Source organism: Hydra viridissima, unplaced genomic scaffold, assembly GCF_058129835.1.
Source record: "Hydra viridissima isolate aposymbiotic clone 2 unplaced genomic scaffold, HvirCarnegie_v1 scaffold_13, whole genome shotgun sequence".
NCBI classification, from domain to species: Eukaryota; Metazoa; Cnidaria; class Hydrozoa; order Anthoathecata; family Hydridae; genus Hydra; species Hydra viridissima.
Genome location: NW_028324312.1, coordinates 9,878,377 through 9,986,660, shown reverse-complemented (window position 1 = coordinate 9,986,660; position 108,284 = coordinate 9,878,377). Strand labels below are relative to the sequence as shown.

Here is a 108,284-nt window from a genome sequence, read left to right as displayed (position 1 = left end):
TTGAACCTAAACGAATCTACTAACCAACCCTATACCAAGCCAGGGAATTAAATAAACTACATTCATAAGGAATCAAACTATCCTTCAAATATTAATAAGCAAACACCCGCTTCGTTGGAACGCAGATTATCAAGACTTTCATCCAATAAGAAAATGTTCGGCAAAGCGATTAAGCGTTACGAGAAAGCATTAAATAAAGCAGGATATAGTTATAAATTAAAATATAATAATTCTCCTAATAATACCAGAAAGAAATATAATCGAAAGCGGAACATTATATGGTTCAACCCCCAGTAAGCACACAACGTTGAAACAACATTGAAATAACGTAGATCAACGTCGATCAGCGTTATTTCAACGCTGTTTCAACGTTGTCTGCTTACTGAGGCACAGAGTAAGTGTAGGCATATGAATTAATACATGCTTGCGTCATTTGGTAGTAAAGACTAATTTGAAGCCATTAATAAAAACAATTCCTTTTAACGACATTTTTAACGGTTTTTTCGTTTTCTTTAATGTTTTCTTTTTGTAACATTTTTTTCATTATGTATTTTGGCTGATGATTGCCGGTACCCCGGTATGAAACTTTAAGAACTTTAAGTACCAACAAAGTTGTCATCTTTCGCTGTATTTTCAATGTAATTACTTTCGCCAGCAAGCTACTGAGCACACTTGAGTGAAGAAATCTTTTACTAATCACAAATGTATATATATATATATATATATATATATATATATACGTATATATATATATATATGTATAAAACGAAGAAACAACAACTATGTAAGGCACTTAAAGTTTCATGCCTGACGGCAATCATCAGCCATGAAATACAAATCAAAAATATATACAAACCGTTACAAAACATCAAAAAGTACTGTATCGTGTGCTCTGACGTCATGATAGAAAAAGAGGAGGAAAGAAATAAAGAAAAAAAAGAAAAAAAGAATGGAAAAACAAACAAGGAAGAAAGAACGATAATATAATATAAAGAAGGAAGGAAATAAATAAAGAAAGAAAATAAAGGAAGAAAGCAATAACGACGTAAAGAAATGAAAGAAAGCAATAGAGAAATAAAGAAAAGAAAAGAAAGGAAGAAAAGAAAAGAAAGAAAGAAAATAAAAAAAGAAAGAAAAGAAAAGAAAAAAAGAAAGAAAGAAAGAAAGAAAAGAAAGAAAAAAGTAAATAATTTAGGCCTAGTCGCCAAAATCAAACTTCGAAAGAAGTAATTTATTTCTATACCTGCATTTTGAAACCATTTCGTCTTATATATATATATATATATATTTTTTTAAAATCTAACATGACTATCATCAACATATCTTAGATAGGATTTTAAATAGAGAAGAGGGTTAAGTGTTTGTGGAATTTTAAAAGCATCTTTACTAACATTTGCAAAAACACTTAACCCTCTTCTTGATTTAAAATCCTATCTAAGATATGTTGATGATAGTCATGCTAGATTTTCAAAAGTTTAGGTAGCAGAGCAATTATAACTTATTTTGAATAAACAACACCCTGCAATACAATACACAATCGAAATTGAAAGCGAAAATAAAGCATAAACTTTTTCTCGATGTAACGGTAATAAATAACACAATAAGGTAATTACTAGGTTAAAGTTTACAGTAAAGAAAGCATTACGAATACTCAAATTAAACCTCACTCAAATCACGACCCCAAAATTTTAAGCGTAATATTTAAAGATCATGTTCCCAGAACTTACTCCATATGCAGTGCTTTACATTTACAAAAGGAGATAACTTTTCTAATTCAAATGTTCAACGAAAATGGTTACGACAAACGCCAACTGGTAAGTATTGCAAACCAAATTAGTAAAAAACGGTCCTTAAATGAAAATAAAAATCAATCCGAGTGTGACACCTTCCATACAGTTTCATTACCGTGAATACCAAAATCACTGTTCCTAAAATTAAGAAAAATATTTAGAAAAGTTGGATATAGAGTAGTTTTTAAACCTAATCTTAATTTAATATCACTGCTGACGTGTAAAAAAAATCATAATTACCACGCAATAGCCATCCTGTAACTTACTTAATTGAACGTAACTGTTTAAAAAAATACGCTGGCGAAGCAAAATTACAAAATAGAACTCAAACCCAATTACATCAAAAAGCTTACACAAGGGCAAACATTATCAGTCTGCAATAGCCACACATAGTAATTTATGTTCATAAGAAATTAATTTGGAGAAAACTAAAACTCTTAAAGTAGAGACAAAAACATTTGATCGGAAGGTCAGTGAGGCTTTTGAGATACAGAGGCACCAATGTTCCCCTCTAAGTGGTGGCATTAATTTCAATAATGGGCAATTCGTAAAAACTAAATTTTGGACACCATTTTTGACGTTTTTACGTAAAGATAAAAAAGAAAGAAGCCATTCAACTGCTGACGTCAGTTAATTCTTAACTGTTTTTTGTTACTTAAAATGTCTTAATATGATGATGCTGGTAACCATAGTCCAGAGAAAGTTTCTCATAATAAGTTAGTATTTGTATATAGAGAAAACGTATTATTTGATGTTTTCCTGTTTATATAGCATGCACTCTTATACAAGATGGAAACATTCAAGTCATATATATATATATATATATATATGTATATATATATATATATATATATATATATATATATATATATATATATATATATATATATATATATATATATATATATATATATATATGTATATATATATATATATATACACACACACATATATATCTGTTATTTAAATGGAAAAAATTAACATTTTAATAATACTTAACACGTTCGCTGCCGAGCTTTTTTAAACTATGCGTTATTTCTTTGCTGAGCCATAATGTCTGCAGTGATTAATTTTTGCCGAGGCTGTTTTGCGTGGTTTCATTCTCATTGCCAAGGCTAGATATCAACATTTCAATAAAAAAAGTAATTTTAATTTGAAATGGTTCTATAGTATTTTTTATTCTGAATATAACTGACAAAAAAAATGCACTACGAGTATACTCGTAATTTAGCAATGGAGAAGGAATTTTTTCCCCAGTGCTGAAGTACTCGTAACATCGTAATGAGTATACTCATTGCGGTGACTACATCTTTTCAAAATGTAATTGCGAACTTGAAAGTTGTAATTAAGAAACGTAAGATGTAACTGAGAAATACAACATGTAATTTAGAAGTCGCAATATGAAATTAAGAAACACAACATGTAATTAAGAAACTTTAAAATGTAGGTGACAAACCCAACATATAAATAAGAAATTGCAATATGTAATTTGAAATACATATTATAAACTTTTCTCAATTACAACTTTCATATTCTAAATTACATCTTACGTTTCTTAATTACATCTTCCATGTTCTAAATTACATATTGTGACTTCTAAATTACATGTTGTATTTCTCAATTACATGTTACGTTTCTTAATAACAACTTTCAAGTTCTCACTTACATCTTGAAAAGGTGTAGTAATGTAGTGTATTTTATGCATTATTATTATAAATAGTATTAAAATTTTTTTGCACATGCACATTTGCAGTTATCATGAGTAAAAAAGGTAGTTTATATTTTGTTTTCTTAATTCTAAATTGTTGTGTTTTTTAGACTAGAAGCTAAAATATATCTGATAACCACATTATACTCTTATATATGTTATTAAAAATGTGAAAAAAAAAATGAAGTACAAAATAAGATGTTTTTTAATACATTAAAAAACATTTTAGTGTGCACTTCGAATTTTTCACACAGTATACTAATTAATGTGTTTTATAGATGATTAATTTCTTTTTTATAAATAAATAATTTATAAATTTATCTATATCCTATTAGCTCAACGCAGATATTCCACAACTGAATCAGCACATATGATAATGGAAGATTGTGAGGATAGTGAAGATGATGATGTTGAAAATTCGGATTCATTTTTCGCTTATACTATTACGTCTTCGAGCTTGATTGCATCAGAATCAGGTTCTGAAGATAATAACACTGAAGAAAGTGATAACAATCAGTACACAGACGTTCATCTAGCAGCCACTGCAGTAGATTTTTTAATGCCGCCGAAAAGACCTAGAACAATGGGTGGTCCATATAGAAATTTAAACCAATGGAAAGATGAGCCGAATATTGTAAAACAAATTCAATTTACTTGCCAATCCTGATTTGAAGATAAATATGGAGAGCTAGAAACCATTAGATTTCTTTGGACTATTTGTTGCAGAAGAGCTTATAAATACTATGGTAGTTGAAACTAATCGCTACGCAACGCAAGAAATAAATAAGCAGCATTCCCTAAGAAGAAGCTCACTTTATAAAGATTGGAAACCAAAAAATTCAGAAGATACGCGGCAGTTCCTTGGAATTCTTCTTCATATGGGGTGTGTCTAAATGCCATCTTTGGAACACTATTGGTCTAAGAACTGTCTCTATAGATTTCCCTTATTTTCTAGAACAATGTCACGAAATAAATTCCAACTAATATGACGGTTTTTTAACAATGAAGATTCGGGTAGTAGACGCTTGTGTAAATTTATTGGACTTCTCGATCATTAAATTAATGCAATGGATAACATCTACTGTCCTAATAAAAATATATCAATCGATGAGTCAATGATGCTTTGGAAGGGACATCTTGTATTCAGGCAGCATGTGACAAATAAAAGACATAAGTATGGTATCAAGTTCTATGAGCTTTGCGAATCAGATGGTATTGTACTAAAAGTAAAATCTACTCTGGCGAGACAACTCTCGATAAACATTTGTTGGGTCAAACGGGAGCTATTGTTTTAGGTTTAATGGAAAAGTTTCTGGGAAAAGGTTATTACCTGTACACCGATAGCTTTTACAATTCCTTTGAATTAACAAAGCGCATGATAAATCAAAACATATATATTTGTGATACTTCAACAACTGACCGAAAGCCAAATCCAAAAGAGTGTACAAAAGCAAAACTGAAAAAGGGAGACGTTATAAGCAGAAGTAGAGATGGTGTAGTGGTTGCTATATGGAAAGACAAAAGCGACGTGCTAACTATTAGCAACTTTCATTCGTTGCAAATGACTGAAATGATAATCAGAAGAGGAGAGAAAATGAAACCTAACATTCTTAAAGATTACAATCAATATATGTCAGGACTAGATAGGGCGGAACAAATGGTATCATACTATGATTGCGTAAGAAAGACAATTAGATGGTATAAAAAAGTAGCACTTCATCTCTTTGATACTTTTTTGTTTAATACTTACTGTCTAAACAGCAAATATGGGGAAGATCAAACAATTTCCTCGCTTAAGTTTAGAGATTTAATTGTTACGGATTTATTGGGTGAACTTTTGAATGAAATTGTACCTCGAATCACAAATAATAGCTTCCACTACTTGTCTTCAATTCCACCGAATGAAAAGAAAAAACTCCCAACCAAACCATGTCGAGTCTGCTCTAAAATAAAACGTTAAGAAACACGATATGAATGTGGTGTTTATGAAAATAGACCTCCGTTATGCATTGGCGAATGTTTCCGAATGTATCATTGAACAGAATGGGTTTACACTTAAATTTTCATGAAATAAAATTAAATCAATATTAATGTTTTATTTTTATCTGTTTTAAGCTATTTCTGTCTTTATCCGCATTTAAGCTAGGTTCCCTGAATTTTTAAAATAAAAACTTGAATGTAATATTTAGCAACAAAATACAGGCAAAAAGAACAGACAAAGTCAGTCATGCACAAATATTATTTGAATTAAGGGTGGAATGCAAGAACCGAACTTCAGGTTTGAAGTCGAACTTTAAACCTAAAGTACGACTTGAGCGCATGCATAAATCGAACTTCAACTCAAGTCAGACTTGAAAATCGCCAATAATAGACCGTTTTCAAGTCTGACTTCAAACCAGACTTGAGAAAGCAAAAATTCCTTCCGAATGCAAAAAGCGCACTTGAAACTTCAAGTCGGACTTCAAATCTGAAGTCTGATTTGAACGGAATGCAAGGAGCGAACTTGAACTAAAGTCAGACTTGAAAAACGAGAATTTTTGAATTTTCAAGTCATATTTTCAAGTCTGCTCCAGACCAATCTTGAAACCAAACTTGAAAAAAAATAACAAACCGCCATTATCATTTTGCTGATGCGTAACAAAATTTTACTATAACTATATAACTTATTACAACCTTTGCAAGTATGAAAATGAGATTTTACGGAGCAAAAGTAGTTACTTGGGTATACTAACGTAATTAATTTAGAAGGTTATATTGTGAAAGTATATTTGTCAATGAATTCACTACAGAAAACTGAATACCAACATTGTGAAAACGTGTGTCTTTTAAAACATCCTGTAACTCGTATGTAATGATCAAACATATCATATTTTAATGCCATTAGAAATGCTTATAGCATTTTAAAATGTCGAACATCCAAGCATTATAAAAGGCGGTTGATTAAGGCAAGTTTTTGTGATACAGTAAAAAAGTAAATTCCATTTAGTAATAAACAGTTGCAGTTATACAAAGAAGTGATACGTGTAAAAGGAGTAAAAGAGAGTTCATGAGAAGTAGTTACAATAATATGAAGTATTAAAAACAGCTTTTTTTTAAATGGTCAAAAATGAATCGGTATGAGCTGAATTTTAGAAGAAGAAAAAGAAATATGCCAAATCATAAAGCAAGGTTTGTTATTGACAGAGCTAATCCTTTAGAAGTTTACAACAATATAGAATTTAAAAGGTGCTACAGATTTTCCAAAGTAACCATTATAATATTAGCTAATGACATTATTAGCAACAATGTTAACAATAGAGGGTGCCCTCTTTCATCTGTACAACAACTGGCTATTGCATTTCGGTTTTATGCTACTGGTTCATTCCAAGTGAGTAGATATTCAAGAACCGGTATCAGAAAATGGCACCTTCTTATTGTAGATTTTACATTACCTTTTTAAATAACAATATTTTATACCAACAAATGATAATATACTCAAGTAACAATAAATAAACTCTTTTAGAGAATAATAGGAGATTTCGAAGAGATGAAACTCAATTGTTTGTCCAGTGGTTAAGAACATTTCAATTCAAATGGCTAACAAAAGATATCAGTGCATAAAGTTTCCTACAGAAGCTGATTCTTTAATAAATCAGCAAAGGTGATACAAGTTTTCATGGATATCTGATTTTGCTATTTCATACAAACTTCGAACTTTTCTTAGATAAAGAAAATATTTATATTTATCAACCATTATTTAGTTTTTACCAAGTTCAAGGATTCTTAGGTTGTATAGAAGCAATTGGTGGAACACATATTTCTTTAATAATACCTTGTGGAGAAAGTGCAGAAATATATCGAAACAAAATGGAATTTTTTTCTTTGAATTGCCAGTTTATTGCTGGTGCTTCAAAAGAAATTTTATCTGCTTGTGCTCAATGGCCTGGAAGTGTTTAAGATTCATTTGTTTTTGCTAACTCAGCTATTAAACAAGTTTATGAAGCTCACAAACATGTTCATGTTTTAGGTGATTCTGGCTATCCTTGTAAACAATATTTAGTGACACCTTTTTCTAACCCAAAAATGAAAATGAAATCAGATACAATTACAGCTTGAGAAGTACACAGATGTTGAATGTTGTTTTTGAATATTGTTTTGGTATTTCCAAAAAATGTTACCCTTGTCTCTACATTTCACAGAAAACTGCAAAATTCCATAGCTATAATAATATCCTGTTTTGTGCTTTACAAGATTTCCCTTCTACAAAATGATTATTGTAAGGCAATAAAATACAAAATGCAAATGAAGAAAATGGTGCTGAAGTATTTACAAGAGGTTTTTGAAGAAACAAAGAGAAATCAAATTTTGGACTGATTTTTTTAAGAAAAATTTGTGTCTGATTATGGATAAAGGTCTAATAACAAAAACATTATTTGCAAATATTTATACTGCATATTATTTCAAAAGAATTACATTTTGTATTTAAAATTAGTATTATATATGAAAAAAACAATTTCACTAAACAATGAAAAGATAAATTAAAACATTCCAAAAAAAATTTGGAACTGATATTGTTTGAAAATAATAATTCTCACATAAAATAATTCTGTTGTGTTGCTTTTTTTAAAACTTTGTGAAAATATACGAACTGTGAAATTTTTTTTTGGGTAAATTTCCATTTTAATTTCATGTTCTTTTCGTTTGTATTGTTGCTTTTTCTGGAGTGAGTTTTTTTTTATATTAGCTATTTCTATTTGTTTTTGCATTAGTTCTTTAACAAGATCGTGAATTTCATTATATTGCTGTTTTGTATTTTTTTAAAAAAGAGATTTTTGTTTAACGTTAAATTTTGTTCTTTTTCATGTGTTGATGAGCAAGATGCTATCAATTGTTTCTGTATTTTCTGGAACATTTTCATGTATTTTACATTTCTGACGGACCAATTTTTTTCGAAAACTTCCTTTATATTACGCTTTTTGATAGAGCATTAATTTTTATGGCAATATAACGCATCAGTGTTGATAATCCATTCCAGCAGCGGAGCAACATTAAATCTGAACTCTTTTTGAAGGTGTAGGGCATTGCCGTCCGCAAAGTTACTTTGCGGATAGAATGATTTTGCTTCTTCCTTCAGTACCTTCCGTATCCCGATTGGCGGTCGCTACTTGAAATTTTTTTTAGAGGTCGGCGCCAATCAAGAGATGAAAGCCACTGGTGATTGCCGTTTGAAGATATTTTGTATGCAAGAAGATTTAAAGGTCGACTCTAGTGGTTTCAACTTCCAAACTGGCATCGGCAGCCCAACGAAAAACGGAAATTTTGTTTTAAGTATTGGCAAAAATTCAAAGCCAAAAAATCAACTCTAACGTCCATAAACATAACAAATAATTCCTTAAACATAATAAATAATTCCATAAACATGATATATATCATAAATCAAGAGATGAAAGCCACTGGTGATTGCCGTTTGAAGATATTTTGTATGCAAGAAGATTTAAAGGTCGACTCTAGTGGTTTCAACTTCCCAACTGGCATCGGCAGCCCAACGAAAAACGGAAATTTTGTTTTAAGTATTGGCAAAAATTCAAAGCCAAAAAATCAACTCTAACGTCCATAAACATAACAAATAATTTTTTAAACATAATAAATAATTCCTTAAACATAATAGATAATTACTTAAACATAATAAATAATTACTTAAACATAATAAATAATTACTTAAACATAATAAATAATTACTTAAACATAATAAATAATTATTTAACATAATAAATAATTCCTTAAACATAATAAATAATTCCATAAACATAATATATATCATAAATCAAGTAAGTATAAATTATTTGATTAATAACGATTTCCGACAGGGGCATTGGGAGACCAATAGACGTTTTTAGTAAAGGTTTATGCACCCTAATAATTCTCCATTTGGTCATCATGGTTGTTGTTAACAACCATGCCGAACTTTAGAAAATTTGAACTCTAGAAAGTGATTGTAAAATGCAGACCAATTTATTCTAACTCTAGTCGGTTTTTTAAAACAAATTACAACTAAAATTTTTACACTTTTAAAGCAAATTAAAAACCAAATAAGGTATAATTTTGATTAAGAATATAAATAATTTACAATTATATAGCAAAATCAATCGCTGGAGCAAGAAATAGGCATCAATTAACCATACCACCGTGCCCCATTTGAAACTTATTTTACAAACCCGTAATATTATGGCAAAATAAATCTTCAAAAACTATCCCTTATTAAGTAACTTGAAAAAAAACAAAGCTTCTTATATTTAAAAAAGAGCCCCTTAAATCGCTGGGGTGTTGAGGAGCCAAAACACGGCCCTGGTTGCGAATGCTCAAAAGATGCTTAGGAATTAAATAGACAATAATAAAAAAAAAACAAAAACTAATAGTTAAAACAATCGCAATATTATTAAAGTAATCGCACAATTTTTTTGGTTTGTCAAATCGCCAAACCCCGTAATGGCAATTTTTAAACATATTTCATAATAAAATGTATAAACTTTCCTCCACATTATTATAATATCAAAATATAAAATACAAACTACATAAGTGAAATATAAAAAATACAAAACATATAAAATACAAACTATATCAGCGAATTACTTCCATTCTGAGTTACATTAAAATCAAGTTTTAAAGTAAGTATAATCATATCTTCTCTTTAAGTGGCATTGAGTAACATAAGTTTCTTGAGCTCAAGTTACATCTTTCTTTTCGATGAATGAAAAATCACTCTTGCTTTTGAGGCTATCATCGGAATAACTTTTTCATATTTGTACCAAAAATCCATAAAGTTTCTTACGTTTTTGTTATAAACCGTAGTTGAAAAAGGAAAACTCTTCTTTGATATTTCAATTTGATTGTGTTTTCTATATGCATAGATTAACTCAACACAGTGTTGCAAACTTAGTTAATCCATTTTTATGAGTTTAGGTGAATCTTGAAGTTCGAATCCGATATTTGAATCTACGTCTTCTGAAAATGAAAGTAAGTAATAATATTTGTTGAGATGCAAATTTTTCATAATAGTATTTTAAAAAATTATTTACATCAGTTTAAATATGTTTAAATTTAAAAACAAATGGCTTTGATCATTTTGCAATTAAGTGTTTACAAACGTTGATCTTCAAGGATACTGTTGGAGCATTGTATTTGAAAGTGTTTTTAACAGTTTAGTTTCTGTTGCCTGATACTCTTTTTCTGTAAGAAAAGGATCAAAAAACATGCTAGCAAAGCTTGTAGCTTTTGTTTTGGAATATATTTTCAATAAAGTATACCTTCATGAACTTGAGAAGACTACTTTCGGAACATGTTTTCTTTCTCTACTAAAGAAGATGATTGTGATAAAAATTATTTAGCTGATGATTTCTTTTTTAGAAGTTCGAGTTTTAGAAATTAATCTTTGTTTAATTACTTTGGACTTTCAGATTCGATGATTAAGCCTTTAGCTTTTTGTAACCAAAGAAAATCCCATATCCTCTTCTTTTGTTAATCTTTAAAATATAAATCAATCTTTGTTAAAATTTGAATTATCGCTTTCGATATCAACTAGTACATATTAAAAGAAAAGTTTGGTTAGAGCATTAAATATCGTTTAATGCTCTAACCAAACACAGCACACGATGGAGCCTTTGTTTAAAACTACCAACAAACCCAAAATATTTACTTTATGCGACATCAAAGTTTACATGATTTTAGCAATTATGTTTTTGCAAATCGGTATTTGCGTGTGGGTCGGCCAATTGCAGCTAAAATCCAACGAAATAAAACTAAGTTTGCTAGATCTGCAAAATCAATACTCTTTGGCAAGAGATATTCATTCAGGACAACTCAAAGTAAGTGATTTGCAAATATTCCCGCATAATGTTTGATAAAAATTTTTTTTCGGAGAAATTTCGGAAAACTAGCTACTCACATTATGATTTGTGTTAGTTTCGGTTTCGCAACATTTAAAACTTTAATATACTTTTTATTCAAACAGTAATAGCAATAATCCGTAGGCAAATCCGTAGACAAATTGAAGTTTTATTGCTTTTTATAAATGCGCTGAACTTGGTACTTTATTTATGCAAAGTTAAATGTCTACTTCTTGTAATCAACCATCAATCAAGGTTTATTTCAAATGTTTTCCCCTTTCTAATACTTTTCTTTTAACAAAAGAATTTATTTTATAGGTTTCATATTTCTTGATGCTAAAGTAATTAAGTATTAAATCAAAAAGGAGTGTTGATAATTTCAAATAAATCTATATAACTATAACTATTAATCTGACTTCCCACAAGAAAAAGTTATACATTTCAAGTCTATTTGAGTTTTATATGAATCCTAAAGAAACTCTATAAGAATACTAAAAAACCCTAAAAATCTAGAAATTTTAGGCCCAAATAGAAAATTTTATAACATTCATAAGCTAGAAGGCTGCAGCAATATAGTAGATGGAGTAGTTTACTAAACAAGAAACAATTGTTTGCCAAAATATCTACAAAACTTGTTGATATTTTGTATTATTTATTATATCTCAAGTTATACATGTACTAAAGTAGTCAAGTAAATCATCTCAATTTCATTTCATCATCCGCGTTTTTTCTTAGAATGTTAAGAATGTCTATCTATATAAAATTAAGCTTAAGACTTTGTTCTATTGCTGTTATTTTTTATAAATTAAAACAAGTTGTTGTGACTGGTTAGGCAAGGCTATATTTTCGACGAATCCGACAGACTTTAAGAGAATTAAATTTTTATTGTTTAAAAAAATGGATTTTTAACAATGCGCAACTATATTGTTTGCAAAAAAAACAACGACGTTTCACGTCCATCTTATATAAGTCATTGGTTTAGCACTGCACACTGCCAAAATGCTTTTAGCGGCATTTTTATTTTTTTCGGCGATTCCAACTGTAAAATTAATGACCTTTTTCATACAAAAGTGAAAAGAAGTTGATCTTTGGTGTAAAACTTTTTAATAGCTGAAGCTGAAATTCTATTGGTTATTTTTGCTGAAAATTTTCCAAAAAGTATGGAGAAAATGTATCGGCTTTTATATTACCAGTTCTTGATATTGCGCAATATTTGTTGACTGATACGCTGTGTCGCTCTGATAATAAAAAAGGAAATAGCCTTATAACTAGACAACTGTTCAACATTTTGAAGTAATTTTTTTCACAAAACATCAATTATGAGATGTTGTCCATTTATATTAGGTGTATAAATTTGCATTTTTTCTCAAAATTTAAAGCTTTATTTTCAAAAATTGATAGTACATTCATTATTTAAAGTATAGTCCATCGCAGGGTACTACTTTTTCCCATCTATCCGTCAGCAAACGAATCCAACTGTAAGGAATTATTTTAACCTTTCCTGAGACACTACTGAGACACTGTTCTTTTAATGAATTTAACATTATTTTTCCCGTCTGACTGCGAATCTACAATTTTACAAACTTCACTCTTTTTTATATAGTTTTACAATCTCGTCATTTATTAACACATTAAATGCATTAACACCTTACAAATATTTTGTAATTATGATTTTCATAACCCGCTAATAGCATCTTGAATACGTTATTCATGACGCTGCGACGGAAGAACTCGTCATCCTTTGAGACGATCAACGAGTCTATCCAATTTTTCATCTCATCGTAAGAACCGAAATGCTGATCAGCCAGGCCGTGCGCTTTTGATCGGAAAAGATGGTAATCAGATGGAGCAATGTCAAGAGAGTACGACGAGTGTTGTAGAACTTCTCAATCACTTTATCATGTCTTTCCTCACATTGCGGCCGTTTTTCCTTCAGTGCCCGTCTCAAACGCATTAGTTGAGTTAGATATTGCTCGCCAGTAATGATTTAACTAGGTTTTAGCAGCTCGTAGTACACTACACCGAGCTGATCCTACCAAGTATAATCTTGGAGCCATGAATATTGGGTCTGGCTGTCGATATTGAACATGGCCGGGCAAATCCCATCATTTTTTGCGTTTGGTATTGTTATAATAAACCCATTTTTTGTCCCCAATCATGACACGATGCAGAAATCCCTTTTGTCGTTGCTTTTGAAGCAGTTGTTCACAAGTAAACAAACGCTGTTCAAAGTCCCTCGGCTTCAACTTGTTCAGCATCCAATCTCCTTGCTTCTAAACCATTTCCAGGACTTTGTGGAGCTTGAAATGGATGGCTGAGTCACATACAATGATTTTACCAACTCTTCTTGGGTTTAGCACGAGTCATATTCCGTTTGCCTTCCACCGCCATCCCAATCTTCGACGTTGAAATCACCGTTCTTAAAGCGTTGAAAACCATTCGCGACACGTTCTTTCACTAATAGCTGCCTCACAATACGTATCCAAGAGCATTCGATGAGCCTCCGCCCCAGATTTCTTTGAACTGAACGCGTAATTTAAAACTTTCCGCAAATGACGAGAATTTGACTAACAAACTGACATTTTAATGCAATGAAAAATATATGGAGCTAGTACAAAATCACTTATGTTTGGGCGTAAAAAAGAGGCGTAAGCAAAGTTATCCACCTAATATATATATATATATATATATAAAGGTCTAATAACAAAAACATTATTTGCAAATATTTATACTGCATATTATTTCAAAAGAATTACATTTTGTATTTAAAATTAGTATTATATATGAAAAAAACAATTTCACTAAACAATGAAAAGATAAATTAAAACATTCCAAAAAAAATTTGGAACTGATATTGTTTGAAAATAATAATTCTCACATAAAATAATTCTGTTTTGTTGCTTTTTTTAAAACTTTGTGAAAATATACGAACTGTGAAATTTTTTTTTGGGTAAATTTCCATTTTAATTTCATGTTCTTTTCGTTTGTATTGTTGCTTTTTCTGGAGTGAGTTTTTTTTTATATTAGCTATTTCTATTTGTTTTTGCATTAGTTCTTTAACAAGATCGTGAATTTCATTATATTGCTGTTTTGTATTTTTTTAAAAAAGAGATTTTTGTTTAACGTTAAATTTTGTTCTTTTTCATGTGTTGATGAGCAAGATGCTATCAATTGTTTCTGTATTTTCTGGAACATTTTCATGTATTTTACATTTCTGACGGACCAATTTTTTTCGAAAACTTCCTTTATATTACGCTTTTTGATAGAGCATTAATTTTTATGGCAATATAACGCATCAGTGTTGATAATCCATTCCAGCAGCGGAGCAACATTAAATCTGAACTCTTTTTGAAGGTGTAGGGCATTGCCGTCCGCAAAGTTACTTTGCGGATAGAATGATTTTGCTTCTTCCTTCAGTACCTTCCGTATCCCGATTGGCGGTCGCTACTTGAAATTTTTTTTAGAGGTCGGCGCCAATCAAGAGATGAAAGCCACTGGTGATTGCCGTTTGAAGATATTTTGTATGCAAGAAGATTTAAAGGTCGACTCTAGTGGTTTCAACTTCCAAACTGGCATCGGCAGCCCAACGAAAAACGGAAATTTTGTTTTAAGTATTGGCAAAAATTCAAAGCCAAAAAATCAACTCTAACGTCCATAAACATAACAAATAATTCCTTAAACATAATAAATAATTCCATAAACATGATATATATCATAAATCAAGAGATGAAAGCCACTGGTGATTGCCGTTTGAAGATATTTTGTATGCAAGAAGATTTAAAGGTCGACTCTAGTGGTTTCAACTTCCCAACTGGCATCGGCAGCCCAACGAAAAACGGAAATTTTGTTTTAAGTATTGGCAAAAATTCAAAGCCAAAAAATCAACTCTAACGTCCATAAACATAACAAATAATTTTTTAAACATAATAAATAATTCCTTAAACATAATAGATAATTACTTAAACATAATAAATAATTACTTAAACATAATAAATAATTACTTAAACATAATAAATAATTACTTAAACATAATAAATAATTATTTAACATAATAAATAATTCCTTAAACATAATAAATAATTCCATAAACATAATATATATCATAAATCAAGTAAGTATAAATTATTTGATTAATAACGATTTCCGACAGGGGCATTGGGAGACCAATAGACGTTTTTAGTAAAGGTTTATGCACCCTAATAATTCTCCATTTGGTCATCATGGTTGTTGTTAACAACCATGCCGAACTTTAGAAAATTTGAACTCTAGAAAGTGATTGTAAAATGCAGACCAATTTATTCTAACTCTAGTCGGTTTTTTAAAACAAATTACAACTAAAATTTTTACACTTTTAAAGCAAATTAAAAACCAAATAAGGTATAATTTTGATTAAGAATATAAATAATTTACAATTATATAGCAAAATCAATCGCTGGAGCAAGAAATAGGCATCAATTAACCATACCACCGTGCCCCATTTGAAACTTATTTTACAAACCCGTAATATTATGGCAAAATAAATCTTCAAAAACTATCCCTTATTAAGTAACTTGAAAAAAAACAAAGCTTCTTATATTTAAAAAAGAGCCCCTTAAATCGCTGGGGTGTTGAGGAGCCAAAACACGGCCCTGGTTGCGAATGCTCAAAAGATGCTTAGGAATTAAATAGACAATAATAAAAAAAAAACAAAAACTAATAGTTAAAACAATCGCAATATTATTAAAGTAATCGCACAATTTTTTTGGTTTGTCAAATCGCCAAACCCCGTAATGGCAATTTTTAAACATATTTCATAATAAAATGTATAAACTTTCCTCCACATTATTATAATATCAAAATATAAAATACAAACTACATAAGTGAAATATAAAAAATATAAAACATATAAAATACAAACTATATCAGCGAATTACTTCCATTCTGAGTTACATTAAAATCAAGTTTTAAAGTAAGTGTAATCATATCTTCTCTTTAAGTGGCATTGAGTAAAATAAGTTTCTTGAGCTCAAGTTACATCTTTCTTTTCGATGAATGAAAAATCACTCTTGCTTTTGAGGCTATCATCGGAATAACTTTTTCATATTTGTACCAAAAATCCATAAAGTTTCTTACGTTTTTGTTATAAACCGTAGTTGAAAAAGGAAAACTCTTCTTTGATATTTCAATTTGATTGTGTTTTCTATATGCATAGATTAACTCAACACAGTGTTGCAAACTTAGTTAATCCATTTTTATGAGTTTAGGTGAATCTTGAAGTTCGAATCCGATATTTGAATCTACGTCTTCTGAAAATGAAAGTAAGTAATAATATTTGTTGAGATGCAAATTTTTCATAATAGTATTTTAAAAAATTATTTACATCAGTTTAAATATGTTTAAATTTAAAAACAAATGGCTTTGATCATTTTGCAATTAAGTGTTTACAAACGATGACCTTCAAGGATACTGTCGGAGCATTGTATTTGAAAGTGTTTTTAACAGTTTAGTTTCTGTTGCCTGATACTCTTTTTCTGTAAGAAAAGGATTAAAAAACATGCTAGCAAAGCTTGTAGCTTTTGTTTTGGAATATATTTTCAATAAAGTATTCCTTCATGAACTTGAGAAGACTACTTTCGGAACATGTTTTCTTTCTCTACTAAAGAAGATGATTGTGATAAAAATTATTTAGCTGATGATTTCTTTTTTTAGAAGTTCGAGTTTTAGAAATTAATCTTTGTTTAATTACTTTGGACTTTCACATTCGATGAGCACGCCTTTACCTTTTTGTAACCAAAGAAAATCCCATATCCTCTTCTTTTGTTAATCTTTAAAATATAAATCAATCTTTGTTAAAATTTGAACTATCGCTTTCGATATTAACTAGTACATATTAAAAGAAAAGTTTGGTTAGAGCATTAAATATCGTTTAATGCTCTAACCAAACACAGCACACGATGGAGCCTTTGTTTAAAACTACCACCAAACCCAAAATATTTACTTTATGCGACATCAAAGTTTACATGATTTTAGCAATTATGTTTTTGCAAATCGGTATTTGCGTGTGGGTCGGCCAATTGCAGCTAAAATCCAACGAAATAAAACTAAGTTTGCTAGATCTGCAAAATCAATACTCTTTGGCAAGAGATATTCATTCAGGACAACTCAAAGTAAGTGATTTGCCAATATTCCCGCATAATGTTTGATAAAAATTTTTTTTCGGAGAAATTTCGGAAAACTAGCTACTCACATTATGATTTGTGTTAGTTTCGGTTTCGCAACATTTAAAACTTTAATATACTTTTTATTCAAACAGTAATAGCAATAATCCGTAGGCAAATCCGTAGACAAATTGAAGTTTTATTGCTTTTTATAAATGCGCTGAACTTGGTACTTTATTTATGCAAAGTTAAATGTCTACTTCTTGTAATCAACCATCAATCAAGGTTTATTTCAAATGTTTTCCCCTTTCTAATACTTTTCTTTTAACAAAAGAATTTATTTTATAGGTTTCATATTTCTTGATGCTAAAGTAATTAAGTATTAAATCAAAAAGGAGTGTTGATAATTTCAAATAAATCTATATAACTATAACTATTAATCTGACTTCCCACAAGAAAAAGTTATACATTTCAAGTCTATTTGAGTTTTATATGAATCCTAAAGAAACTCTATAAGAATACTAAAAAACCCTAAAAATCTAGAAATTTTAGGCCCAAATAGAAAATTTTATAACATTCATAAGCTAGAAGGCTGCAGCAATATAGTAGATGGAGTAGTTTACTAAACAAGAAACAATTGTTTGCCAAAATATCTACAAAACTTGTTGATATTTTGTATTATTTATTATATCTCAAGTTATACATGTACTAAAGTAGTCAAGTAAATCATCTCAATTTCATTTCATCATCCGCGTTTTTTCTTAGAATGTTAAGAATGTCTATCTATATAAAATTAAGCTTAAGACTTTGTTCTATTGCTGTTATTTTTTATAAATTAAAACAAGTTGTTGTGACTGGTTAGGCAAGGCTATATTTTCGACGAATCCGACAGACTTTAAGAGAATTAAATTTTTATTGTTTAAAAAAATGGATTTTTAACAATGCGCAACTATATTGTTTGCAAAAAAAACAACGACGTTTCACGTCCATCTTATATAAGTCATTGGTTTAGCACTGCACACTGCCAAAATGCTTTTAGCGGCATTTTTATTTTTTTCGGCGATTCCAACTGTAAAATTAATGACCTTTTTCATACAAAAGTGAAAAGAAGTTGATCTTTGGTGTAAAACTTTTTAATAGCTGAAGCTGAAATTCTATTGGTTATTTTTGCTGAAAATTTTCCAAAAAGTATGGAGAAAATGTATCGGCTTTTATATTACCAGTTCTTGATATTGCGCAATATTTGTTGACTGATACGCTGTGTCGCTCTGATAATAAAAAAGGAAATAGCCTTATAACTAGACAACTGTTCAACATTTTGAAGTAATTTTTTTCACAAAACATCAATTATGAGATGTTGTCCATTTATATTAGGTGTATAAATTTGCATTTTTTCTCAAAATTTAAAGCTTTATTTTCAAAAATTGATAGTACATTCATTATTTAAAGTATAGTCCATCGCAGGGTACTACTTTTTCCCATCTATCCGTCAGCAAACGAATCCAACTGTAAGGAATTATTTTAACCTTTCCTGAGACACTACTGAGACACTGTTCTTTTAATGAATTTAACATTATTTTTCCCGTCTGACTGCGAATCTACAATTTTACAAACTTCACTCTTTTTTATATAGTTTTACAATCTCGTCATTTATTAACACATTAAATGCATTAACACCTTACAAATATTTTGTAATTATGATTTTCATAACCCGCTAATAGCATCTTGAATACGTTATTCATGACGCTGCGACGGAAGAACTCGTCATCCTTTGAGACGATCAACGAGTCTATCCAATTTTTCATCTCATCGTAAGAACCGAAATGCTGATCAGCCAGGCCGTGCGCTTTTGATCGGAAAAGATGGTAATCAGATGGAGCAATGTCAAGAGAGTACGACGAGTGTTGTAGAACTTCTCAATCACTTTATCATGTCTTTCCTCACATTGCGGCCGTTTTTCCTTCAGTGCCCGTCTCAAACGCATTAGTTGAGTTAGATATTGCTCGCCAGTAATGATTTAACTAGGTTTTAGCAGCTCGTAGTACACTACACCGAGCTGATCCTACCAAGTATAATCTTGGAGCCGTGAATATTGGGTCTGGCTGTCGATATTGAACATGGCCGGGCAAATCCCATCATTTTTTGCGTTTGGTATTGTTATAATAAACCCATTTTTTGTCCCCAATCATGACACGATGCAGAAATCCCTTTTGTCGTTGCTTTTGAAGCAGTTGTTCACAAGTAAACAAACGCTGTTCAAAGTCCCTCGGCTTCAACTTGTTCAGCATCCAATCTCCTTGCTTCTAAACCATTTCCAGGACTTTGTGGAGCTTGAAAAGGATGGCTGAGTCACATACAATGATTTTGCCAACTCTTCTTGGGTTTAGCACGAGTCATATTCCGTTTGCCTTCCACCGCCATCCCAGTCTTCGACATTGAAATCACCGTTCTTAAAGCGTTGAAAACCATTCGCGACACGTTCTTTCACTAATAGCTGCCTCACAATACGTATACAAGAGCATTCGATGAGCCTCAGCCCCAGATTTCTTTGAACTGAACGCGTAATTTAAAACTTTCCGCAAATGACGAGAATTTGACTAACAAACTGACATTTTAATGCAATGAAAAATATATGGAGCTAGTACAAAATCACTTATGTTTGGGCGTAAAAAAGAGGCGTAAGCAAAGTTATCCACCTAATATATATATATATATATATATATATATATATATATATATATATATATATATATATATATATATATATATATATATATATATATATATATATATATATATATATATATATATATATATATATATATATATATATATATATATATATATTATATATATATATATTATAGGTATATATTTATAAAAAATGTCCGGTCTTTTTTAGAACCAGTTTCATTAGGGTTTTTTAGTTGGTTTTTCTGGACTAATTTGATTATTGATTAAAAAGACAAAAAAAACTTTTTGATATTTAAAAATCGAAGTCTGATATATCATCTTTTTTAGGGGTTACAGGAACTTTTATCTCCTACTTATGTTATTTCCTTTTTTATTTAACATGAAAATATAAGCATTTTATTATACATTAAAGTAAAATAAAAACTCTATTCCCTTCAATTGCAGAATGAAGGTTCTGATGTTAAAACAGGTTTACAATAATATGTGGCTATGAAAAGGACACTTTTTAAAAGTTGCTAACTAATTTCAGGTTTAATGAATGTATTTGGCTTTCTTTTCTTAATACGAGCCATTACTCTTTTTCTTCCTAAAGTATTTAAAAACAAAATTTTAAAAAATTTTAAAAAGTTTTATTATTATAATAAATAGTATAGTTTAAGACATCACTATTTATTATAGAAATTATTTACAATTACCTTCTAATTCTAACAATTATACATTCAAGAAAAAACTGTTTTCACTGTTATAAATAGACATTTTCGAAATATAATTAAAATTTTCATTCTGAACATGTCTTAGCGATCCTTATGTAGAGTAACATTTGGTATTTACAACAAGCCTTCAAGAAATGCACTATGCATCACTGAGCAGAAATAGGATTTTAGACACATTTTTGAGGAAAACAAAAACTTAAGGCAGCACTGAGTAAATTTGACACAATTTTTTATCAAACATAAAAGTTTTGGGATTCTTATGTTTCAACTTTTCTGACTTATATTTATAGTTATTTTTTATTTTTGCAAACATAAAAAAAAAACCTACTGTGTTGATTATGTGAATTATGAAATTATTATTAATGAAAAGTTGATTGGCTGCAATCAGCATTTTTTCTAAAATGTATCATTAACCAAATTAAATGATAAATAACTAAATTTAAAGATAGACATTGCTTTTTCTTATTTAATGTAATAAGCCACGATGACGGAATTTAGAGGATTCATTCGTAACGAGATAATTCAATATCTACCTTTAAAACAGATATCAGCTGAATCATCATTTGGTTATGGCTTTTATACTTCCTGCATTTTGTTCTTGCAGTATATGTACCTATATTCAGATGATGTAAATAAATCACTAGCTGTATCCCTAGCATTTTCGGTAAAAGAAGTTAAACTTGCTTAACCTACCCATACACTTTTGTTAGCCTTGTTCCTGGCTTCAGTGGCACTTTCAGACAAAGTACCTATTGATACTTAACGTATTTAGTAAAATAAAATCCATGAATTATCATCCTATACACAGACTGTGACATTAGAATGGTTTATAAAAGCTGATTGTTAGAAATGAGACCGAACGTATGCTCAAAATTCTGCTTGAAAATTTTTATATAAGGTCTTGTGGCTGTAGTGTTCATGTAAATAATTTAATCATACTAGTATCCAATTTTAAAATTCTTCTAGTTTAAGCTGGATAATTTTTGGTAGAGGTTTTCTTCATTGTTTCACTGCTCGGAGTTTGCAAACATTGTTAAAGAACCACTCTATGCTGCGTATCCACCATCATTTTTTGTGGTAAAAATAGTTGACTAACTTGAATTTACAAAACAAGTGTTGTTATTTAGTGTAACATGCTGTTATTTAATGTAAACTAAAAATTCTTTAGAAGTGAAATTTCGTTTTGTAAATGTTCAAATATCTCCTGAATAAAAGCAGCCTCTTTTGCAATACATAAGATAAGATGGCGGGTTACATTTGGACTGTTTGGATTACGACTTTTCCATGTTATTTATTTTGCACTTCAAATCTTTAACAGGACAAACACTATATTATACACAGTACGATCGTCAACACCTCTCTTCATAGTTGCAGGGGCGATTCTAGGAAAAATACGAGGGGGGGTGAAATATGTTAAAAATACCGACTCAAAAATCCTATCCTAAAAATAGATATCGCCACTGTAGAAGGTAATTATATCGCGAGTATCGTATATAAGCAGATTTTAAAAATACTCAAAAAACTTGTTGTTTTTAAATTCTATAAAAATCATGTTGAAAAATAATCCATGAAATTTACCGACTATAACTTTTTTTCAAAAAAATACCGACTTTAAGTTTGATTTTACAATTGCTAGGGGGGTGTAACACCCCCCACACACCCCCGTAAAATCGCCCCTGCATAGTTGCTGCATTCTGAAACTCAAATTGACCACTTTGACCATCACCTCCTACCTTACAAATAATATGTATTACGCTCCTCCTGTGCTAAACCTTTAATAAAATTATTTTCATTCTCAAAAGATACTCAATCACTCTTAAAAAAATATGCTTTAGAGGAACACATGTATTAAAAGTTGAAGATAAGCGTAAGCACCATTTTATTAATTTATAGAAGCTACCGAAAGGTAAAACTAAATCAAATGAAAACTTAAAACAGAGAGTCCTGGGACCGAATCTTCATATACCGTTTTATTGAACTACGGAGTTTCCATTTATTACACAGAACTTAGCCAGTTTTTTAATAAAACTTACAGTAAAAATGATTTTAAAGCAGGTAGTCACAGAAGCCGCCTGAATATTTTTGTCTGGCAATAAAGTCATTTTGCAGTAGCTATATTTTACTTAAAAAAAGGTAATCTCTGTGACAACATGCTAAAATCAATGTTTAAGAAATCAAAAAAGCAACAAAAAAAATACTATGCAAAAACCTTTTTTTTTTCTATTTCTAATTTTACATTCAATTAAATATATGATTATTTTAATTTCGCATAACAATAATGTAGAAATGTAAGATTTATCATATACTTTAAAAAGATATTTACAAAAGTATGAGTTTTTTTAAAGCTTGAAAAAAAATAACCCTTTAAATATCAAAAGTTTAAAAAAAATTAAAATAGTTTTTTTTTAAAAGTGAATTAAAAACTGAATGCAAAAAAAAAAAAAAATCAAAAAGTTTAAATGTTAAAACCGCTAAAAAAAATATGCACAAAATCTTATTTCCGCTTAGCGATGCAAAGTGAGATTTAAAAGGTTGTTAAAAAGTTTGTTAGTAAAATTCTCGTCATTTGCGGAAAGTTTTAAATTACGCGTTCAGTTCAAAGAAATCTGGGGCTGAGGCTCATCGAATGCTCTTGTATACGTATTGTGAGGCAGCTATTAGTGAAAGAGCGTGTGGTGAATGGTTTTCAACGCTTTAAGAACGGTGATTTCGACGTCGAAGACTGGGATGGCGGTGGAAGGAAAACGGAATATGACTCGTGCCAAACCCGAAAGCCAATTTATAATACAACGTTTATATTTTGATTTTTTTACTTTGAGGGAACGTCTACAATTGCACCTTTTTTAAATACTTATTAAATCTTATTGGTTGAAAAATTACATATCGCAACTTTGGGGTGTAACAGCTAATTGGATACTGTGATAGATATTGGATACTAGATAGATCACGGTATCAAATTGAATTTCATATCAATTTAATACAATTTCAATTTGAAGCGTGTTAAACTGATAAGCTTTTTTTTTTTTTGAAATCTTTTTTTCAGTTTCGTAACATAAACTTAGAAAACTAAACAACTAAATCATATATCATAACTAGTATATTTTCGCTCATCCAAAAAGATTAAAAGAATAAAATTCGATTTTAAAAAAAGTAAAAGTTTTTATTTTTTACTTATTTTTTTCACTTTTAAAGAAAATGATTTAAATTTTAAATGTGCTAAATATTTAATCAGCACTGTGTAACGTTCTGCAAATTATTCCTTTAAAAAGATCACGAACACTGTTTGTGATTCTTTCCTAAAAAAACAAGTAATCCGTTTTTAATTTCATTAATTTTTTTTTTAGAATCAAAATGCACAGAAGCAAGTGCAAGGTAAGACTCAAAGCAACGAGTTTCTTTCTTCAGAGATTAATATTTACCCTTAATCTGCTAAGTGTTGCTATTATAAAATTTCAGTATTTACACCTAACAGTTTGAAATTAATTTGTAAATAAAAATGATATCGTAATGTTAATTATTTGAATAATGTTTAAATGGCAAAAAATTTTACAAATATTTTTTGTAATTTGAATAAGTCGTTTCAAATAAAAATACAAGCATTTTAAAAAAAGATATTAACAATGTCACTTTATGCCAAAAATTCTCAGAAATTGTTTTGTTTGGTGACCTTGAAAAAATTAATCAAAAGTACATATTTAAAGTCTTTTATCTAATGCATACCGATTCCGGAAATCCTGTAAATAAAGTTTTAGTCTATAGAAGCCTGTAACCGTCTGAAAGAATTGTTTACGGCATTTTAAAAAGAGAATAGTTTCGCAAACAGCTTTTAGCTGAAAATCCCGTGTATTTAAGTTTGAGGTTTTTCACATAACATGATTATCAGAAATTAAAAATAAAGCCCAACATAGCGAATTTTAAAATTTTTATGTATTTTATTGCATTCTTATAAAGTAAAGTGAAAGTTGCCGGGATTTTTTGAGTGATAACAGTTTGAATAAAAATTATTTTGTTTTTACATCAGCGGATAATTTTAATGACACTAATTTTGTTGATAACTTTCATGCTGAAATCGTAAACTGCTGAAAAGTTAATTATCTTATAAATAGTTAGTAACTCATGACTTGAGAGACAGAGTTTTGAAGACGGTTTTGCGGTACAAAAATTGCAAAGTTTCCTTATTTGCTTTACCATACTGATTGCTTCACTAAAAAAGAAAACTTTACTTTTTTACGGTTTTTTTATTCAAAACCACCCACCAAATGGTTATTTTCAAGAATAAATAGAAAGATAAAAGTATTTGATATTATTAAATCATTGCAGCCACCATCAGCTGCAATCGCAGTTTAAATTCTGAGCCAACTTTTGAGTCATAATTTATTACTGAGGCATTTCAGCTCATATTAGGATTTCCACGACACCAATGTATAAGCCTAAATGTACACCCACATGAAAACATCGAGGTGATTCAAATGAAGCAAACAAGATGTTTGATATATTGTGGCCAAATATTCATGATCTCGGCTTGCTAGGTTTGCACAGTCTTTGCCATGTGACATGGAGTGCCATCTTGAACAAATAGGGCTCGTTTTGGGTCAGGAAAGGCGGAAAAAATCCAAGGAAGGACATGGATTTTGGTACATATACCCATTCTCAAACCTAGCTTAAAAAAATAAGAATGCATTTTTTTCCTTAAAAGGCAAAGAAGCTGAAAACTATAACCAGTGCAGATCAACGGTGAAATTTTTTTCAGTTAAGAACAACAAAACTGGCGTTTTTTTCTTCTACAAATGAACAAAGAAAAAATCAGACTCAAAAGCCTTTTTTTTTTTTTTTTTTATTTCTGAAACGAAATCTATTTCAAAAAAATTTTTATTTTTTTAAGTTTGACTTTCCAATGGGCAGTTTTTGTCTGAAGGTTTTATAAACTTTCGCGAGGTGCAAAAAGTGTGGGTTGTTTAAAAACGGACAAGAAAAAAATAGTCTGCAAACATCAATAACTGAATATAAAAAAATAACTTGGCGTAAAACGTTTGCATTGGAAATTGGATTGGAAAAAGTAGAAGAAAAAAAAGGATTATAATTGTACAAACTGTGAAAATCATAGCAACAAAGAAGTTTCTATCAATACAAAAGAAGTTTAAAAGCATCAAGCTGTTTGACTTGATAAAAAAAGCAAAAAAAAAAAAATGGAACTGATTTGTTAGCATCAGTGACTTCCTTTTATGCGCTGTTTAATTGGAGTGATACAAAAAAAAATTTGTAATTTATAAATAGTAAACTCTGTTGGTTAATGTCCCATTTATTGACTAAAAAGAATAATTTTGAAGCACCTATGACAGCAAATAAATGTGTGTAAGTACTTTCAAGCAAGGTGTATTAAAATGCCGTTTCAATCATACAATTGAAAACAATTACATTTATATTGCAGGTAAGAGAATAAAATGTAATCATATTGATAGGATGAAAAAGCAATAAATATTTGCGTTTAATAAGTTTCGAATTTTAACAAAGAAGTTAGCAATTTAACAAGTTTCTGAGAAATACGGAGAGATTTAATATTTTTATTCATGCTGCATAAAATATTTTGTTAATTTTAATTTTCTTTATATAAAAATACAAAAAAAAAAAATTGCATGAAAGTTACTAAAATATGAGTAAAACAATTTTTTTGTTGGTCAGTTCATATTTTTGTTTTATATGCTGAAAGGAAATATAGGTTGGAAGTAATTTTATGAAAAAGAAACTTAAGGACGTAAAAGCTAAGAGAAATAACTTTAAAAAAAATTTTATTCTTCTTATACCTTTATTTTTTAACTTTAGATTTTCAAAATTCAGTTGAAAAAAGGGTGAGATATTTTTTAAAACCTGCTCATTTTCCTTCTCTGTTCATTAAAAACCTTTTAGCCTTTGCTTTTATTTACCTATTAACTTTAAAGTTCACACAAACATTTCATTTCAGTACCAACTTTAAAAGGCTGCTGTTATATAAGTCATCGCTTTTTAGATCCAAGAAGTGATTGTACTAGGTCCGAGAGACGAACTGAACATGAAAATAATCGCCTTTGACGGTAAGCGACATTTTAGATAAATGGCATGCGAATCACTAACATCAATTAAATTTAAAAAGTTTAGTAATTGTCTAAAATAGAGCCGTTCACTTTTAGAAGCAGTCTCGGTGTGGAAAGTTGTAAAGAAAACTGGCTCAATCTCGTTGCTTCACAATTCTTATATAGAAGTGTATGTTGAAGGATTTTATCAAGTGAACGCTATGGTATTTGATTTTACATTGCGTTGTGTTTGAAAAAGTATGAAATATTACGTAGGCTCAATATTAAACATTCACTAAAGCTGTTCTTAACAAATCAAATTTCAAAAGTAAATGCTCACATACTCAACATTTTTTACTGGTTACCTGAAATTTAGTTTTTTTCTTTCCTTATTATAGCATTTTACTTTAGTTTGTCTTTTAGTTCTGGGATATAAGAAAAGGTATTCAGAGGATCAAATCTTCCTGGTTTTATCTCTCTTATTTTTTAATGCTCTGTTACTATATTTTAATACTTGCATTGAAACAGAAGTTTAAGCTTTTATTGACGGAGATCTCGTATTGGCAAAAGCATTTGAAGCGTTTGGTACCATTTCATATCGTAAATTTATGTTTGTAATGAGTCACAACTCCTGAACTCTATATTATCTAGATCTTAATCTGTTGATAATAATAAACTTGTAATGGATTCAAAACCGTCAAGTGGTTGAACGCGATCTGTGCAACATTTGTGAAAGCAAAGTTATACAATATCATTTTCTTTTACATATTCTTAAACTAGAGAACTTTTTTGACTACTGTGAGACCACTGTCTATTCTATATCTTCCTAGCATTTTTGTGGCAACATTAAAAGTTTGTGCTGCTCACAACCGTCCTTTCTCTCATTTCTCTAAGGTTTCTTAAGGCTTCTTTTATTGCTGCAAACTGTTTTAGGTTTTAACCTTTTAATGTTTTTTTATTTTTATTTATGTATAATTTTTTCACATAGCTGCGCTTATCAGTCAACTCAACTGTTCCTGAATTTATCAGCTATCATCTAAAAAAAAATAACGAAGTTATTGCATCAAGAACGTGGAGTTCTAATCGAAGCACAAGTTCTCTTAGCATCGTGACGTATGCAAATAAAGGCGATCGTTTTTCTCTTTACAATCCCTGGAAAGGAATTCGATGGATTGTTTCAAACAAAGTCACTAGTTTCTCAGCATATTACATCGGATCGTAACAATTTAATTCTTTTTGATCTTCAAATTATTTTATGTGTTATTTTTATAATGTTTTATTTGTATCAGTTTTGTTTTAAAAACTGTTTTTCTTTTTCACTGAATTCGACTTAAGTTTTGTTTTATAAAACTGAAAATTTTTTAATTTGCTTTTTACTATGGGTATCAGGAAATATTTTTTCTGAATTCAACTGCTCAACTTGAGTACTTGTTTCCATTAAACAACTTTCAGTTGTTTAATGTACATAGGTCTATTTATATATTTTTTGAAAATGATTATTTTAAAAAGTTTTCATTGTTAGCAGTTATCATTTTAGCCCGTAAAAATTCAACACTAGTTTTTAAATAGGTTGAATTCAATAAAGAAAGATATTACAACTTGTTGTTTTTTATGCTGCTTCCAGTTGCTTAAACTTTACTTTTTGTTTAAATAAATCTTTTTTTTTTTATTGTTTTATTGCTGCATTGGGTTATGAAAAAGTTAAAATCCAAGCTTTCGTTTTGATTTTTATTTACATACGTCTGGAAGAGGAAAAGAGTTGTTTGGTGATGTAAAGAATCGGATGAACTGTCGACATCGCACTTTTTTAACCATTTGAGACGTCACCTCAAAACTATCCTTAATAGCCTCCTCTTCTTGATATTCCAAAGTTAATTTCACAACTCGCATTCCAGGTCTTGCCCCTAGTTCCAATAAGAAACGCACAAATGTCAACATTTTGGCTAATCCTGATGTTTCAGGAGCTGTACTGAGTGAACGTATGGGATAGAGATAATACTTTCGTATATGGAACAGTTTCAAAGGCGCTTTATGTTAACTTTATAAAGTCTCTTTTGCCACAAAAGCACTATTAATTGCCTTTAACCTATAGAAGAAAACATAAAGTATCCTAGTTTGATTATTGGGTTGACTTCAGGCTCCATAAACATGTCCCGCTGGTTGAAGAGAGCCAACAGGATATTAAGATTTTATGTTTCCGCTACAGAGCCATCAAATAAAAACGGGTGTATGTACCATCTTTGTTCCGCATCAAAATCCATCATTCAATTAAAGATTGGATGTTTTGTAAGGTCTTGAGTAACCTAAAGACCTTACAAAACACCCAATATTGAACCCTTAATTTTATATACTTATTTTTTAATTATTATAATGGTATGCAAGTGTATAACAGTTCGAATTTATGCTTTATAAGTTTTAGTTAAATAATGAAAAAACAAAGGATTTGTCGATTTTGGGGTTATTTCAGACTCTTTGCCAAAACAGAGGATTTTGTCCGTGGAGCATCAAATTTTGCACAATAATTAACCATATATAAACACGACTTTAAAGAAGCTTTAAATATATTTTAAAAAGTATGAAAATAGGGCAAATTTACTAAATTTTTGAAATTTCAAGTCCCTTCCAGAACAGAAGAAATTGTTTTTGGGTAATGAAATTTTAAAAAGAATTTACATATCGCGAGGTTAGAATTATTTTGTTCTATCTCCAAGTTTAAACATTGGGAGAAAGTTTTTGATTTTTTCTAAAAGTAATAATTGTTTAAAGTTTTAGCTAAAAAAAAAAAAAAATAATAACTTATGCTTTAAATAATTTATGTTTAAGCAAGTTATTAAGAAAAAAAATTTATAAAATAATGCGTATTTTAAAAGTTATTATTACTAACTAAAATTAACAACTCATTTTCTCCTAACTTTTAAAATGGGAGATAGAACAAAATAATTCTAACCTCGCGATATGTATAGAGACAGCTTTTCCGCTCTACCCCAAAAGCATCATAAAAATATCGCTTTTTTCGAGCCCCCCTCATGTGCATGTATATACGGGAATACATTATATTAATTACATCTCAACTCTTTTAAAAGTCTGTTTTATGGATGTTACTTTATAAATATTTGTCAATTTCTAATCTGATTATGTGATCACTTTATTCAAAATGTATTTTCTTTTTATTACACTTTTCTTATTTAGGTCATTTTCTTTTCTAAGAGAATCACTGTTTTATTATATACAAATAGAAACTTAAAATATTCAGCAGCTTGAAATAAAAGAAAGTCATAAACAAACGAATACAAGCAACTACTAATACTATTGACTAATTATTATTGTATTGACTTTTATAGTTTATTGACTCATAGAAAGATATTAGATTGACTTTGGCCGAACTCTTAAAATTTATACTTAAATGGCGAAGTGATTATAAAATTTTCAGCTTATTAAAACTTAGTTTTACTTCAAAAATACTTTTAAATAAGCTCTATAGTAAACTTAAGATTGAATTGGGCACGCTCACTGGAAATCCAGAAGGGACTCCTGTTGATGAATCCCATCATAAAATACCAGGTTTGGGCCGGATTTCAGGGAAATGAAGTAAACTAATGTATCTATTTTTTGCAATAAAAAATGTTTTTTTTTTTTTTTGAGGTATTTTAAAAAATGACCATGATAAAAAAAATTGTAAGGAACTTCTGTTTTTTTTAAGGAAATAAGGAAAAATGCGATAAATTTAAGAAATATTTAGGTTATATTGGTTTAATCGCATTTATAATAATGAAAGAAATTCTAATTTAAATTCTCAAAATTTTCAAAACTTCACTAAAAACACAAAATACATATTATTGATTATTAGCTGACCTTCCACGCTTCTCATCGAGTAAATATTTCTTTCAAAAGTTTGTATTTGAATCATTTCCTCCAAAAAGTTTTACACCCGAGTTTTTATCATTAAACCATTTACTCCAAAGAAATAGCAGGCAGTGATGTTTTCTTTAGGCCTAAATAAACTTAATGTGTAAAGTGTTTTCGCACCTTCCCTTATAAGAACACTCTTCATGCTCGGGTTCAATCCAATATTTGTTTCATTAACATTGCTCAAAGCATCTGAGAACAATCACGGCCATGAAGGAAATCATTCTTTTTTTAAAAATGTAAAATATTTTGAAAACTTGTTTCTGCTAGCTTGTACCGTAGCTGATAGATTTAAGGAAACAAAGATTTATTCCAGGATTGCTTTTAAAGACTGATTTTACCTTATATTCTGTTTGAAGTCCTTTTTATCAGAAGATTCGCGAAGTTTTCAAACTTCTGAAGCAGTTTTTAGTTTTTAGTTTTGAAAGAAAGTTCTTTCGCACTTTTATGAATTACTTTAATCCATTCGAACTATTGAAGCTCTTCTCTGACAGTTGAAATTTCAGGGCACGGAAAAAATCAATAGTCGCCTAGAGCAATTTCCAGAAAATACGGCATGTGGGGTAGGATCTCTCGTTCTAACCCTAGAGCCGTATTCTTGAACAATCTGCCTTTAGCCTTTCAGAATAAGGCAGATCAGTTTGCCTTAAAACTGGAAGCCGCCATAGTGAAACATATTCTGCCTGGCACAATGAATATATCTGATCGTTGGGAAGCATGCAGAAACGTTGATCTGCTGAATCATGGATCTTATGAACATTGTGTTTTAACTTATGATTAGAATTTTGTTAGGCCTAGATTATAACGAGATTCACAATCCTAGTTGAAATGGAAAAATTTTTCGCGGACTTTTTGATTTAATTGCGCAGATATATCCAGTTCAGTTTACCAATATTTGAAACAATCTTTTTCAATTTAGTTTTTAAGTTATGTGAAGTGACAATAATTTTAGTGTCTTAACAAAATGAGTTTCTCATAAAACAAAATGTGTTTCTCATAAAACATATTTTATGACTTTTTAAATGAAATTAAAGCTAATTTTGAAAAGCGCCCGAGGTTTTTGGTAACTTCAAGCACAGGATACTCAAGTGTACTAAGGCGGGAAACCAGTTTTTTTCTAAAAAAAAAGCCGAAAGCTTTAGTTAAATTCGATCGGTTGTTTCGTTAATAACTTATGCATACCGCGGTAAGCTTCGCTACCGAGAACTTTATAATTTATGCAAACCGTATTGGCGTCAATAATTTCTTTTGTATATATAAGCAATTTTTAAAAAACAGTTCTGTTGCGAATGACGCGTAAGATAATTTATATAATAAATTTACCGAAAACTACAACCGAGAATATTGAGGAAATATAACCGAGTAAAATACAACCGAGACTCATATTTATTACATTTATCTTTGGCGCAACCGAACCATAATTTATTTATAAATTTTTATTACTTTTTAGTGAACACGACTGAAAACTGTGCACAAAAAGTACGTGACAAACGTTATCACTTTTGTTTTTGTTCTATAAAAAACAAAGTTTTATTATTGTAAAACAAAAAAAAGATGGTTTTTATTTAATTTTCGAGCTCTATGTTAATTTAAAAGACTTTGTCACGATGTAATTGTATGGCTCAAAGCTCAACGGATATTCTGAAGCAAAATTTAGCCGAAAACGAGCGCTAATCTCTGTGCGCGGACAGGTTTTGTATTAAATATCGGCTACTTTCTAGCGCCTATCCTATCTCGTAGGTTACTTATAAAATATATATTTTAATTGCATCAAGAAATTCATAAAAAAATCTTTCCAACGGTACCAAATATGTGGCATTTTGTTTAACTTTTAAACAAAATATCAACTATAGCATAAGTACAGTTTTTGTTAAAAAAATCCTGGTTTCCCGCCTTAGTTCACTTGAGTAGTCGCAATAAGCACGATTACGAAAAATAGTCTCCAGATAATCTTAGTTTTTTTTGGGCTCATTATCTCATAAACAAAATATCATTTCTGTCATCATTTATTTGTAAATCATTTTCCGATTTTAAAATGCACCACATTTTTAAATCGGAAAACGATCCGAAGTACTGAGCAGGAAAACACAGTTTTCAGAAAAAGAAAAGAGCAGTTTATTTTGATCTTCGTAATTCTTATTTTTATAGTAAGCAACTTTGTAAACGTTTATGGCAAATAGCAGAAGGGAAGGGCGATGTATGACAGCTGGCTAATGTAATCTATATTAGAAGCATGAAATTTCAGCTAAGGTACCTGAACAGTAGAGATTTAAACAAAAACATAAGCTTTCCATGCGGTGAATGCTTACTTTCATAAAAACAGCAAGTCTTTAAAACTTTATGACAACCCTCCTTTCGTACAAAGGAGGTATCGTTAGTGTGAAAAAAAAAAAAAAAAAAAAAAAAGAAACTTACGAAATCAATCTAAAAATTTTGTCTTTCAACTAAAAAAGTAATCTAATGTAAACTAAAATAGTTTAGAAACAAAAAACGTTCCATTTCTCTTCATTTCCTTTCTTTCAAAAACTCAGCTACATTACGCTTTATAACAGATATTGGTGGATTTTCCCATGTTATCCAAACACAGTGCTATTTTATATTTTGTATTCAATGTTGATGGGTGATATATTCCTAATATATCAATTTCTTTTTTTTTCAGCTTGATAAAAAATTTCTAGAGCTTCATTATATTTTTCCAAAGTATCTAAATAGAGTGCTATATTGTGTTTTGTAGCCAATGTTGATGGGTGATTGATTCCTAATATTTCAGTTCGTATTTTTTCAATTTCATAATTAATTTCTAAAGCTTCGTTATATTTTCCTATTTTATTCAAACAGCTTGCTATACAGCTATTTGTAACCAATGCGGACGGGTGATTGTTTTCTAAAAAATCAGTTTGTATTTTTTAAACTTAATATTAATTTTTAAAGCTTCATTATACTTTCCCATGTTTTTCAAACAGGTTTTTGTAACAAATGTTGATTGGTGATTGATTCAAAACATATCAGTGTGTATTTTTTCAACTTGATAATTAATTTCTAAAGCTTAATTATGTTTTCTCATATCAAACAAACATAGTGTATTATTTTTTTTTGTGCATAATGCTATTTCATTTTCAGATTTATACGATTTTGTTTTATAATTTTGAAATGGATTTCAGTCAAGAAAAACTATATATGTATATATAAATATATATATATATATATACATATATATATATATATATATATATATATATATATATATATATATATATATATATATATATATATATATATATATATATATATATATATATATATACATATATAGTTTATCTTGACTAAAACCCATTTATGTTATATGCTTATGTTGATTTTCTAGAGTGTAATGTAAATAAATTTCTTTTAAAATAAATACGTTATAAAACTCTAGAAATAAAAAAATTTTATATTAAACTAATAATATCCATAAATAATTATGGATATTATTAGTTTTATATAGATTTTTAATTGAAACTTAATTTAACCCTCCGTTGGGCGCAATATTGAAACATGTGAAATCGGGCGTAATGTGCGTTTTAGGCACAGAGTTAAAAGTTGCTGTTTCGATCAACTCATACTAACATAAACTATACTAAGTAATCACTGATCTTTATATAGATGTATATAAAAATATTATTAAATTTTTTATAAGAAAAAGTCAGTCTTATGATAAAATACTGAGTAATATTACAATTTAAGTAATAAAACAAAAAAAAATCTAGATTCAAAAGAACCATGTACATAGATAACACTAAACATCAAGACTTTTCAAAATATTCCATTTCTAGTCACATTAATGTACATAAGTCATATTTTTTGTGATTTGGATATTTGATATTCACTTAAATTGATGCATTCGTATAAAGAAAAGCATGGTTGACAGACTTAAACCTGATGACTCATGCAAAGTGATTGGTGGCATTTTCGACAATCTTATTGAGATAACCTTCTTACACCCGTTTCTAAAGTGCACTTGACACATCTACGTCCTTTTGAAGTTGTAGGAGATTGTGATTTTTCTTGATCAGTTCTTGGACGGAATCTTTGCTTCCTAATACGTAGCCTAAAAGGTATTCCAAGGATATTCATGCTTCTTCTCTATAGGTATTCCAATACCAATTGGTGTGACAACCCTTTTAGAAATAATCTTCTTTGTATTTTTTCGAGGTTATTTCCAATGTAAATTACTTGCGAATTGATCCCAGCAATATTTAGTGTTGTATAGAAAATTACCATAGGCCAACTTCTGGTGTTTCGGCTCACGTTATAAGAAGCGGACATTTGATCTGCTACATCAACTCCACACTTAGTTTGATTGTAAAAAGTGATTATTTCCGGTTTCATTTGCTCTCCATATTGAGGATCAATGGTATCATCATCGTGCAAACTTGAAACTAAAATGACATTCTTTATTTCGCGCGGGATGGTAGCTGTGTTTTGTTTTTTCTGACAGTGCCGACATATGAAAGCTTCTTAGTTTTTAATTTATCTATGAGATCGAAGCTAGTAAACCAGTTATCCGCTGCTGTATTCCGAGCAGATCCAAATAAAGGTTCAGCCATTCTCATCACCACATCATTTGGTTTGTTGCTAAAACAAAAAGTGTCTTGTTGTTGTTGCCCAGCATAAATTTCCAATTTAACAGTATAAAACATCCTAACATCAACTAGATTATAAAGTTTTATACCGTATTTGTTTGGTTTTGAGGGTATGTATTGCCGAAACTGACATCTACCTCGAAATCCCGGAAGCATTTCAGCAATAGTAAGATTTTCACCAGGACTAAAACTTTTCCAACAATTATTGACAAATGTTTCAAAAATTGTTCAAACTGGGGCAAGGCGGTCGTTATCTTTTCTTTGGTTTCGAGTTCTTCGGTCATCAAAACGAAGACAACAAATAATTGTCTTAAACCGTTTGAGACTCATTTCAAGACAGAATTTTTGCCATCACCCTCTTTTCCCCAAAGATCTTCCAAACTCATTCGATTTGCTTTAAATAGTCCCGCTAAATACAATAGTCCGATGAATGCTTTTATCTCAATTATGTCATCGGACTAATCTTAATCTGACTTGATTATTTTTGACTTGTGTAAATTAAAAAACTTCTTATATTTGACTCGCATAAGTTAAATGACTTCCTTACTTTTTACTTTTATAGTTTAAATGTAAGAAATTTAAAAAAGAGCGACTACAGAGGACAATAATAGTTAAAGGATTATTATAAAAGGTTTTTTTTTTATATAAATTTTTTTAATATTATTTATTGTTTTTTAGTTTTCTTTACTTTTTGAAACAGCAAAGTAAAGACTTAAATTTAAATGAATTTTTAATGTTCTATTTTCAATTTTGTTGCTGATAATTCTTTGGAGACACTAGTTTAAAAACTTTTTTTCGATGAAATGGAAAAGTTTAATAGAGTAAAGGTATAAAATCTCTTTAAAAATAAATACCTATTATTAGTTAACTAATTTCATTTGGGTTGTTCGGACGGATTGGACTAAAGGTCCTGTTCTATATGGAGAAAATGTTGTTGTACAGTGGCCATTAAGTCATTTCATTCCTCTGTTGCAGAACCAGCCATTAAAGTCTGATTCTCCTACTTGTAAAAATTATGAGGCAAAGGTCTTAAAATCAGGGGGTAAGCAGAATTTAGGATATTCATTTTTTTAATGAACAACGTATTATAATATTTCATACAAAAAATAATTAAGATGACTTTGAGAAAATGAACAATCAATTAAACACCCTAATAAATGTTGTTCCACCTTTACCAAATCAGGTAACTTTAAATGTGTGGTTATGATGAACATTTTTAAAAACTGTATTTTATAAATGTTAATTACTATTTAAAAGTATTTTATTCTAGTTTATCAGCTTATATTAGAAATATGGTTGTAAAAGTTGTTATGGCATCGAAGTTGTTAAAAACATTTTATATTTATTGTATATTATAAATACTACTAACTTTAGCAAGTTAAACTCAGTATTTCTTTATGTTCTTATTTTAGAATGTAGATAAAGTTGCTTTAGAAATTAAACTTGATGAACTAAAAGAAGAGAATAATGTTTTAAGGGCACAACTGCAAGAGAGAGTTACAGGTGTCTTTAAAGTTAAAAACATCTACATTTTTTTATCTATCTATATATTTATCTATCTATATATACATATATATATATATGTTTGTGTGTGTGTGTGTGTGTGTATGGGCAATTCCACTCAAGTGACAGTCATAACATTCGACACCTTTTTATCCATTAAAAATTAAACAAGAATGGTATTTACATGAAAATTTCCAGAAATGTTAAATACTTTTATATAATTTAGTGTGCAAAAGTTAAATCATTCAAGTTTTCAACTTATTTGAAAAATCAGCTTAACGTAGCGTGACGGTCGTAACGATTACTTTTTGACAAATCTAAATAAAGAAACTTTGTCAACCTTTATGCAGCCATCTACACAGTGAAAAAAAAATCCTTTGCTGTGTTGTTTAACTACACATTGAAATTACTACATGGTGAGTTTCATTGTTTTTGCGTGAAGTTTTCCGAGAATTTTATTAACTTTTACGTTGTGACGGTCGTAACTGTTACGGTCGTAACGAAAAAGCCAAAAATGAAAAACAACAAATAACGCAATGAATGACATAATATAAGATGAATGATGGTAAAAATCAATTAAATTATGTTAAAAAATATGAATTTTATAACATTGTCAAGCTTATCCATGATGTTTCTTCAACACTGGGATCGTTTTGTTTGGAGTAGGCACAAACGCTTAATGCTATTTATGCTCCCTGTCTTTTTTTTTGTTTTATTAACTCCATTTAATACAACTCAATATCTAGGAATATGTACTTTCATATGCCTCGCAAATGTTTTGAGGATCCGGAAATCCATTATAGGAAAAAAATATCTTAAAATAGTAAATTTTTTTTACTAATATATAAACTTTAAAATTGATCTACAACCCCATTACAAAATATTAGAGAATTTTGACCAAAAACTTTCCATTTTTTACTTGCCAGAAATGCATTTTGGTAATATTTGTAACAGCTTTCGCTTCTTCTACTTTATCAGCTATTAGGGCCCACCTTAGATTAATATCATCTGTGTTGATAAGTCTAACATCATTTTTGCACCCATTTGATGCTAAGAGAAAGTCTTTAGCGTCAAATGGGTGCAAAAGACGACCACTTTACGGGATTTTACGCTTTTCCAAACAAATCGCTTTAATGATACTTCATCAACTGCTCCTTCACCGTGAGAGGTAGCAAAAAAGTTCCATTCTATACTTTGAAAATGATATTTCACAGAAAAATGTTGTATGAATTTGGCCGTGTATCTATTTTTGATATGAGTGCATGGATCATCATACCATAATTAAACTTTTTTTATATAACCAATGCAATAGAGGTCTAATATTTCACTTAAATATGTAGTAGTGGCGCGTTTTGTTTAATCATTATCGTCGGATTTTATTACAACTGGTTTTGGCTCTATTTGGTAACAATGGATTACAACTGTAAACAAGGTAATAGTTGACTGCGAGCAATAAGCAGCTTGAACAGCATCCTGATAACCACATGTATAGCTTTGTGAATAATCAAAGTGTATCAAAATTTGGTCTGGTTCGAGATTTTCTTTTTAACTGCAATTATTGCTCAGACTGGTGCTTTTTAGTGAGATGATGCTCAGTAAACTCTAGTAAATTTTGGCGGAAATGTTTAAAAATACCTTTTATGTTTTTTTTATGTTGACTGAGTGCACAGCGATGATCTTCTTTAATCCACCAACTATAGATCATTAAGGTATCCATGTCTCCGTTTTCGGGCAAAGATACTTTCAATAGCTTACTATCATGTTTTCATTAGTTACACATAGTTTCAAAAAAATCTTTAGCAAGTAACAAAGGAAACAATAAATAAAACTGATTTCTTTTATAACTTGGTTTAAATGATGTAAATCGTTTGAATTGAATTAAATCGTTCGCGCTTAAACTTTTTTTTTAAGTCAAGAAGCCGTGATGGGAAAACAAAGATACCGTGATGGTCGTTACGTACTTAGTAACATTCTGAAATGGTGATCTAAAGCACTTTAATGTTTTTTTTTTAAACAATGATAAAATATGTATGAGTATCTTTACTTTTATCATGGTTGTAGTTTTAAAAAGTTTGATACGAAGCATAGAAAAAGCTTTTCTACTTTTTTTTGTGACGGTTGTAACATCTTGTTTTCATTAATATGCTCTTCTTATAGACCTAGTTAGAGTTCATTTTTATAAACAATATTATGCATAATGTTTAATTTTGCCTTTTAGTCAAACTAAGAAGTAATAGTTATCTAAAAAAAAACAGCTCTGAAACGTTTTTCAACGCTTCACAACATGACTATATATAAACGTCAAAAAATGCTCATATAACCCTTACAACTTTAAAAATATGTTATAGTATGAGAAAATAATTTTTTTAATAAACTTTTTTCTTAAAAGTATTCTTAAATATTTGGGAAATAAATTTAATGAAGTTATTATATGTCGCCGTGAAATGTTTTTTTTTTTCCTCTTTTACGTGGAATTGTCCATATATATACAGGGTTCCACACTTTTGTGGATTGGAAGGGACTCCATAACTTCATTTTAACTTTAAGAAAATTAGCATAGCTGAATTTTTTTTAAGGAGATTTTAAAGGAAAAGAATGCAATAAAAGTAATAAGTAAAGCTATGAAATGCATTTAAAAATAATTTATATATCATTAAAAAACTTTAAATGATTATTTAATGAGGAATTACTTAACTTCTCACTACAATGGAGACATTAATGAAAGAGCATTATGAATATGAAAAAAGTGAATGATGTTTTGTCTTCTATTTGCCTATATTGTTTCTTAAATGAATTGTATTTAATGATAATAGTTTTAGTTGTTTTAAGTTATTTGTTTTAATGACTTTTTTAGGGATTATTTGTGTGTTAAGTTCACTAGAAAGATAAACTCAGGACTTATCCAATGGAGTTTTGCAGTTAAAATAGCCCCATGTTCTATCTTCCTTAACAAATCATGTACCAAAATTGGCAAATAGTCTTACTTCTAGTTCAAATCAATATTCAGATTTACTAAAGGATTCCGTTGAATTAGAAAATGCAAGTGACTTCAATATAACTTAAAGTTTTCATTTATCCTTTCAGAAGTGGAAGACACTCAGCAATTCATATGGATCTAGTAGAGCAACCTCTCACTCTCTCAACTCTTCTGATATGTCTGATCAACTTTATGATTCATTTAGCATAACAAATAGTTATCCCTTTAATGACAGTCTTGTTTCTAAATCAAATCTTACTGAATCGTCTGTTTCTTTATCCATTCCAATCTGGAAAGAACCTAACTACCCAGATGAATATAGTAGAGTAAGATATTTTCATGTTGCAAAATTTATCTTTTTTTATTTATATATTTAGTTTTATGAATTATAGTCATAGTACTTTTACTTTATAATTTAGAAACAATTAGTGCCAGGTCACAAAATATACATTGACCATGTAAAATTCAGCAAATGTATCAAATCCCATTGTCATAATATAATTAGTACAGAAACGTTTAATGTTTAATGTCGTCGTTTCGTCATTAGTTACTAGGCTTTGAAAGAGCGCGTTCTTAAAATGCACGCGGCCATTGGAGAAAGATCCACGAAGCGAGTTAAAACTTTCTTCCTTTTGGAATTTAATTATTAGTTTAGATATATTACATAAAGAATCATATGAAGATAAATAATAATCGCTAAGATCATCTTATAATTGAAGTAAGTATATAAAATAGTTATATAAACATTTTTATTAGATAAAGTAGAAAGGATTTAAATTTTAATTAGATAAAGTAGAAAGGATTTGAATTTTTATTAGATAAAGTAGAAAGGATTTAAGTTCTTATTAGATAAAGTAGAAAGGATTTTAATTTTTTAAATTGTTTATATTTTGTTTGTTTTAGTTTTTCTTTTTGCAGTTTTGTTTTTATTATCTTATTTTTTAGAAGGAAAATAGGGGTATGTATGTTATTTAAAGTTATACTAATACTGTTTCCATAAAATGGTTATTACTACATTGAAGTTTCTGTGATGCTATTAACTCTTTTGTTCTTTTTTAGAAAATTTAGAAAAGTAAATTAAACTTTTGTGCCAACACTGACATGGCATGTCACATGTTATTGTATGAAAAGGTTAAATTTTGTTATGAGGATTACAGTTCTTATGAAGAAAAAAAGAAGGTAAAGAGTATTGTTTGCAAATATATATTTTGTATCTTTTTAAATTTTCTCGCATCATTTTTAAAATTTTTGTTTGCACACGTTTATTGTTTGCATATATGCTTTTTTGATATGTATGTGTATGTGGTAATAAGTGCTTTATAGTTGTTTTATCAATGTGTTTTTATAATAATGTTTTTATAATAATGTAAAGTGTTTTTTTACTGTTTGTGTATGTGTTAATATATGTTATATAATTGTTTTACAAATGTGTTTAAATATGTATATAAGGAATATATTTAACCTTATATACATATTTAAACATATTTATTGTGTTTACAGTTGGTACATATGTTTATATTATGTTGTTTCTGTGTTTTCAAAGTGCTGTGACTTGGTAAACATCTACCTGAAAATCAATTATTGTGTTTTAGAAAAGGAGCAGAACAAATGGCTTTATATTGTGCAGCTCAACGTGATACGCACCTAACGGCATGGTTTAAGTTAAATACTGAAAATGAAAGAGCACATTTCTATTCTTATGTAGACATTCCTTATCACTTTATATTTGATGATAAACATTGTAAATGGAAGGTTAGACAAAGGGGTGGTAATAAGGTGATAGTAAGAATGGATAAAGTTAATCCAACTGGAGAATTGTTTTTTCTTAAACGGTTACTTTTGCAAGCAAAAGGAGCAACGTCTTGGGAGGATGTGCGTACTGTTAATGGTATTGTCCTTGAAACGTTTCGTGAAGCATGTGTTTTGAAAGAATTGTTGTAAGATGACACTGAATGGCAGAATACTCTTTCTGAGGCGGTTTTAACACGTACGCCAAAGCAAATTAGACAGTTGTTTTCAATTATTTTGACCTTTAGTGAATCTGACAATCCTTTACATCTCTGGAATACATGCAAAGCTTTTATGAAGGAAGATTTCATTCACTGCTCAATCCCACATTTAATAGCTGAACAAGCTACTCTTCATCAAATTGAAAAGATTATTAATCAAAGTGGTAAAATGCTGGCTAATTACAATCTGCCTGTTATTGATGAGTTTATTGGCTTAAATCTAGAAAATTTTGATGAAAATGTTCAACAACTGAAATAGTAGAATTGTGTATAAACACAACCAGCTGAAATAGTAGAATTGTGTGTAAAATGTTTTTTGCATCGGCAATGGGTCCAGAAGTTTGCATTAACTGAAAATATGAGAGTACAAGATGGGGAAGGTGAATTTTCCCAATGGCTACTAAAACATGAGAATGGAACAATACCTGTCAAAGAGGAGGATCCTTTTAAAGGATGCATTGAAATACCAAATCAGTGCATTATTAGAGAAAATGAGTCAGTTGTTGAAAAGATTTTTGGAGATGCTGATCAAAATGATTATTCTAAACGTGTGATTTTAACACCAACTAACGTTGATTCATTATCAATGAAGAAGTGCTTGAATGTCTGCCAGGTGAGGTCAAAATTTATTTAAGTGCTGATCAAATTGATACTGATGACCTTAATGAAAGAAATAATTTTCCTGCTGAGTTTTTGAACAGCTTAACTCCTTGTTGTAAACCATAATAAAAAAGTCTTTCATGTATATTTTGGCTTTTATCAAATATAAGAAAAAGGCTATACAAGAACCACAAACATTTATCGTATGTAAGATAGCGTAACTAATAACCGTATGTATAATAGGTTTTATAAATAGCGTTACTAATAACTGTAATATTCAGAAGACGTCAGAAATATTCAGAAGTGACGTCATGAGTGTTACATTACATTATTACTTAAATTATAACACTCCTTCAGGTATGCTACCTCATTGTTTAAAATTGAAAATTGATTGCGTAATTTTGCTACTTAGAAATTTAGATCTCAAAGCTGGGTTATGTATGGGTTATGTAATGGTACTCGAATGAAAGTTTGTGCTCTTCACAATAATTATATTGATGCAGAGGTTTTGACAGGTGTTTCTGGTGGTAAATGGGCTTTTGTTCCTCGAATTCAGTTGGCTCCATCAGATTCTAATTTACCTTTTGTTCTGAAACGTTGTGAGTTTCCTGTCAAATTGGCTTATTCAATGACAATTAAGAAAAGTCAAGGTCAAACATTTGATAAAGTTGGGGTATATCTCAAAAAACCGTGTTTCTCTCATGGTCAACTATATGTTGCATGTTCAAGAACTAGGGCATTTAATCAAGGGCAGGGAAAATTTAATTGCAATTAAATTGTTTAAAAATATACTACCAATTAATTAATTGCAATTATTATTCAGTGCAATCAATTAATTGCAATTATTATTCAGTGCAATCAATTAATTGCAATTTTTGAACAGTTCAATTAATTTTTCCAATTAATTGCAATTAATTATTGGTTTTTAAAAATGTCTAAAAATTTTAAAAACAGAACATAAAATTATCATTTTTTATTAAATACCATACTTAAAAGATTAATATTGTTGGGCTATTACTTTAAATATATACATGCAATCATTACATATATATATATTTAAAGTAATAACGTACTTTAAACTGGAATTGTACATTACATTGTAATGTATAATTCCAGTTTAAAGTACGTCTTTACTAAGAACTCATAAAAAATAAATTGAAAACCAAAACTTATTTGAAGAGTAAGTCACTAAAACAGTCAGTTATTTTCATTATTCATCATAATATCTGAGAGCATTTTCCTGTCCCAAAATCGTTTGTTAACACACAAAAACATTTGCATTTCAAGATTGGATGGAAGTATATTATGTCTCAAATGGCCAATTGCGTAACCTGCAGCACTGAAAAATCTTTCCGCAATATTTGACGTTGGCACCAGAAACTTGCAATTCACATATCTTGAATCCGAAGACATTTTTTCTAATTTTCTTTTCTTTAGCAGCTTAGAAGCAAAGTCTAAATCATGATCAATACTAACTGGCGTGATCTCAGATTGCTTTAGAAGTTTATTTACACTTTCCTTTTCATTTAAAAATAGTTCGTGCTCTCTGTTGTCCAATATTTTAACTAGCGCACTTTCAAATGTTTTAGAATGAACAATATCTGCATTTGAAGATAAATAGGTACCCATATTGATCCGAAGGTGATCAAGATTAATACCGATTGCGTATTATATTAAATTTTGAAGATCAACACCGCTTTTGTTACTTTTTAATCAACATGTTCTTAATAAATTTTTACTCTATTTATACAGTTTTGATCGGTTAAAAATAGCTAAATTATTTTTATCAACCTTCATAAATGGGCTATATATAGCACTTATGGTAAAGCACCCAAATACCACAACCACGCATAATTAAGATCGGAATGTCCCATAATAAGTTACAAAAATAGCGTTAAGGTAAATTTCTTCCGATCATTCTTCCCCTCTTTGATAGACTCCAGTCTATCAAACCTTTTCAATTATCGAACTCAAGAAGACACAATCTTGTAATTGGTCGTATAAATTCTTTTTCGCCAATTTTAACTTTTACAACTCTTACACGTCCATCTTTTCCTTCAAATACTTCTGTAATTCTACCGAGCGGCCAATGTCCTCTGGCTGTATCCGGAGAAATGACTAATACAATATCATCTATTTTCATTTTTCGGTTTTCTTGATTCCATTTATACCGCTTTGATAAAGAGGGAAGCCATTCTCGCAACCATCTTTTCCAAAAGTGACGTAATAATTCTTGTACTCGACGCCAACGTGTTTTAGGATGATAATTTTTTGATTGACTTGAGTCGGGAGCGAATTGTCCTCCCACTTGTCCAGTTAAAAAATGATTAGGAGTCAATGGAACATCATCTTTTATATCAGCACTCTGATACGTTAATGGGTGGGAGTTCAATAAACTCTCAGCACCTGTAAAGGCCGTATGGAGTTCTTCATCAGTAATATCGGCCTTTTCAAGTATTCCAGATACTGCACGTTTTGCAGCCTTGATCATTATTTCGAACACACCACCAAGATGAGGTCCTAGTGGAGCGTTAAAGTACCACTTGATTCCTTTATCAGCTGTAGAGTTGGTAATTTTATTCTTATCTAAGCTATTGACAAGTTCTTTTAGTTCACGAGATCCACCAACAAAATTTGTTCCATTGTCCGTCAAAACTTCCAGTGGTAATCCTCTTCTATTCACCATTCGAAAAAAGGCATTGAGGAATGAATTTGTATCTAAATTATAAGCTATCTCGAGATGTACTGCTCGTGATAGTAAACAGGTAAACAAGCATAAGTATCTTTTTTGTCGTGTCCTCCCTCTACCTTGCATCGTTAGAAATGGCCCAGCAAAATCAATGCCAATTCGAGCAAACGCACGTAGTGGTTCCTTTAAGCGAATTGCTGGCAGAGGAGCCATAAGTTGTTGAGCAGGTTTACATTTTCTTCTTCTACATTTGTTGCATTTTGCTTCTGCATCGCGGATTTCTTCTCGTCCTCGTATAATCCAATATCGTTCTGATAATTTTGTGATTAACTGATTTGTTCCCATTACATGATTTCCTTCTTCATGGTAATGTTTAACAATCAATTTTGTAACCGCATGACCTCTCGGCAAAATGATTGGATGCTTAACATCGTAAGGCAAGTAGTAAGCATTTTGTAATCGACTACAAGAGCGTAATAAGCCATCTTCATCAATTTGTGGATTTAAAGATATAATTTTGCTTGATACTGATATTGTTTTTCCTTTTTTAAGGTTGTTATATTCTTCTTTGAAGCTTTCCTGTTGAGCTTTAACAATAATTTCCTTTTCGCTTTCATGATATTCATCAGCTGTTATATCACCTATCATACGCAAATCAATTTTACATCGACAGTTATTTATAAATCGATACATCCATCCGTTAACTCTTACAACTCTTTTCCAACATGAGAATTGATTTATATCAAGCAATTGATTTACTACTTCGGAAGATAATGCGAAATTCATCAACACAGCGTTTTTCTTTACTTCAATTGAAGCTTCTTGTGTGATTTCAACGTGATTCTGAGGCCATTTTTCCTCTAAAGAATTCAGAAAACTTGGTCCATGCCATCATACATTATTGTTTTTTAACTCATTCACCGATGTTCCTCAAGATAATAATTCGGCTATATTAGTTTTTGTAGGTATGTACCTCCATTGTTTTAGTTCAGTCTTTGATTGAATGAGTCCGACACGATTAGCAACAAATGGTTTCAACTTTCGACTGTGATTCCTTATCCACCATAAAACGTTAAGACTATCACACCATATAGTTACGTCTTTAATTTTAAGCTTCAAGGCCTTAACAATCTTCTCTGCAAGTCGTAAACCGAGAACAGCTCCAAGTAACTCCAGTCTTGGTATACTGATAGATTGCAATGGACTTACTCGGGCCTTTGACATTATGACTACACAGGTCACTTCTCCTGTGTCATACAAACATTGTTGATAAGCAACAGCACCGTATGCTTTACAAGACGCATCCGTAAAAACGTGTATGGATCGGTTTAAAACTGTTGAAGTCGTTTGTAAACATCTAGGAATGTTTATCATAGAAAGATCTTTTAGTTCTTGAAACCATTGATCAACATTTTTCAAAATCCTATCCGGAATTCGATCATCCCACTCAATTCCGTCAATCTACAACTCTTGCATAATTATTTTTATTCGAATGATGTATGGTGATAAAAAACCTAATGGATCGAACAAAGTTGCCATTTTTTTTAACAAAAATCTTTTTGTATATACCGCATTTTCTTCGGTAGCGACGGAATGAAAAGTAAATAAATCAGGTTTTGCTTCCCAGACAACTCCAAGCGTTTTCATGGCAGGTAATTCTCCAGAATCTAAGTTTATATGTTCTGCACGATCATTTTCGGGTGTTATTTTAAGAACTTCGACCGATTTTGAAAGCCATTTTCGTGCAAACATTCCGGCTGAACTCCATAGTAGCGTGAGTTCTTTGTACAATTGAATTCTTTCTTTTTCATCAACTACAGAAATTGTTGCTTCAAGAACAGCTTCAGAAGCTAAAGGAAAAGTTTGTGCATACTTTTTTGCGTGTTCTTGTGTTACAAATTGAGCCATGAAAGGCGCTGAGTTGATCCCAAAAACCAGTCGATTAAACTGAAACACATCAGGCTCAGCAGTTGGATCCAAATTTCTCCATAGAATTCGTTGGTACCTTCGATCATCTTTATGTATTCCGATTCGTAAATACATTTCTGCTATATCGCAAGCTAAAGCGACTGGATATTTTCGAAATCGAAGTAAAACTGTTACAAGATTTTGTTGAAGTTTTGGTCCTTGGTAGATAAAGTCGTTAATGGATTTACCATTGTATTTTGCAGATCCATCGAACACTATTCTGACTTTTGTGGTTAATTTCTCGGGACGGAGAATTGGAAAATGTGGTAAGTACCAACCATCTCCTAGATTCTTTTTATCGATTTTCTCCAAGTATCCCTTTTCTAGATACTGCTTAATAATTTTGTTATACTCATCTCCGAGACTTTTGTTTTTCATTAGACGTTTTTCCGTGTTTTTTAGTCTGTTTAACGCCATTGTATAATTATCATCCAGCTGTCTATTTTCTTTCCATGGTAATTTTAGCTCATATCTTCCGTTTTCTATTTTCAGCGTACTTGTTACTATATTAAGGGCGGTAGTGTCTTCTGTGCTTGTTATCATTTTTTTAAATTGCATCTCTTCTTCACCTTCAATTGCCCATAACCTTTTAATGGTGTTGTTCGCATCTTCTATTTCCTTTGCCTTTGGTATCATTTTCGTAAAGTGTGTTTGAAGGGATTCTCCAGTGCCGCCAATGCATGTCCATCCAAGCGGTGTTAGCCATGCCACTGGTTCATTAAATTCTCCTCTTACTTCCTTAATTGCACGATGCAACTCAGCATAGTCCACACCAATTAGAATGTCAATTTTTGGTTTGCGTCCAATATTTGGGAACTCGATGTTTCTCAGATGTCTCCAATTATTTGACATTTTTCTCCAATTAACGGTTTTTAAGTTTCCAGTTACATTATTTACTGTAAAGGCTTCCACTGTTATAACTGTTTTTCCATTCAATGATTCCAGCTGGAATTCCACCGGCATGGTTTCGAATGAATCAATTTTTCCATTTATCATGTTTACAGTTACTTTTTCTTTTTTACCCTGCAGTGACAACTCAGCCGCCACATCAGAATTCAGATACGTTTTTGTACTTCCATCGTCAAGCAATGCGTTAACTACAACTCTTTTATTTCCATTACGAAGAATAACCGGCACCGTTCGAAGCGATATACAGTTCATGACGTGTTTTGAATGTAGTTGGATGTTTGATATATGAGAGTTTTCAATTACCATATTCTTGGGTTCTTCAGAAATTCTCTCATTTTGACGTTTCTTTTTGTGAAGCAAGCGATTGTGAGTATCTGTACAGCCGTCAATCCCACAAACTCTTGTATTCCTGCATTCCTTTGACAAATGATTAGAGTTTAAGCATCTGAAGCAGAGTTTACATTTCTTGGCTGTTTCCCATCTTTCTTCAACAACTTGATTTTTAAATGTTGGACACTCCAATGTTTTATGATCGTTTTTTCAAGCAGCACATTTTTTTATCCAATTTGTTTTCTTTTTTCGTTCATTGTTTGAAAAGTATGAATTTCCTTCAGACGGTTTGCTACCAGTGCCTTTTTTTAAGCCATGAAGAGTCTCTGTTGCTGCCATTTGAAAATCCGCTTCTTCAACAATAAACTTTTTTAGAGTTTCAACATTTTCGTTTAATCTGTATTCATGCACCCAACGTTTATATCTTATTAACATCATCTCTGGAACTTTTTTTTGCAGTTGGTGGTATAATGTTCCGTTACCAAGTTCTTCAGTTCTATTAGCTTCTTTTAAGTTTATTACTGCCACATCCAACAAGTCGGCAAATCTTTCCAAATCTCTTGGTTGGTTTTCCCTCATAGGTTTGAAGTTGTTCAATTCATCCAAATACATGAGGACCTTTCTCCTCGTTCCGCCATATTTTCTTTCAAGTCTTTCTTTCGCAGCTTCATAGGCAAACGATGAATGCCCAAGTCCTTCAATTGCTTTTAATGCGTCGCCACATAAATATTGACGTAACTGAAGTAATTTATATTCAGCTGTCGCTGGAGCTTGATCGATACATGCGTTGAATGAAGCTTTCCAATTTTCGTAGCTCTTTTTATCACCATTAAATATTGGTATAGCAACGCGTTTTAGTTGTTTCCATAAATCCTGTCCAATTTTTGCAGTCTTTTCATCTAAATTATTTGCTGTACGCAAATGGCTATGAGTCGATTTGATTGATTCATATTCGCTATTATCATTTTCTTCGTCCTTTAATTTTCGAATACTCGACCATTGATCACGTTGCTGCTTTTCCGTTGTCAGCATAGGTTTTCGATCCATCCTTTGGTCAAAATTAGATCTTTCACTTCCGTTGCACAATATCCATCTATTTACATGTTCCATCGCTTCCGTGAATTCGCCATTTATTCTTTCAATTTCTTGATTGAGTTTTTCTAAATTTTCTTTTGACTCCAGAAACTCGTATTTGTTTGACAAACCAACCATCACCTCGAGAACTTCGTTTTGTGTCTTTGTTAATTGATGAGTTAAATCGCGTAACTCGTTTTTACATGTGGGATCGTCGTCTCCAAGAAGCTGAATAATTTGATGTTTAATTTGCGTAAACGAAGAGTTTAAAATCGTTTTCTTCCTGTTTAATGCTGATACTTCACTTTGGACGATTTGTTGATCTTCCATTTGATTCGTTAATTTCTGATTTCTTCTTTTTACCATTCTTCCGTTGTGAAGAAAACTACCCTCTGCTACCAACTTTGATCCGAAGGTGATCAAGATTAATACCGATTGCGTATTATATTAAATTTTGAAGATCAACACCGCTTTTGTTACTTTTTAATCAACATGTTCTTAATAAATTTTTACTCTATTTATACAGTTTTGATCGGTTAAAAATAGCTAAATTATTTTTATCAACCTTCATAAATGGGCTATATATAGCACTTATGGTAAAGCACCCAAATACCACAACCACGCATAATTAAGATCGGAATGTCCCATAATAAGTTACAAAAATAGCGTTAACGTAAATTTCTTCCGATCACATATTAACATCGTGTCTAATTATTTCACTAAATAAAATTCTTACTTCTGAAATGTCAATTGATTCTCTTTGAAGTGCAATGGTTACTGAGTTAAATTTTTGTAGAGTCTCGTTTAGCAACTGAAGATCATTTTCTTCCCTGGCAGACAACATGTAATCTATTAGCTCGGGCATTTTATCAAAGTTCCCTTGGGTGAAAAATGGCTTAAGACGAAAATATCGTTTTATCATTTCTGAAGTACTTGACCATCGTGTTGTGTTTCTTTGAATAGCACAAAGAGAAGTCAACAAACGGAGTTTTCCGGCTAGCTTTAAATTTTTGAATTTACCCATAAGCGTATTTGTCTTATCGATGATATGTTTATATTTGAGTAAAAACATTTCCATAGCCAAGTTGAACCTGTGAGAGGCACATCCTATTAATGGAACGTTGCACAGATTTGCAAGGGCCTTATTTGTTTCACAGTTGTTACCTATTAAAGATGTTACGTTAGTCATATTTTTGCGAAGAATATTTTGAAGAACCCATGATAAATATTCAAAGCGGCCTTTTGCTGTAAACTCTGTTTCATTTCTTATAGGTGAAAAGGCAGTTAATTAGTACTGTACTCATTTTCACTGGCATTATTAGGATATGATACAAACAATGCCACATAGTGCGTACTTCCGTTTGACCATCCATCAAAAATAATTGCGAAATTTTCTGGAACTATGTTAGCAATTTCTACTTCAACCTTTTTAGTCAGCAAATTCATGTACTTTTTCATGGTTTTTATGGAAATATTTTTTAATTTAGAGTATTTTTGCGTGAGAGAGTTTTCTACAAATGAAAATGGTTTAAGGCCAAAAGTCACCCATTCTATCCATGAATACATATTGTCGGCACTCTTTGGTATTATTGGTCCTGGAATATGAGTAAAACCACTAAACTGTGTAATCGGCTGTTGTGTTGAAGTTGAAGAAGTATTATATTCTATATATTCTGGATGCATACTTTTAACATGATTAAATAAATTGGTCCATCCTGTCCCAGTTTTCAAAATACATATATCAAAATACATCTTTAAAATATCTTGCATCAAATATATCAAATACATCTTTAAAATATCTTGCAATTAATTGTTTGCCCAATTAATTTTTCCCCGCCCTTGCATTTAATAGTTTATTTTTCGAAATTGATAAACATCTCATTCAAGGTATGGTTGGTGAAAAGTGTTACACAAATAATGTTATATTTTTTTTATTACTTTAATATTTTTTTCATAGTTTTTGATAAATATACCTGTCATTTAATATGTTTATATGTGTTATATGAAACCATATTTGTTTATAGCTGTATATATGTTTAAATTATGTTGTTTCCATGTTTTCAAAGTGGTGTGAGTTGACATTATATTGAGCAAGATTGATAACCTTGCCAGCCAAGCGGTGTACTTATTGCAGAGGTGTGAGTTAGTAGCATTTCGTGTCAGGCGATTTTACTGCTTTAGAGCTAGGTTGTGTTGTCTAGCCTTTTTTAATTATTTTGGAAACACAATAATGTTTGTTAATGTTTAGCGTAATGTGTATGGGAGAGTATGCAACCTTGATCTTTAAATCTAGGGTGTTTTAATGTCCTAAATTTGAAGTAATTGAATAACTAATATTGAATATAAAAACAAATATACTTTTATTTAGTTATATGTTTAGTAAAAAGATAAATATATAGTTAACTTTAAATTGGTCTACTTTTGCCAATCATTTTTCATTTTGGTTTGTTATTTTTGCTGGATTTTAGGATCAAGGGTGTAAATATTCTATTGTGATGTGTTATTGTTGTGATGTTTTGTGTTGATAGACTGCTTGGCTTACCTTCACGTTGGTGTCTATTGTTAAAAATGAATAATAGGTAGTTTCATTATTGGAACTTACTGCTTCTATTTATTTACTAAAAGCCAACATTATGCTAAAAATGCAGTTTATATCTTGATTTGATTTTTTTTTTTTTTTTTAATTTATTTTAGTATTGTTAATCCTTTGCACTTCGAAACAGATTTTACAGTTACAATTTCGATAAATGTTTATACTAACTGCCATGTCAAAATAGGTTACTATAAATAGGTAAATCGATTTTCAGTTTTTATGTGGTTTTTTTTTTCTTTCTTTAAGATTTACGATTGACGCATTTATACGATTTATAAAAAGAAAACCTGATTACCTTTTATTGTAAATTTTTGTCAGTTAAAATGATATAAATATATGCAATTAATTCAACTTTTTTTTTAATTTTCTCAATTTTATACCTAATAATATTTGTTGTACGTAACTTAGGGGATCTTTTTAAACGGCGCACAGTGTATCGCTTCATTCAAGCTAGGTGGACAAAAGTCATATCAAGAAATCAACTAATTGATAATATTTTCACAATAACAGTCCTACATTAGTAATAACTTGCGATGTTAATTATGAAAAACATTACAGAGCAATGAGTCATAAGCAATTAAAGAGGCGTTAAAATGTAATTTCATTTTTGAAAAAAATTAAATAAAAATTTACAATCGTTGCATTAACATTTAGCAAGAATTAAAGAAAGCAATCATTTTAATGCAGCGATGGATTTTACTTTTGAGGGTAAGTACTATTTACTTACATTAAATATTTTATTTAAAAGTTAAGCAATATATGTTAAAATATGGTTTAAAAAACTGGGTTAAAATTGTAAAATATTTTTTGGTTTTTAATTTTTAAACTTATACAACTTTTTGTATCCACATGTATCCAAGCTAATTTATTAACAGTGTATAGCTAAAGTCCTAAGGTGTACAACAAAGAAAAAATTTTCACCACATAAATCCACAATTTTTTGTTATTCAATTTCATTTAGATCATGTGCGCTTTTTTTTTAAAAATGGAGTTATTTGAAGAATGGCGAAGACATAATCAAGAAGAAAGAAATTCTCGTTTAATGGATTTTATTTTGCAAAGATTTTGTGTTACTGATGTAACTGATGTGACTAAAGATTCTGAGAGGTCTTTGCAGTTAAAAATTTCATGTATGGCTTCAAAATTCGCAAAAAAATGGTCTGCAGCACATATGATGATGGACCGTTTTTTAAACAAAAATAAAATTTGGTTAGAGGGGGCAAATGTAGAATTTAAAATAAGTATATACCAGCAATCTACTTTTTCATCATCTGGAGAAATTCAAGGACGACCAAAAAAGAACTTTGAAGACTCGTCCTTTAAAACCAAAAAACGAAGAGTTGAAAACTTAGTAAAATTGCAAAGTGCAACTGAGTTGACCACAGCTGCTGAAGTAGCATGCCGTGCGTTGGGGCACAGAAACCAAGCTACTTTAATCAGAAAAAGTCTGGAATCATCAGAAAAAATTAAATCAAAAGACTTTATTTGTGGGGGCAGGCAGTTAAATCGTGACGAGGCATTAGCTTATTATATTGACTCTAAATGTACAAGTCATTCTTATAAACAGACGAGAAAGTGGTCTTTAAAGGCAGGGCATATATTATTTCCATCTTATTATAGTCTATGCAAGTCGAAAAAGTTATGTTATCCATTAGATGAACATATTTCTGTTACAGAAACACGTGCCGAAATTAGCCTACAAGCTATACTTGATAAAACTACTGAACGCTTAATTGAAGCCCAATGCGAAGTTCTTAAAAGTATTACTTTTACTACGCCATTCACACTAATTAGCAAATGGGGATGTGATGGGAGCTCCGGTCACAGCACATACAAACAGAAATTTAAAAACTCTGATGCTACTGATGAGTTTCTGTTTGTATTTTCATTTGTTCCGTTGAGACTGAGTGACGGTCAAAATATTATTTGGCAAAATCCACGACCTTCATCCACGCTTTATTGCCGACCAATTAAATTTATTTTTTCAAAAGAAACAAATCTTTTAACTACAACAGAAACTAACCAAGTTTTAACAGAAGTTTCTCAACTTGTTCCAACATCTATAAGACTCAACGAATCTCAAATTACTGTTAAACACGACCTAATACTATCAATGGTAGATGGAAAAGTTTGCAATGCCTTGACTGACACAAGTTCCCAACAAAAATGTTACATATGTGGTGCGACTCTTAAAATGATGAACGGTGAACTAAAAGACTTAGTTGTTAAAAAAGAACATTATGGTTTTGGTCTGTCTACTTTGCATGCGTGGATTCGTTTTTTTGAGTGCATGCTACACATTAGCTATCGTTTAGATATAAAAAAGTGGCAAGTTAGAAGCGATGAAGATAAATCTAGTGTCCAAAAACGTTCAGAAGATATCAAACAAAAATTTAAAAAGCATATGGGTCTTATTGTAGATAAACCAAAACCTGGCTTTGGGAATACAAATGATGGGAACACTGCTCGCAGGTTTTTTATGAAGCCAGAGTTAAGCGGCGAGATTACGGGTTTAGACATCAATCTCATTAAAAATTTTAGTATTTTATTAAGAACACTTTCCTCTGGCTATGATATTAACTATTATGAATTTGAAAAGTTTTGTTCTGAAACCAAAACTCTTTATATTAATCTGTATCCGTGGTACTATATGCCTGTTACTGTGCACAAAATACTTGTACATAGCACGGAAGTTATAAAAACATGCCTTCTTCCAATAGGACAACTGTCGGAAGAGTCTCAAGAAGCCCGCAATAAAGATTTTCGTCGATTCCGCGAACACCATACAAGAAAAAATTCACGTATTTGCACAAATATAGATTTGCTCAATATGCTTTTGGTAACATCAGATCCTGTCATCAACTCACACAGAGAAGTGTCAAGTAAGAAAACTGGCAAACTACCGTTGGAAGTTTTGAATTTAATTATCCCACCTATTATACCACCACAGCTTGTTGAAAATAGAATTATGTGTGACGATGAAGATTATTTAGAGTCCGATTCATCGGGTACTGAAGATAACAATGATTCATCCGATAATGATTAATTATTAATAAAATATTTTTTTATTTTACGTAGTGTAGTGAGTATATTATTATATTTTGTATATTTGTAGTGAGTATATTTTTATTTTAGGCAAAATTTTATTACATTATTTATGTGTTGAAATTTAGTATTTATTTTTATTACTTTTTTAAAGTTATTTTTATAACTTTTTCAAGATAAAAACTTTTAAAATCTTAAAAGTAATTAAAATATCGCCTTTTTTACAATAAAATTAAAAAAAAAAAAACTTTTTATAGTAAAATTGACTTTTAGGCGCCCCCTTAAGCTTAAACGCGCGGGGTAATTGCCCCCCTGCCTCCCCCAGGCTACCCTACTGCATAACTAATCAATAAAACACCAAAATATTGTTAACTACATTCTTAGGAATGAAATTACTAAACAAAATATTTTTGTCCACCTAGCTTGTATGAAGCGATACACTGTGCGGCGGGTGAATATTGTTGTTTTGCGCATTTGTCAAATATCGAGTTACTTAAATTTTATAAGGTATTTAACTAATTAATTAGCTCAATTTTGAGGAAAGAAAAAATTCTTATATATGTTAAATTCTTAAATCATTCCCTGAGAACATTGACAGACGGGTACCATATGGTTTTTAACTGGGCTTACGGGAACGGGATTTAGAAGGGTTTGTGTTCTGGTTTCCAGACGGGTCCCTTACGGTTGAAAAATTAAGCAAAAATAGTAATATGGGCCGCATGTGGTGTTTATAAGGGCTAAGAAAACTGGGATTTTTACGGGTTTCCCATTAGGGACCCATCTGGTGAAAGTAATATGCGGAAAAATCTTTGCAATCACACCATTATCGCCATTTGCAACTTACCTTGGGCAAAAGTTTTTACAATATAACGTATAAATTAAAGTTATGATCGTTTTCTCGTTTTATGCTTTTTATGAAACTCTATATAAAAAGTTGTTATAACTATATTTATTTTTTATACATAAATTTTTCTCTTTTTCTTTCTTTAGTAAAAAGTTGAAAATTTTACAAAGTTTTACATGCAATTTGAACAATAAATACTTTAAAGAATTCATTAATATTTACGTTTATGAAAAGTAACGCCACAAGGAAATGCATATAATATTAAAAAGTTGACGTGAGGGTTTTCATTATTGTCTTACTTCCTTGTGGCATATATTCTTAGAATCATGAATGGTTTTTGAAGACCATTGAACGTTTTTCTGTAAATCCAAAAGTGCAATTTAGTAATATTTTATTCCTATATAAAGGAGATTGCGGAGTATGGATTTTTTCTACTTTCGTTTACATTTTGTAGCAGAGTAACTTACTGTGTAATTTCTGTACTGTGTTACTGAGTAAGATGTTGTATGCAAATGTTGCATTCGATGAAGGAAACAATACCGATTACGTACCACTAATTTGGTTAGTGAATGCTATGAGTGAAAATGTGTTATCAAAAATTTCATCTAGAAAATCTACAGATTTTTATTGGCCTCGCTGGACAAATATGAAAAAAATAGACTTAGCTAAATCAATATGTCAAGAACCTGAGGTTGGATGGCTTAGGTTTTCAGGAAGAATTTTGTCAACTGCAGGTAGTTTATATAATATTGTCAAAGATAATAAAGTAATAATTTTGATAATTTTTTATAAATTTATTTAAGCATTTAATCATAATTATTGAAATTTGAAAATGAAATTTTGATACATCAATAATTATCATAAGTACTTTTTAAAATTTAGACACAGAATCTGAAGCAAAAGAAAAATGCAGCTATGCAGAAGATACCTCAAATGTTGATAAAGTATATCAAAACCAAAAAAATAGGTATATAAAGTTACATAATTTTGATTTAACATACAAAAGTTGTTTATGTTAGTGTTACTCCGCTTATGTTTATGTAACTGGCTTAAAACTTGTACATTTATGAATCATTAAAATTTTTAAAAAAATAATAATACTTTTGATATTTAGCCAATCCTTTAGAGATAATCAAGAAAAGCCTTTTGAGAAAAGTGAATAAGATATTGTTTTAATATTTGTTTTACTAATTGTTATCTATTATAATGTTAGGTTCCAATTAAATATTTGTCATTTATAGATTGCATAAAAATTTTTATGTATATTATAGCTTCCATTGTCAAGGTTTTTCTGTAGGAGAAAATTTTAATTTTTTATAATATTTTATAGTATATATATAATATATATATATATATATATATATATATATATATATATATATATATATATATATATATATATATATATATATATATATATAAAGTATCAAAGGGAATAGATAGATATCTAGACTTAGAAAATGTCAGAATTAAGCAAGCGCTACGTATGTATAGAGTGTTCAAGGGGAATCAAAAATCTGTCCAATTTAATAAAAGTCTACCTTATTAAGGGTTCAACTTAACATATATATATATATATATATATATATATATATATATATATATATATATATATATATATATATATATATATATATATATATATATATATATATATATATATAGTATATATATATATATATATATATATATATATATATATATATATATATATATATATATATATATATGTAACCCCCTTGAATGTTTAAATTATTGTATCATATCCCCTAACTGCCTTCTTTTTTCTAGATTTTGTAGATTGAGATAAGTTAGACAGGCTTTTACATATATGAATAAATGAATAATAAATACATGGGTTTACCCACAGCTACTGTGTTTTGCCAGAAGTTGGCAAAACACTTGCTCAGCTGTACAACAAATTAAACAAAACTAGAAATTTTAATAATCAAGAGTTTTCTGGTGGAGGAGTTCTCCATTCACCATTAAATATGATTTTAGTTTTTCATTTGAAATAGTTGTGTTTTTTTTATACTGATGGTATTTAGAAGTATATTCCAAAGTTTAAGACCATACTGAGATAATGCTTGATTGCTGAAATGATTATTGTATTTTGTTTCTTTTATTTTTAGTGTTCTTTCTGACATAGAGTATTGAATTCAATTGCATAAAGATGTTAGTGCTTCCTGTTTAATAGATTTCTGCATTATTAAAACGACCTTGAAATATTATTTCTCTAATTTTTAGCCAATGCAAGTTGTTATATTCTTTGTTATTTACTTGAGTTTCTATTCTGGTGTTAAATTTTGCTGCACAATTCTGAGCAGTCTTGCTGCACAATTCTGAACAGACTGCAGTTTTTTTTAATAGTGTCTTATCAATTCCAAAGTAGAGGGAGTTACAATAATATAGTTGTGAAAATAATAATGAACATACTATGGTGCACAGATCTTTATGGGATAAGAGTTGTTTTATTTTGGGTATTTTTCTCATTATATTGTAACAGTTTTTAACAATCTTATTTATTTGTGTTTTTAAAGATAATTGATTGTCAAGTATTACATCTAGACTTTTTGCGGAATCAACAAATCAAATGCATTTCTTGTTAACAAAAGTACCCTTAATAATAATATCTTTTTGAATGTTAGGTGGTGCCATAATTAATATTTTTGTTTTTGATTGGTTTATGAATGATTCACACATCCATTTAAAAATGTATTCAAGACATTTTGGTATATCCACAACTAGATATTAAAGAGATTTGGACCCAGGACTGTACCTTGGGCTGCTCCATATTTTACATTTTGGTTAGATGAACATGAATTACCAATTTTAACTTTTTGGGTATGGTTAACTAAAAAAGTTCAAATATATCATTGGCTAGTTTAAGTAAAAGTGTTTCAGTCGAATGATGTTGTTTGTAGATAAGTGTTTTTACTAATTTATAAATATATATATGGGCTATGGCATGACATTTTAGTGGGGGACCGAAGTACCAAAAAAATCTAAAATACTTTTTAAGTTCTTAGTGAGAAAAAATATTATATGAGGTCCTTTTGAAAAAATCAAGGGGGTCTTTGTCCCCACCCACCCCCACCCCCCCACCCCCCATCGTTGTGGTTATTGTATATATATAGTGTGTGTATATATATATATATATATATATATATATATATATATATATATATATATATATATATATATATATATATATATATATATATATATATATATGTTTATTTATTTAAAAATATATACAATATCAATATAAAATTATAATTTATTTAATAGTAACTAAAGGAATGTTATGCATTTACTATCACAACAATTTTTTATCTGAAGAGTGTTGAGTAAAGAGTTTTATAATATATTAAATGAATAAAACCAGGTGTGTTACCTATAAAATTTCAGACTAACAGTTAAATTTTATTTTTTACAGCTTATATTGAAACAAGAAAAAGCTTCGAAACGAGAATAAAACGATGGAAAAGCTTCCAATTCGCGAAACAACCGTGAAATCAGATGATATGCGATTAAAGAATGGTTAAAAATTCTCTCAATTTTGACATTGTAATTTTAATTGTTATTTTGTTTGAAACAAACAGTCAAATCATATACAGTTTTATTTTATCTGTAAATTGTAAACGTAGATTTTCAAGATTTGCAATTGGCAAACTTTGTGGGAACTATACGGGTAACCCAGCGGGCATACCCATATGGGTCCCAGAGGAAAACCGCGGCCAAGATCCGGCGGGTTCCCGATGGGTTTCCCATATGGGTCCCAGTTGCAAACCCAAATGGGCCCCTTATGGTTTTAAAGTGGGATCCATACGGGATACCCAGCGGGCATACCCACATGGGCCCCATATGGAAACCGCGGCCAAGATCCGGCGGGATACCGTTGGTTTTCCCATACGGGACCCAGTTGCAGACCCGTATGGGCCCCGTACGGTACCCGTCTGTCAATGTTGGCTGGGTTGTTTCACATTTTATTATTCTGGTAAAAGGTCTTCATCAAAAACTTGATTACTCTTAATAAAAATAGCTCTATTCTCCTGACCACCATTAAGGCAAAAACGGGGAAGGGAGGTCCTTTATTAGTGTCAAAATATTTAAGAGAATTTAATTTCGAGTAACAAAAGGAATTTTTAGTAAATGGTAGCAAATTACCGTTTATTAAAAACTGTTGAAACAAAGAGGTCATATATAAAAATGGTCAGATTAGTGCCATAAATAGTAATGGTCAAATGTTCAGTTATTTTTAATTAATTTATTTAGTTGTGTGCATTTACCGTTTTAAAGACGATTTCCTTTTTTAAAGAAACATGTATCAAGGGGATACCAAAAAATTAATAATTCATGTATAATTAACGTTCGCTTTATATTACTCTTATTAATTAAAGTTCATGTTATAAAAAATATAACAAAAATTTAGCTTTTTTCGTCAATTTAAAGCATGATGAAGTGTTACTATTTTGTGTCAGTAACTAAAAACGTATTGTTTTGAACTTAGTAATGTCGAGGAAAATGGTTCTGCCTTACACTGATATGACATATGTCAGTTTTAAATTTCTCAAATAATGTTAAATAATTGGTAAATTATTTTACCTCCGCATACTTTTTATTTTAACTTTACAGATGGTTTAATTTTTTATATTTGAAGGCGTTTTTCTAAAAGGGTATTAGTAATGGTTTCGCAACTTTAAATTGTGGAAAACAGCCACCATAAATTAACAGACCGACCATAACCCATATTACGGGTTGCTTTTTGCTATTACAAATAAATTTGCTAAAGGATCTGGTATCATTAGTCGGAAACTGAAATATCTTAGAAATGTCAGTTTTTCTGGCAAGCAAAGTAATGCTCACTCTGACAAATTAGCAAAACCCTAAATTTGTCAAGACCTTGTTTATGGTGTTGTTGGTAAGTAGTTAGCATTTAAATTTCTTTATTAAACAAAAAGAAGTCAATAAATAATTGAACTCTTTTGTATTTTTAGCCCATGCCTGTCAGATATTGGAAGTATGTGCGAACAGCAATCAAAATAAAATCAAATATTGCATCGAAAGTTAAGAAGAGTTAAAATATGAAAGATGTTATAAGAATGCACATATTGCATTTCTGTCTTTTTTGATTATTAAATATATTAATTAGTTTCAAAATTTTGTAAATGAACTTTTTCTTAAATTCCTCCTAATCGCAAAAACTCCTTTTATGTAATATACAGATCCCAGGACAAAAAGTTCTATAGATTTTCTATAAAACCATTTCATTTCAATATGAGTTCTATAAAAATAATTGAGTTCTATAAAATTTCTATGGAAAATTTCTTGAAGTCTATAGAAATTTCTACAAATTTCTATAGACTTCAAGAGATTGTCTATAGAAATTCTATAGAACTCAATTATTTTTATAGAACTCCTATAGAAATGAAATGGTTTTATAGAAAATCTATAGAACTTTTTGTCCTGGGCTTATAGTATTTTGTCTATCATATTGATCTAATATTAGATCATAGAAATATTCTACCATAGAACATGCGTCTTGAGAAAATAACGTCTATTGAATATTATATTGTGGATTTTTACATAAAAAATTGTTGTAACATATAATGTTACAGTAAAATTTTATATAAATCATATATTGATATGTATATACATAAATAGGCAAATTTTATCTTTTTAAATAAATGATAGTGGAGCTGTAGCATCCCAATATCTAGGAATTTTTTCTATTCAATTTTAGAAGCTTATTTCTTTACAAAAGTAAGAAAGCGTATAGAAAACAAAATTTTTAGACCAACTTAATATACTCTAAACTCAATTTGAAAAAAATAAAAACTCATACAAAAACGTTAGTATTCGCCATTTTTTCAACGCGATGACGAGTTTAAAAAGTGAAAGTAATTATTTAGAAATTAAACATGGTTTTCACCGCTGTTAAAAATTTTAAATTTTAAAAGGTTCATCCCAATGCTAATCATAGCGGAAGTTATGATATAACTACCAAGCAACAAAAACCAGGTTTATAAGTATAACATTTTAGTTATTTTTTAAAATTCGTCATCACGTTGAATATTAAGTTGGTCTAAAAGTATTGTTTCCTATACGTTTTATTACTTTTGGACGACGATCTTTTATAATCTGCAATAAAAGTAGGTGGGTCCGAAAGGAAAATAGCGCCATATATATATATATATATATATATATATATATATATATATATATATATATATATATATATATATATATATATATATATATATATATATTAGTGTATAAAATAGTCGATCTACCAATTCCTTCGATAAACTCATTAAAAAGAAAACTAAGTCATACTGCTGGTTAGTACTATATGCTTTTGTGTACTATCAAGGAAAGTGTAGCTTTTGGGAACCTGATGTCCCTAGTTTTTTTTTAAGTTTACTTTTTATATTGTTTTTTTAAAGAATTAAATATCATGCCGAATGTTATGGGTTCCTCTTCTTCAAGACTACCATTGCAGTCCGAAACTGCAAAAGATTTAGCAGGTAGTTTCAAAAGGATGTATCCTTTACCAGATGCAGGTAAAGTTGCTTGTTTCCACTTCATGTTTTCTTTTGTTGGTTTGTAATATCAGTAAAATTTTATTTAAATTATTGTTTTTTTTACTTTTTAGAGTTTCAGAGAAAAGTTATGTTTCAACTTGCTGAAATAAAGAACTTGTTGATAGATAGAACTGCACATTTCTCTAATGATGCAGAAGAAATTTTTAAACAGTGTAAAAGTTCAGACGAACTTATTATTTTAGAAAAAACAATTGCTGATGGGGATATTCAATACAGTACTTTTGTATGCTTGAATATAATTATTTACTCGTTTATATTATTGTCTTAGTTTTTTTTTTTTAATTGTCTTAAATTGTTTATCATATTTATCTATTTGTTTTAGGTAAAACATTTATCATCAGTTGGCGGTAAAAATCCAGCTAATGCAATAAAAAATATTCTACTCACGTAAGTTACCAGCATAAGTTTTTTTTGACGCTAATTCTAATCCATATTTTTCAGAAAAAAGATATTCGTTTTCTTTTGTTTTTATAAAAAAAAAAATTTTATATAAGAAAAGTTCAAAATAGGATAAATGTTTATCCTATTTTGAATTTTCCTAATAAATATCTAAGATATAAAATTTCTAAGCACTGCTAGTGAAATATATTTTTGCATATCTAGACTAACAACAGACAATGTTTTGTCAGAATACAGCTTGAATGGTTTAAAGAAAAAGAAAATATTTAAAGAGCTTGTAAATCTATGTAATGCAATCACCGGTATCGATCTTAGCTTATTATTGTATTCAATTAACTTATCTTTAAAAAAATTTTTTTTTTTTTTGATGCACTCATTTTGTTGATGAATTTTTTCTTATTCTTTTTAATAGATGCTGTTTTAAAGTCTTATAAAAACGTGACAAAAGCAGAAGCAATCCAACTTATTGGGACAATAACAAAACATTCTTCCGAACGATTGAAGAGAAAATCCTCCAATATTAATTGACAATGATTATATTCTAATATAACTAAATGTTATATTTTTTAAATTTATAATCCTTTATAAATTTGTAATTCTTTATGTCTCTCTATGTCTCTCTATGACTAGATAAAATCATATCAAATTCGATTGCTATATGCAATTTGTTAAGTAAAGGGCTTGGAAAAATATCAAAGACTTTCTAAAGACTTTCTCTTGAGAAAGTCTTTACGTCTGTACATCTTTACATAGATTCTTAGAATCTATGTAAAAGTGATAAGTAATCTTAGAGTCTGTACATCTTTTAATAGGTGTACAGACTCTACTAGCAGATGTACATCTAATTAGATGTACAGACGTAAAAAGACGTTTATAGGACGTCTTTTTCAGACGTCTTAAGGGCGTCTGAAAAAGACGTTTTCAAGACGTTTGAAAAAGACGTCCTCAAGACTTTCACCTGAGACCGAATAAGGACGTCTTACAGACGAGAAATCAGACGTCTTATAAACGTCCTTAGGACGTCATTGTGCACGCTGGGAAGAGTCGATGTAATCGACTTTGGATTTTCTACTAATCGACTAAAAGTCGATTTAGTTGAATAATAGTACTTATACATGTATTTCTAATATCTTTTTATTTGATTGAACATTATAAATTTTTTTAATTTTATTTTGTTAACAAAAGCAAATATGACTGTTGAATAGAATGTAGTTTTTTCAGAGCCGGAATAAAATATTTACCCCCCTTCCTTTCATATTAAATTAGAAATTAAAATATAGTATCTCCCTCCATCATGATAATTATTGAATGAAGATGCTTTTAAGCATCTTCATTCAATGACTAATAAGTAAAAATTTAAAAAATTCTACGCTCAAAATTTACAATTTAAATTGTAAACAAAAACACTTAAGTAGCTTTTGCTATAGGTAGGTGTTATTCACTTTGAGAGGGCTAATATTTTATATGAAACATTTCACCGTGTAGATGTAAGTGGTCATTCGCAAATTTTGTCACGCAAGAAACTTTTCAGATCCCCCTCCTCCCTTTTCCACAAAATGTCCCAAAATATCAAACCCCTATCTTATCCTGAGGGTTCTAATCCCTGTAAAAGAACCTTTGGGGTTCTAATCCCTACAAAAATAATTCGAAGCAAATTTTAGAATTTCGAAGGTAAAAAATCGTTTCGGTATTATTTTCAGAATTTCAAAATCACAAAATTATTTCGAAGTAAATTTTAGAATTTCGAAGATGAAAAAATCGTTTAGGTAATATTTTTAGAATTTCGAAATCGCAAAAATATTTCAAAGCAAATTTGACAATTTCAAAAGTGAAAAAATGCTTCGGTAATATTTTCAGAAATTCGAAATCGTAAAAATATTTCGAAACAAATTTGACAATTTCGAAAGTGAAAAATTATTTCGGTAATATTTTCAGAATTTCGAAATCGCAAAAATATTTCGAAACAAATTTGACAATTTCGAAATGAAAAAATCGTTTCGATACAAAATTAATTGATAGAAATTATTTCGATCTTACCAAGACAAAATTAAAGTTTCGAAAACTTTTTTTTTATTGAAAATTCAACTTTTGCTTCCGTGAACAACCTTACATATACACAAATTTCTTCTTTCGAAATATAACACTGGCGACTAGGCCTAAATTCTTTCTTTCTTTCGTTATTTCTTTCTTTCTTTCATTTTTTCTTTCTATATTTCTTTCTTTATTTCTTTCATTATTTCTTACTTTATTTATCTCTTTATTTATTTCTTTATTTCTTTCTTTATTTCTTCCTTCATTTCTTTCGTTATTTCTTTATTTCTCTTATTTCTTTCTTTATTTCTTATTTATTTCTTTCTTTATTTCTTTCTTTATTTCTCCCTTCATTTCTTTCGTTCTTTCATTATTTCTCTTATTTATTTCTTTATTTCTTTATTTAATTCTTTCTTTATATCTTTCATTATTTCTTTCTTTATTTCATTATTTCTTTATTTATTTCATTTATTTCTTTCTTTACTTCTTTTTTTCTTTCCTTATTTCTTTCTTTATATCTTTATTTCTTTCTTTATTTCTTTCTTTATTTCTTTCTTTATTTCTTTCTTTATTTCTTTCTTTATTTCTCTCTTTATTTCTTTTAATTCTTTCTTTATTTCATTCTTTATTTCTTTCTTTCTTTATTTATTTAATTCTTTCTTTATTTCTTTATTTCTCTCTTTATTTCTTTCTTTATTTCTTTATTTCCTTATTTCTTTCTTTATTTCTTTCTTTATTTCCTTCTTTATTTCTTTACTTCTTTTTTATTTCATTCCTTCTTTCATTATTTCTTTCTTTATTTATTTCTTTATAACTTTCATTATTTCTTTCTTCATTTCTTTCTTTATTTCTATCTTTCTTTATTTCTTTATTTCTTTCTTAATTTCTTTAATTCTTTCTTTGTTTCTTTCTTTATTTCATTCTTTTTTTTATTCTTTCTATATTTCTTTCTTTCTTTATTTATTTATTTATTTATTTATTTCTTTCTTTATTTCTTTACTTCTTTTTTATTTCATTTTTTCTTTCATTACTTCTTTTTTTATTTCTATCTTTCTTTATTTCTTTATTTCTTTCTTAATTTCTTTAATTCTTTCTTTGTTTCTTTCTTTATTTCATTCTTTTTTTTATTCTTTCTATATTTCTTTCTTTCTTTCTTTATTTATTTATTTCTTTATTTCTTTCTTTATTTCTTTACTTCTTTTTTATTTCATTCTTTCTTTCATTATTTCTTTTTTTTATTTCTATCTTTCTTTATTTCTTTATTTCTTTCTTAATTTCTTTAATTCTTTCTTAATTTCTTTAATTCTTTCTTTGTTTCTTTCTTTATTTCATTCTTTATATCTTTCTTTCTTTCTTTCATTCTTTCTATATTTCTTTCTTTATTTCTTTCTTTATTTCTTTACTTCTTTTTTATTTCATTCTTTTTTTCATTATTTCTTTCTTTATATCTTTCATTATTTCTTTCTTTGTTTCTTTATTTCTTTCTTTATTTCTTTCTTTCTTTATATCTTTCTTTATTTCTTTATTTCTTTCTATATTTCTTTCTTTATTTCTTTCTTTATTTCTTTATTTCTTTCCTTATTTCTTTCTTTGTTTCTTTCTTTATTTCTTTATTTCTTTCTTTCTTTATTTATTTCTTTTATTTCTTTCTTTAGTTCATTAATTCTTTGTTTCTTTATTTCTTTCTTTCTCTCTTTATTTCTCTTAATTCTCTCTTTATTTCATTCTTTATTTCTTTATTTCTTTCTTTCATTCTTTCTTTAATTCTTTCTTTATTTCTTTCTTTCTCTCTTTATTTCTCTTAATTCTTTCATTATTCCATTCTTTATTTCTTTCTTTATTTCTTTCTTTCTTTATTTATTTCTTTCTATATTTCTTTCTTTATTTCTTTATTTCTCTCTTTATTTCTTTCTTTATTTCTTCATTTCCTTATTTCTTTCTTTATTTCTTTCTTTATTTCTTTACTTCTTTTTTATTTCATTCCTTCTTTCATTATTTCTTTCTTTATTTCTTTCTTTATAACTTTCATTATTTCTTTCTTTGTTTCTTTATTTCTTTCTTCATTTCTTTCTTTATTTCTATCTTTCTTAATTTCTTTATTTCTTTCTTAATTTCTTTATTTCTTTCTTTGTTTCTTTCTTTCTTTATTTCTTTACTTCTTTTTTATTTCATTCTTTCTTTCATTATTTCTTTCTTTCTCTTAATTCTTTCTTTATTTCATTCTTTATTTCTTTCTTTATTTTTTTCTTTCTTTCTTTGTTTCTTTATTTCTTTGTTTTTTTTTATTTCTCTTATTTCTTTCTTTCTTTATTTATTTATTCCTTTACTTCTTTTTTTATTTCTTTTATTCTTTCTTTCTTTATTTCTTTCTTTATTTCTTTCTTTTTTTGTTTATTTCTCTTATTACTTTCTTTATTTCTTCCTTTATTTCTTTCGTTCTTTCTTTATTTCTCTTATTACTTTCTTTATTTCTTTTTTTTATTTCTTTCTTTATATCTTTTATTATTTCTTTCTTTACTTCATTATTTCTTTATTTATTTCATTTATTTATTTTTTTTCTTCTTTATTTCTTACCTTATTTCTTTCTTTATTTCTCTATATCTTTCTTTCTTTATTTATCTATTTATTTCTCTTTTTTCTTTCTTTATTTCTTTCTTTATTTCTTTCTTTCTTTATTTATTTCTTTTTTTTTTGTTTGTTTCTTTCTTTATTTCTTTCTTTAATTCATTCTCCATTTCTTTTATTTCTTTCTTTATTTATTTATTTCTTTATTTCTATCTTTATTTCTTTATTTATTTATTCCTTTATTTCTTTCTTTATTTCTTTCTTAATTTCTTTCTCTATTTCTTTTATTTCTTTTTTTCTTTCTTTATTTCTTTCTTTATTTCTTTCTTTTTTTATTTCTTTCTTTATTTCTTTCTTGTTTTGTTTGTTTCTTTCTTAATTTCTTTCTCTATTTCTTTTATTTTTTTTTTCTTTCTTTATTTCTGGCTTTATTTCTTTCTTTCTTTATTTCTGTCTTTATTTCTTTATTTATTTATTCCTCTATTTATTTCTTTTTTTTTTCTTTTTTGGTTGGTTTAAACTGAAAGTTCATTTAAAGATTTCCATTTGTCTATGGAAAAACTTATATCATTAGTATTTTAATACCTATTTTTAGTTAACTAATTTCATTTAGGTCGGTCGAATGGACTTAATTAAAGGTCTTGTTGTATATGGAGAAAATGTTGTTGTACAGTGGCCATCAAGTCATTTCAATCCACTGCTGCAGAACCAAGCGTTAAAGTCTGGTTCTCCTACTAGTAAAAATTATGAGGCAACGGTCTTAAAGTCGGGGGTAAGCAGAATTTAGGATATATATACATTTATATGCAGGTGTAAAATTTCCTTTTTTTTTTTAATGAAACAAGTATTGTACTACTATTTTATATTTTAAATGATTAAGATGATTTGGAGGAGTTGACTGTTTTTTATAAATGTTAAATACTATTTTAAAATATTTCATTCTAATTCATCAGCTTATTTTAGAAATATGGTTGTAAAAATTGTGCAAAAGCTAAACAATTATATGTTGAAGAAAATATTGAAATTATTGAAAACTTTGTATATGTATTGTATATTGTAAATCCTTCCAATTTTAGCTGGTTAAATTTAGTATTCCTTAATGTTCTTACTTTAGAATGGAGATAAAGTTGCTTTAGAAATTAAACTTGATGATCTGAAAGAAGACAAAGTTTTAATGGCACAACTGCAAAAAAGAGCTACAGATGTCTTTAAAGTTATACATATCTACTTTTTTGTATCTGTGTGTGTGTGTGTGTGTGTGTGTGTGTGTGTGTGTGTGTGTGTGTGTGTGTGTGTGTGTGTGTGTGTGTGTTTGTATACAGGTTTCCACACTTTTGTGGTTTGGAGGAGACTCCATAATGTCATTTTAACTTTAAGGAAATTAACGTCGCTGTATTGTATTTAAGGAGATTTTAAAGGAAAAGAATGCAATTAAAAAAGTAAGTAAAGCTTTAAAATGCATTTAATATTAATTTATGCATCTTTGAAAAATTTTAAATGATTAAATAATTAGGAATTGCTCAACTTCTCACTACAATGGAGACATTAATGAAAGAGCATTATGAATATGAAAAAAGTGAATGATGTTTTGTCTTCTATTTGCCTATATTGTTTCTTAAATGAATTGTATTTAATGATAATAGTTTTAGTTGTTTTAAGTTATTTGTTTTAATGACTTTTTTAGGGATTATTTGTGTGTTAAGTTCACTAGAAAGATAAACTCAGGACTTATCCAATGGAGTTTTGCAGTTAAAATAGCCCCATGTTCTATCTTCCTTAACAAATCATGTACCAAAATTGGCAAATAGTCTTACTTCTAGTTCAAATCAATATTCAGATTTATTAAAGGATTCCGTTGAATTAGAAAATGCAAGTGACTTCAATATAACTTAAAGTTTTCATTTATCCTTTCAGAAGTGGAAGACACTCAGCAATTCATATGGATCTAGTAGAGCAACCTCTCACTCTCTCAACTCTTCTGATATGTCTGATCAACTTTATGATTCATTTAGCATAACAAATAGTAATCCCTTTAATGACAGTCTTGTTTCTAAATCAAATCTTACTGAATCGTCTGTTTCTTTATCCATTCCAATCTGGAAAGAACCTAACTACCCAGATGAATATAGTAGAGTAAGATATTTTCATGTTGCAAAATTTATCTTTTTTTATTTATATATTTAGTTTTATGAATTATAGTCATAGTACTTTTACTTTATAATTTCGAAACAATTAGTGCCAGGTCACAAAATATACATTGACCATGTAAAATTCAGCAAATGTAACAAATCGCATTGTACAAATAAATTTGCTAAAGGATCTGGTTTTATTAGTCGGAAACTGAAATATCTTAGAAATGTCAGTTTTTCTGGCAAGCAAAGTAATGCTCACTCTGACAAATTAGCAAAACCCTAAATTTATCAAGACCTTGTTTATGGTGTTGTTGGTAAGTAGTTAGCATTTAAATTTCTTTATTAAACAAAAAGAAGTCAATAAATAATTGAACTCTTTTGTATTTTTAGCCTTTGCCTGTGAGATACTGAGTGTGTCGTCATAGGATGTGCAAACAGCAATCAAAATGAAATTAAATATTGCATCGAAAGTTAAGAAGAGTTAAATAATGAAAAATGTTATAAGAATGTACATAGTGTATTTCTGTCTTTTTTGATTATTTAGTTTATAGCCATTTGTTTTGAAAGTTTATAAATGAACTTTTTCTTTTTTTTTCTCCCAAGAGCAAATATTGCTTATGCAATATACAGCTGGTTTATAGTATATCATAAAAAGTCTATGAAATTACTATAGGTAGCAATTTTATTGTCTATACCCAGTCGGCACAACTCGGCGATATGTTACGCGTGGTTTCTGTTACGTGTTTAAAACCCGCTAAAACATAGAGAATAACACGTTTCAAGAATCGGTTTTCAATCCGAGAAATAAACTTGCTCTTTTTGCCGAAACACCAATTATAATTGTGATGTATTTTATAAAATATTCTGTTTTTACGGATGGTTTCACCGTTGCAGAATCGTAGTATGATTTTGTAAGAGGTTTTTGTAATGGTTGTGAAACCAGTAATAAAAACACGCGAATATTTAAAAGTTGATTTTAAATATTCGCGTGTTTTTATTACTGGTTTCACAACCATTACAAAATAATGGTTGTGAAACCAGTATTCGTAGTATGATTTTGTAAGAGGTTAGTATGATTTTGTAAGAGGTTTTTGTAATGGTTGTGAAACCAGTAATAAAAACACGCGAATATTTAAAAGTTGATTTTAAATATTCGCGTGTTTTTATTACTGGTTTCACAACCATTACAAAATAATGGTTGTGAAACCAGTATTCGTAGTATGATTTTGTAAGAGGTTAGTATGATTTTGTAAGAGGTTTTTGTAATGGTTGTGAAACCAGTAATAAAAACACGCGAATATTTAAAAGTTGATTTTAAATATTCGCGTGTTTTTATTACTGGTTTCACAACCATTACACGCAGAAGCAATTTCGTAAAGTGGATACTAACGTAGTTTCCTTAAAATTCTATAAATATAGATTTAGCGGTTTTTTTTTATGAAATTATTTGAAAACTTTTGTAGAGCAGTTTTTAATGAAGATTTAAAATTGCAAAGTTGTGTTCCCTGCAACAGCTGCTTCATTTTATATTTTCAACAGTATACTTAGAGTACATTTGGGGAAATATTTGTCAAAAAAATGTTATTAAATATATATCTATATGTTAAGTAATTACAGTTTTTGTATGTATTAGACTTTAATGTTTCTGCTTTTCATACATTTGTTGCCTTATGTAGAGTTTAGACCAAGCCTATGCAATATATTAGATATATCTATATTTCTGGTAAATATTTTTTGTTGTTGTTGCCATAATGTACATTAATTTGTTGGATATAAGCAAAAAAAAATGTTGGATGTTATAACAATAGTTGGATGTTATCATATTATCAATAAAATGATAATGTGTATATTGGTAATATGGCAATATTATGGATATATACCTATATTTATATTTTTTCTAATAATAAGGTTTGTTTCCTATATGTTAACATTTTACAAGTTTTAGTAGTTAATGCTGTAAAATTAGCAGTTTAACAAAAATTAAGACAGCAAATTCAGCATCATATATAAAAGAATATATGAAGAAATGTCAAGCAGCTTTAGCTGGAAATATATCTTTGGCTTGTGCTTTCAATTTATCTTCATCAAGCTCTCATTCTCAAACTGATTTCTTAGAAGAAATATCAGAAGATAGTGAGAGTAATATTTCAAAGTGTTCTCACAATGATTCCCTAACGATAGCTTTCAAGTAGTCATTCTCATTTAGATTCCTCAGAAGATACTGATCCTTTTGAAAGTTCAAGCTCAGAAAATGAAGATACATGTTTAATTAAGCAAACTGTGCATGAACTTTTATCAGTTCTTACCAAATGGGTAGTAAAATACAAACTCCTAAGAGAGTATTTTGATGAGTTGTTAAACTTGAAACAAATTAGTGATTGTTTTTATCAAGAAGACATTCCAAAAGATTCTCACACTTTACTGCGTATGCCTTGTAATGTTGACGTTGATAAATGTAATTGACAGTATGTTTACCTTGGATTACTAAAGGGTATTTTATCAATTTTTCAAAGAAGCACTAAAGAAATTAGGTCTGTTGAAGTGGGCATAAATATTGACAACTTACCTGCACATAAATCATTAATTTTCAATTTTGGTTGATGGAATTTGGCAGCGTGGAGTTTCTATTAGTGGGATTGAATTGCCATTTTGTGTTCTCTCATTTCTTTGTGATGCACCTGCACAAGCATTTATTAAATGTGTAGTGGGACACACTGCTGATATAGTTTCGTAAAGGATGTTATCCAAATCACAAACTATTTGATAGTCCTCTTTTTCAGTTAAATGGAATTTACATCATTAAAGATTTGCACTTGTAGTGACATTTGAACAGGTTACCTTAATAAATGAGTTAGTAAAATTTGAAAACGCCTTTAGGACAATAAAAGAAAAGTTTCAGTGAAAATTTGATGCAAATGGAACTGTGTGTAAGGATGCAAAAGCGCATTGTTATGCAATTTTAGACTCTGATGACGGAAGAAATACAATAAAAAATTAACCTTATGTATGGTAACCATGTGCCAAACAACCAATATACTGACCATTTGTCATCAACACACAATTTATCTTTGATTTTGTCGACAGTTTTATTGTCATTAGTGACATGGAAGATTCCTGAAAAACAGTTAAAGACTTATTTGAGTGAAAAGTTAAAGCAAGGAATGAAAAGAGCACTTTCTGCCAAGAGACTGATCAATTTATGCATTTTCTTTTATTTGCCTTTTTTTAAATTTAGATATATGCATATATCTTTATATATATATAGATATGTTTTTTTTTTTGAAGTAAAATTTTTGAAGAAATATAGCTACGTTAATTTTTTGGCTTGGAGAAAATAAAGAAAAGTAGAATTATGTTATAAATATAATGTAGTAAATAATGAAAGGAACATTAATGTTCCTTTATTATGATTATTTATTTTCTTTATTATAATATAAGTTGTACGTTGAAAATGATTATCTTAAACGAACAAGTTATTCTAATAAATTAAAATGATTTTAAAAGTTTCCTTGATTAAAACTTTAGTATAAACACGTGACAGAATTAGTAAAACTCACGTAAAATTTACGTATTTTTGGTTACGCTTAACCCGTCTCGTACACGTGTTTGATCAAGATTTAAGTTCCAAACCGAAACTTCATTTAATACGTGCTTGAAACCTTATAAGACACGTATTTAAAACCTCAATAAACACGTGTTTGAAACTTCATAAAAGACGTGTCAAACACCAGTAAAATTTCCGTGAAATCTACGTGTTCTTGGTTTACGCCTGGATCGTGACGGAAACGTGTTTATAAGGGTTTTAATTCCGAAATTGAAACTAGATGTGCCGACTGGGTAATATATGTAGTATATAATATATGTAATATATAATATAGACTATAATCGATGGAATATATTCCATCGATTCTATAGACCATCTGAAATGATAATAGAAAACATTTTCTTTACACTTTCAAAAAATACAATCTATAGAAACTTCTATAGTCTTTCTGTAGTTAAATTTCTTTCAAAAGCCTATAGAAAACAGTATTGATCTTATTTTTAGAAACTTCTATAGACTTTCAATTGCATATTCTATAGACTTTTGATAGTTGAATTTCTATAGGCAATATGTTTTAAAAGCCTATAGAAAATAGGATTGATTTTTTAAAAAAAAATCTATACAAATTTTGTCCTGGGGCCGCCATTTGCGAAGACATTGCGAAGAGCCAAACATTAAACATAAAATATCATAACACGTTTTCTTACGTACACACATGAAATAAAACGTGTAAAATATTATCTACGAAAACAAACTAGAAATGCTGTCTTTCAAAAAAGTTTAATTAATCTGAAAAAGTTTACAAAATAAATTTTCCATTTCTCTTCATATCATTTCTTTCAAACAGTTTGCTATATTATGGTTTGAATCCAATTTTAATGGATGATTGATTCCTAAAATATCTGTTCGTATTTTTTCAATTTGAAAGCAATGTTCGAAGACCTCATTATATTTTCCCATTTTCATCAAACAGCTTGCGATATTACTTTTTGTAAACGATGTTGAAAAATGATTGATTCATAAAATATCAGTGTCTATTTTTTACAACTTGATAAAAAATCAATAAATATTTAACTTGATAATAAATCGATAAAAACCACTTCATCAAACAAATTTTTATAAAACCTTTTGTATTCAACGTTAATGGATGACTGATACCTAAAATATCAGTTTGTGATTTTTCAACTTGGTAATAAATCTCTAAGGCCTCACTACATCTTTCCATATTCATCAAACAGGTTGCAATAGAAAATTTTGTATCCAATAATGATGGGTGATCAATTCCTAAATTAACAAGGTCATTTGCTTCAACTTGATAATAAATCTCTAAGGCCTCCTCATATTTTTCCATTTGCATCAAACAGGTTCCAATACATAGTTGTGTATCCCATATTGATGGATGATTGTTTCCTAAAATTTTAGTGCCTATTTTATCAATTTGATAATAAATTTCTAAAGCTTCTTTATAGTTTCCCAATTTATGCAAACAGTTTGCTATACCATGTCTTGTATCCAATGTTGATGGATGATTGATTCCTAAAACATCACGTCGCACATTTTCAACTTGATAGTAAATTTCTAAAGCTTCACTATATTTTCCCATATTAAGTAAACAGCTTGCCATACTGTTTTTTGAAATCAATGTTGAACGATGACTGATTCCTAAAGTATCTTTTTGCATTTTTATAACTTGATGATAAATTTCTAAAGCTTCATCATATTTTCCCATATCTATCAAACAACGTGCTATATTACTTTTTGTAACCCATTTTGATGAATGATTGATTCTTAAAATATCAGCGTCTTTTTTTTCAACTTGATTATAAATTTCTAAAGCTTCTTTATATTGTCCCATATGATACAAGCAGCCTGCTACATCATTCTTTGTATCCAATGTTGATGGATGATTGATTCCTAAAATATCAGTTTGTAATTTTTCAACTTGGTAATAAATTTCTAAAGCTTCATTATATTTTCCCATGCTATCCAAACAGCTTGCTATACATTTTTTTGTAGTCAAAGTTGATGGGTGATTGATTCCTAAAATATTAGTTCGCATTTTTTCAACTTGATAATTCATTTCTAAAGCTTCATCAAATTTTCCCATATTGAACAAACATAGTGCTTTACTATGTTTAGTGCATAAAGTTATTTCATTTTCAGTCCCATATGAGTTTGTATTATAATTTTGAACATTGTTAAGTATGGTTATTGTATCTTGAAAAAAACCTTTATTTGATAAGAAACTTTGGATTTTTTCACTCAGTTGATTGAATGCTTCGCACATTATTGATTTGTTAGTACGAAACATGTGGATAAAATGGTTACAAAAATGCTTCCCATCGTCAACATGTTCCTTCACGTCTTCCAACTGTAATTTTAAAAAATTTGCGATGTTTTCTTTGAATTTTTTTTCGTTGCGTTTTTGATAACATTTACATGCCAACTGTGTCATTTCGTGCATCGCGTACCTGTCTTTATCACCATCGAAACGATCAAGCAACGAATAACTAGTTAATAATGATACTGAGCGATTTATTAAATAACCTTCGTTTATGTTCAGGTATTTTAAAAGGTTGTGAATGAATTGCTTTGCGATGTGTTGACCGTCGCAATATGATAAATGGTTTAAAAGTTCAACTGAACTTTCATGAGAGGTTTCTATTTTATTTAACACTAGGTTGATTGATGTTATTGCAGACTTTGTCTCAGCTTCATTTTGAATACTTTCCTCGAGTATTTCAACGGGATAGGATTGAAAAAGATCTAAATATTCCTGCAAAGTAATGCGGTTGTTTTTTATGTAGAGAATCGCTTGATTAATGGCGAGTGGATGATATTGAAGCGTTTCGGTTATTTCTATTACTCGTTTGTCATCGTTTTCGTCAATGTTTGTTTTCATAAAGGTAATCGCGTCTTGACGCGAGAAAGGATTAATTTGGATTTGATGAGCCTTGTCAGACCAAGTTTTCCATTGCGATGTTACCAAGGTGAATGCGTTTGGTTTATAAGACACGTATTTTTCAAAGTTCTTAACGCTTTCATAATCAACGTTGTCAAAAATGTACAACGTTTTTTCACCTTCGAAGTAATTATGTATTTTAACGGTAACTACATCAACGTTGAACGCATCGCCGTGAGAATCTTTTACACTTAACCCTAATATGTGGCAGAGATTAATCATGGAGGTTTGTATTTTGTCTAATGTTGCATCCAACCACACAACTGTATCAAAGCTCGTGTTGTACTTAGCGGCATATTTTCTAGCGAGCTGAGTTTTTCCAACTCCCGACATTCCAGTTAAAACAGTAAATTTTGATTTGCCCAAGTCGTTTTTTTCGTAAAGTTGTTTGTGAATTTGATTAAGTTCATCGTCACGTGAAAAGAACGTATTAGTTGGTGGTAGGACACCGAAAATTGAATTTCGGGATAATAATTCTAAAATAAAAATACATTTTGTTTTTAACTACGCAATAACTTCGTTGAAGAGGGTTTTGAAATTACGTATTGAATACTCTTCAAGTGAATTTTATCTGTTTTTCTCAGAGAGCACAAACATTAAGAATCGATGTTTTAATGATTTTTAGCAACGTTTACATCGAAGATTTGTATAAATAATTTTTTTTTTTCGGATTTATTGCTGAAATTATTTTTAGATGCATTTATAGTCTTTACAACGCATTATTTTGTCTCTAAAGGTACTTTCAGGAAATCGTATCTTACGTTTTTAGTTGAACATCAAAACTTTTACGGTTATTTTAATAACCGTAAAAGTTTTAAAAAAAAAAAAGTGTTTAAAAACACTTTTTTTATTATTATTATTAGAAAACGAACCTTACCATTAACATTTAACATTCCCAATTGGAGTGTTTGTAAAAAAAAAAATATGCAAAATCTTTCTTTCGAATTCGAATTCCTTTAAAAAAAAAAAAAAAAGTAAAAATGTACAAAAAAAACTTTTTTTAAATAATAAAACCTACTTCGCTCGCATTCGCCGATCAAATCATTGCGTTTGCAATAAATTAATCCGGCTTTAATGTCTCGCCATTTTTTTAACGGATTTTCCTTACGCCATTGGTTTAATACTTGAAAAGTTTGTTCCCGCGTTTTTTTAGATCCTTCTTCTACTTTAACGATTGTTGCGTCATCAACCGAAAGAAATCGAGCAAGTTTTTTCCAATCGTAAGTCAACCTATCTGCGAGCGTCTGAAAGACATCTTGCGGAAGTTTTTCAACTATTGAACAAGATTTGTTTGTGAAAACCAAATCAATGCTTCAGAATGGAAAAAAAAGAGAATTTGTAATTACCTTTGATATCATCGAATTCGTTCACCATAACAACTGGGTTATTTGAAGACGTCATCCTACTTACAAAAAACCGTTCAAAAAAATTCGTTATCATTTAAAAAGTTCGTAAAGATTCGAGTCATGGCCTACTATATTCACGGCCGATTATCTTACATTTTTGAGGGGGAAGTTAAGAGACCGATTTCTGTTCGAAAAAATGGCTGCACTAAGTATCTAATTTTTAAAAAGCAGCACAAACCTAAATTATTTACTTATATTTGTTCAATGTAAAAGTGGCAATTGCTGTTTATTTTTATATATTTATTCAAGATATATTGTTTATCAAAGATTTGAAGATATTTATGTAATATTTGTTGGAGGTTTGTAGTCATTGCTAAAATACCAAAGTTAACTGGCTCTATTGCAGTTTCTCTCCCCCCCCCCCCCCATTTTTGTTTTTTATGATTGATTATGATAGAGAAATTTATGCTGATTCATAAAAACATAGACCTGAAAATCAACGGAAAGTGCTCTAATTCGAAGTCAAAGTTTTAAAAAATCCCTCTAAAAACCCTAATATTCGCCATTTTGAGAATAATAAGTTAATGATCTTTTAGCCAATGATATATATTAACTAGATGTCTAACTTCACAAAAATTCCGTAAGAAAAAGTGAGGCAAGTTTTTAAAGCTTTTAATGCTGGTAGCCGTTTTATTTAAACTGACAACACTTCATCTTTGCTTTGCTTTAAATTATAATCGCGTCATTTCAGGCTGGCAAAAACTTTGCTTCACTGCGGAAACGTGTGTTTGATATCGAGTAAATATATATCGTTGCTTTTAGCTTACAAAAGCATTACGTTAATAGCATGGTTTTTACGTTAAAAAAGTCGTTAAAGTAAGTTTATCTAGGGCAATTTTCTGTGTCTATAAAAATAGCCGTTTTTTGATTTATTAGAGAATAAACTATATTGCAAGTAATGTACTTTTGTAATAAATTTTAAAAAAGAATTCAACGGTTTTGTTTCCTAAAAGAAGAATTTTTGAAATTTAGTTCATAATTGTTTTATCACATTTAAAATTTAAAAAGTATAATCCTCAAATTATTCATCAATTTGTCTACATTCTCACACTCTAAGTTCAACCTTTATTTGAAATCTTCCATTAAATTCATTTCGCTAAAACACTTTCGTTATAATACTTTAAAATAATAATGCTAACGCTGATGGAAACCAGCTCTGCTTACTGCGCAATACAGTGGTAATTAATTTTCCTTAAAATTTAGTGTTGTCGCGACTTTGAAATTATTCGACTATCGACTAAATCAATGTATTTTTCAAAGTCGACCAAAATCGACTAAAACATTTTTAAAATCGACTAAGTCGACTAAAAGTCGATTTAGTCGAAATATTTGAATAAAATTTTTCATTCAAATATTTCGAATAAAAATTGTCAAACAACATTAAAGTATATAACTGTAATAATTGAATATTATATACTTTAGATGCTATAAAACAAATATTAAATGCTTTTGAATATTATATACTTTTAGATGCTATAAAACAAATAGAACTTTAAGAGAGTAAACAAAAAAGCTAGGTGGTATGCAGTACTGTTATAATAACACAGTGGCGGATTGAGGTTTAGTGTCGCGGGGGGGCCAAGTCAGTAAATAGGGGGCGACCGGGGTTGGGTGTGGTATTTTAAGCCCCAGAAATTATTTTCCTGAAAATTGCACTTATGGCTAAAACACTTTATAAGTGGTTTTATTTGACTTTTATCATACATATTACATACTGTAAGACACTAAATAACCTAATTTTTTTTTGATTTTTTAATTTGAATTTATAATTTTTTATTTTTTGAATGTTTTAGGGGGCGCCGCTTGACCGTTCGAGGAGGGCGTGGTTGGATGGGTGGGGGGCAGCACGCTCCACCACGCCTTATAGTAAATCCGCCACTGTAATAACATATGCTCTTGTTTAATCAAGAGCATTTTTTTTGTTCAATTTTAATTAGGGACTTTCATAAGGGGTGGTTTCGGCGTATGAGATTTCGGTGAAATCTTCATAGGGGATAAATGAATCCCAAGGAGGTTTAATACACAGGAGACGGTGTTGCGTTAAAAAAGTTAGTCGTTAAAAAAGTTTATTAAATGTGAAATCTGCGCATGCGCAAAATCATTAAAACTTTTTTAACGCCTAACGGCATTAAAAAAGTTTGCCCGTTAAAAAAGTATTCAAAATGGTACCGTCAACCGAGGTAACTTTGGTTGCCGGGGTGACTTTGTTGACCGGGGTCAATTGTTGATTTTTTTTTAAATTCCTAAAATTTAACAAAGATAACATGTTTTAATTTTGTTAGAGATACCAACAATATATATCGACTATTATATCAACAATTTTGGTATATCAACAGTTTTTGTGAATATAGCACAGTTACTTCGTAGACTACATTGAGTTTATTTTGGCATCTTTTGACACTTCTGATAAATTTGAATTCTTAGCCGGTGAAAATGCCGAGGAAATATAAGCGAAAGCGTGGTTCAATAGCATATGCAACATCATACAGCCAAGAAACGTTGTCCAATGCTATAAAAGAATGTTTAACTGGAAGAATAAGCGTGAGAAAGGCTAGTCGACAGTTCGGAATATACGCTTCCCATTTGCTTCAACCGCTGGACGTTGCTGTTTTCCGTCCGCTAAAGATAGAAACGCGCATCAAAAAATCAATACCAAAAAATCAGTTCCTCGGTCTTCTTGCTCTACTGCAACGTCAATTGAAAATCGATAATTTGAGATCTGACTTCAAGGCTAGTGGAATATTTCCCTTCGATAAAGAAATGGTCATGAAGCGTTTGCCACAGGTTAACAAAGACATTGGAGGAGGTACCGGTAGTACTGTTAAGGAAGTATTCAATGAAGATATAGGTCTATTAGTGAAACATTGTGGACAGGATGGGAAAACAAATCGCACCAGAGGGAGAAAGATCACATCTGGCAAAGCGATAACACCGCAAAATCTGGTGAATAACACAACTCCTACCACATCAAAGAATAACAATAACACCAAGAATAACAGTAACACCAAGAATAACAAGAAAAGGGCAAGAGTTGAACAAGTGTCATCATCCTCAGATAACGATAATGACCTACTAGAAAATGACTTTTAATGACTTTTGCACAATAACAGGGAGCTAGTTGCAAAATTTTTTGTCCATTTAAATGTTCTTTTCATGTTTCTCTAAGTGTTTAAGGACTGATGATTTTTTAAAACTCCAAAAAGTGACCAATGTTACCCCATAGCAGGGGTATTATTCATCAAACATGATAAAAACCTGGGGTAACATTGGTCACTTTTCGGAGTTTAAAAATATTTGTAATAAAAAAATTAAAAAAATAAATATAGAGGCCTATAGCCAAGACCTATAATGTTATTACCACAAGAGAAAACTGTAAAAAATTAATAAGATTCAGAGATGTTTAAGAAAAACTGCCAAAACTGACCAAAGTTACCCTGGCTAACGATACTCTTTAATTTGCGCAACCCTCAAATCCACAACAGAATATGCTTTGAAATCTTGATTAAGGCACTGGGAGGCATTCTTTTTTTATTTTTGAGCAAAAGCTCTCAAAGAGAGTTTCAATTATTTTTTCCAGATTTTTTTTCCCTGTAATTTTCTAACTCTACAAAGTTATACAATTTTCATGACATTTTTTTTTTCATTTGACCTCCTCATAGTATCAAAGCTTTTAAACTCCTAAATAAATTATATTTCATGAAAAAATAGAACATAGATACTCACTTCTAAAAGAATTATACTATACTAATTATAGTAATATATACAAAATCAAATATTTTTAAATTCTCATATTATAGTTCAGAAATATTAACATTTCACCATGAGCTCCTGTTAAGCTATATCTCTTTGCAGTATATACATTTCCACCTATACTAAAAAGTCTTTCACTCTCCACAGAAGACGGTGGGCAGCTTAAATACTTTAAAGCAAGCTTTGCTAATAGTCGCATTTTGGTTTTCTGTGATTTCCACCACAACAAAAGATTGCTTTCTTTGTCAATAAGGTCTTCATTTGAGTAGTGTTGAACTTTGTTTAACAAAGTTTCATTTGAAATTAAAGTTTGTGGTTGACTGATTTGTTTAGAATTAAATCCTACATGTTCTTCAAAGCAATTGTCAAAACCCATTTCTACTATATCTTTCTATTCATTTAGTACTGTACCATTATTTTCATGTTCTGAGTCAATATTTTCAATGTCACAAGCTGCAGACCGATCATTTTCAGTAACTTTGATGTTTTTTGTATTTTCATGGGTTTTAATAAGCTGAATGGTTATGTTCTCAGTACTTTTTTTAGCAGCTGAAAAGGTGTTTTCATTTTTGAACATTTTTAATTTGAATCTGGGATCAAGAAATATTGACAAGATGATGTTATAGTTATCAGTATATTGTTTGAAACTATTCTCCATTGAATTAGTTGTCATCAATTAAAGCTTTATTAATAAAATGTTTCAAAAACTGTATCTGTGGTATAATATCTGAGACAATAGAATTTCTTTCACTCAAGCGAACTCTTGTTTTGTGGAAATCTTTTAGCAAAACACAAAACTGTCCAATAATCATCCATTTGTTTGCATTTAATAAAGGAAGCTTACCATTTTCAAGTGCATATTTGGTTAGAGGTTTCCTTTGATCATAAATTAGTTTTAACATATGACAGGTACTATTCCACCTTGTTGGAACATTTTGAATAAGTTTGTGCTTAGGAACATTGTTTGCTTCTTGAAGAGCTTTAAGTTTAGGGCAGGCTTGGGGAGAATGGCTAAAATGCCCAACAATTGAATGCCAGTTTGCAATGACATTCTTGACAACTGTTTGTTCAAAAATACACTCATTAATTACTAGTTGCAGTGTGTGTAAAAACAAGCCATACTATCATATGGGCTATCTTTAATAGCCTTAACAATATTTGTACCATTATCTCTAGCTATTAAATGAATTTTTGAAGGTGATATTTTAAATTCAGCCATAATATCTTTAATCAATTCAGCAATATTTGCTGCTGTATGCCTCTCAGGAAAAGGAGCTACTCTAAGTACAACAGTTTTCTGATTAAATATATTGTCTAAACAGTGACCTGTCAGGCTAATGAGGCTTTCATTTGAACTACTGGTCCATATATCAGTAGTAAAGCTTATGAATTCAGCAACTGAGTAAACATGGACAGCCATTTTTAACATAAAGTATGAAATAATTTCAGCAACTGAGTAAACGTGGACAGCCATTTTTAATATAAAGTATACACTAATTTTTATTATTTTACATACCCTAATGAAACAATGCAACTTTTTTAACGTCTAATTTCATTCCCTAACGAACACTCCTTTGACCATACTGCGCATGCGTAACGCATGTGCAGAACTATTTGTAAACTTTTTTAACGACTAACTTTTTTAACGCAACAACGGCACGGTATATATGTTATATAAAACGCGCTGAAGCCAGTTTTGAAAGTTAGCCGCCATCTTGGTTGACCCAAAACATTTTTATATTTTGCGCAGAACTATGGAGAAAACACAGATGAAACGAAATCAAAGCATTGCAACAAGTCAATAAATAATTCGCCAGTTACACTTTCGAGGTTATATTATGTTACAATGAATTGTTTGCTAACTGATTATCTGGTTCAGCTTATTCCAAAAAATATGGAATACTGAAACAGGCATTCAGATAGTCGTATGTCAACACAAAATTAGCAGACACCATGTTTTACACAGTATGAACGTTTCTTGTGGTAATAAAAACAAGCGTTTGTGAATTGATATACTGACTGCAAAATTGCATGGCACCTTACATTTGACAAGTATAATGAATAATTGCTGTTGTGTTCTACATTGATTCTGAACAACTTTTCACACAAAATGCAAATGTCATGATCATCTTTTGAGGAAAATATCAATAATGCACCTTTTGTTTTCAAGTTAATGCATATTGTTCTTGTTTGCTACTTGTATTTAGCGCTGAAATACATGTTTCACAGTGTAGCGAATTCCCCAGAATTTCCCCTAAATACAGCAAATCCTGCAATACAAGCCACAATACTATGTGAAGATGTAGACAAACAACTTGCATCAGGAACTAAAAAATAATCATGATCAGTAACAGAGTTTTTTAGTAGTTCAATAATCCTATTTCTGCTAGTAGAGTTATTCAAAACACTAACAGAAGGAACATCAATGTTTCCAATGTTTTGGTATTTACTAGAAGTAGTCAAAATAGGTACAATTTGCAATGGCAAACAGTTTCCACAAAGAATATCTTGAATATCATTATGCACCAGCAATTTTTTATATGTTCCAATAAACTGTTTTGCTGAAGGGTATTTATTACAACCCAATAAACCTCTTATTTTTCCAAGAAAAAATTACTGTACCTATGAAAAGTAATGCCACCAGCACAATCTCTTGAAGTACACCCATAGGCAGAACAAGATACCAGTGCTTAGTTTGCAAGTACTTTTCAGCATACCAGTACCTGGTATGCTGAAAAGTACTTGCAAACCAGGAAATAGCTTACAAATTTGAAATTTAACAAAAAACAGGATATAGCTTACAAATTTGAAATTTAACACAAAAAAGATTTTTTGTTAAATTCCAAATTTGTAAGCTATTTCCTTTTGAATAACTTAGGGTAGTAAAAGACATGCATTTAAAAACACTGTCAATTTTGGAAGGGGGATTTCAGAAAAATCACTTAATAGTTTTTTATTGAAATAAATATATTATATGTGAGTTTTTTTTTGCAATAAATATACTACATATGATTTTTTATTTATAACTTTGTCATTATTTTAGATCAGTAGTAAAAATTTGTCGTTTGTTTGATATTTTTATTGCTGTGTTTATAACCTCACCAATATCAAAATATGAATTTATCAACTTTCATTTTTATACTTTGCAGAAAACTTTGGAAAACTTTCTCTCTGTATCAACCATTTACATAACATTAAAATATAATGCCACCAGTACAATCTCTTGAAGTACACCCATAAGCAGAACAAGATGGCATGTCAATTTAAATCTGTTTATCAATATTTATCATTTTATTATTATTCAGTATAAATCATATAAAGCTAAATAAAAATCTTATATACATGTATATATATACTCGTTTCAACTCACAAACATACGGTTTTCTTTTCACAAGAATCATTCGTGTATCTGAAATACAGTCTCTGTTGGAAGCATGTTGAAATACAGCTATCTGAATGTCTTTTTCAGTATTCCGAATGTTATTGAAATGAACTGAAGAAGACTATCAGTTAGCAAATAATTCTTTACATGATAGTATAAGTTACCAAGCATAAACTGACTAATTATTCAATCTTTTGATTGCAATCATTGCAATATTTTGATTTGGTTTAACAAAGTTTTGAATAAAATCCTAAGTTCCGCGAAATTCTTTTGGGTCAACCAAGATGGCGGCCAAATTTCAAAACTGGCTTCAAAAAAGTCACGTTATGCCGTCTCCTATGTATTAAACCTCCTTGATGAATCCGTAATTATAACATTTAATATCTGTTTTTTGAAAATAAAATACAATGGATGATACTTTACTTAAAAAAAAAGATTGTATAAAATGGCTAACAGACCATGGCTTATCAACAAGTGGCACTTTAAATGAGTTACATATCAGAATCAATAAATTTAAACTGTATCCATCCCTAACTGAAAAACTAAAAAGAAAGGCAGAAAGAATTTTTGTATTTAAAACTTTCTTGGATCCTACAAATATCCCACCTTTAACTGCTCCTTGGACTAGTGACGATTCATTGTATCCTTATATAACTTCATCTATGTTTAAAAAGTATACTTCAAATAAAAGAGAAGGCAGTTTGGGACAGCAACAAAAAGGATATATTATTTTAACAAGCAGAAAAATTGTGACTGTTAAAGCTTTAGCAGATTTTAGTTTACCTGATACGTTGTTTGTTAGAGGACTTATAAAAAAATCCTATGGAGAACAAATTCGTCCTGCTGTAATTTTATTTAAAAACAACTTTCCATAAAAAGCTTATTGTGAATGTCCTGTTGGTGTCAGTGGGCTATGTTGTCATGTATTTGCATTGTTGTTATTTTTAAAGCACTTTTATGAAACAAAAGAAAAAATATTATCCCTTACTTGTACCGAACAACTTCAAAAATGGCATTGTCGGAGTAAAAAAGGCTCAATACCTATGGTTCCACTTTGTCAAATTAAACTTACTTCAGCACGTTTTGGTTCAAAAAATAATAATAAAATCGTACATGAGGAAAAAATTATTGTTGCAGACCCCGTAAATTCAAAATTTAAAAGGGATATTCTTAAAATGAAACTTAATATAAAGTCTAAAATAAAAGATACACAAATTCCTTTTGAATCACATTGTTACAAAGTTTTATCTAAATCAAGTGTAAAGTCTTCATCACTTTTTGACCACCTTAATTATCGCTTCACAAAAATGTTGCTTGATGGATCATGATTATGTTAAAGAAAATCAAACTTATAATGCCAACCTTATTTTTCCAGATACTAAAAAGTTAACCACAATAAAATATAATATTAATCGTGTAATGGAAAGAACAATTTATACTATTCCTAAAAATAATATAGTATGTACTTTTGGAAATTCTACTAATACAAAATCTACTGAAGAAAATGATACTCCTAAAATAGCTACAAATAATAAAAATATTTTAACAAGTACAAAAAACAATTTCCTATCTTCACAACATATTTGCAATTGTATTCAGCAACACATACAAGAAAAGGCAACAGAAATAAATGTTAACATTCAGAACATATACCCTAATGATCCTAGTGAATATGCAAATTATAAAAATGTTGAGCAAAACTCAGACGCATGGCTAAACATAAGAAAAAACAAAATAACTGGAAGTCGACTTCCTGCATTGTTAGGTGTATATGGTAAAAAAAAGTTTGAATCCTATTGGAAAATTGTAAAAGAAGGACTTAATGAAAGTGATTTACTTAATAACAGCTTTAGAAATTTCCGTCGCGGTCACCAGTTTGAAAAAGAAGCATTGTTATTTTTTTGAAACCAGTCTTTATCTAATGCTACACCATGTGGTTTCTTTACTTTAACAGAAGATGAAACATACGGTTCAAGTCCTGATGCTTTGGTAGCTCCAAACTTATTACTTGAAATAAAAATCAGAGGAGAAAATTCAAAAGAACCATTGTCAAACTTATTTAAATCACCTGCCTATTTTATTCAAACGCAACTTCAAATGGTATGTACACAATCAAACTACTGCTTTCTTATGTCCTATCATCCTGAATCAAAAACTGCTAAGTACTTCCTTATCCAGAAAAACATTATTTTGTGGGATGTAGTAAAATGTTTAATGGACAGTATCTTTTCAAACACACCAATATCAGATTGGCCACATAAAGGAAACAAGTTATTTGCAACTCTAGAAAAGGAAAACCTTAGTCGAATTCCAAGCTTCGAAAGTATCAAATCATTACGTACCCATGTTAATAAATTAATACGTAAACTTCCTATGGTAAATTTTAGTACCTTGTAATAAATAACAATATTGAAAAACTACCAAACTACTTTTAAAGAAACATTTTAAATTTATACATTTAAATACTATTTTTAAGGATTTGGTCCAATAGGATCCATTGTTAAATTAACAATATGACACAAAGTCTTCCATGTTGATGAAAGTAAGTCTAGTCTTTGCATAGGCCAAACTGTATTAAGAATTGACCAATCTCTAACACGCCCTATAAATCGTTCAACATGAATTCTGGTTGAAGCAATATTAAAATTTGTTGAAACATCCCCGTGTGAAAACTTATCCAAATTTTTTTGTGCTGGTCGGTTTAAATAAACACCTTTCATCGAACAATAATCTTGGACTGCGAAACCTCGATCAGCCATTAATTCATGTTCAGGGGTTAGCCAACTTAACACACCAGTTTTTTCTGTTATTGCACTATCTGATATTGAACCTGGATAAATATCACTGAACAAAAGACCACTTCCATGAGGTGAAATACCAATCAATGCTTTTCCTGTTTGCGTGTTTTTGTAATGTGAAAACATAAGAGTGTTTAAATCAAAATTAGATGCTTGTTGAAATTTAAATTAGGTGCAGTCTATAATCATATCAGTTAGACCATGTCCAGTCTTGACAAATATTTCTGGCATTCTTTTTAATAAATATCCATCATCAGGATGAAGATCAACTTCATCAAATAGTGTTTCTAAAAATACTATCCATACAATAAAAATTCTATTAACTGTGGTTTCAGAAACTGATAACATATGTGCCATAACTCCCAAGTGTAATGCATGACGACAAATAGTTAAAACTGAAAATAATTCAGTTCTTTTATCTAAAGCTCGATTACCAGTGCCTTTACAATCTTGATATTCAATAGCATGTAAATATGGACTAGTAACATCAAATAAAACATTAAACTTTTCAATGGATAAACCACAAAGGTATTTAAATGATGAAGGTTTATTATCTGTTATAATATTATGATATGATAATTTTGTTGATAACGAAAATATTTTTTTGTTACTTTCGACTTCTTTTAGTAATTTATTTTTAGATTTTTGGAGAAATTTTACTTTTATTTGTAAGGTTTTATTTTCATTTTCTAGTCGGTTGATTTTTACATTAGCTTCTTCAAGCTGTTCTTTTAATGATTTATTGTTTTTTAATGAACTAGATAACATAGAATTTAGCTGCAATTTTGAAGGACGACGCTTAAGTTTAGGAACATATTTTGAAATTATTCTTTTAGTAGGAGATTTCCAACATGAATGCACAATAATAGAAGGAGTATCTTGATGAATTAGGTTGTTAACAATATCTAATTTTTTTTTATACGAATTCAATTTTTGTTTATCAAAAGGCGTTGGTTCTTTAAGTCGTTTAAATCGAATAAAACATTTATTATATTTATTTTTATGAATAATATACTGAGATTGTGGGACAACAACATCGGGTAATGAGTTTAAGTGTTCCTTTTTTCCTGAACTCCAGTGTTCACAACAGATGTGTCCGTTCTTCCAATTCATGCCTTTAGTTTTTAAGATCTTTTGATATTGTATTTGAAGATTTTCATTTTTTGGTAGTGAATAATACTTTATTTTAGTTCCATCTTCTTTTTTTGTATTAACGTTATTGTAGCATAAAGATGAAGAACAAAACCACTTCATGGTGTTAATTCTTTTTTAATACTTTTTATTTTAATAACAATTATCTAATATTAGACTAGCAAGTCATTTGCAAAAATCAAAACAACAAAAAACGCTTTTAAAAATTACCTAAACAAAGTCGCCATTTTGTTCATTTATCCCCTACGGAAAAGTCATACACTGAAACCGCGCTCTGTGAAAGTCCGTAATTCATCTAATTCATTAGATGAATTAAAATCGAATAAACAAACGAAATAAAACGGAAATTATTATCACAAAGTAAAGAAAAAAAAAACACGAATGGGCATTTTATATCGTTTTTTACAACAATTAAAGGAAAAAATTAACAAAAAATTTAATAAAAAGCGGTTGCGTAGATAGGTGGGCAGATGGGGTGGCTGAGCTTTTTTTTGGGGTAGCAGATTTATATAATTTTTTCACATCCTTAACTGAGTAACATAACACATTACTTAAGATTTTCTTTTAAAAAGCATCAACTGGTTACTATAATGAGAAAAAGGAAACATTAATGAAGTGCTGGTACATACAGTAAGTTAAGAGTTAAGGGGGATACACCCCCAAAAAATTTCAAAAATTCAAAAAAAATTTTTTTAATGTTTTAGATAGATTAATATATGAGGATTTCAAAAATTGTAGTGGCTATGTCTAAAAATTACTCTAAGTATCAAAATTTTGCATTTTTCAAGTAGTAACAATGCCTTTTTTCAAAAAATATAAATTTGCGTCTTGTAGTACACCTCAATAAATGACTTCTTATGCAATGAAAACTTAGATAAAATTCTCAACTAAAAATCTTATTTGGGTTCTTGTTAGATTTAAAGAGCTTCTTGTTAGATTTATAAAACTATTAGTAAGAAAAATTAGTTTTCAAGTTTAGTTTCAGCTCAATTTTTATCGCAAGAGAAATAAATTTTTTAAAAGTTTTTTAACATGGTAAAAGTAGATAGAGTTAAAGCAAGAACAAAACGAGCAGTAAAAAGAAAAAGGATTTTTAATGGAAAGGTGTTACGTGGCAGTGAAATTTTAAATAATTTAAATCACCTTTTAAATGATAATATTGAATCTTTTGTTGATAAACAAAAAGACATCTTCAAAACGTCGACTTCTTCTTTTCGCGAGCTTCAACCTATTTTGAACTTAACACCACAAAAGAATGCTTATGTCCAAAACAAAGATGTGATAGGTTATAGAATAATTGACTGTTCTATTTTGTCAGATGCTGTATCGGTTTTAAGTTGCCCCACTTGCTTTCAAACAACTTTGGTGGTCGTGGAAGATTGACAGATGCAACAATTGATCGATTGCAAAATTTTTTTGGTATAGCAATTAGACAAAATACTGGTGATATAGTTACCATGAAATCATCAGCACTTGCAACTCTTTTTCATGTGGCATCGTCGAAAGATAACAACTGGCACTACCCACATTGTCCAACGGGTGCAAGTAGTTGGTGTAAATTCAACAGAGACAAAGTAAATAAAACCAATACCTACAAGCCAGGCCCTGGCCTTCCTTTAGAGGTTGTATACAAGATCAGACCTGTTTTTGAGGACCTCACTAAAGATGATGAGCTTAAAAAATGTCTTCATGGCAAAACACTAAATGCGAATGAGTCCTTTAATGGAAAAATTTGGAATCGTATACCAAAAACAAAATTTGTCATCCTTACAGTGCTAAAGTTTAGTGTCTACGACGCTGTAGCTAATTTTAATATTGGGATGAAATCGTCAATCCTAATTTATGAAAAACTTAACATGATTCCTGGCTATTATACAATAAACGGTTCAAACGCTATTAACAAAATCCACCTTAAACGGTCAATCTATCGAGGAAAGCCAAATAATAAATTGTGTCGTCAAAAATTAAGGGCTAAAAAATTGAAGAAAAGTGATAAAACCTTAGAAAATGAAGGCAAATTATATGAAAAAGGAGGTTTTTAATTTAAATTAGAGTCTTATAACTAATATTTAGTATGTTTGGAGATTTTTTATTTAATAATTTTACATTTTTAGCGTTTTCTCAGTTTGAGGTTTTTCAATATGCCGGCCAATGTTGCAAGAGTACCGCTTAAGCTTTTTGTCTCAAATTTTCAGCATATCTTCCTTTTAATAAGCCCTGTGTTTTAAATGGAACAGAATTTTGATATCTCAAGAAAAAAACCAGAATAGCTGTTTTACCTTTTAAAAAATTGCCCTTTTTTATAATACCATTTTTGTCGGACATGTACTCAGACCCAGATTTTTTTTTTCCAAATCTGTTCCATTTAAAACACTCAAGCACCTATTCTAAATGCAATACCAAAGTTTCACTTTGCCTTTCTTAATAGTTTTTGCTGAATCTTGGCCGGCGCAAATCATATTTTCTGCTTATTTTAGGGGTTTTTTGGGGTATATGCAACAATCGTTGACCAAAAAAAAAAAAAAAATGTAAATTTTTTGTTTTCATTATATTGTATGTTAGATTACTTAAAAAGTTTTCTTCTATTGTCTATATTTAAATTTGGGGGATAATCCCCCTCAAGTTAATGTCATACAGCAAATTAGGTTTAATGGTCAGATATTTTGGTTGAATTAAAAAAACAGCTATGAATGATATTATTACGCATGGCTCAATCTTTATAAATAGCTTATCTTTACAAGATAAACTACTTATAAAACATCTTTTTACTAATTGATCAGCATCTTAACAATATTAAAGATTGATAAAATTAAATCAAGTGAAAAAATTGAAATAAGGATTTTAGGATAATTACCCGACTAAATCATCTTTTAGTCGATTAGTAGGAGACCCATAGTCGTTTAAATCGACTATTCGATTTTTCAAAGTCGACTAATTTCGACTTTCGACTAGTCGACTTTTAGTCGATATAGTCGAAGTCGATAACAACACTATTTAAAATAATACTTCAGCAATTTTTTGTGTCAAAAATATTAAAAACAGGCCTCTTAATTTTCACCTCAAAAATATAAGATATACGGCCGTGAAAATAGTAGGCCATAATCCAGTAAACTAAAATTCTTTTAAGTGTCGTAAAGTATTTGCTCAGTAATTAAAGCAAAATGAGTTTTTAGAACAAAAAGTAAAGCGTTCAAAACTTACAAAGTCAAACAAAGCGAAAAAATAAAATATTTTGGAAAAAAAAAGCCTACAGTTTATTTTAATGCAAAAAAATCATTTTTGCTTACGAACTCCAGTTTGATAAAAGGAACAGCGTTTGTTTGTACAGCTTTTATTGAACCTACGTGAACTATGACATTAAAGAATTTGAATTTAAATCTTTAACCGGGATGCTAAAATAAAAAACAAAACAAAACAAAAAGCAGAATCATGCAAGATCAAAGTATAAAATAAAAAAATACAATAAATACAATATAAACTTATATAAATATTTGTTACACACACATAAACACACACACATTTTATTTTGCAGAATGAGAAATATTAGCCCAATATATATTATATACACTTGATGTCTAACTTGCGGGATTTTATTGGACGAAAAGTGAAGCCGCTTTTTTTGTTTACAAATTTCATCCGCCATTTGTAATAAGGGCAAGAGCTATATCCGACGTGCGAAATGAAAGTAAAAATGAATGTTGAGAGCATCTAAATTTTTCAATAAATTAAAAATTCTTCGAAAACTCGTTTAATAATAACTTAAATAAGTAAAAAATAATTGCTGCAAAGAACCGAGTGCTTTGATGTAGTAAACTTCTCACGTTTTAATGCGATTGACCACTTTTTGCAAAATTCTTAATTAAGAACTGAAAATCTGTGAAAAAATGTCCTTTCATTTCATGTATCTATTAGAACGCAGCTCATGAACTCACTATTTTAATGTTAACTTTTAAAATGTCATATAGGTAGATAAGCTTTTTGCCCAAAATAGAAATGGCTTCCACGGCTTCACTTTTCGGATCGAAGTTAGACATCTAATGTATATAAAGGTGAGTTTCCACTCATCCGTTTTATATACGGGAACGGGAAAGGAATGGGAAAAGTAATAACGTGAGCATGCGCAGTGATTAATCTTCAAATTAAATTACAAGCTGCGCATGCTCACGTGATTAATTTTCCCATTCCTTTTGAAATCTTTTGTTCTTATTACAATAGAAAGTCGGAAAAGAATTACGTCGTCGTCTGACGGCGCATCTGATGTATGTAAATACTAAACTCGCTAACTCAACTTTAATAATTTCAATAAATCGATGGCTCCGCGCAAAATCGGACTATCTGCAATCTCCGCGGAAAACAAATTTGGCATATCTGCAATCTCCGCCAAAAACAAAAGTGGCATATCTGCAATCTCCGAGTAAAACAAAATTGGACTATCTGCATTTTTGCCAGATACATTTTTGGACATCTGCGTTTTTCGGGTGCATAAATTTTTGGTGGTGTTTCTTTAAATATTTGAAGTTTTTTATAAAATTCTACAATTTTTTAAATAATAGCGATTATTTAAACATTTATTAAAAGCGATTATTTAAACACAAAACCTTGATCATAACTTGATTAAGTTTGTGAGTAACCAAGTAGTTTTAGTTAAGATAAATATGTTAAAAATAACTTATGTTATTGTTAATAATAATATAGCATATGTAACAAAACATTGTTATGTTACATACTAATTGCTAAATTCATCATACATACTTTGTCAATTTTATTTAGCCTTGTTCTTGTGACTAATAACTTTAGATCAAATTAAATTCTTGTTATTTTATGTTGCAATGTTGCTAAGTGGTCTTTATACGCAAGATCTGCATATAAATATATACAGGATGTCTGCCAAATCAGGGAAATGCCAGGGAATTCAAATATCTTCAAAAAAATCAGGGGATTATCAGAGAAATTAGGTTAAATTTTAGAAAAATCAGGTAAGATGAGTCTTTATCAAACTTATAACTTAAATAAGTTATATATAGTTCACGTAATCTAAAAGTTTATTTAGCAGATAGTTTTATGAACTTCTCTTGATATATTTAGCGTGGGTTGTATTATTATTTATATTTTTGCAGTTGAAGAGCATTTTTCTAAACGAGAAATAGGTAAATATCAGGGAAAAGCAAGGGAAATCCAACTTAAAATATTGTCAGACACCCTGTATATATATATATATATATATATATATATATATATATATATATATATATATATATATATATATACATATATATATATATATATATATATATATATATATATATATATATATATGTATGTATATATATTTAGTAACTTATCCTAACTAACGAAACTATTGTGATATATGTATATATATATATATATATATATATATATATATATATATATATATATATACACATATCACAATAATTTCGTGTATATATAAATATATGTATGTATATATATATACACATATCACAATAATTTCGTGTATATATAAATATATGTATTTATATATATATACTATACGTGTATATATAAATATATGTATGTATATATATATGTATATATATATATACATACATATATTTATATATACACGTATATATACACACACGCATTTATAAATATATATATATATAAATATATATATATATATATAGTAACCTAGATCGTAACTAACAAAATTATTGTTATTAATCTATTTTTGTTCATTAAGCAATCAAACTATGTGGAGTTTTCTTTGTTGTCTACTTAAAACCATTCTTTTTTGGAGATGCTACTTAACTGAACACAAACTAGTTAAAAACTCATGCATGAGTATTAAACATTATGGTTTCCAACTTTTCTTAAACTTGGTTTATCAATAATTAGGATCAAAATCAAACTGAACCATGGTTTAATCAGATGTCACCTCAACTGCAGTGATGATCAAACAATTTTGGTTCAATTATATTTCATAATTTTTACATGTCCAAGACTTTGGGATGTAATGATATATAAAAAAGGGTTGTAATTTTTTTACTATGATAGTAATAACTATGATACAATCAAAAATAGCTGTATTTTTTCTATAAAAGAATAATTACAAAATAACAAAAAATTGCTGTTTTAAATAAACATATCCTTAACTTGCACATTTATCTGAATATCAGGCTTTTATTACTTTTACAGTATACCCAATATAATAAATCATCACATTTGTAATAGACAATATTAATTACTTGAATTTAAATTACAGTCACATTTAGGTAACTTTTAACTTTAGAAATTATAATTTAACATACAAACACAACTTATCTAAAAACATCTATAACTTTGTAGTCCTAACATATTTTTAAGATCTAACATATTTTATTTGACGATAGCAATAATACACTTGAATTAATTAATTTTTGAAGCTAAACAAACCAACTTGTTATTTTCACATTTAACCAAAACATGACTGACTGCTATATGCTATATAGTATACCTATATAATATAGATAACACAGTAACACTACTTTTTTTTTCTGTTGAAAATAGACATTGAAAAACACCAATAAATGTTTCGAATAACCCTCGTAAAACTGTAAAACGTTTTCTTAATCCAGCAGCATTTTAATTTCAAATTAAATTTGAATACATAAAATTGGTTTTGCGATCAGCTACACTTTGATCAATTCATGATGTGTATACGTTTACTAAGTTCAGACTTGAGATTAAAGTAGATGCAGACTGTTCTTATTTTAGCTGCTAAAATGATGTTCTAGAAATATTGTAAATTTTTCATTTGCATTAACATACCATATGTCATATAACTATTTAAAATAATTACTTCTAAACAAAATCAAATGTGGCAAGTGAAACTTTGTGTTAAAACTTAAACAGATTTATATCTCAGGAATAGATGGAAAATAATGCAATTACTGTCTTCTTATTAACAACTTTTATCATCAGATCTGCCATTTGTAGTGAAATTACATTTTGACAAGGCGCATAATTTCATGCAATAAAAACTTTGAACGCCCGGAGAATGCAGATAGTTCAAAAATAAAGCTGGCGGAAAATGCAGATAGTCCAATTTTGTTTTACGCGGAGATTGCAGATATGCCAATTTTGTTTTTGGCGGAGATTGCAGATAGTCCGATTTTGCACGGAGCCATCGAAATTCTTTATAAAACCATCATATTTACATAGCTAATGTTTGAGTTTGCTTATGTTTTAATGTTAAGGAATATTAAATTAATAATTGTTATATATATATATATATATATATATATATATATATATATATATATATATATATATATATATATATATATATATATATATATATATATATATATATATATATATATATATATATATATATTCAATTCTGCTATTCATTTAAATTCAGAAATATTGCTGAAATCTCTTCACTGGTTGCCAATAAATCAAAGAATAATCTACAAGATATCAGTTATCACATATAAAATTTTATTATCTAAATCTCCAGCATATCTATTTGAACTCCTAGAAATCCGAACTTCAAAACATAATACTAGGTCATTAGACAGTTGTCAACTTACACGTCGTCAGCAAAAAACTTCTCTGGGCTCAAATTCTTTTTGTATGACTGCACCTCGAATTTGGAATGGTTTATCTATGAACACGCGAAACTCAACCTCTTTAGAAACATTTAAAAAAAGACTAAAATATGAACTTTTTATAAACGCTTTTTCAAACTCATAGCTAACTTGTTTTAGTGCTTCTGAATTACTTCATCACTATTGTGATTGTTGTAAATAATGGCACTTTAATCTCTAATTATTATTATTATTATTATTATTATATATATATATATATATATATATATATATATATATATATATATATATATATATATATATATATATATATATATATATATATATATATATATATATATATATATATATGTATATATATGTATATAGGTAATCCTTCAGTTAAGCGGCGTAAAATAAATACATCCTTTCGCTTTTTCAGCACTTACGGAGGAGATTGTTTTTGTCTTAATTAAAACAAAAGAAAGAAAACTTTACATCATTAGATAGCATAAATGACTTTAATTAAATAAACTTTAAAACTGCAAATAATTATAACTTTTCTATTTAAACTTTACAAGCTTTACAAATTTCTTAAGAATCAAAGATAAAAAATTATTCATTATTTTTGTTTTAATTTCATTTTCCAAAAAAAGTATTTAGTTTTTGATTACTTTTAATAAACTAAAACAAAAGTCTTAAGAATAAATTGTTTTGATTTGGTCATGCGCCAAAGATATAAAAACGATTCACTGTTTTCAGCTTTTATTTCTTGTTTATATCGTCAATATCCTATATAAATGCAGTTTTTTTTGTCATTCTCTTACGGTAAGACAGCAATACACAAAATAAACTTACTTGCAGAATATTGTGGTGTTTTTATTTCTTGTTATGTTTTTGTGCTTTTTCAAATAAAAGTTTATTTCAAAAAAACTCCAAAAATATTTACATTCATATAAAATATTTAAATTCATTACTAAACCTTTTATAAAAAAACTCATAACTATTCATTTTTTTATCTACGGGCGAGAGTGATTTATTCAGACGCATTTGTAACAACAACAAAACAGCGAAAGGATGTATTTATATTACGCCGCTTAACTGAAGTATTACCATGTATATATATATAAACATATACATATATATATATATATAAACATATATATATATAAATGTTTATATATATATACTTATATAGGCGCTACTCAACTTTCTCCCCCCCCCCCCCTAATTTTATGATTGATTCTGATAGAGAATTTTATGCTGATTCAGAAAAATATTAAAACATAGACCTTAAAATCAACGGAATGTACTCTAATTCGAAGTCAAATTTTTAAAAAATCCCACTAAAAACCCTAATATTCGCCATTTTGAAAATAATAAGTTAATGAACTTTTAGCTGACAAAAGCAATACGTTAATAGCATGGTTTTTACGTTAAAAAACCCATTATTTAACCATCAAATTAAGTTCAAGTTGCTTGGTTTTTTAAAGTGACACTGTTTGTCCCATGTCACCCTATGTTGGGGTGAAATGGGACAATGGTTGGGGTGAAATGGGACAAAAATAGAAACAAATAACTTTAAGCATTATTTTATTGTTTATTCTACTCCTTATAAAACATAACAATACACAAAATTTATTTATGTTTAACAAAAATAAAATACCATTCTAAATGCATTTGTAACTTTGTTCAACAGGTTGCTTGATGTTTAAATTGAGTCAAAATTACGTTGATGTCTGAGGGGGTAACTTTTTTTCTTTTTCTTATCTTTATCTTCTTTTTTTCTTTTTCATTCTGATAAACTTTCAACTAGTTCATTTCTTGTTGGTGTGTCAGTCAATACCAGAGACCTAGAACATTTTTTTTTGCACTTTTTCTCTTTGCCACCCTTTCACCCGCTTTTGGAAATGGCCTTATATCTTCTGCTGTCCAATGGTAGGCAGAAGTGCTGATTTGCTGTTTCTTTTCATTAATAGTTTCAGATACAATACACAGTGATGTGGGGATTGTTTGTTTTTCGGAATTGTCATTTGCTGGAATTGGTCGATCAGATACATAAGAACATAAAAAGTCGACATCACTGAAAACATATGGATCGTACGGGAAAATGCCAGCTGCTTTAAAACCATTTTGAATGTTTTGGGAAGTAAAGGCTCTCATATAAGCTATTCCTAAATTTTCAGAAATGTCATATATCGTCATTGGAGTATTTGGATGTGCCTTTAACCATGAATCACATGCTGAATTGTAAAATTTCTTTAATGGCCCAAATACTGATCTGTCAAGTGGTTGGAGTTTGTGGCTGCAATGGGGTGGCAATGTCAAGAGCACAACATTGCTTTCCTTAGCTTTATCCATCAGTTCAATTGATATATGAGTTTTGTGGTTGTCCATTATTAAAAGTAATGGATGATCCTTTCTGGGATGTCCATACTCCACAAAATGATCAAACCATTTTAAAAAAATTTCTGTATTTATCCACCCACTAGGATTAGCAACACCTTTTGTACCTGTTGGTGCACCTTTAAGCATTTGGCTACGAAAGTGGACATGAGGAAATATCAAAAACGGTGGAATAAAATTTCCAAGGGCATTAATGCAACCCACCATTGTAACTAGGGTTCCTCTTTCAGCAGAAGTTACCTGTCCTACTTGCTTTACTCCTTTACCAGCAATCACTTTCACTGGCTTATGAACAGTTGTCAGACCTGTTTCATCAATATTGTAAATGCAATCAGCAGAAAAGTTATAGCGCTTCTGCACACTGTCAAGGTTTTTGAAGAAAGTATCTACATTTGCGCGATTGAAACTAGTTGTTCGACTGAGGCTGGTAGCTTCAGGCATACGAATAGATAATTTTGTACGATTTAAGAATAAATAAAACCATTCAGTTCCAGCTGTTTCACTCTTTTTCCAGTTTTCTGGTATTTTAATGTCATTTTTAATTACATATTGATATGCAAGTTGCTTTGTTTCTCTAACATCAAGTCCATAATGCATATTAGATGCTTGACGAAGATATATTGAAAGTTCATCTTCTTGTGTCTTATTAAAAATATATTTATGTTGTTCATCAAAGTATAAGTTACTGTAAGAAGTTTCTTTATTAACCTTTATTTTCCGCTGTAAATTTGATTTTGAAATTGTATACTCTTGTGCAGCTGCTCGTAGTGATAAACAGCCAGATTCGACAGTCATCATAGCAGCTTTTATTGTATGAGCATCAGGCTTTAACCGACTTGTCACTCGTTTGTACTTTCTTGGCATCTGAAAAATTATTACTCATATTACTCACTCCATTATTAAAAAAAATTATGCTCTTTTTAATTGCATTAATCAAAATCCAGATTAGGCTATAAATTTTAAATTTATTTTAATGAAAATAAAATAGTATCACAACCCTATAAAACGTATAATGTGATTAATTTTAATAAGGCTTGTAGTGAAGAACTTTATTTAAACTGAATTTAAAATACAAAAATGATTGGCATTAAAACAATACTTACTGTGAAAGATGTCTTTAGGACAAAGTAACAAAGAAATCCAATATAATAATTATTATTTTCTATGATAAAAAACACTTTACTATAAAGTAAGCATTGAAATCTTATCATAAACATAAACATAATTTTCTGTTCACTTGCTTTTTTACAAAAATATTGATTATAAAAGTTAAAGTACAGTAAATTAAAGAAATGATAAAATTGAACAGTGTCCCATTTCACCCCATATCTCCTGTCCCAAGTCACCCCATCACTAGTAAGTGTGAGAAAACCTTTATTTTATATAGTTCTCGTAGCCATATGCTAATCATATTTCTTCAGTAGTTAAATAAAACAATAGTGAATAATTAAAAACCATAAACATAAAAATATATGCAAACAACACATAAATATTTAATATTAATGATGTCTTCAAAATCCAGGAAAATTGTTAGATTTTTACATATTTGCAAATAATTCGAAAAAAAAATACTTCTGAAACTTAATAAACACAATAATATGAAGAAGCTATTGCAAACTTATAACATATATAAAAAACTTTTGCTTTATTAAATTTTTCACTGAGATATTGCCAAGTCCCATCTCACCCCATGTCCCATCTCACCCCGTTTTCCCCTAATTCCTTTTTGAAAAATTTTGAAAATTAGATATTCTCAATGATGATGTGCAAATAAAGCTTTTAGAGAAATTCCCAGTATACTTTTGGGAATCGATAAATGAAGCTTTTAAAGATTAAATTTTCAACATTTCAGAAAAAGGTTTTGTTACTGCTGGCAATATTTCTGTCATGGTTGCTTCTAAACTGCTATTTCACAAAAATGAAATAGAAAAATTAATTGAACATTTTAATAGACCTCTATCTGTTGATATGTTTGCAATTTTAAATGCATCAAGTAATACTCCTTGTTCTCGTAATAACATATGTTAAATGGTTAATAAAATGAGATTGTCAGCTAATTTGAAAACTAAATGGAATAATATTTTAAAGTTAATAAATATTGAAGTTAGTGAGATCCATATTGACATGTTAAGAGTATTTGTGTTAAACAAAATGTGCGAAAAATGTTTATTATGGAGAAACAAACTCTTTGTAACTGATGAGAAAATGTTAGAATTAAAATTATCTTTAAGAGAGGAAAAGGTAGTAATATATGTTTCTGGATATATTGTTTTTTTTTTGCTGAAAAAATACAAAAGAAACAAATTACCATCATCTTTAATTATCTGTTCTGTTATAAATTCTTGGCAGTTGTCAAACAACATTTCTAATGACGCTTTATTGAATAGCACAAGATCGTGGATTGACCGATCAGATCGAGGAGCATTAATGCATGTGACTGATGAGTTTTATCTATTTATATGCCATGTTGAAAACATCGCAAGATCTATACTAAATAGAAACTTACTAGTGAATTATAAAGGGCAGGATCTTAGAGATGTTTTAATGTCAAATTTCCAAAAAAATGCTCAGTTAGATGTTTCTTGGTCATCACTGACTCGAAATCTTGAGAATTTAGATTTATCTCAACTATTAAAGTTAACAATCTTAAAAAAGTGGATATCAATGCGTGCTCGTTCCTTTTTAACAGCTTGGATTAATGTGGTAAAGCATTTAAATAAAGGTGACATTTCAAGTCGAGGTGAACCGGGACTAAGAAAAACTCTTTTTGTAAAAAGAAAATAATTAAAATTATTTAAATCTTGCAACAGTCAAAAAGCGAATTCAAGATTTTTTAGTATTTGAGTTAGGTAACTTCCAGGAACGTTCTAAACTAAAAACTTTTGTATATTTATACGTATTTCTTGTTAGATTTTTTTTCAAAATGTTATGCTGATTTTAACTCAAACACCAAAAAATCCTGGATTCGCTTCTGAACCAGTGAACATTTTAAATATTTTTCATGAATTATAGTTTGTTTAGAGTTATTAGCAATGAAGTAAAGATCAAAATTGATTTATTATTATCTTGATTAGCCTCATTTTTTCGATGCTTTTAAGCAGGGCCTCCGAGAAGGGGGGGGGGGGAGGGGGCAAAAAGAACAGTTTGACCCGGATGACAGATGTACAAAGGGTGCCAAAGGAAAATAAGGCATCTTAAAAAAAATCCTTGACTGATAATATAGAAAAATTTGGATAAATAGGGGCGCCATTCAGGGTTGCTGTCTCAGGTGTCGTGACGGCTCTCGGCGCCCCTGATATTAAGTACCCATCAATTTTACATTACACAAGAATACATTATCCATAAAATATGCACACAGTAAAAGCCACTGATTTCGGACCCCCTATCCTTGTATATTAACGTTTTAACAAAATCAATACACCTCCCGTTTTTCTGTTTTTATTAAAAGATCGCCTTGCCATTTATTACGAAGAATCAAATTTTTTGAAAAGTTCATGAAAAAGACTTTACTGGGCAATCCATAAAGGTTGCGTGGGGAGAAGGTGTTTGGTATAAAAGAAGGCGAGGTTTTATTAGTATATGACGTTATTTTATAGGATTTTTAATTTTAAGAACATTACAAACTATGTAAACTTGTGTTTTTATGAAGCTATTGTTAGAGAACTTTTCTTCCAAAGTGTAGTAATAGTGTCAAACATCATTGTTGTCTGCTATAACTTTCATTTGCACGTTTAATGTTCATGTCATAATATGGATAAAAATATTCTTATAAATTCGCTTATAAAGTCTTATGAGCTTAGGGGCCATCCATAAAGTACGTACGCAGTAAAACCACTTATTTAGAACCCCCTCCTCCCTTGTACACACCTGAATGCTTTTAACGACTCCCTCTCCTTTTGCGTACTTACGCATTATTTTTTACAAAATCAAGACCATCCTTCACCAAAACATTAATATTTCAAAACATTTATAAAAAAAAAAATTTGCAAAAAATTTATAAAGAAATATAAAAAACAGCTATGACCGAAGTCAAATAAAAATAACATATTGATCTTTACACTCGCGAAATTCAATGTTTTTATAAGAAAAAAAAATCAAGTTTAGGAGAGAAAGAGAAATAGTCAAACCGCGTACGTACTCGCTGTCTTTAACAACCCTTCCCCTCTTATACGCATTTGTACGTGTTTGGGTTACCCCCTCCCCATACCTGCGTACGACCTTTATGGATGGCTCATCATTAAGAAAAAAGCCGATTGTCATAGAATATTTAATTAGATTTTTTTTGAAAAAAAAAGGAGGGGATCTCGATTTTATGACGTTTTTTTTAAAGGGGAGTATAGGAAAAAAGCTCTCCCAAAATTACCACCTCAAGCCCAAATGTGAGGGCAACGAGGTTGGTAAAATATTTTTACTATTAAAGTTTGAATCCTCCTAAATTTGAGGGGGTTTCAAACTAACTCAAAAAGGTTAGTTAAAAAAAAAAAAAAGTTAGTTTAATATATATATATATATATATATATATATATATATATATATATATATATATATATATATATCACACACACACACACACACACACATAGACACAAACACACAGGTAGACAGAGCGATAAAACAAGAATCAAATGATATTTAAAACTCAATTTCTAAAAAAGGAAGAATTTCAATTTATTGAATATATATACAAATTTTAAAATTAATAAAATCAATATTTTCTCGGCTTTTTCTTCGGCAGATGTATTGTGACAGTAACATCAATCTTTAGATCTTCCTGAAATCTTCCTCTATAATTTCCATTTAAGGCTCGAATAAGATTGTTACTGGGAATATTTAAACCTAGAAAGTTACGATTAAATTCTTCTAAACAAGGATTTTCGTTTCCTCCCCCTCTTCTTCGCTGCTTGTAAAAATATTCCTCTATAGGATCTTGACTGAACTTTTCTGAAAGTAAGTACTCTACACCTTCTTGTAAAAGAGCTGAACCAAGTTCAGTAAATGAGTGCACTATTCAAAAAATTTAATGAAATTGATTTTTTTAATCAAATAATAGAAGTAAAAGTTTATATTTGCTCATATTAATCAATGTTTACCTGTAGTTCTGAACCCTTCTAGGGTTTGTTTACTTAAGCAAAGTTTGGCTTTTTCTTTTATCGATAAATTTTTAACGTTTTGACTGGCTTGTTCCCATTCATTCAAAAATTTAATAAACGTTTCATTCAACCACTATTTAAGAAACAATATATTCACATTAATTATTTGTTAATAACATTAACAATAACAGTAATAATAACAGGGTTGCCACTCTAATTTAAAAAAACTTTCCCCTAATTTTCCGAGCAAAGAACCTTTTCTCTTGAGTTAAGCTTTTTAAATTCCCTGACTTTTCCGTGACTTTTCCAAATTATTTCCTGTTTACCCACAATATAGTCATTTTCCTTATTTAAACACAATTTATTTATTTGACAAACTAAACATTTTACAACAACAGCTACACCTTGCAAATTTCTTATCATATGCATTAAAAAGCTTTTCTTAAAAAAAAAATATTGTTCAAATTTTAAAAAAAACATATTTCCCCTGAGTTTTGCTGAATTTTATAAAAAAATATAAAAATTCCTGAGTTTTTTAGGTTTTCCTGGGTATTTCTGGTTTTAGTGACAACCCTGAATAATTAATAATTATTATTAACATACCATTAATATAAACTATTTTTATTACTGTCAAAAAATAGTCACAAAATAATGAAACCGGAACAATAAAGCAGTACGAATAGAACAGTAAACAATTTAAATAAAAAATCTTTAATATAGAAACATTGTACCTCAAATCTTTTATCCAAATGAGTTTTGTATACATCTAAAGCCGGTTTTCAAGTTTTATTAAACTGCCTTGAAACATTAAGGCAATCAAAGAAGGTATCAATTAAATTTATAAACTTTTGTAGACATCTTGTTTCAGCTTTACCCTGCTCCTCCAACATGTGAACAACAGTTTGACTCAACACCTTAAGTATAAATATATAATTTAACTATTAAAAAATATTGTACTAATTTTAAAACTTATCTGCTATATGCAGTCTAACCTGGGCAGCTAAATCAACACGCATTCTAGATTGTGGAGTTAAATGAATATGCTCATCTCTGAGTTTGTGTCCCAATCGTAGACCAACAGCATCATGAAACATGCCCAAATCCCATTCATAGACATTCATAATTTGAGGCCATGTTATAAACTGATCTTCAATCTGAAACAATTTTTTACATATACATTTTATATTTATAAATCATATTTTCGAGCCACTATATCAATTATCAAAATTACCATAATGATCTTGAGCATCTTTACCTGATCATCTACCTTATAATGATCTTGAGGGATGGACGCCAAGGAGCAAGGCCCTTGGCATCCCCCCTGCTTCTGATGCCTACTACAAATTAAACTTACCATTAGATTTCTAGAATGCTGATTCCAATGAGAGTTTTCCAAATTATTTCTAGTAGTTTTTATTAAATGAGGAACATCACAAAAAAAGTAAAGTTTGCTAGCTAAACGATATTATTCAAATTTGTTGTGATATTTAAAAATATTTCAGTTTTTTATTTATTAAAATATTTTTTTCAAACTAAAAGCAACATTTGTATATTGAAAAGTAGTAAATAAAACTATACTTGAACACCAAATATTCCATGTCCAATCCACAGTAGTATCCTTAACGTTTTCGTAATTCTCAGCAAGATGAATTTGAAAGAACTTACGATTTGGGGAAGCACCATCTGCTACCATAGAGCGAACTTTAAACCCAATACATTCAAGAATACGTGTTGCTTCCCAAGCGCAATTAAAAATTTGATCACTATTAAATCCACTAGACGCAAAATGTCCAAATGGATAGCAGAGAGATGAAAATATTCCTCTTACCATGAACACAATAACATATTTTGCCAAAGTTGTACAATTAACACTTTTATTCCCTTCGATTTTATTTTTAAACTCATCAAGAGCATCATTCAATGAACCCATTTCATTCAGGCCATCTATTTTACCGGTTGTTGTACTGAATACAAGACCACTCTTGATTTTTATCTCATCAAATACTAAAGACACATTTTTTTCATGTTCTTTTAAATTTTTAATATCAGCATTCAAAATTAATCGAGAGATAACATCTGCATTTAAGCCGCATCCTGGATCTGTAAAATTTATGTATTTTAAAAGAGTATTTTTACATGGAAGGTACATAAACTCTGACTGACTTAAATGTTTGTATGTCTCAGGACTTTTTAGATATATGCTCAAACACCATCTAATAAGAACTGGGTGCCATTTCATAGACCTCTTATCTTTACGTGAGACCTGAATCTTTTGTTGTTCCCATAATAAATATTGGGGGGAATTTTGATTGAAAGGATTGTTATTTTTCTCTATCAAGCATTCTTCCATAACTTTGTGTGTCCCGTCATCAACAATTAGTCCTTCTTTTTTAATCAGCTGATTAATTTGACACTGGAGGTGCAAAGATTTGGTTGTTATTTGTTTTTTATCATTTTCCAAGATCTTTATTTTGAGTAACAGTTCTTCTTTGGACATATATCGGTCATTTTTCTTATTTGAAAACGTAGAAATATTTCCACTATCCAATGCATTTTTGTTCTTCTTTTCTTTTAGATGAAATTGTTTTAAATTTAAGTACTTTCTTAATTCCAAACAAAACTCACATTTTGATATAGCTAATTGAATTAGAATAGGACACAACTTGTGTCTAAAAACTGTACAATCAGCAACTGATTCCATATAGGGAGTCTCTATTTTAAAGTTTTTTTCAGAACCGAAAGAAGATATGTAGTTTTTTACTAACTCTTTATATTCACAGTTTGCGTTGCAGACATTGGATTGAGTTATAAGACTAAAGGTTAGATTAGAACTTTCTACTAGCAAAAGCTTGGGAAGATTGTTTAGAAGACTGCAATCAGATTTTGAAACACATTTTCCATTTATTTTTAGATCCCATTTTTTATTATAAGCTACATATATTTGTTTAAGGACTGAATTATCAGCATTTACTGAAAGATGAGAAAATATTTGAAGGGAAGAAGATTCGTCACAATAATATTGAAAACCAAAACTATATGCAATATCAATCAAACTTGTTTTTAATAACTTTTTGTCATTTTCCAATTCTTTTTTCACTGATTTTTTGTCACTAAAACATAAAATGCAATTATCTGTATGTGGAGAAAATTTGAAAGGATCTTTAGTATCACAGTGGCTGTTGCATTTATTTTTTATATGAAAGCATCTCATATGACAACTGTGACACAAATATTTTGGATGAATATCAATTTGGTCATTATCCACTAAAATATTATATAGTTTTAAAAGTTCTTCTTTGTAAAAATGAACTGATTTTGGTTCAACATATCCAACACATTTTTTGATTATTTGACCACAAGTTCTACACATTTTAGACAACTTTTTTTTGTGTGATTCCATTTATTCTATATAAAAAGTAATTATATTATTAATAACAATTATGTAATAATAATAATAACAGAAACAATAACAATAGTAAAAAAACACTAACAATAATAATAATAATAACAATAATAATAATAATAATAATAATAATAATAATAATAATAATAATAATAATAATAATAATAACAATAATAATAATAATAATAATAATAATAATAATAATAATAATGATAATAATAATAATAATAATAATAATAATAATAATAATAATAATAATAATAATAATAATAATAATAATAATGATAATAATAATAATAATAATAATAATAATAATAATAATAATAATAATAATAATAATAATAATAATAATAATAATAATAATAATAATAATAATGAAAAAGATAGTAAATAAATGTTAGCTTGTAAGTTAAAAATTTAAAGAGTAAGTTCACTCATCCCAATTTTTAAAAGTTAGCTTTTTACTATTATATGTGTCTCTTCATTGATTGAAGGTAACACTAATGGTATATTCAATTAGACTCACCTTTGAAAGATCAAAATATTTGGACTAGCTGATGTCTCAACTTTCAAACCTTCCCAGCAATGACTCAAAAGTAATTCACCCACATGCCTTCGACAAGGAAACCAGAATAGGGCACGATCTAATTCCTTCTGTAAAGATACACATGCAGCAGTTCTCTTTCCTGAAAATGCATACATCTACAGTGTAGATGTAAGATCTTTATTCATATATTCTAAATTTAATTAATTAAGTTTGCCTGTATTTGATGAAGTTGTATCAAAAACCATACCAATAACATTTTCTTCACAATTCCATTCTCTAAGAAGTTTTTTAGTTGCTTTTGATATGATGTCTCCAAGAACTTTACCAGTTTCTTTAGTTGATTTTGGAAGTGAAGGAACGCCAAGGAGCTTTTTCCCATCAGCCCCAGACACAAGAATTGGCAATCGGTCATCTGTTCCTTTGGAATCAAGAGTGTTCATAAGTTTTCCATCCCAATGCACAAGCATTATAGGCGATGGCATCCAATTTTCTTTGATCTTCAAACTTATTTCAGGTACAATGGCGGTTCTATA

The 108,284-nt window shown here is 29.3% G+C and overlaps 9 protein-coding genes, 1 long non-coding RNA gene and 6 pseudogenes across 21 annotated transcripts; 9 read left to right on the top strand and 7 right to left on the bottom strand.

Annotated features, from left to right (window-relative positions):
* The first annotated feature begins 2,446 nt into the window (after positions 1-2,446).
* LOC149880415 (uncharacterized) lies at positions 2,447-5,589 on the top strand. The gene is made up of 2 exons (XM_090071030.1): positions 2,447-2,506; positions 3,834-5,589. The coding sequence occupies exons 1-2, from the start codon at positions 2,461-2,463 to the stop codon at positions 4,163-4,165; spliced, it is 378 nt and encodes a 125-aa protein (XP_089927156.1). The 5' UTR covers positions 2,447-2,460; the 3' UTR covers positions 4,166-5,589.
* A 5,419-nt stretch (positions 5,590-11,008) lies between these two features.
* Positions 11,009-28,232, top strand: LOC145191075 (uncharacterized). Of its 4 annotated transcripts, XM_090071021.1 has the most exons (7): positions 11,036-11,339; positions 16,604-16,657; positions 24,249-24,276; positions 26,725-26,750; positions 26,909-26,972; positions 27,069-27,175; positions 27,940-28,232. In XM_090071021.1, the coding sequence occupies exons 1-7, from the start codon at positions 11,127-11,129 to the stop codon at positions 28,171-28,173; spliced, it is 726 nt and encodes a 241-aa protein (XP_089927147.1). In that variant the 5' UTR covers positions 11,036-11,126; the 3' UTR covers positions 28,174-28,232. The 4 variants fall into 4 exon arrangements, 2 of the variants coding, with proteins under 2 accessions (XP_089927147.1, XP_089927149.1); XR_016446485.1 differs by lacking the exon at positions 27,940-28,232 and having other exon boundaries at positions 11,009-11,339; positions 26,864-26,972; XM_090071023.1 differs by lacking the exons at positions 11,036-11,339; positions 16,604-16,657 and adding an exon at positions 16,948-17,506 and having other exon boundaries at positions 27,940-28,217.
* Positions 28,233-36,282: 8,050 nt separating this feature from the next.
* Positions 36,283-40,486, top strand: LOC149880414 (uncharacterized; annotated as a pseudogene).
* A 4,039-nt stretch (positions 40,487-44,525) lies between these two features.
* LOC149880413 (uncharacterized) lies at positions 44,526-46,043 on the bottom strand. The gene has a single exon (XM_090070049.1). The coding sequence runs from the start codon at positions 46,041-46,043 to the stop codon at positions 44,526-44,528; it is 1,518 nt and encodes a 505-aa protein (XP_089926175.1).
* A 144-nt stretch (positions 46,044-46,187) lies between these two features.
* LOC149880412 (uncharacterized) lies at positions 46,188-46,631 on the bottom strand. The gene has a single exon (XM_090070048.1). The coding sequence runs from the start codon at positions 46,629-46,631 to the stop codon at positions 46,188-46,190; it is 444 nt and encodes a 147-aa protein (XP_089926174.1).
* Positions 46,632-46,718: 87 nt separating this feature from the next.
* LOC149880411 (uncharacterized) lies at positions 46,719-48,440 on the bottom strand. The gene has a single exon (XM_090070047.1). It carries the CDS (start codon positions 48,438-48,440, stop codon positions 46,719-46,721), a length of 1,722 nt encoding a protein of 573 aa, XP_089926173.1.
* Positions 48,441-52,669: 4,229 nt separating this feature from the next.
* Positions 52,670-55,260, top strand: LOC149880410 (uncharacterized). Its single transcript, XM_090070729.1, has 2 exons — positions 52,670-52,839; positions 53,093-55,260. The coding sequence occupies exons 1-2, from the start codon at positions 52,813-52,815 to the stop codon at positions 55,175-55,177; spliced, it is 2,112 nt and encodes a 703-aa protein (XP_089926855.1). The 5' UTR covers positions 52,670-52,812; the 3' UTR covers positions 55,178-55,260.
* Positions 55,261-55,771: 511 nt separating this feature from the next.
* LOC145191752 (uncharacterized) lies at positions 55,772-59,635 on the top strand. 6 transcript variants are annotated; one of them, XM_090070734.1, is made up of 5 exons: positions 55,772-56,294; positions 56,630-56,754; positions 56,903-56,987; positions 57,135-57,175; positions 59,460-59,635. In XM_090070734.1, exons 2-5 carry the CDS (start codon positions 56,667-56,669, stop codon positions 59,534-59,536), a joined length of 291 nt encoding a protein of 96 aa, XP_089926860.1. In that variant the 5' UTR covers positions 55,772-56,294; positions 56,630-56,666; the 3' UTR covers positions 59,537-59,635. The 6 variants fall into 6 exon arrangements, 5 of the variants coding, with proteins under 5 accessions (XP_089926860.1, XP_089926857.1, XP_089926858.1 ...); XM_090070731.1 differs by having other exon boundaries at positions 56,475-56,754; XR_016446341.1 differs by lacking the exon at positions 57,135-57,175 and adding an exon at positions 58,153-58,864 and having other exon boundaries at positions 55,772-56,754.
* Positions 59,636-62,495: 2,860 nt separating this feature from the next.
* LOC149880409 (uncharacterized) lies at positions 62,496-63,555 on the top strand. The gene is made up of 5 exons (XM_090070502.1): positions 62,496-62,586; positions 62,679-62,851; positions 62,951-63,015; positions 63,232-63,329; positions 63,440-63,555. The coding sequence occupies exons 1-5, from the start codon at positions 62,565-62,567 to the stop codon at positions 63,553-63,555; spliced, it is 474 nt and encodes a 157-aa protein (XP_089926628.1). The 5' UTR covers positions 62,496-62,564.
* A 5,194-nt stretch (positions 63,556-68,749) lies between these two features.
* LOC149880408 (uncharacterized) lies at positions 68,750-70,240 on the top strand (annotated as a pseudogene).
* Positions 70,241-73,985: 3,745 nt separating this feature from the next.
* LOC145199271 (uncharacterized) lies at positions 73,986-92,797 on the bottom strand. Of its 2 annotated transcripts, none has more exons than XM_090071006.1 (4): positions 92,037-92,797; positions 77,608-77,666; positions 77,280-77,534; positions 73,986-76,737 (listed from the first exon to the last, which is right to left on the bottom strand). In XM_090071006.1, the coding sequence occupies exons 2-4, from the start codon at positions 77,660-77,662 to the stop codon at positions 74,327-74,329; spliced, it is 2,721 nt and encodes a 906-aa protein (XP_089927132.1). In that variant the 5' UTR covers positions 77,663-77,666; positions 92,037-92,797; the 3' UTR covers positions 73,986-74,326. The 2 variants fall into 2 exon arrangements, with proteins under 2 accessions (XP_089927132.1, XP_089927131.1); XM_090071005.1 differs by having other exon boundaries at positions 77,608-77,663.
* Positions 76,280-77,998, top strand: LOC149880407 (uncharacterized). The gene is made up of 2 exons (XR_016446491.1): positions 76,280-76,487; positions 77,415-77,998. It is a non-coding gene; the product is annotated as an uncharacterized LOC149880407 (long non-coding RNA).
* LOC149880406 (uncharacterized) lies at positions 85,651-90,185 on the bottom strand (annotated as a pseudogene). Its single transcript, XR_016446488.1, has 2 exons — positions 87,399-90,185; positions 85,651-85,840 (listed from the first exon to the last, which is right to left on the bottom strand). The product of XR_016446488.1 is annotated as an uncharacterized LOC149880406 (transcript).
* A 5,088-nt stretch (positions 92,798-97,885) lies between the features above and the next one.
* LOC149880405 (uncharacterized) lies at positions 97,886-99,506 on the bottom strand (annotated as a pseudogene).
* Positions 99,507-100,003: 497 nt separating this feature from the next.
* On the top strand, positions 100,004-101,510 carry LOC149880404 (uncharacterized; annotated as a pseudogene).
* A 1,906-nt stretch (positions 101,511-103,416) lies between these two features.
* LOC149880403 (uncharacterized) lies at positions 103,417-107,069 on the bottom strand (annotated as a pseudogene). The gene is made up of 6 exons (XR_016446306.1): positions 105,380-107,069; positions 105,156-105,256; positions 104,794-104,955; positions 104,533-104,715; positions 103,802-103,934; positions 103,417-103,715 (listed from the first exon to the last, which is right to left on the bottom strand). The product of XR_016446306.1 is annotated as an uncharacterized LOC149880403 (transcript).
* Positions 107,070-108,284: the final 1,215 nt, after the last annotated feature.

Bases quoted from the DNA above. Each gene is read 5' to 3' on its own strand.
- LOC149880415 (XM_090071030.1), top strand. From the start codon at position 2,461: ATGATGATGCTGGTAACCATAGTCCAGAGAAAGTTTCTCATAATAA. The intron at 2,507-3,833 runs GTTAGTATTTGT...ATATCCTATTAG, and splicing joins GAGAAAGTTTCTCATAATAA to CTCAACGCAGATATTCCACA.
- LOC145191075 (XM_090071021.1), top strand. From the start codon at position 11,127: ATGGAGCCTTTGTTTAAAACTACCAACAAACCCAAAATATTTACTTTA. The intron at 16,658-24,248 runs GTAAGTAATAAT...TTTTTTTTTTAG, and splicing joins TACGTCTTCTGAAAATGAAA to AATCAAAATGCACAGAAGCA. The intron at 27,176-27,939 runs GTATTTGATTTT...TTTTTCACATAG, and splicing joins TTTATCAAGTGAACGCTATG to CTGCGCTTATCAGTCAACTC.
- LOC149880413 (XM_090070049.1), bottom strand. From the start codon at position 46,043: ATGAATTTCGCATTATCTTCCGAAGTAGTAAATCAATTGCTTGATATA.
- LOC149880412 (XM_090070048.1), bottom strand. From the start codon at position 46,631: ATGATAAACATTCCTAGATGTTTACAAACGACTTCAACAGTTTTAAAC.
- LOC149880411 (XM_090070047.1), bottom strand. From the start codon at position 48,440: ATGGTAATTGAAAACTCTCATATATCAAACATCCAACTACATTCAAAA.
- LOC149880410 (XM_090070729.1), top strand. From the start codon at position 52,813: ATGCAGCGATGGATTTTACTTTTGAGG. The intron at 52,840-53,092 runs GTAAGTACTATT...AATTTCATTTAG, and splicing joins GATGGATTTTACTTTTGAGG to ATCATGTGCGCTTTTTTTTT.
- LOC145191752 (XM_090070731.1), top strand. From the start codon at position 56,520: ATGTTGTATGCAAATGTTGCATTCGATGAAGGAAACAATACCGATTAC. The intron at 56,755-56,902 runs GTAGTTTATATA...TTTAAAATTTAG, and splicing joins AAGAATTTTGTCAACTGCAG to ACACAGAATCTGAAGCAAAA. The intron at 57,176-59,459 runs GTGAATAAGATA...TATTTTTTACAG, and splicing joins AGAAAAGCCTTTTGAGAAAA to CTTATATTGAAACAAGAAAA.
- LOC149880409 (XM_090070502.1), top strand. From the start codon at position 62,565: ATGTATCCTTTACCAGATGCAG. The intron at 63,016-63,231 runs GTAAGTTACCAG...TTGCATATCTAG, and splicing joins ATAAAAAATATTCTACTCAC to ACTAACAACAGACAATGTTT. The intron at 63,330-63,439 runs GTATCGATCTTA...TCTTTTTAATAG, and splicing joins TCTATGTAATGCAATCACCG to ATGCTGTTTTAAAGTCTTAT.
- LOC145199271 (XM_090071006.1), bottom strand. From the start codon at position 77,662: ATGACGTCTTCAAATAACCCAGTTGTTATGGTGAACGAATTCGATGAT. The intron at 77,535-77,607 runs GTAATTACAAAT...CTTGTTCAATAG, and splicing joins CGAATTCGATGATATCAAAG to TTGAAAAACTTCCGCAAGAT. The intron at 76,738-77,279 runs GTAGGTTTTATT...TTTTTATTTTAG, and splicing joins GATCGGCGAATGCGAGCGAA to AATTATTATCCCGAAATTCA.